At 50.8% G+C, this 143,708-nt stretch overlaps 2 protein-coding genes across 3 annotated transcripts; one reads left to right on the forward strand and one right to left on the reverse strand.

Annotated features, from left to right (window-relative positions):
• Positions 1–5,422: 5,422 nt before the first annotated feature.
• ADAMTS14 (ADAM metallopeptidase with thrombospondin type 1 motif 14) lies at positions 5,423–97,275 on the reverse strand. 2 transcript variants are annotated; one of them, XM_065893865.1, is made up of 22 exons: positions 97,194–97,275; positions 95,048–95,490; positions 72,522–72,678; positions 66,149–66,339; positions 36,128–36,211; positions 35,271–35,418; positions 33,174–33,279; positions 31,313–31,456; positions 30,522–30,654; positions 28,985–29,098; positions 26,537–26,685; positions 24,115–24,290; positions 21,732–21,865; positions 21,245–21,368; positions 20,180–20,260; positions 16,570–16,733; positions 13,626–13,794; positions 13,045–13,177; positions 10,988–11,195; positions 7,819–7,948; positions 7,600–7,710; positions 5,423–5,916 (listed from the first exon to the last, which is right to left on the reverse strand). In XM_065893865.1, exons 1-22 carry the CDS (start codon positions 97,273–97,275, stop codon positions 5,423–5,425), a joined length of 3,675 nt encoding a protein of 1,224 aa, XP_065749937.1. The 2 variants fall into 2 exon arrangements, with proteins under 2 accessions (XP_065749937.1, XP_065749936.1); XM_065893864.1 differs by having other exon boundaries at positions 35,262–35,418.
• A 40,476-nt stretch (positions 97,276–137,751) lies between these two features.
• Positions 137,752–140,349, forward strand: PRF1 (perforin 1). The gene is made up of 2 exons (XM_065894529.1): positions 137,752–138,290; positions 139,221–140,349. Exons 1-2 carry the CDS (start codon positions 137,752–137,754, stop codon positions 140,347–140,349), a joined length of 1,668 nt encoding a protein of 555 aa, XP_065750601.1.
• The last annotated feature ends 3,359 nt before the right edge of the window (positions 140,350–143,708 follow it).

Raw genomic sequence — 143,708 nt, forward strand, 5'->3', positions numbered from 1 at the left:
CACCAGAATCAAGGGACAGAGCATCTCCAGCTCTCCACAAAGTTCCCTCATGCCCACTCCCAGTCTCCTTCTTAACCCCAGCCCTGGCAACTAGTCACCTGTTTTCTGTCCTCAGGGTTTTATCTTTTCCAAAATCTCCTGTGGAGGGACTCACCTGGTGTGTAGTCTCTTGGGGCCTGGCTCTTTCACTTCGCAGAACGCTGTGAATATCTGTGCGTGTTGATGTATGCACGTACATGTGAGTGGCTCACGCCTTTTTATTGTTGAGTAGTATTCCGTCCGTTGTATGGATACGCCAGTTTATTTATCCATTCCCTATTTGCTATACGTTTGGGTTGTTTCCAGTTGAAGGCTATTTTGAATAAAGTTGTTAATGGACATTTGCATACAGGTTGCTTTGTGGACAAAAGTTTTCATTTCCCTTGTGTGAGTACATAGGGCAGTCGTTGCTGAGTTGTAGGTAAGTTTATTGTTCAACTTTATAAGGAGCGGTCCAAATGTTTTCCTAAGAGGCTCTACCACTTTGCATTCCCACCCAAATGTATGAGAGTTCCAGTTGCCCAGCATCCTCCCAATACTTGATGTGGTCAATCTTGTTACTTTTAGCTGTTCTAATGGGTAGGAAGTAGGATCTTTGTGGTTTTAATGGGCCTTTCCCTAATAACCAATGACGTTGAGCATCTTTTCCTGTATCTATTTGTCACTGTATATCTTTAGTAAAGTGTCCAAATCTTTTGCCCATTCTTTGGGGGGGGCGGTTAAGAACTCTTTATATATTCTGGATACAAGTCCAATATCAGATATATGATGTGAAAATATCTTCTCCCAGCTTGTGGGGATTCGTTTTTTTCTGTTTTTTGCCTTCTCATTTTTTCACCACTGTCTTTTGAAGAGTAGGAGTTTTTAGTCTTGACCAAGTCCAATTTGTCAAGCTCTTCTTTTATGGTTTACACTTTTAGCGTCATCTTTGTCTAACCCAAGGTCACAAAGATTTTTAAAAATGTTTTTCCTCGGTAAGTGCTACGGTTTTAGTTCTTACCTTTAAGTCGATTATCCATTTTGACTGAGTCAATTTTCGCACATGACATGAGGTGAAGGTTGAGATTTATTTTTTTCCACGCGGATCTTCCATTTTTCCAGCATCATTTATTGGAAGACTACCCTGTCCTGACTGACCTACCTTGGCACTTTGTTGATAACTAACCATGGTTGTGTGAGTCTATTTCTGGACTTTCTATTCTGTTCCATTGTTCTGTGAGTCTATTCTTACACCAAAGCCTTACTGTCTTGGTTACTGTAGCTTCACAGTAAGCCTAGAAATCAGGTAGCGTAAATCCTCCCACTTCGTTCTTTTTCAGAATTGTTTTGGATATTCTAGATCTGCCATAAAAATTTTATCATCAGTTTGCCAATTTCTAAAAAACACGCAGTCTGCTGGAATTTTGAGTGGAATAACATTACATTTATAGATCATTTTGGGGAGAATTTGACATCTTAACAATATTGAGGCTTCTTTTAGATATTCTCATGTTTCTCTCAGCAAGGCATTATAGTTTTTCATGTACAGGTATTTTATGTCCTGATGCACTGTGAACAGGTATTGTTTTCTTAATTTGCACTCTCAAACTTGGTTGGAGCCCCCGGGATGCTGTCGAGGCTCTCCTGTCCTGCCCCAGATACTCCTCGTGTACATCCAGAGGAGGCCTGAGGAGAAGAGGGGATGAGTAGGTGTAGACTCCCCTGCGCACGGGGCTCCTTATGATTCCAAATGGTCACCCTAACCTTTAAAAATCTGTTAAAATTTCAGTTGCATTTTCTGCTTCTCTGTTGACCACTTTCTTCCATGCTCTTCCATGTTCTGCCAGAGGTGGAAGAGTGCATGGGCCCTCTCTCTTCTAGGGACTTGTCACCCTCTGAAATTTAATCCACCTGGGGCTAAGAGGTATGACTTTGTAGATTAGCTTCTTCTCATCGTTAGGGTAGGACTGATATCTTGTAGCGTTCTGCATCCTAAGCAGGGTGTAGGTAACTTTTGGTCAGGGCCGTGGCCTGGGCTTCCAAGACCACAGTCCCCTCAGGGATGGGAGGGCCACCGGGAGACTGGAAAAGGGGAAGGATTCCACAGGTGGAGGCCTGGGGGCTTAGAGGAGCCCAAACCCCTGACTCTGGCCCACTCCTGTGGCACGGCCGGATAAGCTGTCCTTTTTTAAATCTATGATCTTGTTGTTTGCAATACTCTAGAACTGACAACAGCAGATAAACCTGGTTTTCTCACACCAAAAAAAATTGTGTAGCCTTGTTAGTTATAATACTTTAAATTGTGGGAAAGAAGATAAAAACCCTCTTCCTTAGCTGCTTCCCAATCCTCTACACTTCACCAGGGCCACCCCGCAGCTGAGGTTTCCCTGAATCACAGCTCATTACTTACCATGACAATTCAGGCAGCAAATGGCAGAACTACCAAAAGAAATGCTGCAAGTGTCTGTGGTGGTGGTTGCTGTTTGTACGTCTGGTTTTGTGCCCCCAAGAACGTTACTTCCCTGTTGCTGGATGCCTCATCAAAGCCAAAGATGTTTCCATTTATGATCACCCTGCCATCGGCATGAGTGGCACAGGCAGCCAAGTATTATCCTATTTATTAGGATTCCTTGCCCTGCTGATGGCAGCTGATCAGAGGTCAGTACCTGGAACACTCTGTGAAGGACTCTTAGGGGGAGAAGGCACTGATGGATTGGCAGTGTCTGCCATGGGCAAGAGATGGGGAAGCATCGGCATGTGTTTCCATGTGTTATCCCTGCCCCATGAAATGTGCCAGGACTGCTGTCAGAGCTGGGGTGCTGGGGCTCTTAGAGGGCCCCACTCCACCCATACTACCCACCATGGCAAGGACTGCACTGCACCAAGGGCATGTGCCCACCCAGGGTCCATGATCTCCCTCCTTGCAGGCTACACTCGGAGTACAACGGCCCACAGGATGCCCCGCCCGAACGGTCCCAAATCTAGGGCCTGTGGTAGCATCTCCCTAGGTCAGTCCCCCTAAGGTGTGACTGGGTCACCATGTAGGCACCCCTAGGCCCAAGTGGTAGCTGTTTAGGAGGGGCAGTTTCCAAGGGGAAGCTGTTTGCACAGGGATGTAAATGGAGCTTGGGACTTGAGGCCTAGACACACACAGGTGTGTGAGGTCCCTGGACAGGGGTCTCCTCTTGCCCTGGGCCCCACAAATGTCAGGGAGGGGCCTGTGATACACTCGTTGAAAGGGTGTGGTAAGGATTAATGACGTCTGTCATGGGAAAGGGGTAGTCTGAAATTATACAGCACCTTGCATGTCGGCCCTCCCTGCCCAGTAAGATGCATCACGTTCCTTCCACCTCCCGTCTGGCATCCTCATCCTGCATAGACTTTTCCAGGGAAAGAGCGCTCACCACCTTCCAAGGGAGACACCCCGTGTGTTTGAAAGTTCATTAGAACGTCCTTCCCTATGCCGACCCCCAAATTACCTCCCAGGTGCTTCTACCCTTTGGACCAAGCTCTGGACAGTGACTTGCCCAAGGTCACACAGCTACTTGGTGGAGGAGCCTAAGTAGGACCCCCAGGTCCCCAGGCCCATTCTTGCCTCTCCACCCTAAGGTGATGTTTAGAGGAGCCCCAGAGCAAGCGGGGCCACGGCGGGGAGGCTGGGGGCCGAGTCTTCTCGTGGCTCTGTCCCCTCCCTGTCCACCCCCAACCCCAATCATCTTACCAGCCCAGCACATTAGAGCTCTGGCTTTGCTGGCCCTTTCCACTAAAACAGAGAGAAAAAGAAAAACACAGCACAACGTTCTGGGGTCCAAAACAAACACCAAGGACAATGTTAATAAATACATAAAATTGTAAGGATCTGGATCTCAAAGGCACTTAACACAGGCAGGCTGGGTCGCGCAGGAATGGTTCAGTGTGTGCCCCAGCCTTGCCGGGAGGGGGCAGGCAGCGGGCGGAGAGGGCACCTGGGGAGCCCCTCTAGGGCCTCCACTCTCCGGGGGTTGCCACCCAGGGCCCACTGCTCCTATTCCTCTAGCCTGGCTCAGAGTGGCCCCCTTGCCCTGGAACAGAAGAACTAGCCAGCACCTCTACGGCCTGCTGAGGAGTCTGCGAGACCCTCTGCATGACTTAGAGTGAGGATCCCTGGGAGAGGTCCCGGGAACCGGGTGGCTTCCTGAGAGCCAGAGGGCCCAGGGAAGTTACCTGCCCTTGGAGGTAACATGGGTGTGGCTGAGGCTCCACAGTGCTGTCTCCTCCCCACCTGCACGAGGGGCAGAGGCTCACGTCCTGCCCTGGGGCACTTGGCCCTTGTCATCCCCAGGACCCGGCTATGAGTGGGCTCCGGTCCTCAGCCCTGGAGCCTGGTCACCCCCACACCCGCACCCAGTACCACAAATGGACCTCCAGTCCAGCTTAAGCCGGGTGGGAGAAGAAGACGTCTGACTCCAGCAGGAGCGGTCTTTGGTAGAGGGCAATGACTGGCAGGGCTCAGCCTGAGAACTCACGTCTCCTCTGTGCCCCACAAAGTCACCTTCCAGCCCGTGCTCTCTTCACGCGCCGGAGTGACGACCACAGTTGCCGTTCCTGGTCCAGCCAGGGGGCCTAGCACCAGCTGGGGACCCCCTGGACGATGAGGACACATGTTCCAGAGTGTCCAGAGCCCCCTTCTCAGGGGGGCCGTGGGTGAGGTTAAAAGGCCCACCTGTAAACTGGAGGCACCGGAAGTAATAGGAAGTGCCACCTTCAGGGGCAGAGGTGGCCACCAACATGGCCCTCCAGCCAGCAAGTGCAAGGTGGACTCTGCCCTTTGGCCATGGCCAGAGGAGCTGTCTGGAGCTCTCGCTATGAAGAGCTGGGTCTGAGATGAACTGGCCTCCCGCCCACCCTAGCCCTGCAGCTGGAGCCTCACGACCACATTCGGCCCCAGCCCACTTCCTCTTGGACCACCCTGTGAGGGTTCCCCCGACCTTTCCCGGCCCTGCTCTGCCCCTCTTGGCAGAGGAGCCTGGTACTCAGGGTCTCCACAGGGGTCCCCACAATTTCTGGCAAAGGGAGGCAGTGTGAGGCCCGGTGGCTGTGTGTGTGTGTTTTGGGGGGGGGGGGGACTTAGCTGGCCCTCAGTCCTGGCAGGAGAGACAGCCAGGAGCCCCTGAGAGGTTTGATTCGGTCACCTGGGCTGCTTGCTGAGGTATCTCCGGTTAGGGCTTTCCCTGATCTGTTTCTTCCTCATAGACCCACTTCATGGGGTGAAAAGTGTCACAGCCCCAAACTAGAACAATAAGAAGGCAAATAATTTAAAAGGCAGTCCGTGCTTGCCCCGGCCCCGCTGTGTGTCCTCTGAGCCGGGATGTCTGGGGCAGCACAGAGCATGTAAACTTGACCGGAGGGATGGGCAAGGCCAGGCTCATGTCACCGGGGAGGTGGTGGGAAGGCTGGTGCCTGGATGCTTCGGGTCTTCCCTGAGCTGCCCCTTATCTTCAGAGACTGGTGTAGGGGCCCCAGCCCAGCCCCAGGGCAGTCCCCGGGGGGCACTAGGAGAAGTGCCCCAGAATACTGTAGGGTTCCGTTTCTGGGCAGCAAAGTGGCGCTGGCTCACTGGGGAGCTTGTGCCCAGAGGTCCTGGGAGCTGTGTGGCTCGGCCATGCTGATGGCCGTCTGATCCCGCTGGTCCCACAGTGGGCTCCACAGCCTCTGGAGGGGCCTTGGGTCCTCGGAAGGGGCTCCCAGGAGTGGAGAAGGGTGGCGGTGAGGCCAGGCTGGGGTCCGGGCTCGCGTCAGGGCCCGAGGCCTTCGTGGTACAGGACTCACAGCACAGCCGGTGGTAGCCAGGGATGGAGCAGTAGCGATCAAGCACTTCCATCTGGCAGAAGACGGACCTGTCCTCCACACAGGGCACCGCTGCACACACAGCACAAGGACCGATGCTGGAGGACGCCCATCAGCCAGGTTACAACCCCCACTCAGCCCTCCACCTCCCGCCCTCACCACCTCCCAATCAACCCAAAGGAATCCGATCCACTCTGGCCAGGGCCAGGCAGATGCCCGGGTTACTCACACTGTGACGAGCAGCTTAAACGTCCTGCCCCTGGTGAGCACGCATTTGGAACAGTAAGCCCCCCACCAACAAACTTGGAATCAAGCAGACCTAGGTTCCGATCAAGGCTCTGTCACTAAAAAGCTGCAAGGCTTCGGGCAAGTCATTTAAACTGTCCAACACTCAGTTTCTTCTGTGAAATGGGGATAATGCTGACATTTACCAATGAATAATAATATGATTATTGTAAGTAGCATCTGTAAAGTTCCTGGCATAGAGGGGTGCTCATTATATTAGTTTTGTTTGCTCTTGTTCAAATGTCATCTAAAAATGTTTTTGCATTTCTGTGATAACTTCAGGTAGGTCTCTCCAGATGATGTGAAGGCAGGAGCTTTGCTTTCTATTAATTTTTCCAGGGAAAGAGAAAAGGAGGGGGACAGGGAAGAGGAGAGGAGGGGGAGAGAAAGAGAAGAGAGAAAAGGTAGGGTGCTGGCTTAGGGGAACAGGAGAGAGACTAGAGAAAATGGAAAGCCAGTGGCCTCTAGATGGCGCTAGAATTCTAGGGTCAGAATCAGAGCTCCCCTTTGCTCCCAGAGGAAAAGGAAAGGAAACCCAAGCACTTGAACAGCCTGAGCCTCAGCACAGGAGCAGAGCAGCAGCAAGACTGGAGCCAGAAGTTCCTTTGAGGACATTTAATCAGACCCCTCCATTTTACAGATGAGGTCGCTGAGCTCAGAGAGTTTCACGAATTTGTACAAGGTCACACAGCCAACTGATCCTCTAACTAGGAGTTTGGGTCTGGGATCTTTCTGCTACTCATCTTGTCAGGCCCTGGTCCTTGGGAAGGTAAGAAAGGGAAACAGAGAAGGAACCTAGGAAGGAAGCACAGAACACAGAGCCTGGTATATAGTAGGTGCTTAGTTAATATTTATTAATGGATGGATGGGTGGATGGATGGAAAGATGAGAGGGTGAGCTGCTGGGCTCCTGATCGTGAAGCAGAGAGAAATGACTGCTACTATATTTGCTGTTGGCTGACTACTAAGCAGGAATGCATGCATTATCTCATTTAATTCTCTCAACAGACCTATAAAGAGAGCTCAGAACTACAATTGCTTATCCAAAAATCTTGGAACCAGATATGGTTCATAATTCAGAACTTCTGAGGTTAGAAGAGTAATATTCAGTGTGTTTACATTAATGTCCCCAGTGGAGACTGGAGGTCACCGTGCAACCAAATACGGCAATGTTTCCGTAGCAAAAGAATAACTAATCTCTCGTTAGTTCAGTTCAGATTTTGCTCCCCAGTGAGTCTGCACCAAATTTAGGGGGACACTTGCAGCTTTCAGTATTTTGGAACTGCAGATAAGGAACCATGGACCAATATAAGCATCATCCCCACCTCACAGCTGAGGAATCCAAGGCTCCAAGAGGCTAAGGTCACGTGGACAGACTGGAAGCTGGGTCCACTCCACTGCACGGCCCATGCCCACAATGCCGTGAACACTGGAAGAATGGGGAGGGGGTGGGGTCCAGAGATACACTTACTTGATGATATCTTGTTGATGGGATCTAGGGGCCCAGATTGTGGCACCCACTCCCCGTCTGGGGTCACAAGTTCTCGGACGTCAGCCCTCACTGTGGAATTCTGGAGATTTCCTGTGAAGGGGAAAAGCAGCTCTAGTATTTGGGCTGGGAAGCCAGCCAAGCTGGGCCTCAGGTCTAGGCCGGAGGAGCTGGGCTTGACCCCCATCCTACCCGGCTTACCTCCGCAGGCGGGCAGGCTGCAGACCTGGACCGTGTCCGGCTTGTCCCCCTCACACTGCCCCAGACTGCTGGCGTTGGCCCGGCACACCACCTGCCGCAGCTGGACGCCCTCTCCGCAAGTGACGGAGCACTGCCATGGGGAGACGGGGGCGGGAGGTGTGGAGAGACAGTGGAAGGAGGCGGTGAGCTCTGCAGTCCAGCCAGTGCCCAGGACAGAAAGGGGACAGAGAAGGGTGCCAAGTCTCTGCTGGACCAGAGGGACATGCAAGGACTGCTCTCAACAGCCTCTCCAGGACAGCACAGCAACTGTCAAATACTCCTGTACCAGGTGGGAAAGAGCCACTGCCCCGATCTTGGAAGCCCCTGAACCTTCCCACCATCTGGAGGGGGCCTGTGGGACCCCATTCCGGCACTACTGCTTGTTTTCACTCTGTCTGGCCTGTGCCTGGGTCCTTAAATATTTTGTGTATCACCCTGCTGCCATCCACTAGCCCAAGGGACCTGAGGCAGGTCCATGCACTTGATGATACCTTGTTAAGGGGATGTAGGAACCCAGACTGTAACAACAGCTAAGCTGAGAGAACTGGATGATGGGGTCACCATAGACCCCTCTAGCTCTGACATTCAATGACTTTGTTCCCAACACTCAGCTTGTAGAGACATGCTCAAAAGTGTCTTCTTCTCTAAGAGGGAAAGGTGTGGGTACAAGGAACAGAAGACCATTTGAAAGGGCTGCCACACACATCATGCCCTGGAACCCACATACTCTGATAAAGGGGTGGGGTGGCTTCAGGAAAAGCAAGGGTGCCCTACGTGACCAGGTCACCGGGTTTGTAGGCACTGAGCACAGCCTCTCCTAGCGGGATGGGAAGGACTTGCAAAGGTCCACTTCTCATACCAGGGCAGGTGATGAGCAAAGGAGACACAAGGGTCACATGCCACACAGAACAGTGGGACAAAGACGGCTCATCTTCCCAGGAGGAATAATTACAAACAGCAATAGCTCTGGAAGGCTCTGCCCATCTTACAGGGGCAACTATCTTCCACCAGCTGTCACCTCCCTGTTTTACGTAAGGGGCCCTTTATGGATCAGCGGTCTTTCTGGTTTATATTCAAACAAATAAAGCTATATATTATGGAGAAGAATATAAAATCTGCACAGGTTGTGTGGGGATTTTTAGTTCTTTAAAATACTCTGTATTATGCAATATTTCAAGCCTACAGGAAGGTATGAGGAAGTTGGTCATGAACGCCTGTTCAAACACCCCCACTAGCAACTTCAGTAAATCAGTATTCTGGCGCATTTTCAAATACCGCGTTGTGCCTTTTTAAACTTTAAGTAAATCGTATCCCCATCGGTAGTGCTACTTCCTTCATACTTCAGTGCTTTCTCTCACCTATTTTTCTGAGGGTTATCTATATTGATGAGTACGGCTCAAGCTTATTCATTTTTCTTGCTGTATAGTATTTTATTACATGAATAGAGCAAGGGGTTTTTTTTGAGGGGGGTCCAATTTCCTATGGATAGATATTTAGAATATTTCCTGATATTCTGCTGTTACAATAAACATCACTGTGCTTATTTCCATGATCGAAGGAGGTTTTAAAAATTGTAATCAAATACGCAGATCATAAAATTTACATTGTAACCATTTTTTAGTGTACAGTTCAGTGGTACTAAGTACATTCACATTACTGCACAACCATCGCCACCATCCATCTCTAGAACAGTTTCTTCTTCCCAAACTGAAATTCTGTGCCCATTAAACATTAACTTCCCACTCCCCTCTCCCCTGGTCCCTGGCAACCACACTTCTACTTTCTCTCCCTATGAATTTGACTGCTCTAGGTGTCTCACATAAGTGGAATCATACTGTATTTGTCATTTTGTGTCTGGCTTATTTCACTCTACATAATGTCTTCAAGGTTCATATCAAACTCATTTTTAAGAGAAAACCCCAAACTTGAAAAAACTTCCCTGTGGCCCCTGGACTATTCCACAACCTTCTTACTGTTTGCCTTTTTCTTCCCTGGCCTCCCAGCAATGAACTTGCTACAGAGCTGCCAGAGTGATCTTTAAACCTGAAATCAGAGCTGGTGACATACACGTTAAAACCTTTCAAGTTTCCTGCTGCTCTTAGAATAACTCTAACTCCTCATAAAGCCCTGCAGGATTTGACCCCCTGCCCACTCTCCAAAGATGTCGTGTAACCCCTGCCCCTCTCATTAAGCTCTAGTCCCAATGCCCTTTAGGTTTCTGGAACATGGCAAGGTTGTTCGTGTCTCAGGGTCTTCATATGGCTCACACCTCAGGTCTCAGCTCGAATGTCACCTCCTCAGAGAGGCCCTCCCTGATATGTTACCCTGTTTACCTCTGCTCAGCTCCAACTGCAACCTGTCAATGCTTTTGTTATTGGTACTTGTCTCTTACGTCTCCCTCACTAGACAGTAAGCACCATGAGGACAAGAATCAGGTCTGTCTGGTTGGTAGTGGGTTCCAGGCATTCTTAGCACAGTGTGCCTGGAACGTACTTGGCACCTTAGTTTCCCGACCAGGGATTGAACCCGTGCGCCCTGCAGTGGAAGTGCCGAGTCTTAACCACTGGACATCCAGGGGAGTCCCAGTAAATATTTCTTAATACAAGAGTGTCTTGGGGCTTCCCTTGTGGCGCAGTGGTTGAGAGTCCGCCTGCCGATGCAGGGGACACGGGTTCGTGCCCCGGTCCGGGAAGATCCCACATGCCGCGGAGTGGCTGGGCCCGTGAGCCATGGCCGCTGAGCCTGCGCGTCCGGAGCCTGTTGCTCCACAACGGGAGAGGCCACAACAGTGAGAGGCCCGCGTACCGCAAAAAAAAAAAAAAAGAGTGTCTTACAATTTGCTCATCTGTAACACAGGGATATTAGCCCAGGCCTCCTAACTCTGTGAAGGTCAAAGCTGATAGTGAATGGATATAAAGGCCAAGCCCAAAACCATGGCCCAGCATATCGTTGGACTTAGTTTTGAGAAAAATCAGATCAGATGTGGGGAGAGGGATTCAGCCAGAAACACTCGGCCTGCAGGGAGCGCCAGATCTCTCTGCAGCTCCTCCACCCAGACCGTCCTCTTCCTTGACTTTGCAAGGCAGGTGCCTGTCGGCCCAGCCCCTCCCACGCCCTGAGGACAGCTCACCTGGGACCAGGCTCCCGTCCGCCACTGGGCTGGACAGGGCACGCGGTGGCAGGGCCGGCGGGCCTCGGGCCGGTCCCCGGGGCAGGCCTTGGCCGGCATGGCCTTGTGGGTACCGTTGGAGAGGGGCAGCAGGCACTGCACTCCCCGAGTCTGCACCCCCAGCTTCCCACAACTCCGGCTGCAGGTGCCCCACTCCTCCGTCACCCACCTGGAGACAGACAGGGAGAAAGGTGGAGGAAAGGCGGGACTATGGGACACTTCCTCCCAGGGCCACTCCCACTCCCTGAACCACCAAAGGCAGGAGCCACAGAGATGGTTTGGGCTTCAGAATGCTTGGGGGCTAAGCCAACCACCCACGTGGCTCTGCAGCTGTCAGGCGTGTGGCCTTAGGGAGGTCACGTATTCTCTCCTCTGTTTCCTCATCTGAAAAATGAGTATAATGCATATTTAAATCCTGACACCCTGCAGGTCCTTGGACAAGCTATTAACCCCCCTAAGCCTCAGTTACCCCATCTTTACATCAGGATTCTTTCAACACTTCATAAATATTCGCGTGTCTATCATGCGCAGGCACTGTCCTAGGTGCTGACATTCAGCCGAGCACAAACGGATGAAAATCACAGCTTGCAGAGTAGAAGCCCCTACCATGGGGCTCTTGGGACAATTAAAGGACCTGTGTATGTGAAGCACATGGCAGAGTGCACGGCATGCAGTAGGCATGTCGTAAGTGCAGGCACTATGACTATCACCGTCAGCGCCTGCAGAGCTTTGGTGCTGATCAGCTAAGCCGCTAGTCTCCAAGCGTCTTTTAGCCACAGAGCAGCTTCCAGCAGCACCTTAAGCAGGCGCCCACTGGAAGAGTTAGACAAAAGCAAAACTGCTCTGGTGGGGTGGACGGAGGGGCAGCCCCCAACTCCCACTCCCCTCTGTTTCCTGAGGCATCATTTAGTAAACGATGGCTTTAGCCAACCCCTTCCCTTAACAAACAAAACAAAAAGCCCCGAAACTTCATTTGACATTTTACAGATAAGGAGACAAGCCAGGGTGGGGTGACCTGCTAGGGGTCATGGCAGAGTTAGCCCCGCATGCTCTGTGATCACAGATGTTTGCGGGCAAAGTGGCCTGAATAAAAAGTAATACATAAAAAAGAACCATGGAGAGCCAGGGGGCTGGGGATCGTGGCCCGGGCCAGGCACAGGGAGGCCATGGCAGCCTCTAGCACCGGTCAGCAGCTCCCGCCCTGGCTCTGAGGTCCCTCTACCCTGTGGGAGCAGAGCTGCTGTGGATCAGCAAGGCCGAGTTGGGACCCCCCAACCCTGGGAGGACTCCTGGGAGGCAGGAGGATGGACTCAGCTCTTCATGGTTTCCTACTGGCCAGCCACCCTCGGCCCTACCTGGGGGCCACTAGAGAAGCCTGCTGGGGCTGAGGACGAGCTGGGCAACAGGCCCAGAGACCAGACATCGATCCTCCACAGATTATAGCTCTCTCCTCTCCCCAAAGCCACCTCCAAGTAACCCCAAGAACATGACCTTGGGCTCAAAAAGAGCCTGTGTCCTCAGGCCAGGGAATCCCAATCAGGGGCTAGACCACAGCTCGGGGCTGGAAGGCCAGACCGCATCCCTGGGCCCCAGATGACTGGGCAGGGAAGGACTGGTAGACAGCGTCCTGGCCTAGGTTCTGGAAACACTGAAATCCTCTTCACCTGCATGGACCCCCTGGATCACTGAGGGAAAGCTGTGTCCCCAGATCGGGCCTCAGCTTCCCCATCTGTAAAATAATCCTGGGAGGAGTAGAACAAAGGCAGCATCTTCCTCCTTCTGGGAGTGAAAGTTAATGCAGAAATCCCAGAGGGGATGGACGGGCAAGGAAGCCTGCGCGGGCCATGGGCAGAGGCTGGCGTGTGGGTGCTCTCTGCTCAAGAAGTCCCAGCTGCGGGGGCTACGTGCCTCCACCCTCCAGCGCTGGCGGAAGCAGGCTCACCTGCCCCTCGTCCTGACGTCAGGGCAGAGAGAGGGTCTGCGGTCAGCCTCCTGTCCCTCCCCCAGAAAGCACTCACGCAGGCTGGGCACACGGGTGCTGGTTGCAGCGCCGGCGGATGGGCTTGGGCCTCTTCCTGTGGTCGCACAGGTGCCGCTGGACCATGTGGTGGTCTCGTCGGCGCCGGCAGCCGTACTTGGTGAACTGGATCCCTGAAGGGAGGACAGCCTGCCGTGGGGGTCAGTCTCACCAGGCCCCCACTGTCCTGCCCAGAGCCTCAGGGACAGTGAGCTCCGGAGAGACTGCAGCCAATCCCCCCTCCCTCTGTGCCTTTGCATCTTCCCATCCCCAAGTCACTTTCTGAAGAAGCCTTCCTTGACCAGCCCATCTCAGGTGTCACTGGTATAGCACAGGTGGGGACGTGGGCTGCTGTCTCTGCGCGCAGCTGGTGAGCCCTTACAGGGCAGAGGTCCTGCCCCGGATACTGCTCTAGCACCCCCAGCCCAGCCCCAAGGCCCTGCCCAGGCACCCTGCCACACCCCAGAGACCTTCAAGGAGAAACTGAGGCACGAGCCGGGGACATGCCAAGTGGAGACGATGTCAGGCCCCCGACCCCTCCCACTCCTCCCACAAGGCGTCTGCGGTCAGGCAAGCGAGTACCTCCTCCGCAGGCCTTGGTGCAGGGTGCCCAGTTCTTGAGTGCCCACTCGTAGGTGTCCGTCTCCTCCAGGAGCACGTTGTTGCTCCCGATAAGGGGCAGCAGGTCCTCGTGGATGACGTACTTGTAGGCCAGGCTGCTGCGGGGGCCACCCTCAGCTGGGGGGAGCACCTGAAGGGAGACAGACGAGGTGGCAAAGGACTGGAGAGCAGGGAAGTAAGGCCAGCATAGGGAGACCGGGGAAGAGGGGTCAAAGGGGAGGATGTGGGGTCAGAAGCAGAACCAGTGAGAGCCAGGAGGGGGCAGCACTGAGCACACACTGGCGAGGCCTTTCAGACCTGTAGCCACATGGCAAAACTGAGGCTAATACAACCAACTCATGCAGCTCAATATCAAAAAAACAAACAACCCAATCCAAAAATGGGCAGAAGACCTAAATAGACATTTCTCCAAAGAAGATACACAGATTTCCAACAAACACATGAAAGAATGCTCAACATCATTAATCATTAGAGAAACGCAAACCAAAACTACAATGAGGTATCATCTCACACCGGTCAGAATAGCCATCATCATATATACACTACCAAACGTAAAACAGATAGCTAGTGGGAAGCAGCCGCATAGCACAGGGAGATCAGCTGGTGCTTTGTGACCACCTAGAGGGGTGGGATAGGGAGGGTGGGAGGGAGGGAGACTCAAGAGGGAAGAGATATGGGAACATATGTATATGTATAACTGATTCACTTTGTTATAAAGCAGAAACTAACACAGCATTATAAAGCAATTATATTCCAATAAAGATGTTAAAAAATAAAAATAACAACAGCAAAATAATATAAACTCCAAAACAGAAAAAAAAATCTACAAACAATAAATGCTGGAGAGGGTGTGGAGAAAAGGGAACACTCTTGCACTCTTGGTGGGAATGTAAATTGATACAGCCACTATGGAGAACAGTATGGAGGTTCCTTAAAAAACTACAAATAGAACTACCATACGACCCAGCAATCCCACTACTGGGCATATACCCTGAGAAAACCATAATTCAAAGAGAGTCATGTACCACAATGTTCACTGCAGCTCTATTTACAATAGCCAGGACATGGAAGCAACCTAAGTGTCCATCATCGGGTGAATGGATAAAGAAGATGTGGCACATATATACAATGGAATATTACTCAGCCATAAAAAGAAATGAAATTGAGTTATTTGTAGTGAGGTGGATGGACCTAGAGACTGTCATACAGAGTGAAGTGTAAGTCAGAAAGAGAAAAACAAATACTGTATGCTAACACATATATATGGAATCTAAAAAAGAAAATGGTCAGAAGAACCTAGGGGCAAGATGGGAATAAAGACGCAGACCTACTAGAGAATGGACTTGAGGATATGGGGAGGAGGGAGGGTAAGCTGTGACAAAGTGAGAGAGTGGCATGGACATATATACACTACCAAACGTAAAATAGATAGCTAGTGGGAAGCAGCCACATAGCACAGGGAGATCAGCTGGTGCTTTGTGACCACCTAGAGGGGTGGGATAGGGAGGGTGGGAGGGAGGGAGACGCAAGAGGGAAGAGACGTGGGGACATATGTATATGTATAACTGACTCACTCTGTTATAAAGCAGAAACTGACACACCATTGTAAAGCAATTATACTCTAATAAAGATGTTTTTTAAAAAAAAAAAAACAACTCAAGCTAAGCAGCTACTGTGTGCCAGGCCTGAGAACAGCCTGTGTGCCCGTCGGTGATTCTCCTTCCCACACACCTAAGTTCCAGTGAAGGTAGGAACCATGTCTGCTGGTCTGTCCTGCTCACCAGAGCACCCACACTGCCTGACTCTAGAAGATGGTCTACAATAGAGACTCTCATCACATATAGGATTGCCAATATTTTCTCCCAGTCTGTTCAGGTTATCTTCTCACTTTCTTCAAAACGTCTTTTTTGATGTACAAAAGCTTTCGATTTCCATGAAGACCAATTTATATCTTTTTTGTTGCTGTTGCTCATGCTTTTGGTATCATATCTAGCTCTTGTACTCGGGGCTTTGATCTATCTTGAGCTGATTTGGGTATATGGTGTGAGGCAGGGGTTCAACTTCATTCTTCCGCATGTGCATGTCCGGTTGTCCCAGCACCATTAGTTGAAGAGATTCTTCTTTTCCCACTGAATGGTCTTGGTACTCTCGTTGAAAATTAATCAGCCATGGGTGTATGGGTGGACAACAAATATAGGGTGAGTAGGAAGCACATGCTGGACTGAATTAATATGCTGACATCAATAGGCTTCAGAGCCTGCCCTCTAGGACCTCCCTGACTAATGAGGGTAGCACCAGGAACAAAGCCTGTAGAAGGTCTCCCTGCCACCAGCCGGTGCCAATAGAGCCCCTCCCGGTCTGGTCTCCTGAGTTAACGATCCCTGCTCCGTAAGCCCTGGCTTATGGTCTAGGAAGAGGGGGTGTGGGCAGAGGTGGGCCTCAGCTGGGACAGTGGCCCCATCCCCCTCTCAGGAGGCTGGCAGTGCCTGACAGCACTCCTGGGCCACAGGCCACTGGACTCCTGGACTCACTTGCTGGCAAAGCCATAATGCAACTGGATACTGGATGATGGCAGAACGATGGGGGGACCAACCCAGATCCCTCCAGCTCCTCCTGGGCCCTATTTCTGACCCCGTGTTAAGGAGAACAGACTCCCTGTGTGGGGCATCTCTGATCAGACAGTGAGACAACCATTTCTTTTTTCCTCCTCACTTGCCATCCTCCCAGCCTCGAAGCTCAGAGGGCATCTTGGCCTTGCCCAGGCTCCTGAAGACACCAGAACAGGATTTCCACCAGGCCTGCGCTGACTCAGCAGCAGAGACGGTGAGCTAGGGGATGGGCTGGGGCAGCAAGCGGGGGGGTGCGGTGGGGCGGGTAGGGGCCACCATGCAGGGTGGGGACTCACCAGGACGGCAATGGCTTCCGGCAGGGGCCCACCGGTCTTGAGGCTCTCCTTGGCGTCCTCCACCGCGTACTCCCACTCCAGGCCCATTGCAGTGAAGGTCCGGCTCGTGGCTTCCTTGCCCTTGGGGTTGAGGATGAAGCTGCCTGTGACCTGGTTCTTCACCGCTGGCCATGGGGAGAGGGTCACACAGATTTCTATTCCCCTCCACAGGAGCACCAGCCACACCTCAGGGGTTTCAAGGCCGTCCCAGTGGGCCCCTAGGGGCTCCCTGCCCACCTGTCACTCCTTCCCATCTGAGCCTTTCTCCAGTCCGATGGATCATCCCACTGCCCCCACATAGCACCCCTGCCTCTGGACCCTGGTGCACACCATTCCTCTCACCTTGTCTCCCCTTCTTCCTGCCCGACTAATCTCCACCCACATTTAAGGCTCAGCACAATTCTCCCCTCCTCCATGAAGCCTTCTTTGATTGTCCAGTCCTCGGGGATTTGCCCTCCCTACAACTTCGACAGCAGAGCATAGAGGCTAAGAGTACAGGCTCTGGAGCCGGATTGATCTGGGAAAGTTACTTAGCCGCCCTGTGTTGCCTCAGTTTTACCATCTGTAAAATGGGAATGGTAATTCTACCTAGCTCATAGGGCTGCTGCCCCATGAGGATAATCGCAGTATCCCTTGCCCACCTACCCTGCCATGGGGCTCTTGGGACAATCAAAGGAGTTCATATATATAAAGAACTAGGCAGAGTGCATGGCACGCAGTTGGCACTTAATAATGGTAGGCACTATTACGGTCATCAAATCAGCATCTGACTTTTAGCACTGTTGCAATTACAGATATCCTGTCTCTCCCATAGCCTGTCAGTGTACCTCCTCCATCTCAGCGTCCTTAGCCCAGCACAGGGCCTGGCACAGAGCCGGAGTATAAAAAATATCTGTTCATTTTTCCCCCTTAAAGTCCCAGTCAGCGAGTAACTCACAACTTGTAACTGAAAGGCGCTGGGTGACCGGCGGGCGGAAGGTGTGTAGCTGCAGACGCCCCAGCAAAGGCCCCCGAGTTACAGCCTCATTCACCCTGGAGGCATCAGGGGTCAGAGAATGGCTGCACAGTGGGACCCGAGCCCCCAGCCAGGTGGGGATGGCAAAGGCTCTGGAGCCCCGGGGTGTCCCCACCTGGTGTAATTATAAGAGCTAAGGATCCAGGGCATGAACCACGTGCTGTTTACTCTGCTCCCGCCTCAGTGGGATCCTCACACGCATCCTGAGGTCGGTGCTGTTATTAATCCAGATGGGGAATCAGAGGCCCGGAGAGGGGCAAGGGTGTGTCCTGGACACACAGAGGCTGGTAGCCCAGCTCTCGGGAGGGCCAGCCTCCCTGCTGAGTGGGAAGAGAGACGCCCCCTCCTTTCCCACGACCTGATCTCTGCCAGCCCCCAGAATCACCAGACCCTCCAGGCTAGAGCTGAGCATCTCCTCAGGCCCTTGTCTGCCTCCGCAGCTCACGACCACTGCTGTCCCTGGTCCCTGGATGTACACCCCGCCTTCCTGGGGGTGGTGGGCTGGAATCTCCACCACCTCCTACCAGCTCTGAGCCCAGGTCCTACCACTGACCCACTCGGTACCTCCAGCAACTCTTTTAACTTCTCGGAGCCTCAATTTCCTCAACTGCAAAACGGGATAACAAGAGGGTTATCGTGAGGCTCCGACGAGGTAACGCATGAAAAGCGCCAGCGCAAAGCCCCACACACGGTGGGTATTAACAGCACGGCTTGTCTTCCCTCCACTTCCTTTCAGAGTCCATGACCCCAAATTCCAGGAGCGCCTCACACATTTGGACCAGGGCCTCAGCCTTCACTGCCAAGGCTGCCACCTGTCCCGGGCTTCTCCAGAGAGTACATACCCTGTTAGCACGCGTGTGCACACACACGGGCACACACACGCTCACTCCCACATACACATTCTGCACATTTACACCAGGGCCGCTGCGGATCTCACACACGTATAATCACACAACCTGTGCTGACGACAGGTCTCAGTCCTGCTTCCCTCTCCCCCAGGCTCCTGGAGAGCTCTAACCCGCACCCCATAAACACACAGCAAGTGTGCCCGCCCAGAGCCTGCCACAGGTGCTAGGAGCCTCTGCCCTGACCTCCAGGGAAGCCCACCTGCTGCCTACAAGCCCATCTAGCTCCTTGGAAGGGCTGGACATCTGAGCGGGGTTGGGGGGCCGTGGGTGGAAGGGGCTGGCCAGGGGCCCAAGGGACTGCTGACATTATGGAATCATCTGTAGGGGTGCAGTAGGAGGAGTGTCTGTAAGCAACCATCCTCTTCCAGGGGTAAATGACCTTCTCTCCTTGTCCCTGTGCAGGCGTAATTCTCCACAGCCAGACAGGCAAGTGGGCAGGGAGGCGGCCAAGCCAAAGCCCTCCCGTCTCACACCCCCTGTGCAGAGGTGCAGTTGGCAGGGGCACGGGGTAGAAGATGGGAGACCCAGGCCCAGACTGGCTCACCCCGCAAGTGAATGAGGGCACACAGAGGGCCCACAAGCCACTTTGCGCATCAGTTTCCCCTTGTGCCTTATGCCTGCTTGGACTACACTCAGGTGCCCTCCAGAGCAGGTTAGGAATTTTTACAGCTGTGCTAATGCAGATGTATTCTCCAGGGAGTGCAAGTTCTCCAGGAGACTTTAAAAATGTTTTGTATTATTTTAACAATAACCTAAAAATATGAAAAGTCAGCACTTTTGTAATATACAAGCTTGCCCAGAGATGTTAGGTTTTGGGTTCGTGTTTATGACGAGCTGGTGACAAGCAGGGTGACTTGGTGGGCACAGTGGGTAAGAGCGGCCTCTGTGACATGCTGAGGCCCAGTGACATCACAGCCCACGTGCCCTCAGTAAGGAGCCTGAGCAGAGACGAGTGTGGGGGAACCCAGCCACAGCCCAACGTGCGGGCAGCGGCCTTTTGCCCACCTGCTTGCCAGGAGCCTCCGCCAAACCATGCTTATGTGTTTCAAATTGAGATATAATTCACATACCAAACCATTCTGCCTTTCAAAGTATGCAATTCAGTGACTGTGCAATCATCACCACTGTCTAATTCCAGAACATTCTCATCACCCCCCAAAGAAATCTGCCCATGGGGGCTGTGGGCTGGGGGGGGGAATCTTCACTGGATCTCCTTTCATACCTTCTGATATTTGAACCATGTAGCAGGTTCCCATTTCAACATGAATAAAATTCAATCAATCAATAAAAAAGGGTTCTCTCAGGCTTCCCTGGTGGCGCAGAGGTTGAGAGTCCGCCTGCCGATGCAGGGGACACGGGTTCGTGCCCCGGTCCGGGAAGATCCCACATGCCGCGGAGCGGATAGGCCCGTGAGCCATGGCCGCTAGGCCTGTGCGTCCGGAGCCTGTGCTCCGCAAAGGGAGAGGCCCCATCAGTGAGAGGCCCGCATACCGCCAAAAAAAAAAAAAAAAAAGGGTTCTCTCCCATTACTCAAACTCATGAAATGCCCTCTGCATTAGAATCCTCTCCTCTGCCCTCCCAGCTCCCCCCACACCCGAGGGCAGGTCCCAGGGCCTGGCTGCCCATCTCCTGGCACCCTGGCACTCACCAATGTGGTGGGGGACCTTCTCCAGCTCCTCAATCTGGATGTGCCTGGCACCTGCTGGGATCTGCACCAGCTTGAGAGCTCCTGCCACAGAGGAAGATGCAGAAAAACCATGAGCATCCTGAGCGGGTAGCCCCACTGCCAGCATCCCCCATCACCCCCTCTCCTCACAGATACCCAGGAACCTCAGTTTCTTTGTCTGTAAAATAGGAATGGGCCCTTCTCCATAAGGTGCTGAGAGGATCACAGTTCATATAGCTTAAGATGCTCTATAAATACTACTGGGCTCTGTGTGTGTGTTAGTTCCTATTATTTGCCACTTTCTTGACCCTCCTTTTCTCTCCTGACTTTCCCTCCCCTCTTTCTTCTCACACTTTAAGCCACTGTAGGAATCTTGATGAAATAGGCCATGAAGATCCAGCATGGGGGGCCCCCGTGATCCTCCCAGTCTGAGGCCTGAAAACTAACCTTTCTCAGAGCAATCAACTTTCCCCCAACAAGGAGAGGCATGGCAAAGGTGAAACACTCCCCAAGGGGAAATGAATCTAGTTCATACTAAAGTGTAAAGGACTAATATCTGGCCCTTTTCAACAGCAAGTGTGGCCAGATTGGACGTGGGGAGGGAAGTCAAGGAACTCTAAGGCACCAGGAGTTCAAAGCAGGAAGCACTTCAGTTAAAAAAAAAAAAAAAAAAAAAGTGAGAGAGAAGAGCAAAAAGGAAATTACCAGTCCAGCCTGGGCCTCATCTACAGATCTGTCTGGACCCTCATTCCCACTAACAGCCCCAGGCCAAAGAGATGGCTGAGTTCCTAGGACAACACAGTGCCAAGCAGGAAATGCTTCTGAGCTCCTGAGCCCAAGTGCAGGCGCAGCATGCCTGGAAAATGAGGAACCACAGCCGGGGGCAGCTGTGGTCTGAGACAGGCTCCAGGGCGCCCCCCCAGCACCAGAACTGTGGCCCGGCTCAAGGAGGGAGGGCCCACCTAAGGGATGGTTCGGGCTCTAGGGACGCTAGCTGGGCCAGAACCCCAGCCCCTCCTGGTCGTCCCCCAGCCCTAACCTGCTCACCTGCCTGCTTGGAGGCCTTGCCCAGAGTCCCCTTCACAGTCCTGCAGTGGGAGTTGTCGCCGCCACAGACCCCACACTTGTCATCTGCCTTCATGGACCCCACCTCCTTGTCACAGCCGACGGGCTGAAGCCAGAGACGGGGTCAGCGGGAAGAGGCTTCCATGCCCCACCAACACCCCCAGGTTGGCAGCCCCTGGCCCCCTCCTCAGTCCCCAGGCCCTGACAGGAGAGGACCCTGGACCGAGAGGCATTCTTGGAGTCACCGTGTGACATGGGCAAGGTCTTAAACCTGGCCACACCTCTCCCACCGAATGGGGTTGGGCAGTAACCCTTTTCCAGCATCCCAAGGTCATGTTGAGGACCAAGGGGTGTCATGGGTGAGGAAGGGGAGGCAATGCCTGTCTTCCCAGGGAGCAGAAGGAGGCAGTGCAGCCCTCCAGTCTCCCGGGGCAGGCAGAGGGTGGGTAGCCAGGAGGGGGGCACCTACCACGCACTCGCCGCGGGCACAGACGCTGTACGGGTCCCGGTAGCTGCAGCGAGTCCCGTCGTGGACCACCTGGTTCATGAAGACCACGTCCCCTGTGTCCTCTGACTGGCAGATCAGCTCACACTTCTGGGCGTCTGTGGGGAAAGGGACCACACTGAGCCAGCTGGGCTCAGAGAAGGTGGGTTGGCCTAGACCGACATTAACACGTGGCCTGAACAGGAAGCTCCAGGGGCCAGCTCTGGGCAACGGGGGGAGAACTAGGTGTGGAGCTGGGCTTAAAATCCTTGCTGTGTCACTTATGAGCCATGTGACCTTGGGCAAATTATCTGACCTCTCTGAGCCTCAGTTCCTTATTTATTACGCCTGATTAGTAAAATGCCACATCACGTTGTTAAGAAACATCAAGTGATAAAACAATAATAATAATAATAAGCCGACACTTAATGAAAGCTTACTATGTGCCAGGCTTCTAAAACCTTTATACATTCTTACCGTACAACTTTAAATGCTTTTCGTGAATTAACTTAAGTTAAGCCTCTCAATACCCCCAAGGAAGTAGCATTACAGAGGAGGAAACCAAGGACCAGAGAGGTTAAGGAATTTGCTCAAGGCCATACAGCCACCCAGTAAGAGGCAGAGCCAGGATTCTAACCCAGGCAGTCTGGCTTGAGTCCTGCTCTGACCTCCACATACACATCACCAGTCACACGTACGATGGTGAATCTTACCATGCTTGCGAACATTAGAAGGCTGCATGAAAGTAACGCAGAACAGTGGTCTGTGCTTGGGTTTACAAAATGGAGTGGCAGTGAGGGAAGGAGGGAGATCCTTTCTAGTTCTAACAATCAAATCAAGGCTATTAACGTCCTACAAGGGTAGGGTCCGGAGAACATATAAACACTTGCTGTGTTTCTTAGAAAAAGGGAGGTTGGGGCTTAGCTAACTTCCTGGAATTTGTCTAAAAGTCCCGAGAAAACCCAAAGTCCAGCTGCCCCATTGGCCTTGCAGCCCTTCTCCACCCCTGTTGCAGCAGCTTGTGTGGGTCTGCATGGATGTGCAAGGCTTCCAAAGCAAAATTTGTAAGGAACCATCTGGCTCCAGGGTCCTCATCCCTGGGCTCCCGGGATACCTGGTGACGTCTTGCCCCAGCACTCGGGACTCAAGTCCGGAGCCACAACATCCAATACTACTTTGGATTTCATGCAGAGGGGGAGTCACATTCCTGGCGGGACCTGAGCCAGGGGCTAAGTGGTGGGGGGCTGCAACCTTCCCAAAGACAGGCAGGACCCTGACCAGTGCACCCCAGGCAGGTGGGTTTCTGGGCAGCCCTGGAAGCCAGCCGACAGGGGCACGGGAGTGGTGAGCTCCCCAGGCTAGGAGGAGTCTAAGCAGGGAGAAGACACTCCCTACAAGCATGTTCTGGAGGGGTCTGTGCACTGGCGGGCAACACACAGGCCTCCAAGGTCCCTTCCAACTTGAAGACTGTCTTTCTAAACGTGAGCTGAAGATGGAGCGCGTTGCAATTGATACTCTGGAACCAGGGCTACGAAGAGGTGGCCCTGGGCTCAGGAAAGGCCATTCTGATCGGCGCCGTCTGATGCCGAGGGCTACGTGGTAGGGGGTAAGCATCAGGCTATGGAAGGACCGTGGAGAGGCCGGCAGGGGAAAGTAGACTAAGAGGACTGTTAAAGGCCCTTCCGGCCTGAAGGCATGAATCCAGCCCTTCACTGGGTTCTCTCTGCCGCTGCGAGAGCCATCACTAGAAATGCTCCAAAACAGATAGGCACTGGCTTGGCCCCAGAATTCAGACCCTCCGCTTGAGTCCTGAGACCTGTGTCCAGGGTAGCCTGTAGGGGGCAGTAGGAGGATCCCACAGACTCCCATCCGCCTGACTTTCAAATCATTTTCATTAACTACTGACACAGCAGCACCATCACTAAAACCTAAAAACATGGTATGTAATAGGACAAAGCTTCTCAGGAGCAAAGCAAGGGGCACCCGCACCTGTACCAGGCCTTCTGCACAGGTAAGGACATGTCCGAAAGGCACCAACCCCGACAGCCAGCACTGCTGCCAGCCGGTACCTCTGGGCCAAATAACCCTTGCTCAAGACATTGTCCTTGCATCTGACAGAAAACGGTCAGCAGAAGCATACAAATCAAGGATGGTTGTGATGACGATTGTGGCTCCCCCAACGCACACAGCGCAAAGGCCTGCACAAAGGCGCATGGCAAACTTGCTGACTGCAATATCCCTTTTGGTGCCACCGCTGTCCCTCCACCTTCACTGGTGGGCCAGGCCTGGGAAGCCCTGCCTGGGAAGACATGGACTCAGCAGATGCCCAAGGCCACGGAGTGGGCGTGGGGAGCAGGACTCCACTCACCGTCGTCCGGCTCGTAGGGGATCCAGCTGTGCTTGGCATTCTGGTGGACGTAATAGGAGTTGCGCTTGGCGCACTGCTGGGCCCGGAAGTCCTCGTAGGGCCCCGGACACTCCTCACCGTTGCAGACCTGGTACTGGAACGTGGGCCCCGAGCACAGGCGGCCTCCATAGGCTGGGCTGGGGCGAGCGCAGAGAGACCGGGCTGGCTGGAAAGGCTCGGGGTGGGGGCAGGCTTCCCACATGGTGACCTGGGGTAGCCCAGCCTTTTAGAGTAGCATAAAAAGGGGCTCCACTAACTTACAAACTAGAGAGGAACCCCCACTGTGAGGACTTCTGAGCTCAGAGCCTTGTGGTCCCTTCAGGCATATGCCACCTATTTTGTGTGTGTGTGTGTGTGTGTGTGTGTGTGTGTGTGTGTGTGTGTGTGAGATGGGGGAGAGGAGAGAATGAGCAAAAGAAAGGGGGCAGGGCTTCCCTGGTGGCGCAGTGGTTGAGAGTCCGCCTGCCGATGCAGGGGACACGGGTTCGTGCCCCGGTCTGGGAGGATCCCACATGCCGCGGAGCGGCTGGGCCCGTGAGCCATGGCCGCTGAGCCTGCGCGTCCGGAGCCTGTCCTCCGCAACGGGAGAGGCCACAACAGTGAGAGGCCCGCGTAACGCATAAAAAAAAAAAAAAAAAAAAAAAAAAAAAAGTGAAAAAAAAAAAAAAAAAAAAAAAAAAGAAAGGGGGCAAAGGATGGGGGGAGGGGGAGGGAGAGGGAGGAAGACAGGAGGGAATGACTAACCCCCTCCAGCTGGGCTAGAAGAGAAATCAATCTGATTCATCTTTGTATATTCTTTCAGCCGTTACACAGCTCCTGACACATGGTAGGCCCTCAATAAATGACTCAGCTGCTCCTACTTGCATCCACTTCCATTTAATATCATAATAAACCACGGAGTGGTAAAAGAGACTTGGATTTGGAGTAAGAAGACCTGGCTAAATCTAATCCCAAGTCTTGCTGTCTTAACTTCTGCTTTAAAGGAGGGACCACGACACTTCTTATTTTACCTACCTCCTGGTGTGCCTGTGAGGAATACATTTTAAAAAGGTATTTAAATCTGTACTCTCTTCCCCATTAAATTAAAAGGATCCAGTAAGATTATGGATACAAAGTAGCCAAGTGAACAAGGTGACTGGAACTCTGCTCAGAGATGCTGGGAGGATTACATGGGTTTATGCATGGAAGTGCTTAGTACCCCACCTGGCACAGAGAAAGTGCTCCGTGCACTGGGGTAATTATAACAGCAGCTGTCCTTTATTAATCTGTGCTGGGCATGGGCATGGGCATGGTGCTGAGATTGCATAGATTATACTTCATTTAAGCCTCATAAAATAAAAAGCTATTATCGTAGACGAGTTCAATAAATGGGGATAACTATCTCTCATGACTGGGAGGTGGTCTATCCAGAGTGGGCATCACCGTGCCTTTCTTTAACCTGGCTTTCCTACCCCCCAACAGGTTGAAGGCTGTTCATTTCGTCTCATATTTGTAAAGGGTCAGTACACAGGAATAGGCTGCTCCAGGGGGCACGGAGCGTCCCATCCCTGGAGGTACACAGCAGAGTATGAAGGACCACTCCTGAGGATGCTGGAGGGAGGGTGACCACCCCCGAGCCTCTGTGATCCCAGGACCCTGCCATTCTGAGGTCCCCATCGCGTCACTCAGCACTGTGAGGGGTGGGACCAGCCCTGCCCCACAGAGGTTCAGAATCACTGAACGTGGAGACAGCTGACCCACACAGCCGGCCCCAGCCAGACCCCATCTCTCATGAAGCTGTTCTAAGCAGGCTGCTTCAGCTTGGGAGACGGAGGCCATCAAAAGCTGGTGCTCAGAGGTTCCAAAACCATGGGAGGGGGTTCCCATAGAGGGGATAAATGGGAGAAAGAGATTATTCCCCCAGAATGCTGACATATGGGCAGGGGGTAGTGAGGGGGGGGACTTGATGTTAGAAAGAGATAAGTTAAGAAAAATTGAAGGAAGTTTTGCTTCAGGTAGCAGGAAACAGACTTGGGGAATTTATCCTCCCAAGACATGGCTAGTGAACATTTAGACCAGTGTTTTCTCAAAGTTTAGCTGGAGGATGAGGGTCACAGGAGGGCTTGTTAAACTGGCCAAGCCTTGGGCCCACCCAGATTCTTCGCAGACGAGAATCTGAGAATCACTGGTTCGGACCCATTCTCAGATGTCAGTCAGACACAAAGGGAGACGTCAGACCCAGGTGGAAGTGGTTTGGTGCCCCCAACAATTCTGGGCCGTCATCCACTGGAATACGTACACAGCCACCTGCAGGGGACCTTCTTTCTTGTGCCCTGCCCCCCAGCGACTCCCTCTCCAACCCCCTCGGGCCCCTGCCCTGCCCACCTCAGCCAAGTGCACTCACGGGGGATTGTCACAGCTCCGGCTACGGGATCGAACCCCGCCCCCACACGACCGTGAACATGACCCGAACTTAGTCCAGGAGCTCCAGCCTCCATCCTGGCCATAAGTCTGCTCCGGCGACTTCCAGATGCAGTGACCTTTGAAGCACCACTGGGATGGAGCAGAGGGTGCGAGGTCACCCTAGGGCCACCGCTGCCTAGCCTGCCATAGAAAGTGCCCAACCGGGCACACGGCACAGCTGGCAGGCACCACGGGTGAGCCCAGAAAAAGGAACGTTAAGAGCACAAGCCTCAGGGTCACACAGAATCCCAGCCCTACCATGCGCTGAGGGACCTTCAACAAAGGGCTCCCCTTTCTGATCCTATTCCTCGACTGTACCATGGGGATAACAGCACCTGCCCACAGGGCTGCTGTGAGCATTCAGTGAGATAACAGCTGGCACTCACAGCCCTCCAAAAACGGCAGATGGTATTATTCACGGTGACAATAGCTGTGCAATTATTTGGTTTACCACCCCCAGAGAAACAAAGGGCTGATAAGGGAGAGAAGACACAATCTTCCCACACAATCTAGAGTTGGTCTTGGCTCCGTACCTTGAAATCAGCATCCAGGGGCCCCAGGCAGGTATGTTCATGGGAGGGAAGCCAGCCACCCAGGAGGTCCATCCATGCAGTGGAGGGAGCATATGCCTCAAGTCCAAAAGGCCTGGGTTTGAATCCCAGCTCGGCCACTACTAGCTATGTGTGTTTTGGCATAACTTCACCTTGCTGAGCCTCAGTGTACTTGCCTGTTAAATGGGACTGTTCTAAGAACTGAAGGCAGCAACACTTACAAAGCCCTCAGCACAAGGCCAGGCACAAAGGAGGGCTCAACCAAAGTCAACCCCCTTCCCTTTTCCTGTAGGGCCATAGGTAAGAAATACAGCAAAGCTCTCTGGGTCTTTTTCAAGAGATAACTCAGTAGTTCTCAGCCTTGGAGTCACTTGGGGAACATTTAAGAACTCTGGATGCCTCAGCTTCACCCAAGACTGAGTCAGACTCTCTAGAGGTAGGGATTTTTAAAAGAAGTGGTAATTTTTAAAAGAAGCACTATACAGTTGACCATTGAACAACTCAGGGGTTAGGGGTGCCTGCCCTCTGCAGTTGAAAATCTACATATAACTTATAGTCGGTCCTCCATATCCATGGTCTGCATCCACACATTCAACCAACCACCGATTGGTAGTATTGTGGTATTTACTGTTGAAAAAAACAAATCCGCATATAAGCAGACCCATGCAGTCCTAACCTGTGTTATTCAAGGGTCAACTGAAATTTACAGACCATAAACTTCACTCGTTTCAAGTGTACAATTCAATGACTTTTCATAAACTTAACAGCATTTGGCAACCATCACCACAATACAATTTTGGAACATTTCCACCATCGTAAGAGATATCTTGTGCCCGTTTGCAGTCACTCCCTGTTCTGGGGTGTGGGGGATTTTAAAGCTCTCCAGATGGTTCTAATACGCAGACAAAACCGAGAGCCATTGATTAACTCTTATGTGAAATTGTGATAGGAGAGGGCCTGGAAACTCGAACACACCTGGAGCAGGTAGACCCGAGGCTCCAGGATAATAACCCTCCAGGTTTGGAGCCCACAGGGCCTGTACAAGGCCATGGGAAGCCCCACACATCTGTGAGGGGACAGACCATTTATAGATGAGAATGGGAAGAACAGATAAGGGCAGAGGGTGAAGGGCAGAGGGTGAAGGGCAGAGGACAGGCTGCTGGGGGCAGCACCGTGCTTCTTCCCAGCCCTCTCATTTGCTTTGACATGACTCACTTCACAACAACCTGAGGAGCGGGAAGGATGCTTGGTCAGGGCTCAGCAGGGGTCAAAGAATGGACCAAGGTCACCACACGGAAATGGGGGCGGGGGAGCAGGGCCAGCGATAGAGCTCAGGGCTCTCAGATCCGGGGTCCTCCTGACACTCACACACGCAAGAGGGTGCAAACACACCCCAGGAAGTACATGAAAGGGCAGGTTTGGGGGAGAGGGGTAAGAGACAGCATGGTGGGCGCGGGGAGCAGGCAGAACACCTGGAATCTTCCCTTCACCCCTTCTCAGCCAGTCACCCTCTGCCTGACCTCCACAAGTTCCCTAACCTGCCTGGGCTGCCTTCTCCTCAAGTGGCAGTAAGCATTCCTGCCGACGGGCTGGGAGACAAGGCCAAACTCTGCTGCTGTAGAAGCCAAGGACTGTGGTGCCAGAGAGGAGAGGGCGTGTGTGTGAGTTCTCGCGAGGACTCCCTGCCCATCTGCCCGCACGCGAGGCTGGCTCCTGTCCTCAGCCCTCCCCCAGCCCCCCGCCACGCATTCGTATCCACACTCGGCAGCAAGGTGGGCCTCCCGTGGGGCCTGCACCCCAGGAAGGCGCTCCTGCTGCAGCCCCCGGTCCGCAGGTACCTTGCCTGGCGCACACTCCGTCCCGTCCAGCGGGGGCCCCTTCTTGGTCTTGCAGAAGTAAGGGTTGTCAGGGTGGCCGCACCACAGCTGCTTGCAGGCCTCGAAGGTCCTGAACTACACGGCAAGTTCAGGGTCACTGGGCCGGACTAGCTCCCCAGCTCTGACGAGTTGTCCGGGGGCAAAGGACAGTGACAGAGCGAGGGCAGGGTGTGGTGGGCATTGGGGCCAGAACGCTGCGAGGGGTCAGGAGGGGCCCGTCTAGCCAGAGCCCCGCGCGCACACAAGCTCGACCCCACCACAAGAGCCACTGGCCTCAGCGACCCCTCCTCTCTCCAACAGGGCACCGAAGAGAAGGCACCAGCCACAGCCCACACGCCACTGGTCTCCCTCCCCAGGCCTCCCTCCCTGCCTTTGCAGAGGCCACTCTGTGACTGAGCAGGGACCAGGGTTTGAGGCTCTGGGGAGGCTGGGTCCACTGATACCCCCTGAGCTCTGTGCATGTGGAGGGCTTTGAGAGGGCTGCCAGTCTAGCCCAGGCCCTGCAGCACCCAGACAAGGTCAGGACTCCCACCTCCCTCTAATCTCACCCAGCCACACCAGAGGTTGGCACCCTTCTGTTTCAGACTGTCCAGGAAAGCCCCAATTTCCTTTTCTCTCCTATCATCCCCTGCTGGCCAGACTAGCGTCCTACAAACACAGCATCTGGGCACTGAAATCGCATATCCCAGCTGTTTCTCCACTCCCAAAGCAGAGACCAGGTGTTCCAGTGTGGCCTGGGCAGTGAGCAAGGTGGCCACACGCAGGGCCTTCTGGTCCTGCAGAGCTGAGGAGGGGGCTGCATTCCTGGATGGGGGCGGTTTGAGGTACTCGAGGCATCAAGGCCTGACCCCTCAGAGAGCCCCCTGCCCTGGGATGTCCGCGTCTCTGAGGCTCCACCTGGGCCCTGGTTAGCAGCTGTTCAATTCTCTCCTAGGTGGCTCTAGCTGATCACCAGGCTGCAGGCTCTCCCCTGCCCTGTCCTGCAGAGTAGGGACAGGGCTCTGCTCCCTTGTGTCTATCTCCTCAAGTACGGGATGGGGATGGGGGTGGGGGAGGGGTGGGGAAGCATGCAATGGACCGCCTGGAGAGAGGTTATATGGGGCACACGAGAACTTTAACAGTGTGGGAAGTCTGCCCAAAACATCCTCCGGTGCCCAAAGAGCAGAGGGTGGCAAGTATTTCTCCACCAGGCCAGAGCCCAGCACCTGATCTGACACATGGGCCACCTGACAGATAAACTCCCCCGGTGACCAGCCCAACCAGGATCCCAGCGGGGGCCCACCCTCTCTGTTCTACTCTGTCCATCTTTCCAGACATTCTCCAGCCACCACACATGCTGGCCCCCCACCCCTCTGTGGGACTGCGTGGGGCGGGGATATGGCAGAAAGTGGCGGGGCCTGGGCCCTGGTCACCCTGCCTGGGCTAAGGTGCTCTGACCAGCCTGCATCCCAGGAGGACCTGACCTGGCATCCAGCTGGCAGAGGCCGTGGGAACTCACCGCTGAGCAGGTGTGGTACCCAGTGCCGAAGTCAAAGCGGCATTGCTCGTCCATTGAGTAGTCAATGCCGGGCAGCTCCGGGGGTCGGGGCCAGGCGGGTGCAAAGGGATCATCAAGGAGGCAGTCATAGGAGCTGCCGGCAGAGGCAGGGAGGTGAGCAGGGTGGGGACAGGAATTCCCAAGCTCTCCCTTCCCAGAGGAGGGGGTGTTAACCAAGCAAGGAAGGCCTGCAGGAATCTGCCCCCCGCTGCCCTGTGCCAGGAGCTGTGTTGTCCAGGGAGGACGGGCTGTCCTGCCCTCCCCTCGCTTCCACCCACGACCATGTCTGGGAGCTCCAGGGCAAGGGGACCTAGGACTGCGGTTAGGCACTCAGCTTGTGGCTTTCTTACGGGGCCTGTTTTGCCCGCATTACAGAGACACATCATGGCCCAGATTAAGGGTTGGCTCGTGGACAATTTGAGGGCTCACTGCACCGAGAGAAGAAGACAAGTCAGCCTGCCGTGCAGGACGTACATTGGGCGCCGGCCGGCTGCTGCGTGAGGTTAGAGACAGTATCTCTGCCGGCACCCGTCCCGCCCAAATCCACTCTGCGCCCATTCTCGGCCTTGAGCTCCTGAGTCCAATGCTTGTCCTGGGCCTCCACGTCCCCGGAGCCCCAGGAGCTGACCAGCAAACCCAGAATTGAGCATGTGTCAGGAGTAGGATGGTGTTAGGAGGGGAGATGACTTGGGGGAGATGGAGTGGCAGGCTGCTTGCTCCCCATCCGGGCCCAGAGGGTAGAGGTGACTTACGGGAGGTAGCGGCTGAGTTCCAGCTTGCTGCAGTGGGACCAGTGGAAGCGGTGGAAGGCAGCCTGCACCAGGGGCGCCATGACGCTGCCCAGGCTGGTCTCATCTGCGCAGCCGTTCCCCTGACCATCGTGCTCCATGCCGAGCCTAGAGGGTGGGGGAGGACAGAGGGGAGCCCTCAGTCATGCCCAGGGAGCCCACCCCTGGGGAGATGAGGAGGCGGGCCTGAGACCCTGCTCTGACCAGGCTTCAGACTGTGACTTTTGGCCTCAGTTTCCCCACCATGCAGTGGAGAGGGCCACCCCTCTGGATGGAAGCTGAGACCCCACCTGGCCCCCCAATGGGGCTGGACTCATTCTGCCCTCCTGACCCCTCCTCAAACCCTACCCACGTCCTCACAGTTTCCGAGGTCAACTCCAGCCCCACTCTGGCCCCAGGACACCTTTCCTGGCCGCCCTCCCTGTGGGCTGCCCTCCCACAGCAGGGAACGCCTGCACCACCGTTAACAACTCACACGCCATGCACTGTCTTCCCTCCAGACCCAAGGTCTCACGTGCAAGGACCAGTTTCATTCTGTTCAGTTCGACCTCCCTTACTGCGCCCTCCCTGGGTGCCAGCCTCCTTAGCTTCTCCTAGACCCCGCGGTACCCAGCACAGAGCTTTGTGTGTGGTACCTACCTGCCGTGATGATAGTTTAAATGTAAAAGTTTGCTCTTTCTAGTTAGTATTTAACACCAAAGCCCAAAGGTTCTAAATTCTTAAACACTCCCAGGCGTCTGCATTTGGCCTTGACCACTAGACAGACACATGGGCCTCTAAGCTTGACCTTGTCTCTCCATAGGGAGGCGCTCTGTGAGTGAAGAGTGGACACGGCCTGCCCCCCCACATACAGGAAGACAAACTCCTGGCTCCAGGATATGTGGAAGCATTGGCTGCCAGGGCAGGAAGGGACCTCAGAGGTTTCCCTGGTGTCAGCCTCCATGTTGCAGATGAGGAAACAGAGGCCCCAGAGAGGAGGTGCTACCCACCCAGTGAGGGGCAGGGCTGGGATGAAATCGCAGGGGCAGGCAGATGCAGAGAGGGGCAAGGCCAACCACAGATGGCAGGCTCGCCCTCGGGACTGGCCCACTGCTCTCATTCTCATGTCCTTCCAGCTGCAGAAAACAGCCCTCACTCTGTGTGTGGGCTGGGGGCGGGCAAGCTGGGGGCGGGTCCCGTAGCTCTGCCCTTGTGGACAGACAAGGCCAGGAGACGTGACTGTCACAGGTATATGTCACCACCAGACATTGGATGGTGGATTATTTGTTTTCTCCCAGCACGTAGCTTCTTGTGTGCTTTTCTGTCCCGTTCTCCACTGCAGCCCTATTTCTAGAATAGGGCCTGGCACACCGCAGGTGCTCAAGAAATACTGGTTGAATGAATGAATGAACATGCTCTAAACCAAATCCGGGCCCGAGGATCACACACGCCTGCCACCCGCTTGGCCCGAGGCCTGGGTCTAAGTGCCCCTGTTTATGATGGACTCAGGCCAGGGCTCCATCGCGGAGCACTGGGAGGGCCGTGAGGTGTGGCTGAGATGGAGGGATAGAGGCCACCCAGAGAGCAGAGCACTGCCTATAAGGCGACACTGCTACTGGCCTGCCAGAGGCAGGGCCACATCTGGTCTCCCAAGGCCCTGGATTTGGGGCTGGGCCCAAGGCAGGCCCAGAATTGCTGTCTGGGCCCCAGGGCTCCCTCCCCGTCGGGGCAGCTCCTCTGGCATCTCCCTGGACACTGGGAAGGGAGTCCCAACTGGGGCGAAGCCTCCCACACCCGCAGACCTCCGCAGAGCTCAAGGCACAGCTCGCCCCTTGGAGCCACTTACACGTGGCCGGTCTCGTGGGCCACCACGAAGGCCGAGGAGAAGCCATCTTCGTGGTTAAGGGCACAGCTTCTCAGGGGGTGGCACATGCCAGTAACAGGCGCGTACCCTGCCAGGGAGAGGGAGAGAGGGCAGAGAGAGAGGTCACGTGCAGGTGAGGTAGGACTCGACGAGGTCTGTGCCGAGCCAGCCACCGCAGGGACGTCCGGACCTGGTCACCACTGGAGGGTCCCTGGAGGAAGAAGGATCCTTCCAACGCACCCCCCCGTGTGTACGCACCCGCAGTACAGCTCCTGGGCCAAGCTACCCCCACGTCCTAAGGCTTGCCGCCCTCCCTCCTAGCCTGCAGCTCTCTGTGCCTGTCGGCCCCGAGCCTGCATACAGCCAACTTCCGAGCTGCATCCCTCCAGACAGTCAGTCCGCTGGTGAGTCAACAAACAAGCTCCAAATGTGTCTATGCGGGGTAGCAGGTGGCACCGTGTTAGAGACTACGGGGAAAACAGGCACGAGCCCGCATCCCCCCAGCACACCCACACACCGGAGGGGCAGACGGCTTAGCAGGGAGACTAGGGGTCACGAGGTCAGCCTAGGTGTGGGCCTGCAGGGCCGGAGTTCAAGGAGCACAGAGGGGTGTGTGGGGTGGCTGGGGGGGAAGGGCTCTGACCGAAGGGGTTGAGCGGGACCAGGGAATGACTTACGGGGGCCTAGAGCTGGGCCTGGAGGACAGGCGAGAGACTCTGGCGAGGTGGGGGGTGGGCAGGGGGAGGGGAGGACACGGGCAAGGTGCAGACACAGCTGCGCAGGCCTCAGGAGCCGCGGGCAGTGCAGGGGGCTGGCACGTGGCACTGAGTAAACAGCTTTGGGTGTGAGGCCCGTGATCTACGGGGGCTGCTTCCCCGCCTCCCCAGGGCCCGTAATCAGCTGGGAGGGCAGCCTGGGCTGAGGAAGACATCTGAGGAGGGGGAGATGGTAGAGAGAGCTCCCTGCCTCGGGCTTTCAGCCAACCATGACCAGATAGCTATTCCCTGTCTTCGGAATTGCTGAAATCCCCTCTTATTTGAGATGGTTTGGGGGTGTAACGAGAAGCTGTGGTGAGAAGGCTTCTTGGGTCCCGATTGTCCTGGAGGTCTGGATGTACTCTACAGGGCATGCAAGTACACACGTGTATGTGTGTCTCTTTGCACATGTGTCTGTGTGTCTGCACATGTGTGTCTGTGCATGAGTATGCATGTGTCTGCACACACGTGTGTCTGCGTGTAGGTGTGTAAATCTGTTTTGTGTGCGTACAAGCCTGCCTTTGGGGCTTCAGGGATTCAGACAAGCAGCCCTTTTGGTAGAGGCTGCCTCTCATCTAGCATCTAGCATCAAACCAGAAAACACTACAAAGCCCTCAACTTGGAGCCTGGAGATCCCGTCTGAGTCTCAGCTTTGTCTCCTCTCTGCTGTGAGGCCTAGGCAAGCCTCGTTGCCACCCTGTGCCTTGGTTTCCCCATACAGAAAACCTGGGGGCGATCAAAGCTTCCTATGTCTGCAGAGCGCTTTCAGCCATCCTCTGTCACAGACATGGGATGCATCCCTCAGCCCTTTTAGCAGCCCGGGAATGGAGGAAGGCAAATACTACTATTTCTCCCATTCCACAGTTGGGAGAATCTCAGGAGATGAATGAGTTTGGATCACTAGGCTGGAGAGGCATGGATCTGTGGGTAGAGCAGGGCCTTCCTTTCTGAAGTCTACACCAGCCCCGCCCTAGGTGCCCCATGGCGTGCAGTGAGGACAGAAGGATACAATGTGGGCAGAAGCATCTTGAAGATCACTGAGGTCTTCGATCAGCCAGGCTCCGGGATGGTGATCACAGGGCCTAGGGCCTGACTCACAGCAACCTGCAGGCTCAACCAAGGCAGCAGGGACCAGGGCGGGGCCCCTTCACTTCCCCTGGCCCCCGAGAAACCATTCCAAAGCTCGCCTACCTGTCCGGCCAGGTCCTGTCTCCAAGGTCCCAAGGATCTTTTTGTTGCCAGAAGACCTGGCCCTAGAGGCAGCCTTGGTCTCTGCCCTGCAGCTGCACACAGCTGGTCACGGCAAATACAGTACCTTGCGTACCTGAGGGCCCAAAGTCCTGCCGGGTGAGGAAGACGACGTGGTCGTGGTGCTCCGCGTGGCCGGGGTCCTGGCGCTGCTGAGACTGCGCCCAGCGACACACCTGCTCCAGGCTGCGAGAAGGGTTCCGACGCTCGATCAGGCTCAGGGACTGGGGGGTCAGAGAGCAGAGTGCCGGTCGGAGCCCACGGACTGCAGCAGGCACCCTGCGCTGTGCTCCCAGCAGCAGGGGACACGGAGGCCCGCAGGACGGCAGGGCCTGCCCCAAGGTCACCGCTGTCCCGGCTCCGGCTGCCACGGGCACACAGCCCCGTTCCGTTTTAGGGAACGTTCCTGTGCCAAGCCCTGTGCTGGGGCACCTGTCTGCTGAGAACTCACATTATTGCTAATTCCTCAAGTAACCCACAGGCAGCTGCTGTACTGAGCATCTCCGCTATGCAGTCATTGTCATTAATCTCCACAACAGCCCCTAGAGGAGAGTTCTGTTTTTACTCCCGTATGGGGGAAAACAAGCAACAGAGCCCAGAAGCCCCGGCCACAACCCTAGCAGGACTTGTCTCGGTCACTGGCCCCCCCTCTAAGCCCCACTTTCCCCACCGATTCATGGAGCAGGACCTCCAGCTAGCTGTAGGGGTTGAGGACTGTCCATTTACCCGACTGGAGGGAATTCATAAGTCCCCGCTTACCAACCCCAGATGCCTCCGCCACTGAAACCTCAATTCTAATGGTTTGGGGGTTCTAATTTTGGAAACAAAATGTTTCCTAGATGCTGTTATCCCTCCCCGATACCTTAGCTGGTCTGATGTTCTGGCCCCCCACCCCTTCTCCCTCAAACACTGCCTGTTGACACGGGGGTTTACCTGTCGGTAGCCAACCATGATCAAGCGGACAAGGGCGATGTTTATGTGGACCCCCAGGGACTCATCGTGGTAAATCTCATCCACCTTCAAGAAGAGATGAGCGTGTGGTGTTAGGGGAAGCAAGAGTTCATTGAAGGCCCACTGCATGCCAGGTATCTGACACGCTACCCTACTTCACCCTTACCACGGCTTTATCTGGCAGGCATCCCTATCCTCAGATGAAGAAACTGAGGCAGAGGGAGGCAAGATGACCTGCCCAAGGACACACAGCTAACAAGCTGCACAGCTGGTTTTCAAATCCTGGCCCACCAAATTCCAACACTGAGCTCTTTCCACGAAGCCAAAGCATGAGGGGACCTGGTCTCAAACCCAACAACTCGGATGGAATCTTGTCTTTTAATATCTCTGAAGAGTCCTTCCAGAAATGTCACCCAGCTCAGGTCACTCATCCTCACAGCCCTGTGTACCTTTCCAATTGCCTCTGGAATCATCTGTGTGCTCTGCAGTGCCTGGGCACTCCTCCAGGGCAAATCCAGGAGGAAAGGGCTCTAGGGCCTTGGACCAGCAGCATCAGCATCACCTGGGGCTCGTTAAAAATGCAGAGTCTTGGGCCCACCTCCTGAGTCAGAGTCTGAGTTAGAACAAGATCCCCAGTGATACTCAGGCACGGTCAGGTTTGAGGACAGGAGCAGTACATTGGATTATTCCCTTCTCCCACAGGCTCAGGGACCTTTGGGGCGGTCATGGCACAGTTCATCGAAGAACGCAGCCCCCAGCCACTCCCCTGTTAAGGAAGTCCCGGAACTGTGTCCACAACAGATGGACACCGCCTCTGCCTGCCCACCCCCAAGGACAGGCAGTTCACTTCACCCACTCCTGAAGATGCCTATCTCCTGAGTAGTCCCACTGGACAAGTCCATCTTTTTTGTTTTAAATAACTTTTATTCCTGGATATAAAATATTTCACTCTAAAAACTCTGAAAAATACCCCAAAAAAGTAAAAGAAAAAAGTCAGAGGCGATCAAGATGGCGGAATAGTAAGATGTGAAGCTCACCTCCTCCCACAAATACATCAAAAATACATCTACATGTGGAATGATTCTCATAGAATATCTACTGAACGCCGGCAGAAGAGCTCAGAGCTCTGAAAGGGCAAGAAAATCTCCATGCAACCGGGTAGGACAAAAGAAAAAAGGAAAAAAGAAAAAAAGGAAAGTGAAAAAGGAATCAGAACAGGACCTGTACCCCTGGGAGGGAGCTGTCAAAGAGGAAATGTTCCTGCACCTGGGGAGTCCCCTCACTGGTGGGGAGATCAGCAGGGACAGAGGGGGGCTTCGGAGGCTCGGAGGAGAACTCAGCAACGGGTCTGCAGCAGCTAGAATGGAGAGAAACCTGCACAGATGGTCAGTGCCATCGCTCTGCACTCCCCAGCCTGAGACACGTGGCCACCAGTGTGGACGGGGGCTGGGTGTGGAAGCTTGGGCTTCAGAGATCAGACCGGAGAGAGGACTGGGGTGGGCTGCGTGGGAACACCGTGAGGGGCTGGAGTCTGGTGCGACCACAACTGTGGGTGTACACAGAGGAAGCCTGGGCCGCCTTAGAGGCCAAGCGCCACTGTGTGGGCGGTGTGTGCGGGCAAGGGGAGGACCTGCTATTCCAGCGTTTTTCCCTGTGTGAGCTCTCAGGCAGCAGGACACTGCCTACACGGGCTCCAGGAGTGGTGGCGAGCTGCCTCTGCTCCCACGGCGTGCTCCAGGTGTGCACATGAGCTGCCACCGCTGCCAATAACCCCAGGACCAGGCACCAGCCGCTGCATTGGCACACCTGTATCAAGGGGATAACGGCCAGCACACGCTGAGGAAAGACGCAACATGCATCCATACTAAAAACAGCCCTCGCACCAAAAGTATTAAACCCACACAAGCTACACAGGGACACTCCCACATATAAATAGCCCTCCGAGACCACAGTAGACAATTGTTTCTCCTAAACTCACAGAATTAAGAGAAATATAAGTAAAATGAAGAAGCAGAGGGATCACTCCCAGTTGAAAGACCAAGGGAATTCCCCTGAAAGAACGAACAATGAAACAGACCTCTTCACTCTAATAGACACCGATTTCAAAAAGGAGATAATGGAAATACTGAAGGAATTAAGAAAGGCTATCGACAGAAATGCAGAGTACTGTAAAAAGGAACTAGAAACTATAAAGGGGAACCAAGAAAAATTAGGAAACTCATTTGCCGAGACAAAAAGGCAACTAAAAGGCAATGAATAGCAGAATAAATTATGCAGAAGAATGAGTAAGTGCCGTGGAAGCTAGAACAATGGAAATCACCCAATCAGGATAGCAGACAGAAAGTCAAATGAAAAAAAAATGAAAGCAATATAAGATAATATATTATATGGGATAATATATTATAGGATAATATAAAGTGTGCCAATGGGATGATATAAAGTGTGCCTATGGGATAACATAAAGGAATAATATAAAGTGTGCCAATCTATGCATGATAGGGATTCCAGAAGGGGAAGAAAGACAAAAGGGGATCGAAAATGTATTTGAAGAAATTATGGCTGAAAACTTCCCAAACGTAAAGAAGTAAACAGATATCCAGGTACAGGAAGCACAGAGGGTCCCAAACAAGATAAACCCAAACACACGTACACCAAGACATATTATAATAAAAATGACAAAAGTTAAAGAGAGGGTTCTAAAGGCAGCAAGAGAAAAACAAAGAGTTAATTACAAGGGAACCCCCATAAGGGTATCAGCTGCTTTCTCTACAGAAACATTGCAGGCCAGAAAAGAGTGGCATGATACATTCAAAGTCCTGAAAGGGAAAAATCTGCAACCTAGGATACTCTAACCAGCAAGATTATCATTTAGAATAGAAGGAGAGATAAAGTATTTCTCAGACAGGCAAAAACTAAAAGAATACAGAAATACAAAACCTATTCTGAAGGAACTATTGAAAGGTCATCTCTAAATAGAAAAGAAGTAAGAATATATAGGAAAGAGAAAATCACAATTGGAAAGCAAATCACCTAAATAAGCCAGTCCACAGATTTAAAAAAAATCAAAGAATTTCTGTGACAGTGATGATAACCACAGTGAACAGCAAAAGGATGAACGCAAAGATGTAAAAGGGCATCAAAATCATAAAAAGTAGGGGAGGAGAGTAAGAAAATGTAGATTTTTTTTTTTCATTTCCTAGAATGTGTTTGAGTCTATATGATTACCAGTCTAAGGCAAGTAGAAACAGGATAGGGTTAACATACTTGAAAAACAGGGTAACCACAAATCAAAAACATCCAAGAGATTCACAAAAACCAAAAAGAAGAGAACATAAGCATAACACAAAAGAAAATCATCAAACAACAAAAGGAAAAAGAAAAAGAAAGGGACAGAGAAGAAATGTAAAATCAACAGGAAAACAAGGCTAAAATGGCAATAAATACATATCTATTAATAAGTACCTTAAAGTCAATGGACTAAATGCTCCAATTGAAAGACACAGAGTGGCAGATTGGATAAAATAAATAAATAAATAAACAACAGCCTACAATATGTTACCAACAAAAGACCCACTTTAGGGCAAAGGACACACACAGATTGAAAGTGAGGGGATGGAAAAGGATATTTCATGCAAACAGAAATGAAAAGAAAGTGGGGGGTCACAGTACTCATATCAGACAAAATAGACTTTAAAACACAGGCCATAAAGAAAGGTAAAGAAGGACACTATATAATGATAAAAGGATCAATACAAGAAGAGGATTTTACACTTGTCAACATTAATGCACCTAATGTAGGAGCACCCAAATAAATAAAACAAATACTAATAGACATAAAGGGGGAAACTGACAAGAATACAATAATAGTAGGAGACTTTAACACCACACTCACATCAATGGACAGATCTTCTAGACAATCAATAATGCAACAGAGATCCTAAATGATACAACAGAACAGTTCAGACTTAACTGATATTTTCAGGACATTACATCCAAAATAACCAGAATACACATTCTTTTCAAGTGAACATGGAACATTCTCTAGGATTGACCATATACTAGGGCATAAAACAAGCCTCAACAAATTTAAGAATATAGAAATTATCTCAAGCATCTTTTCTGACCACAACAGCATGAAACTAGAAATCAACCACAAAAAAAGAAATGAGAAAAAAAAAAATTACATGGAAACTAAACAACATGCTACTAAAAAACCAATGGGTCAATGATGAAATCAAAGAGGAAATTAAAAAACACCTTGAGACAAATGACAATGAAAACACAACCAAACAAAATCTATGGGATGCTGCAAAAGCAGTTCTTAGAGGGAAGTTCATAGCAACACAGGCCTTCCTCAAAAAACAAGAAAAATCTCAAATAAACAACCTAACCTACCACTTAAAAGAATTAGAATGAGGGCTTCCCTGGTGGCACAGTAGTTAAGAATCCACCTGCCAACGCAGGGGACACGGGTTCGAGCCCTGGTCTGGGAAGATCCCACATGCCACGGAGCAAATAAGCCTGAACACCACAACTACTGAGCCTGCGCTCTAGAGCCCATAAGCCACAACTACTGAAGCCCACACACCTAGAGCCCATGCTCCACAGCAAGAGAAGCCACCATAATGAGAAGACTGTGCACCGTAACAAAGAGTAGCCCCCACTCGCCGCAACTAGAGGAAGCCCACGCGCAGCAACAAAGACCCAACTCAGCCAAAAATAAATAAATTAATTTAAAAAAAAAGAATTAGAAAGAGAAGAACAAACAAAACCTAAAGTCAGCGGAAGGAAGGAAATAATAAAGATCAGAGGGGAAATAAATAAAATAGATTTAAAAAACAATAGAGGGACTTCCCTGGTGGCACAGTGGTTAAGACTCCGCGCTCCCAATGCAGGGGGCCCAGGTTTGATCCCTGGTCAGGAAACTAGATCCCACGTGCATGCCGCAACTAAGGAGCCCACGAGCCGCAACTAAGGAGCCTGCAAGCCACAACTAAGGAACCCACCTGCCGCAACTAAGAACCAGCACAACCAAATAAATAAATAAATAATTTTTTTTAAAAAAAAATAGAAAAAAATCAATAAAGCCAAGAGCTGGTTCTTTGAAAGGGTAAAGAAGACTGACAAACCTCTGGCCAGGTTCACCAAGAAGAAGAGAGAGAGAACCCAAATAAATAAAATAAGAAATGAAAAAGGAGACATAACAATGAATACCACAGAAATACAAAAAACCCTAAGGGAATACTACAAAAATTTATATGCCAACAAATTTGACAACCTAGAAGAAATGGACAAGGATCTAGAAACATACAGCTCACCAAAACTGAATCAAGAAGAAACAGATAATTTGAACAGACCAATCACTAGAGCCGAAATAGAATCTGTAATTTAAAAATTCCCTACAGGGCTTCCCTGGTGGCGCAGTGGTTGAGAGTCCACCTGCTGATGCAGGGGACACGGGTTTGTGCCCCAGTCCAGGAAGATCCCACATGCCACGAAGCGGCTGGGCCCATGAGCCATAGCCGCTGAGCCTGCGCGTCCAGAGTCTGTGCTCTGCAACGGGAGAGGCTGCAACAGTGAGAGGCCCGCGTACCACAAAAAAAAAAAAAAAAAAAAAATTCCCTACAAATAAAAGTCCAGGACTAGATGGCTTCATAGGCAAATTCTACCAAACATACAAAAAAGAATTTATACTGATCCTTCTCAAACTCTTCCAAAAAACTGAAGAGGAGGGAACACACCCAAAGACATTCTATGAAGCCACCAACACCCTGATACCAAAACCAGACAAAGACACCACCAAAAAAGAAAATCACAGGCCAATATCGTTGGTGAATACAGATGCCAAAAGTCTCAACAAAGTATCAGCAAACCGAATCCAACAACACATAAAAATAATCACACACCACGACCAAGTGTGATTCACCCCAAGTTCACAAGGATGGTTCAACATATGTAAATCAGTCAATGTGATATGTCACATAAACAAAAGAAAAGACAAAAACCACATGATCATCTCAATAGATGCAGAAAAAGCAGTTGACAAAATTCAACATCCATTTATGATAAAAATTCTTACCACAGTGGCTACAGAGGGAACATATCTCAACATAATAAAAGCTATTTATGACAAACCCACAGCCAATATAATACTCAATGGTGACAAACTGATAGCCTTCCCACTAAAATCTGGAACAAGACAAGGATGCCCACTCTCACCTCTTCTGTTCAACATAGTATTGGAAATCCCAGCCACAGCAATCAGACAAGAAAAAGAAATAAAAGGTATCCAAATTGGAAGGGAAGAGGTAAAATTGTCATTATAGGCAGATGATGTGATTCTATATTGAGACAACCCTAAAGACTCCACACATAAACTACTAAAACTGATAAATGAATTCAGCAAGGTAGCAGGACACAAGATGAACATACAGAAATTGGTTCCATTTCTTTACACTAACAATGAAATATCAGAAAAGGAATGTAAAAAAAAATACCTTTCAAAATCACAACTCCCAAAATAAAATACTTCGGAATAAACCTGACCAAGGAGGTGAAAGACTTATATGCTGACAACTATAAATCATTAATAAAGGAAACTGAAGATGATTCAAAGAAATGGAAAGACATCCATGCTCTTGTATAGGAAGAATTAATATTGTTAAAATGGCCATACTACCCAAAGCAATCTACAGATTTTTAATGCAAGCCCTATCAAATTACACATGACATTTTTCACAGAACTAGAACAAATAATCCTAAAACTTATATGGAACCATAAAAGACCCAAAATTGCCAAAGCAATCCTGAAGAAAGAGAACAAAGCAGAAGGCATAACCCTCCCAGACTCCAGACAATACTACAAAGCTACAGTAATCAAAACAGCATGGTATTGGCAAAAAAACAGACATATGGATCAGTGGAACAGAACAGAGAACCCAGAAATAAGGAAAGCTGGACAGCTGCATGTAAATCAATGAAGTTAGAACACACCCTCACACCATACACAAAAATAAACTCAAAATGGCTTAAAGATTTAAACATAAGACATGATGCCATAAAACTCCTAGAAGAGATCCTAGGCAAAACATTCTCTAACATAAATCATAGCAATGTTTTTCTTAGGCCAGTCTCCCCAGACAATACAAATAAAAACAAAAATAAACAAATGGGACCTAGTCAAACTTACAAGCTTTTGCACAGCAAAGGAAACCATAAAAAAACGAAAAGACAACCTACAGAATGGGAGAAAATATTTGCAAACAATATGACCGACACAGCCTAATTTCCAAAATATAAAAACAGCTCATACAACTCAACAACAACAAAACAAACAACCCAATAGAAATATGGGCAGAAGACCTAAATAGACATTTCTCCAAAGTAGAAATACAAATAGCCAATAGGCACATGAAAACATGCTCAACATAGCTAATTATTAGAGAAATGCAATTCAAAACTACAATGACGTACCACTTCACACCAGTCAGAATGGCCATCATTAAAAAGTCTAGAAACAATAAATGTTGGAGGTGTGGAGAAAAGGGAACCCTCCTACACTGTTGGTGGGAATGTAAGTTGGTGCAGCCACTGTGGAAAACAGTATGGAGGTTCCTCAGAAAACTAAAACTAGAATTACATATGATCCAGCAATCTCACTCCTTGGCATATTTCCAGACAAAACTCTAATCCAAAAAGATACATGCACCCCTATGTTCACAGAGGCACTATTCACAATAGCCAAGATGTGGAAGCAACTAAGTGTCCATCGACACATGAATGGATAAAGAAGATGTGGTACGTATATACAAGGGAATACTACTCAGCTATAAAAAAGAACAAAATAACGCCATTTGCAGCAACATGAATGCAACTAGAGATTACCATACTAAGTGAGGTATGTCAGAAAGAGAAAGACAAATACCATATGATATCACTTATATGTGGAATCTAAAATACGACACAAATGAACCTATCTACAAAACAGAAACAGACTCACAGATACAGAGAACAGAATTGTAGTTGCCAAGGGGGAGGGGGTTGGGGGAGGGATGAACTGGGAGGTTGGTGTTAGCAGGTGTAAGCTATTATATACGGAATGGATAAACAACAAGGTCCTACTGCATAGCACAGAGAACTATACTGAGTACCCTATGATAAACCACAATGGGAAAGAATAGTAAAAATGAATGTTTATATGTATAACTGAATCACTTTGCTGAGCAGCAGAAATTAACACAACACTGTAAATCAACTATACGCCAATTAAAAAAAAGCTCCCAAGTTATGAAAAGAAAAAAAAGTTGCCTCCTATTATATATTAGCCAGATATATAATAACTATGCCGTGTGTGTGTGATTTTACAAAATTGGAATCATGCTGAATATACTGTTTGTATTTTTCTTATTTCCTGAAACATCATTCTGTGGATTTAAAAGCATCACCTCTAATGTCTACAGGTGATGGGCCATCACTTACGTAACTACTCCCCTAGGAGAAGTGACTTGTCCAAGAGCAGAAATGACGTGGTCAGCAAGTCAGTGTCAGTACAAAGCAGTGTAGCCGCCAGGAGCCAGAGTCCTGGGTTCAAACCCCAGCATTTCCTCTTAGGAGCTGGGTGGCTCGGGGCACATCAGGTAACTCCTCAGAACCTCTGTTTCTGTAGACTGGGGATCATAATGGCTGTCGTGGGGCTGGCACGTGGATGCTCAAGCCAACTCAACATCTGGGGATTACGAGTGAGCCCCACAGGCAGAGAGGCCCATGAGCACGGTCGGTGATGGAGGCAGAAGTGGAACCAGCCTCTGACTCCTGCCCACATGGCTTCCCGGGAGCGGGGCTGGAGATTCATGCATGACCCTGTTCTCACCATTTCACCTCTCCACGCCCTTCAGCTCATGAGCAAAGGAACCAGCCTACAACCCACAAAGGGACTGCTGTCTACCCGATGGAGAGGGACAGTGTGGCCAACCCTACATATGAGAGTCCCACGGGGCGGGGAAGGCCAGCTGGGGGACCAGAGGTCTGCTCCTGTGCTGACGCACCCCTCCTGGGACACAAGAACAGAGCCCCAGCCTACTCTCCCACACCTGACAGCTGCCCCAACCCGTGAGCGTGCAGACTTCAGAGCAGCCAGCACCAAGCTTCCCCCAAGGGCCTGCCTGGCACCCATGTCTGACCCCAACTGACACCAGAGACCAGTGCCTGCTGGGGGACAGCAGGCCCCACGAACCCCATCACACATAACAGTGGAAAGTCCGATGGGTGGGAGCACCTCCCTCCACCCTCCTCTCCTCTCCTGCAGGAGCAAAGACATCATGGGAGCAAAGTGGCCAAATGCATACATATATGATGTCCTTCTCCACCCGCCTGCCCCGACTCATCCTAGGAGAACACGCACACATTTTCTCCCTCACAGAATTCCAACCTGAGTACTCTTTGCTGACCCACTGAAACGACACTCGATCTGCGGTAGGATGACTCCAATAAGCCCAACGTCTCAGCCCCTCCGACACCAGTACATGGCCTTCCTTCTACACAAGGGTGCGGCCAGTGTCTCAGACCTCCCTGATGGTGCCCTGTAAGAGTGTAGACCAAGAACGGGGTCACAAGCAATGCATGCTCCACACAGCCACATCTGTACACGTCGCATACACGTGTAAACCCACCAGTGACCCCAGGGCAGGCGAAGGAAGCGGTCACTGGGTACATGGGCGGGGCATCTGCAGGGCCTCTGGCCATCTAGAGTACCCGGGCCATTGCCTTCCTGCCCTCCTCCGTCTCCAAAGTGGACCAGGCAGATTGCTGCCAGAATCCTGCCACATTACTCATTTCTGTCCCACACTCCGCCAGCCAAACCCACTCTTCGAGGGCTGCAGTGACCCCTGCTCTACACTGCATCTCCAGGCCGGGATGCTGGGAGGTCCTCACAGAACTGGAAAGGGGGCTGCTGCTCTCTGAGCAGGAGGAAGAATCAGAGCCTGAGTGTCCAGTACAGTAGGGGGTTGAGTGGGGCCTCCTGACACCGACTCCCAGTCCCAGGTAACCGGTTCAGACGCAAATACTGAGCAATTAATACTAAAAATTAATTTTGCCTCTTCTACAGAAACAAAAAAGAAGTCAAATACACATTTCTTGCACAGTAACTTACCTTGAAATCAACCTTCATGGTTAGGAAATAAAGCACAAAACTCTTTTGATAATCAATGCTACACAATTATTCACTTTCACCATTAAATAACACATTTAATCAGCTAATTAGATAGATCCCTACAAAGACAGAGAGACAACCTTTTTATCTCCCACGTGAGACACCACAGGCTTCTGAAATAATCTGGACACCACAGGCTTCGGTCACTGGTGTATCAATCTCTGTGGCGCAGACCCCCCGTGCCCCACCCCAGGGGTCAGGGGAGACGAAGAGGGTGCTTGTGGGAAGGAGGGTCAGGCAGGTCTTACTGGAGGAGCCAGAACGATCCTTGACTGAGAAGGTCGTTGACCCTTTGGAGGTGGGGAGAGGCTTGATGCAGGAGAGAGGAACGCGGGAACCATGTGGAGCCACCAAGAGAGCCCCAAGGTCACTGGCAATCAAGGTAACTGAGGCCAATCCCTACGTGACGGGGAGTTTCTTCCCAGCCCATGCCCGCACACCTCCAACAGGGCACTCTCGGCCATTAGAAAGCTCTCTGTGCCATGAGCCCCATTCGGCCTTCCTGTCCACCTCCCCCACTGGCCTCGTGTCTCCCTCTTGAAGTTTCACTGAGCGCATCGGCTCCATTCCTGGAGACAGATAGTCACCACTGACTCCCAGGGACTCCTCTCTAAGCTCACATCAGTCAAAGAGAACGTCTTACAGGCAGCAAGACAGAAGACAGATCACTCACCAAGGAAGGACCATTGCATTAGGAGTAGGTTTTCAACAGCAACAAGGGAGACCCTGAAGTAACACCATCAAAGCACCATGACAAAGAAACCATCAACCTAGAATCCTGGACCCAGCAAACCATCTTTTAAGAACCATAATGAAATAAAGACATTATCGAGTGAAAGAAAACCGCGACTGGCACACGGACCCACTAAAGGATCTGCAGGTAAGGACGATGGAAGGCAGCCTAAATACGAGAATGCATGAATAGTTTTGAGCCTGTGATAGGAGCACAGGATAGGTTCCACAATGAGATAGTCTGGTCTCTTCTTATATTAAATAAGGATAATGAAAATGAAGCAGTTAAACTTTCTCCCATATTCCGCCCCCCCAAAAGTAGGGTTGGCCCTGCCACTCCAGGGGTCTGGTCTGTCTCTGGGGCCCTGGCTCATCTGTACACACCCTTATTAGCCCTTGAGTGGGGACCTCAGTGGCTTTGATTCAGCTGGAGCTACCCTGACACTCTGCACAGGCCAAAGAGGGGGCTGGACAGGGCTGCCGTGTCCAGCAGAACCACAGAGGCCGTGGGCATGTGGGTTCCACCCACAGCCCTGAACTGGTGCCCCAGCAAGGAGATTAGGCTGCCTGAGAGACCCAGGACCCCAGCCCTCCGGAATAAACACAGAGCTGCTCCCTGACAGGCTCCAGCCTGGCTATGCACTCAAGGCCTGGCTCTGTCAGCCTCTGCCCGCCACGGCTGTCTCCCAAATGCCAGAGGTGAGGCCAGCTCGCCAGCTCAGGGGAGATCAAGAATCACTTCCCATGGTTGTGGGAAAAAGCATGATTGCTGCAAGACACACCCACGGGGCAGAAAAGAACACTGTGTCTGGTCTCCCTGCTCCCCCAACCTCAGCCAAGTTCAAGACCAAGACCCCCCCAACCCAGGTTAGAGTTCCACATAACATACTGGCCTGGGATGGCTCTTGGCTGTGTATCAGAAAAACAAGCACAGATCAGGACTCCCTCTGGCCAAGGGGAGATGAAACAGCAGAAGCGAGAGGATGGTTAGAGAGCACTAGGGCTGGAGGGTGACTGCTAGTCACTGAACACCTACAATGTACCAGGCACTGTGCTGAGGGCTTTGATGCAACCTCACGCAATCTTATGGGAGGACCTATTCCTGTTTCATATGTGAGAAATCCGAGGCTCAGAGAGGTTAAGTAACTTGCCCGAGGCTACCCAGCTGGAAAGCGGGAGGGCTGGGATTTGAACTCTGATCTCTATGAGTCTTAGCCACTACACACAGCTGCTCTCCAGAACCAGCTTCTGTGGCAGGCTGGCTGGGGTGGGCTTTCCCTGGCCTGGAAGAGAAGATGAGAGGAGTGGGATTCCATGTCCAGTGAACAGCAACTCGGCCAGTCAGGGATTGTTATAAGAACCCCTTCCCTCTTCTCCTGTAACCCTGTGTGGCCAGGCCTCCCGGGGGCCTTGTGGTCAAGCCCAGGGAGCAGGAAGAAGGGAAGGGGGGTCTACTGGGGTGGGAGCTCTGAATCTGTTCTCCTGCCCAAAGGCGGGGATCAGAATCTCTGGGCACCTGCAGCAGCAATGCCCAGGCTTCAGCCCATGGCTGGCGGGGGAGAGCTAGGCCCCGGGGAGCCCATGCGAGGGCAGCTGGCAGCCTTCTCTTCTAGACCAAGCCAAGATGGGCTTCTCCTTCTTGCTTCCAGCAGAGAATGGTCCCCCACCAACCCCAAGTTCCCTCACTCCCTAGGGAATGTTGCTTCTGAGGGGCTACGGAGCAGAATGTCTACCTACTGCTTGGCAGCCGGGTTCAGCAGGGCTCCACAGGGAGGGGCAGTGTGGAGAAAGCCAGACCCTGGGGTCTTCAGCCCGCCCCTCACTCAAACAGGAGAGGGTACTTACTGCCACCTAAGGGCTGGCACAGCCCACACCTCCCAGCATCACCTCACAGAATCCTCCCAGCAACCTGCTTGCAAGGAAGTCATTGCCCTTCTTTCCTTTTTAATCAATACACTTTCAATTTTAGCTTTAGATTTTCAGAAAAGCAGCAAGGATAGTACAGAGTTCCCTGTTATTAATATCTGCCCTTACCATGGTACATTTGTCACAATGCATGAACCAATACGGACACATTAGTACTTACTAAAGGCCATATTTTTTCAGGTTTCCCTAATGTAGGGGTATTGTCCCACTTTTTGGCTATGAGATCGCATCTGGGTCAGCACATTACACTTAGTTATCCTATCTCCTTCGACTGCTCCAGGCTGTTTATCCTCTCTGATGGCCCTCAGACCTCCCTGCGTTTTGATGACCTAAACAGTTTTGAGGAATACTGGTTAAGTATTTTGCAGGCCGTCCTTCAGTTTGGGTATGTCTGATGTTTTCCTCATGGTTAGACTGAGGTTATGGGTTTCGGGAGGAAGAACACTGAGGTGAGCGCCCTCATCACATCATGTCAGGAGTGCGGGCTATGGGACTTCCCTGGCGGTCCCGTGGTTAAGACTCTGCGCTTCCACTGCAGGGGGTGCGGGTTCGCCCCCTGGTCAGGAAACTAAGTTTCCGCATGCCATGCGGCGTGGCCAAAAAAAAACAAAAGGAGTGCGTGCTACCAGCATAACATCATTGGTGATGTTGACCTTGATCATCTGCAAGAGAGGCTGCTTGCCAGGTTCCTCCACTGTAAAGTGACTACCTCCCCCTGCCACCCGGCCCTGGCTTCCATGCTCTGCTCTTTAGAAGGATGTCACTATGCACAGCCCCCCACTTCAGGAGTGGAGAGTTAAAATCCACCTCCTTGAGGGCAAAGGACCTACGTCATTTATTTGAAATTCTTCTGCAGAGATTTGTTTCTTCTTCCCCATTTATTTATGTATTCAATCATTCATTTATCAGTATGGACTCGTGGATATTTATTTTATACTCTGGGTTATAATCCAATACCTCATTATTTATTTTATTGCTCAAATTGTCCCAGCTTTAGATCTTTCAGTTGGCTCCTGTCCTTCTAACACACTCCCATCATTTTTGGCTTGGGGGTCTTGGGGGGGCACTTCCTTACTTTCTGACATTACAAGATGCTCATCTTGGGCAGTCCCTGCCCCAGCTCTACAGTCAGCCACTCCTCCAAGGAGCTCCAAGGGGCATGGTATGTTATCTCTGTTTTCATGGCCAGAAAAGCTGGCCCAAAGTGATGGAAGCGCTCGTCTAGGGACAGCAACCACAGCTGGCGTTCAAGCGCAGCCTCCACTCATGTGCCTTCCCTGGTCACTGAGAGCCTCTGAACCTGAACAGAATGCGGCAGCGTTGCTTGAAGGTCGGGGAATGGCTACAATGACTTCTCTGGCCCTTTCTCAATACTGGGCTCTGGGGCCAGTCCTACTGGCCAGTCCAATCCCTGACCCTTCTAGCAACACGGCACACGGCGACTCTGCAGATCAGGCGCCCCAATGCACCCTCCAATGCCCCCATGAGGCCAGGACGCTCTTCCTTCCCCTTGTTTATGATTGCAGGAGGCCAGGTGGCAGTTCAGGTGTGTTGCCACTGCCTGTGCAAGCAAGATCCTCTTGTTATTCCTGGTGGCTTCACAGGATACCGCAATCCCTCAACATTTCAGGCAATGAACCATTTAGGGACTATCTGAGGAAGGAATGTGAATCACGGGTGTCCCAAAACCTCCACTGCCACCTTCAGGAAGGACCAAGAAGACACCGCATGGAAGCTTGCAGAATGGGTGTCCGTGCATTGGATGACGTCCCAGAGGAAGAGAGGAGCGCTCCTGCATCATCACCCAGGCTCCTGATAGCACAGAGGACAATACTGTGTGGAAAAGCACAGATTTTGATGACTCTATGCTGAAAGTGATTTGGACAAGTGATACTCTGAATGTGAGGAAGTTATGGGAATACCTTAGTTCCCCACTTTGTCACATCTGTGTACATACAAGAGTAATATATGATCAAAATCTAAGCCTAAACAAGGCTAAAGAGCTCTTCCAATAAGTACAAATACACAAGCTAAGTGATAAGAAAACATCATGTCAGAATTTAATCACTAGCACTTTTTCTCTTTCTCGAGTCCATGAAATAACGGAGCATCTGACGATTGATGGGGCCTTAGATTTCACAAAATGTAGTAAATATGTGTTCACACACGTCTGAACTCATCTGTGTGTGCACATGTGCATGTATCCATGTCACACAGATAGATGCGGGCATATGTATATGCACGTGTGTCAACACATGTACTGTACACATGCCTGCATGCACACGTGTGGATGTATGTCAGCAATATACCGCTGCCTACAGCCTGGGGTCCCTGCTCTCCCCAGGCCCTCGGGCGCTGACCCACGCAGGAGCCAGAGCTGGGCCCTGCTGTGCCCTGGGCTGGGACACCGAGGCCTCACCAGGGAGCCATGCTGACTTATAGGCCACGTTGGTAGACCCTGCCTTTGAGGTCACCAGTGAGATCTTGAATACGAGGCTGCTCTCTGGGTGGTGCGAGGAGGGTGCTGAATCTCCAGGTTACTTTCTCAGCTGCCACAGGCTCACCTACTCCATCCCCTCCCCGCGAGTTCAGTCACGGGCTGGTTTGGGCTACAGGCCGGCACTTTAAGCGGCCTCTAACCAGCACACCTCTTCAAGTGTGGCTGTCCCTGGGGCTCCCAGAGCCTGCAGGCTGGCCCGTGCCGTCCTCCCGGGCCCGGCCACTTAGCCCACCTCACACCCGGGCTGTTCGTGCAGCCTGGTTCCAGAGTGCTCAGGGCCAGGCCTCCCAGCCCAACAGAGTCCCTTTCATGAGTCCACAATACTCAGCATTTATCCCCCGCGACCTATTTCCAAAATGCAGGAGCAGTTACAGCCCAGGTCAGCCTGCTTGTGTGTGAAGAGAGGCAGTGAGCAGGCCTGGAAAGACCCGTGCTCTGCGCGTGATCTCGCCCTGCGCCGACCCTCCTCTGAGCCTGTGGAGGCCTGGGCACAGCAGGCGAGGCAGAGGTCAAGCGTTTGGCACAGGGCCTGGTACACGGCCTGCGCTCAACCAAGAGCAACGGCTAGTTTAAAACTTATACCTCCCACTTCGGCGGCTGAGGAGCGGCCCATGAGATCACCCTAGAAGCAGTCAGGAGTCTGACCTCCATACCTGCGAGGGAGAAGCCAGATACAACAGCCCCTGGTGAGCCGTCAGGCTCTCTTCACCCCCGAAGGGTGTTGCTTGTTATCACGGCTCTCCTGCCAGGAATGCCTGCCGGGAATCCCAGCACTGGGCCTGTTCTCTTCCCGGTGGGCTCGCCTGCGTGGGGCAACAGGAGCTTATACCCTTTTGTTTGTTTGGCCCGTGCCACGTGGCTTACGGGATCTTAGTGCCCCGACCAGGGATTGAACCTGGGCCCTTGACAGTGAAAGCACTGAGTCCTAACCACCGGACTGCCAGGGAACTCAGGAGCTTATACCTTAGGGCGGGGGTCACACGTGGTCACGAGGGACACTTTGACACTGACGATTCTCTCTCGTGGGGGCGTCCTGTGCCCTGGAAGGTGTTTGGCAGCATCCCTGAGCCCCTCCCATTAGATGCCAGAAGCACCCCAGCCCCTCCAGCTGTGACAACCAAGATATATCTCCCAACCTTCCCAAGTGTGCCCTGGGGAGCAAAATTGCCCCCGGTTAAGAAATACTACCTTAAAGTAAATGAATTTTTGCTTTCCCTTTTTGGGGGGTGGCCTCTGAGTGTCATGAAAACAGTGGAAAGTTTCTAGGGGAGAGTCAAAAAAAGAGAAAGGACCAAAAGGAGAGGGAGGAAGGGGATTTGCATCCTTCCAGTGAGCAGGGAGGCTGAACTGCTCACATATCCCCGAAAGGAAGAGGTCTGGCAAAGCAACACTCTGTCAGCAGGAAAGCAGTTTTCATGGTGTTCCAAACCAGCTGTTATGATGAATATCTAACACGTTTAGTGACAACAGAAAGCCACGCTCCCAGGCTGAGGCCACCAAGGTCCAGGTCTGACAGCCAAACCTCCTGGATCTAGAAGGGGAGCCAAGCTTTTCCTAGCAGGCCATCTAAGAGGTGCTCAACACCTTCGTAGTGTCAGCCGAGTGGGGCAGGTAAGGAGCAGGGTGGGCAAAGGGTCTACCACCCAGACAGGTGGGATGCCAAGAGGGGTCCGGCTGCAGGCTGGCTTGGTGAGGACCAATGAAAGGGCCTCTTTGCTCTTCTCACCTCCCTCTGCCCTGGCTCCAGGCCTGAGGAGGATCCCCATATCCTCACATCAAAGGGATTCTTCATCCCAGAGAAGATTCGGTGCGTCACCCCAGGCAAGGAGGGGGCTCCTGCCGGCACCAGCAGGCCTGGCCACAGCCAGGAGCCAAGCGCAGGAAACGTGCCCCAGGGTGAAACGTCAGGATCCTGACTCTGCTATGGAGATGCATCTCAGGAAGAGGCTCCTTCTGCAAAGGGGCAACGTTCTTCCCACCTCCCGGGCCGGGAGTCCGGCGACCCTCCTTCTCCCTCTTCAAGTTCTGCCACAGCAGTAGTGGAAGGAAGGTGCAAACTTTGGAATCAGACAGGTATGAGTTCGAATCCCAGCTCTGCCACTTGTTAGCTGTGTAGATTCTGAGCAAGCCACTTAGCTTCTCAGAGCCGCAGAACGGTGCCTGCATAAGGCAGCAGTGAGGATTCAAGGAGCCTGCCTGTAAAGTCCTCAGCTCTGTGCCTGACATGCGGTAGGTACTGGAATGACAGGATAGCTAAGAGTCCCCACATCCTGGGTCTTTCTGCTGCCCCATCACAGCCTCAGCTGGCCTCTGGCATCCATCCTCTCCTGCCCTCATCCACCTGGGTACCACCATCAGGCAATGTTCTTCATGCATTCTCTCCACTCAAGAGCCCACGTTACTGCCTGATGGACCATCCTACCACAGCTATACTACTGAGAGTTCTCTGCAGGCCTCTGTCACCTCCCTTGCACACCAGGGCTGTGCAGCCCGGCTGCCACCACGCTTGGCCTGTATGCTCTTCACCTTGCCAGACCCCTCCCTGCCAAGATTAGCTCAGGACCAACCTCCTCCAGAAAGCTCTCCTCTCTCCCCGAGTCCACAGGGATACCACCTCCTTCAGCACTGCCCTCAAAGGTCCCCTAGAACAGGAGTCTGTCTGTCATACTAGGTACACAACAGGCACTCACTAAATGCTGAAAATTGCCCCTTATGTTTCAAATGTTTCCCTTGGCCAAAGCAATCCTGAGAAAGAAAAAGGGAGCTGGAGGAATCAGACTGTACTACAAAGCTACAGTCATCAAAACAGTATGGTACTGGAGCAAAAACAGAAATATAGATCAATGGAACAGGATAGGAAACCCAGAAATAAACACACACACCTAAGGTCAATTAATCTGTGACAAAGGAGGCAAGAATATACAATGGAGAAAAGACAGTCTCTTCAATAAGTGGTGCTGGGAAAACTGGACAGATACATGTAAAAGAATGAAATTAGAACATTCTCTGGGTTTCCCTGGTGGTGCAGTAGTTTGGAGTCCACCTGCCAGTGCAGGGGACACAGGTTCGATCCCTGGTCCAGGAGGATCCCACATGCCGCAGAGCAGCTGAGCCCGTGCACCACAGCTGCTGGGCCTGCGCTCTGGAGCCCACAAGCCACAACTATTGAAGCCCATGCTCCTGGAGCCCATGCTCCGCAACAGGAGAGGCCACACAATGAGAAGCCCACGCACCATGACAAGGAGTGGCTCCCACTCACCACAAGTGGAGGTGGCCCGCGCGCAGCAATGAGGACCCAACACAGCCAAAATAAATTAATTAATTAATTAAATTTTTTAAAAAAAGAACGTTCTCTAACACCATACACAAAAATAAACTCAAAATGGATCAAAGACTTAAATGTAAGGCCAGACACTATAAAACTCTTAGAGGAAAACATAGGCAGAACACTCTTTGACATAAATCACAGCAATATATTTTTTGATCCACCTCCTAGAGTAATGAAAATAAAAATAAATGGGACCTAATTTAACTTAAAATCTTTTGCACAGCAAGGAAACCATAGACTAAACAAAAAGACAACCCACAGAATGGGAGAAAATACTTGCAAACAAAGTGACCGACAAGGGATTAATCTTCAAAATACACTAACAGCTCATGCAGCTCTATGTCAGAAAAAAACAAGCAACCCAATCAAAAAATGGGCAGAAGATCTAAATAGACATTCCTTGGGAATTCCCTGGTGGTTCAGTGGTTAGGACTCCGAACTTCCACTGCAGGGGCTACAGGTTCAATCCCTGGTCGGGGAACTAAGGTCTTGCAAGCTGTGCAGTGTGGCCAAAAAAATAAAAAATAAGTAAATAGACATCTCTCCAAAGAAGACATACAGATGGCCAAAAAGCACATGAAAAGATGCTCACCATCACTAATTATCAGAGAAATGCAAATCAAAACTACAATGAGGGCTTCCCTGGTGGCTCAGTGGTTGAGAGTCCGCCTGCCGATGCAGGGGACACGGGTTTGTGCCCCGGTCCGGGAGGATCCCACATGCTGCGGAGCGGCTGGGCCCGTGAGCCATGGCCGCTGAGCCTGCGTGTCCGGAGCCTGTGCTCCGCAGCGGGAGAGGCCACAACAGTGAGAGGCCCGCGTACCGCAAAAAAAAAAAAACTACAATGAGGTATCACCTCACATAGGTCAGAATGGCTATCATCAAAAAGTCTACAAACAATAAATGCTGGAGAGGGTGTGGAGAAAAGGGAACCCTCTAATACTGTTGGTGGGAATGTAAAGTGGTACAACTACTATGGAGAACAGTATGGAGCTTCCTTAAAAAACTAAAAACAGAACTACCATATGACCCAGCAATCCCACTCCTGGGCATATGTCTGAAGAAAACCATGATTCAAAAAGATACATGCAACCCAATGTTCATTTCAGCACTATGTACAATAGCCAGGTCATGGAAGCAACCTAAATGTCCACTGACAGAGAAATGGATACAGAAGATGTGGTACATATATACAATGAAATATTACTCAACCATAAAAAAGAATGAAAAAATGCTATTTGCAGCAACATGGATGGACCCAGAGATTATCATACTAAGTGAAGTCAGACAGAGAAAGACAAATAACTTATGATGTCACTCATGTGGAATCTAGTTTTAAAAAATGATGTATATGAACTTATTTATAAAATAGAAACAGACCCACAGATTTCAAAAACAAACTTATGGTTACCAAAGGGGAAACATGGAGGGGAGGGATAAATTAGGAGCTTGGGATTAGCACACACACACTACTATATATAAAATAGATAACCAACAAGGACCTACTGTATAGCACAGGGAACTCTACTCAATACTCTGTAATAACCTATATGGGAAAAGAGTCTGAAAAAGAATGAATATATGTATATGTGTAACTGATTCACTTTGCTGTACACCTGGAACTAACACAACATTGTAAATCAACTATACTCCAATAAAAAAATTTTTTAAATGGTTCCCTTGCCCTGAGATTTGAAGAAGCCTTAAGGAAAGAGACCCACTACAGATGGGTAAAGCAAGGAACAGCTTGGAAAGCCAAGTCCATCCAGGGCCCAGCAGCATGTGAGGGACTGCTGAGGAGGAGTCCTTGCCCACCATCTGGAGCTGCATGAATATTTATAGCACATGCCCAGGTTAATGCAAAAGTAAAGTGAGAGGCAAGATGCCCCTGAGAGCTGCAGTGACTGGTGCCTGATGGCCTGATCAGATCATTCCGAGTTCCACTAAGGGCTTTGTCCCCTCCTCCCTGGGTTAGCACAATGAGACCATCCATCCTGGGAACCAGATCTCTCTCTGATCCCACCAGGCCAGCCCTGGCCCCGGAAACCGGGATCAGAAACGGTCACAGGCAGGCAGGTGCTGCGAGGGAAGAGCAAAGGGACACCCTTTTTACCGGTTTCATGAAATCCCTAAGGGAATTAGCGCTTCAAGCATTCCAGCCAAATACAAGTTCCCACACGATGGACAGGATGTGCTGCTGGTCCCCTGGGAGCGAGAGGTTGTGGGCAGCCCCTCCACTCACTGCCACAGGAGGAACTCTGGCTGGCTGTCCACTGCACCTGGGAAAGTCCGAACCCCAAACCCTCACTTTCCCCCTGGGGTAGCCGCAGGTTTGCAAGGCAGCAGCTCCTTAGGCATGGCCCATCTCAGGGCTGTGAGCCTCTCTTCCCCAGAGGAACAAGCCCTTGAGGGAAGCTCTGTCTCAGCTGTACACCTCTGCTCCCACACCCACAAGGGTGAGGCAGCAGTGAGCAAGGAACCAGCCTCAAACAGCCCTCCAGAACCTCTGAGAAGACGTTTACTCTCCTCCTCGCCTACTTTCTGGTAGGTTGTGAGAAGGAAGGTAGAACCAAGACTATGGAAATAGGCCTCCAAAGCAGGGCCTCCTGGCACGGCCTTCAGTGCTGTGTGTCCTGTAAGGGGCCTTGCCAAGGGCACGCAGTGGCGCAGAACCCACAGCATGTGGGTTTCTACCCTAAGCGGGGACCTCAGGGACTGGCACAGGGCCCTGGTCCCTCCAGGACACACACACATATAATCACTCACTTCCTGGGGTCACTCCCAGGGTCCCACTCCTGGCCTGTGTGGGGACCCACTCAGAACTGTAGAGTTGGTATAAATATTATTTTAAGCTGAAGACATTTGAGATTCAACAGATGCAGAAAGAAACCATCTCAGAAATTCCCACCTCTGACAAAGCAGCAACTTCTGGCTACTATAAATCCCCTCCTCAGAGGAATTTCATGGTCATTAAAAAAAAAAAAAAGGGGGGCTTCCCTGGTGGCGCAGTGGTTGAGAGTCCGCCTGCCGATGCAGGGGACACGGGCTCGTGCCCCGGTCCGGGAAGATCCCACGTGCCGCGGAGCGGCTGGGCCCGTGAGCCATGGCCGCTGAGCCTGCGCGTCCGGAGCCTGTGCTCCGCAACGGGAGAGGACACAGTAGTGAGAGGCCCGCGTACCGCAAAAAAAAAAAAAAGGCAGAAAGCCCACTTGCACCTGCATAAACATATATTATCACAAACTTTCTTATTTCCCAGTTGTTCTCCTAAAGCCCATTTATCTTTCCTAAAGAAACCTATTTGCCCTTCCCATAGAGCCTCTTTTCCCCTCTCGTCCATTTATTAAGTTAGGCATAGAAGCCCCAAATTCTAACCACCCTTTTGTGAGTTACTCATCACTGAGCACTTGCGCGGACAAGCACGTTGCATACGTAAACAAACTTTCTTTTTCTCTTGCTCATCTGTCTTTTGTCAGTTTAAATTGCATGTCTCCAGGTACTAAACCTAAGAGGGTAGAGGAAAAGTTGTTTCTTCCGTGACCTCTGGGTCACCAGCCATGGACAACACCACTTGGCTGAGGCTACAGACCTCTGCAGAGGCCGTGGGGAGAGGGTGGCTCTGAAGTCGACAGATTGTCACTCAGATCTCAGCCCCGTACCCGACCAGACGGGAGACCAAAAAGTTACAGCCAGCTCTCTGCGCCTCGGTTTCTGTGTAAGGACATCAGGGATACTCAGACCTCTCACAGGGTTATTGGGAGACTTGAGTAAACGAGGTCACGTTTATAAAGAGCCTGGCTCCCGGCGGTTGCTCAAAAATGATTCTAATGACTTCAAAAATTATGTAATTTGCAATTGTTTTTTTAATGTATTTTTAATGAATAAATGAAGGCTTTCACTATGGTGTCTTATTTATTTATTTTTATTTTTAATTTATTTTTTTTTTGGCCGTGCTGTGCAGCATGCAGGATCTTAGTTCCTGGACCAGGGATCGAACCTGGGCCCCCTGCAGCGGAAGTGTGGAGTCCTAACCACTGGACCGCCAGGGAAGTCCCCAATTTGCGATTGTTTCTGGACATTCAACAGTTTACGTGCTCTGAGGGAAGGGACTACATACATTTTCCACTCTTTCTGAGCCCTTCACTGTGGAAACTATTCTTCTCTCTGCATGCTTCACCGCTTGATTTCTAGGAACAGACACTGCTCCACCTGACCACATTCGCAGCAGTAGACCACCTGGGGGCCCAACCCAGCGCTCCAATCACAGCAATTAGTCCAGGATGACCATGTGACCCAACCCAGGCTAATCCTCCCTAGGAGGGCAGAAAGGATCCCTTTGCCTTTGGGTCCTAAGAGCAGGAAGTGTGGGAATCTGGGGTTGCCAGTGGTCCTGTTTCCTGCCATGGAGAGAAAGCCTGGCTCCTGTTGGCTTGTATCACCAAGCAGACAAGCAGGGAGGAAAGGAGAGGGCATCCTAATGGACCTGAGGCCCGAGTCCCTGGAGCTGTCCTGTCCCATAAACCCCTTCTTTGGCTAAGCTAGTGTGAGCTGGGTCTCTGTCACTGACGACCATAAGAGCCCAGATCACACCCACCCCCATCTTGCCAAATGCCTAGCATAGGGGAGGCCCACTGAGGCAGCGTGGCACCTGGCTCTGAACAAATGAATGAATGACAGCCCAGACTGGGGATGAGGCCGGCTGGGGAGTGGGGCTCCAGCAAGTCTGTTCTACCCTTCCAGAACCTGCTGCCGTGCTCACACTTCAGTCCAACCAAGAGAAGCTGAGCAACACAATCCTTAATGCAGGGGCCCAGACGGGAAGCTTTCTCTGAGAGATGCGAGACAGAATGGAGCATGTGACCCAAGAAGAGAGAGCTCTACGGTCTTCCTCAGACTACCCACTCTCAAGCACTCCTAACTCCAGGCCTTCCTTCTCTCCACACCCTACTCCCCAAGCAGAATCCAGAAAGGGAGGGGCGTTGGCAGGTCAGCTCTTGGGGAGGTATGGGGGGGGAAGGTCCCACCATTTAGTTACTTAGTCCTCTCACACAGCCAGAATCCAGGGTGTGCCCTTGTGTCCTGAGGGAATCTGCCACTTCTCTAGCTCCAGGAGGGAGGATGCAGCCCATAAGTCAGATGCACCATCAGACTCCCTGCCATCCGTGGAAAGGGCTCTCTACCTGCAACCCAGTCCAGGCCGCAAATTCAGGGAATAAAAATGTGTACTTCCGTGAAAACTATGCACTGTCCACAGCACACCTATTGGCCTTATCTGAATCTGATGCTACAGAAGCTACTTTACAACTGAGAGCAGTGTTAGGTAACAGATAGCAATGCAAAACTCTTGTCTACAGACATGTAAATCCCGTCTTCCCTTCCACCATGTGAAAAAGCCAATTTCGGCTCTATTTGCACGTTTTCGTTTCAAAATTCCTGATCTATAAATGTCTCTGTTCTTTGGGTGCTCTTTTGAATGCCTTGTAACATCTGTCTGGTTCCCTCACTGATCAGTGAGTAGAGTAAAATCTTTAACACAACGCCTGCTTTTATTTCTGTGTGAAGAGTCATGATTTTACCTTTTTCTGAGAATTCTCTTTTAGCAAACTCTGGGGCTGTGAATAGAGCCCAGCTCACATTCCTGGGGTCTTCAGGATTCAGGACCGAGGGTCCCAGCACCGAGCGCTTCCTAAGGTCTCCCCTGCGCCCTGCCCCCTTCCCATTCTCCCTCCTGTTCTCCACCTGCTGGCTCCAGGGGCCAACCTGGCTCTGCCATTAATGGGATTAGTACTCAGTTGTGTGGTCTTAGGTTGGGCTAGCAATTTATAGAGTCTGGGTGGGTGGTCAAGTGTGCCAGTGAGGTGGGTGTGTCCATAGGCAGAGGCAGAGTCACCATCCCCCCACCTCTCTTTCTCAAATGGCTGCACATGGTAGCTTTTGCTTTTTGAGTGGCAAACCACATGCTACTTCAGGGATAAAAGAATTAGTAACCAAACAAAGAGGTGGCAAGGGGCAGACTTTCTGGCCCCCCTCCCCTCCCTGGGGCTCCTGTAGTTGGAGCTGATTTCTACCCCTGCCCTTTTCTTAATGCTGGCATTGTAGACAGAAATCTGCTGTTTTCTCCTTTTCCCATGCTGGCTCCCTGCTTCTCCCATAGACACCACTCACTTCCACATTTACCGATCACCTATCAGGTGTTGTACTAGACACCTATGCTGTGTGCTGCTGGGTTTCAAAACAGCCTAAGTCAAAGTTCTCACCCTCAAGGACCCCACCTTCAGAGACTTTGACAAAGAACCACATATACACACACAAAGACAATACAGCTATAAGAACGCAGAACACGTTGCTTGAGTACTCTCTATGTGCCAGGTGTGTGCTAAATACTTTACACATATTCAACCCAAGAGCAGACGCTATTTTGAAAAACGGAGGCTCTCAGGGATTAAATAGTATAACAGACACAGATTGGGGTGTCTGGTGAGCTCAGAACAATTTCTCCAGTGGCCATGCCTATGTCCAGTCCCTCTCCTCCTCTGAAAAACTCTATCTCCTTCTCCAGCATATAGTGATTGGGCCGAAGTGTGGTCATGTGATCCAAACTTAGACCAATCAGAGTCCAGCCCCAGGAACTTTTGCCTGGGAACTTGAGGGGAAACTTCTTTTGTCTCTGGCCAGGGAGCTATGGCAATAAGAGTCAGCTTCACTGAAAAGACGCTCAACATCACTAATTATTAGAGAAATGTAAATCAAAACTACCATGAGGCACCACCTTACACTGGTCAGAATGGCCATGATTAAAAAGTCTACAGGGCTTTCCTGGTGGCGCAGTGGTTAGGAATCTACCAGCCAATGCAGGGGACATGGGTTCAATCTCTGGCCCGGGGAAGATCCCATATGCTGCAGAGCAGCTAGGCCTGTGCGCCACAACTACCGAGCCTGCACTCTAAAGCCCGTGAGCCACAACTACTGAAGCCCGTGCACCTAGAGCCCATGCTCCGCAACAGGAGGAGCCACTGAAATGAGAAGGCCGCGCACCGCAACGAAGAGTAGCCCCCGCTCGCCGCAACTAGAGAAAGCCTGAGTGCAGCAATGAAGACCCAACGCAGCCAAAAATAAATAAAATAAAATAAATAAAATTTTTTTAAAAGTCTACAAAACAATAAATGCTGGAGAGGGTGTGGAGAAAAGGGAACCCTCCTACACTGTTTGTGGGAATGTAAGTTGGTGCAGCCACTGTGGAAAACTGTATGGAGGTTCCTCAGAAAACTAAAAATAGTGCTACCATATGATCTGGCAACCCCTCTCCTGAGCATATATCCAGACAAAACTCTAATTCAAAAAGATACAGGTACCCCTATGTTTATACTAGCACTATTCACAACAGCCAAGACGTGGAAACAACCTAAATGTCCATGGATCAATGAATGGATAAACAAGATGTGGTACATATATACAATGGAATACTACTCAGCCATAAAAAAGAATGAAATAATGCCATTTGCAGCAACATGGATACAACTAGAGATGATCATACTAAGTGAAGTAAGTCAGAAAGAGAAAGACGAATACCATATGATATCACTTCTATGTGGAATGTAAAATTTGGCACAAATGAACCTATCTATCAATCAGAAACAGAATCACGGACATAGAGAACAGACTGGTGGTTGCCAAGGGGGAGGGGGCTGGGGGAGGGATAGAGTGGGAGGTTGGGGTGAGTAGATGTAAGCTTTTATATAGAGAATGGATAAACAACAAGGTCCTACTGTCTAGCACAGAGAACTATATTCAATATCCTATGATAAATCACAATGGAAAAGAATATTTAAAAAAGGAATGTACATATATGTATAACTGAATCACTTTGCTGTACAGCAGAAATTAACACAACATTGTAAATCAACTATACTTTAATAAAAAAACTTAAAAAAAAAAAAAAAAAGGCCTTCCCTGGTGGCGCAGTGGTTGAGAGTCTGCCTGCCAATGCAGGGGACACGTGTTCGAGCCCTGGTCTGGGAAGATCCCACATGCCGCAGAGCAACTAAGCCCATGCGCCACAGCTACTGAGCCTGCGCGACTGGAGCCTGTGCTCTGCAACAAGAGAAGGCCGCGACAGTGAGAGGCCCGCGCACCGCGATGAAGAGTGGCCCCCGCTCTCCGCAACTAGAGAAAGCCCTCGCGCAGAAATGAAGACCCAACACAGCCAAAAATAAATAAATAAATAAATAGATAAATTTAAAAAAAAAAAAAAAAGAAGAGCTTCATGACGCTAATAGCCAGAATCTGTCTTGTAGAGATGTTGGTCAAAGAGAATCAGGATGTCACACAGAGAGAAGGGAACCTAAAAACAGAGTCCATGTAAGCCTCTACTACCGATTACACTTACAACCAGCTCCATCCTGTCCCTTCCACAACCTGGCCCATTTCTTTTAGCCCTGTTTTTCTTAACCTAGTTTGAATTCGTTTTCCATCACTTACAAGCTACACATTCCGAAGAATACAGGTCCCTTGCCTAAGGTCACACAGCTTACCAGGGTCTGGTTGCGTGCCCTCCTAAGAGCCACCTTGCCTCCCATGTGGCTGGATTATGGACCCCAGACAGCACAGGCAGCATCACGCTGTTTTATTTTCCTACAAATGTTGCCGGGGGATTGGCATGACCATGGAGTTGACACTTCTGCTCATCAACTGTTTAGTTCCCAGAAATGTGTTACCACTTCCCTCATGGAAGCCATATTATTATCACCAGCTACTTACTGGGAGCTTATGCCATGCGAGGTACCATGCTATGTGCTATGCACCTCATTTAATGTCCCCAAACCCTCGCGTAGTAAGTACTGGTAGCGCTGGGGGGTTTTTGTTTTATTTGGGGTTTTTTTTGGTTTTTTTGCTTTTGTTTTTAACGTGGACCATTTTTAAAGTCTTTATTGAGTTTGTTACAATATTGCTTCTGTTTTACGTTTTGGTTTTTTGGCCACGAGTCATGTGGGATCTTAGCTCCCCGACCCGGGATCGAACCCACACCACCTGCACTGGAAAGTGAAGTCCCAACCACTGGACCGCCAGGGAAGTCCCCAGGTAATGCTGTTTTAAAAGTGGGGAGGAACTTCCCTGGCGGTCCAGTGGTAAAGAATCCACCTTCCAATGCAGGGGACGCAGGTTCGACCCCTGGTCGGGGAACTAAGATCCCACATGCCGCGGGGCAACTAAGCCCACACACATCAACTAGAGAGCCCGCGTGCCGCAACTACAGAGCCCATGCGCTCTAGAGCCCACGCGCCACAACTAGACAGAAGTCCGCGCGCCACAATGAAAGAACCCACATGCCACAAATAAGACCTGAAGCACCCAAAAAAGGGACACTCGAGAGGGTTGGTGTTTTGGGGTTTTGACTTGCCCCCAAGGTCAAAAGACAGGAAGGGGCAGAGCCAGACTGGTTGATTTCAAAGCCCACGCTCTTGGCCAATCTACTAATGTTCCTCCCCACGCAGTACTGTGATCATTGTGATTGGCTGCACGTCCGTCCGTCACAGCCTCCAAGAACCTTGCATGTTAGACTGAGTGTAAGTTGATCCTATCGCAGCCCCGGCCCGCCTGCAGTCACCTTTTGGTCTGCACGAGAATGCAGCCAGCCAACTTTCTTACAGGCCTCAGGTCAGAAGACCCTAACCTTAAGGCCAGTGGAGGCCCATGTAGGGGCTGGAAACTTTGGCTTTCTAAAGAGGCCCCACCTGGTACAAATGAACTTATCCGCAAAACAGAAATTGAGTCACAGGTGTAGAAAACAAACTTATGGTTACCAGGGGGGAAGGGGGAGGGAGGGATAAATTGGGAGAATGGGATTGACATATACACACTACTATATATAACATAGATAACTAGCACAGGGAACTCTACTCAATACTCTGTGGTGGCCTATGTGGGAAAAGAATCTAAAAAAGACTGGATATTTGTACACGTATAACTGATTCACTTTGCTGTACACCTGGAACTAACACAACACTGTAAATCACCTATACTCGAATAAAAAATTTTTTAAATAAAATAAAAAAGAAAGAGGTCCCACCATGTATATATATCTTCCTTCTCAGCTCTTATGTTCCGGATGAATGTCTATGATGAGCCGTCGAGCTGGGTCTCCTGCAGACTCCAAGCTGAAGGCCCCGCCCTGTTGTCTCCTGTTGATGGGTTGCTTGCCTCCTCCTGCCTGAACTCCACAGCACCCTAGTATTCTGAGCTGGGGCCTGACCCCCACGTCACCCCTCCACCTGGCTTCATAAAGGAGGGCCTAAGGTCCTGTCCCGTCTCCCCAGCATCCGGCCGAGGCCTGAGCAGTTTCCACCATAGGTCCCACTTGCGCCTAGACCGGTCCCCATCCTCCCAGAGCCACAGCCGCAGGCGCCTCTGACAAAGGCCTCTTGCCGGAAGAGAAACAGCGCAAGCCCACCCCTGACGCTTTCACCCTCCTTTCCCCTGGTCTCCCTTGTCTCTACGCCTTTAGGTCAGAGGTACCCAACTGTAGCCCACAGGCCAAATGTGGTGTGTAAATAGGTTTTATTCAGCATTCACAGTGGGTTTCTTTATTTTAGCATTTTAAAAAATTGGGTGTTTCACTTAGATACCTCAATTTAAATTTTCTATATAAAAGGTTTAAAAAAAACCACAAAACTGTCTGCATTTCTAACTTTTCTTTTAAAAACTGGCCTTTCTGTGACAAGAGCCCTGCATCTCAGCATGAGAGCCGCCAGTGGCAGCTGAGCAGTGACCACCTACTTTGGACAGTGCATGGCCTCTCTGCTTCACAGTCTCAAAATCTGCCCATGACCCTCATTTTCCCTGCCCGTCTGATCTCTGTGAACACCCAAGGCCCACCCTGGCGGCCTGGGATACCCCTAGCAGACAGACAGCTCACTAGCCAGTCTCCCCAGCCTGGGATTGGGCATTTTCTTCAGATGATGAACCTCAGGGAAGTCCCTTCAACTCTAAGGCAAGTGAGGCCCCCGGCCATGCCTGACCCAGGCTCTGAATGTGTCCAAGCCCAGAAGCCACTGGCCATGGGCTCTGTTTTGCCTGTAGCACCTCAGCTCGGGCATGCACAGCTGAGACCCCGCTGAGGCCTGGGATGGACGTCATGCCTGCTCAGGTCCATCTCACCACGGAAATCGCTGTCCAGCTGGACTAAGGAGCAGGCAGTGACTTCCCCGAGTCTACCCAGAAAACACCAGGCCCAGGAGAAACGGTCCATCAGACCAGCGCCGGTGGCCCCCACCCCAGCCCCTGCCCCCAGCCCCGGGACTCGGGGACACTCACGATGTTCATGAGGGTGAGGACGTAGTTCTGCACGTGCTCCTTCCCGTGGAAGCGCACCACCGAGTCGTCCACCGCCAGCAGCACCTCCATGCTGTAACTGCCCGGCTTGGCATGTCGCCGCTTCCTCTCTGCTTCTCCCAGCCGGTCCCCCACCAGGCCCAGCAGGTTGGGAAGGTCACCCAGGCCAAAAGCTGGAACCGAGACAGGAAGAAACCGAGGTCAAACCCACATAAGGGACTGTCACCGTGACGCCGCCCCCGTCAAGCGTGCCCCTTTCCCTGCCTCTGAAAGCCAAGGCAGCATGAGGGTTTGTGCCATACCAGGTAACTGGTGGGCATGAGCCCTTTCCCTGGCAAGAGGACACGGCGAGTCTCTGAGGCAATGAAGAGCAGAGAGGCGAGAACTGGCCCGGGTTCCAGTTCCTACTCGGTCCCATCTCCCTGTACATCCTAGCCCAAGCCCCACTGCTGCTCCAGGCTTCCCTCCCCCGCTGTGACATGGGGAGGGATAATCCTTGATCTCTTGCCCCAAAAGCTTGCTGTAAAAATCAAAGGTGGCACTGGGTGTAAACATCTTAATAAAGGAAAAAAATTGTGATGTTACCGTGGCCTATGCAGGGCATTTTAGGGACCCCTAGAGCATGCCCTGTGCCCCTCAAATCCCTCCCAATCACCGCCAGCAACTCCAAATTTCACCATCACAGCTTTGGCCTTTTGGATGAAAGCAAAATATTTACTTCTTTAACCAGCATTTATTAACTTGTATGATGTTATCTAGGAGTTGTTGAACTTTTTCTGTAAAGGATCAGATAGTAAATATTTTAGGTTTTGTGGGCCTTCCGGTCTCTGTCTCAGCTCTTCAATTCGACAGTTGGAGCATAAAAGCAGCTACAGACAATATGTAAACAAATGAGTCTATCTAGGTCCCAATAAAACTTTATTTACAAAAACAAGTGGTAGGCCACATTTGGCCCATGGACCTTAGTTTCTGACCCTTAATCTAATCCAATCCAATCCAGCCCTTACAACAACTCTGTCAGGTTATCGACTCCATTATACAGGCAAACAAACTAAGGTTCAAAGTAGTGTGTCCATGTCTGTCCGAATCTAAAGGCCTTGCTTTGAAACATACTGCTACCTAGAAAGGTAACACCTCAGGCAGTTATCAGTCATTTACACCATAGCCTGAATAAGGAATGGAGCAACATCTGTTGGGGCAGTGGAGTGAGGGTGCATGAGGACACCATAGGGAAAGCTATGAAAGCAGGACAGGAAGCTGGGGTCCCTCAAGAAAACTTCAACTGAACTTAATGACTTTCCTGCCATCCTACCCTGAAGCTCTGATACTTGTGCACTGATTTCTAAGACTATTCATTTATCCACTGTTATTTGAGAACCCCCACACCCCCAAGACTGGGCCAGGGGCTGAGGCTGTAAAGATGCCACCACTACAATCCCAGCATGTATCCAGAGGTGTGGCTGCAGGAGGGTCCCCACACTTCCTAGAAGGGTTGAGGGTGGGTGGGTGATGAAGGTAGGGTCCTGTCCTTGAGTCCCCCTGACAGATAAGACACCAGATGGTATCAATAGAGTAACGTCAAGGGCTATAGTAGGACTGACTAGGGCAGGCTTCCACACCGAGACCCACACCGGGACTGGGGAGCTGGGGAAGGCTTCTGGAGAAGGGCGTATCGGAACTGGCTGGCGGAGAGCAGGAGACAACCTGCTGTAGTGCGGGGAACACAGGGCCCCGAGCAGGGGGAGCTGCGCCTGCAGCATCTATTGTGAGTATAAGGAGACCCCTCCCACAGTGTGGGTGACCCTCAGGAATGAATCAACGGACACCCGAGTTCTGCCTCTAAGCCTCCATGCACATGGGTACTTCAGGGACTGAAATCGGATCACAGGGCAACAGGGAACCACAGGGCTCCATGTCACTGTTTCTGTTTTCCCTCTGGTGAGTAGTGCTATCGTGCAAAGGAAGGAAAGCACTAGATTTAAGAGTTGGGAAAATGGGGACTTCCCTGGTGGTCCAGTGGGTAAGACTCTGCGCTCCCAGTACAGGGGGCCCGGGTTCAGTCCCTGGTTGGGGAACTAGATCCTACATGCATGCCACAACTAAGAGCCCGCATGCCGGGCTTCCCTGGTGGCGCAGTGGTTAAGAATCCGCCTGCCAATGCAGGGGGCATGGGTTCGAGCTCTGGCCCGGGAAGATCCCACATGCCACAGAGAAACTAAGCCCGCGTGTCACAACTACTGAAGCCCACATGCCTAGAGCCCGTGCTCCGCAACAAGAGAAGCCACCGCAATGAGAAGCCCGCACACCGCAACGAAGAGTAGCCCCTGCTCGCTGCAACTAGAGAAAGCTCGCATGCAGCAATGAAGATCCAACGCAGCCATAAATAAATAAATAAATAAATTTAATGAAAAAAAAAAAGAGTTGGTAAAATGTATGGACACTGGCCTAGTGGAGAAACCAGAAATGGGCAGCCGGCCCTCTGAACAATGCAATGCACAGCCTGGTGAGCAGGGCTCAGGCTGGTGTCCACCCTCCCTGCCCCTGAGGCCAATGCCCAGGAGGGGAGAAGGAGGGGCAAGGGCTCTATCCACGGAGTGAGTACAATCATAACAGCCACTTCCAGCAGCAGTGCAAGTGAAACGGGGAACTTGACCCCTCACAGCTCTCCCTGCCAGGCCTGTCAAAGGGAAGCTCAGAGAGGTTGCCTGACTCATCTCAGGTCATATAGCAAGTTCATGGCAAAAGGCCAGAATGTAAACCCAGACCTGCCACTCCCCATTATCACACCCTAACCGGCACCCAGGTTTCTCTCTCAACAAAAACAGTAACGGGCATTGGGGAGGGCCTGCTGACATCAGCTATAGACCTTGGAGATGTTCCAGTCACACCCTCTTTTCTGGGTCATATATAGGGAATCCTCAAAGCGAGGAGAGGTGAGGCCAGCAGGTCACTGGGAACCTTCACTGAGCCCACCCAAGAAGCCCCATGAGAATGGAAAATGGTGCAGCTGCTTTGAAAACCAGTTTGGCAGTTCCCCCAAAAGTTAAACACAGTGTGGTCATAGGACCTAGCGATCCACTCTTAGGTGTATATGCAAAAGAATTGAAAACATATGTTCACACAAAACCTTGTATAAGAATGTTCATAGCAGCATTATCGTAATAGCCAAAAAATGGAAACAACCCAAATGTCCACCAACAGAAGAACAGATAAACAAAATGTGGTCTCTCCACGGGATGGACTATTACCCTGCCATAAAAAGGAGTAAAGTACTGATACGTGCTCCAGCACGGATGAACCCTACATGCTAAGTGAAAGAAGGCCAGTCACAAAGGCCACAGACTGTATGATTCCACATATAGGGGATGTCCAGAAGAGACAAATCTCTAGAGAGAGAAGATCGATTGGTGGTTGCCAGGGGGTTGAGGAGAGGAAAACGGGAGTGACAGCTAATTCATGGGTATCAGGTTTTTTATGGGAGTGATGGAAGTGTTCTAGAATTAGATAATGGTGATGGTCCCACAAAATTGTGAAGAGATATATACAGACTGCCAACAAACACATGAAAGAACGCTCAACATCATTAATCATTAGAGAAATGCAAATCCAAACTACAATGAGATATCATCTCACACCGGTCAGAATGGCTATCATCAAAAAATCTAGAAACAATAAATGCTGGAGAGGGTGTGGAGAAAAGCGAACACTCTTGCACTCTTGGTGGGAATGTAAATTGATACAGCCACTATGGAGAACAGTATGGAAGTTCCTTAAAAAACTACAAATAGAACTACCATATGACCCAGCAATCCCACTACTGGGCATATACCCTGAGAAAACCATAATTCAAAAAGAGTCATGTACCAAAATGTTCATTGCAGCTCTATTTACAATAGCCCGGAGATGGAAACAACCTAAGTGCCCATCATCGGATGAACGGATAAAGAAGATGTGGCACATATATACAATGGAATATTACTCAGCCATAAAAAGAAATGAAATTGAGCTATTTGTAATGAGGTGGATAGACCTAGAGTCTGTCATACAGAGTGAAGTAAGTCAGAAAGAAAAAGACAAATACCGTATGCTAACACATATATATGGAATTTAAGAAAAAAAAATGTCATGAAGAACCTAGGGGTAAGACAGGAATAAAGACGCAGACCTACTGGAGAATGGACTTGAGGATATGGGGAGGGGGAAGGGTGAGCTGTGACAGGGCGAGAGAGAGTCATGGACATATACACACTAACAAACGTAGTAAGGTAGACAGCTAGTGGGAAGCAGCCGCATGGCACAGGGAGATCAGCTCAGTGCTTTGTGACAGCCTGGAGGGGTGGGATAGGGAGGGTGGGAGGGAGGGAGACGCAAGAGGGAAGACATATGGGAACATATGTATATGTATAACTGATTCACTTTGTTATAAAGCAGAAACTAACACACCATTGTAAAGCAATTATACCCCAACAAAGATGTTAAAAAAAAACAAAAACAAAAAACAACAACAACAACAAAAGCCAAACTGAATTGTATATGTTAAAATGGATTTTCTCTCGATTAAAAAAAGCAGCAGCAGCCTTAAGCCCCAGCCTGGCCAGGGGACGAGCTGCCCTGGCGTCTGGCAGCCCCGGCCCCCAGCCGAGGAGCCAGAACTCTGGCAACAGGCACGTATGTCCTGTTGGCATCCAGGTCCCAGGGACCTGGACGGTGGGAAGTCGGCTACAGAGCAGGACTGAGGAAAGGACAGCATTAGGAGCATAGGAACGTCCAGGGCACAGCCTCCAAGGTCAAACCTCTCATCTTAACCGAGATGTTAAATGGAGACAGCCGCATCCAGAAACACTTCACAATCTGGGCTCAGATGCAATGCTGGCCTTAAATTAACAGTGAGTGAGTCACAAGTTTTCAAGAAAGTCCCCTATCACCCTTGTCTTTCTAAGGAAGGACCCACATGGGTCAAGGGCATGACACCACCCACAGGCCCACAGGAGGTTCAGCCTGACCCCCACCCTGAGCTCAGCGGTCTCGGCCTCCCAGCCAATGACCGAGGTGGTGGACTGTGTGGTCGGTTCCAGGCTCACAGCCCTGGAGTAGGAATTCCCCAAGGTCTCTCCCCATAAGGGAGGATTTATGGTCTTTTGATTCAGAACTGGCCTCAGATAAAATTGGAGCCCGAGGGAGACTTGTCATTCCTCCCAGCCATGGTGGTGGGAATGGTCACCACCTGCTCCTGAAACCCTCCCCAGCCCCCCCAGAGGCTCCGCCCAGTCCCTCAGCTCCCCCACCCCACCGCCGCCAGGTCTCCACCATCGCGACATAAGTGCAGCATCACTGTGAGCGACAGGGGGAGAGCAGCTGAGGCTTCAGAGGAGGATTATATGTGGGGACAACTGGTTTCCAGGCATTCCTTCACACTGGGCCCAACCCTGCCAGGGCCCAGGCAGGAGGGTGTGGTCACTCATGGCCAGATTCCACCCAGGGTCTCATGTCTTAGTGGCCAAAGGGACTTCGAGACAAGGCTCAGTCCGACTATGAAGTCGGCACGGGCCCAGGACCAGCACAGGTCGCATCCACTCCTTCATTCACTTAACCAAGTGTCCTGAGTAGGCGTGCAGGCCGGGGTGCAGGCTCTGGTGCTGGTCACTGGGGTGCAGAGACGCCCCTCGCAGGGCTCTCACCCTAACATGGCGGCAGTTACCTTAATAACAAGACCGTGATAAGAGCAACCATTCATCAAACACCTACTATGCGCTAAGCTCCATGCGGGGATTTCTATACACACTATAATACACACAGCCTTAGAGGTAACAATGATCGCCCCCACTTTACAGATTAGAAAAAGAGGCTCAGAGATGTTAAGTAACTTGTTGGGGTCACACAGTAGACAGTGGTGGAAGTAGGATTTTTAAATGGTCTGTTGGACACAGAGCTGACCCTGGTGGTCTGACCCCAGGCAGTCTCCCTACAAGTGCCCTAAGAACCTCCTTCCTGTGGTTCCCAGGGGCTGAGATGATTTTCAGCGCGGGGGGAAGAGCTAACTGCAGCCATTCCACCTTCTGCCTTGGCAGAGAAACAGCCTTGCAAAGCAGCTCTGAGCCCCTCAGAGACACTGGAGTCCCAAGGACTACAGTTCAGGGGACTCAAGTACCTTTCTGGCCGCCAACTCCAGCCTGTTATGGTAGCCCCTAAAGCCCAGTGGCATTTCTCTGCTGGTGCAAGAGGTCTACATGGCCCAGTCCCATTACACAGCTGAGAAGACTGAGGCCAGGAGTTGAGAAGTTCAGGCCAGAAGTTACCTAAAAACACCCCCGAGGTGTGGACGGAGGTAGAGCTGGGGGCCCCGCCCACAGCCTACCTTCATTGTGAAGGTCCCCGAGAGGCTCTGTCCACGCCTGCTGGACGACTTCCCGGCGGTACACCACGTGCATCCTCCCGCTGGCCTCCGTCTCCTGCTGCCCCCGCTCCAGGGGCTCAATGAAGTAGTCAGTGCTGTCTGTGCGGATGAGGCCCGCCTGAACCAGGGGCACAGCGAGCAGAAGGAAAGAGGGGGAGAGAGAAGAGATGTGAACACACGGCAGAACGGGTGAGTGTGTGCGACTACAAACGAGTGTGACTAAACGAGTACAGACTCTTCCTCTAGGGGCTTGGGGGGCCCTGGGATGCCAGCAGGGACATGGGAGGGGGTGTCAGGGGGCCAAGCACGGGCTCCCACGCCCATTGCAAGCAGAGCAGATCCACTTCCACTGTGTTGTACACTCACGGGGTTCCACGTAACGTTTCATTTAAACAAAGGGTTCCAGTGCTTAAAATGGCAGGTCACTGTCACAGGGACTAGGTACACACACCAAAGCACCGCAAAGTGCTATCACTATCCTGCAGATTTGCCTGTATCTACAGACAGACAAGAAGGGAAAGTCCTATCAGTAAAGGTTAATTATCCCTCCCTAAGGTGGGCACTGGACCCCAACTCCAGTACAAAGCGCTGTTATTTCAGATTTAAAGGATGTGCGCATACACACCAGGGAGGGCAGCTCGTGTCTGCTGACGATATAACGAGCCAGGACAGTGCCCCAGGAGTGTGCACTCTGTTTTTACTCTAATTTTTCGCCTGCATCAAAACGGGCCCTTAAAAAAAACAAAAATCAAGTGTTGGCCTTGGAAATGAAAACATAAAAATATAACCTTGGCCAAGCCCAGCCAACATGTTACTAGGTCCCAATGAAGGCAATATTCACAGGGGCCAATGAAACATATAACTGGATGTGTGTGAACAGACATGGTACAGGTCCCCTACCTACCACCCACACATCAGCTCTATAAAGCAGTAAGAGACATCCATCATGGTGCCTGGAAAATAGGAGGCAACCCTTTAAAAATATATACTTGTTGAATTCCTTCACTCATTCGACAAATACCTATGGAGTGCCTACGACATACCAGCCCTGCGCCAGACACTGGGGACGCAGCTGTGAACACAAAGCGCGGAATGAAGGAGGCATTTTTATACACCTTCCCCTCGCATAGGAGCTGCCTCTTTGTAAAGCAGCCACTTCTGTGCGCAACAAAATTCCACCAACTGTCCCACCTCAGCCTGTTCTGAGCTGGCTTCTTAGGGAACCCCCTTCAAGGCTTCCTGAGCACACAACAGCGAACTCCCAGCAGCAGCCCATCTTCTTCCTGTCCCTTCCTGCTGTGTCTCTCCATCAAACTGCAAACACCCTGTTGGATCAAATCCAGGATGGCCTTCTGCTCCAATCCGGAGGCCAAAAAACGTTCTAGGGAAAATAGCCAGCCTTACCCAAATACGTTTGGGGCTTCCCAAGGTAACCATTTGAACAGGCGACACTCAATTGTCTGCAAAAGTTCTGGTCTGCTTACTAAAATGACAACGTCAAACTCTATATTAAGCACACGTCCTTTCATTTAAAGCGCTTTCCCTTTTTTTTACTTTTGCACCTGCCATGTGCCCAGGGCAGGGAGAAACAGATAAATAAGGCCCAGCCTTCGGCTGTGAGTTGCTCATTGTCTGGATGGAGGGGCCCACAGAGGAGCAGAGGGTATCCAAATTGTTGGGCTTTGCGCACTGGCGGATATACCTGAGGGACAGGTATCCATCAGGCTCTCGGTTGTAAGGGGCAAAAATTCAACTTGAACCCCCTTGGACCAAAGGGGAGCGTGTTGGCCCCTGGACAAACCATGGCAGGTGCAGGCACTGGAAGCGAGGGGCCCAGTGCCCACGGCTCCCTCTCCACCCTCCTCATGGGCCGCTCTGCATCAGCTTCATTCTCCCGGACAAGGCTATGTTCTTAGAGGCACAGCTCTGCTCTGACACCACAGACAAGCAGGCTTTCCTTGCATAGTCTCATCTGGAACAGCCCAAGGGAGACTGTGGTTGGTCCGGCCTGAGTCACGTGGTCACTCTGGGACTGGCAGTCTCCGCTCGACCTCCACGGCCAGCGGCAGGGTAATCAGTACATCGGAAGAAGGGAGAAAATGACAGGGTAGCAAAAGAAACCTACGTGAGCTGGAAAGGGCACAGCAGGTAGGGGACACAGGCACAGGTGTGGAAGCAGGAACGGCAGTGTGGGACTGGGGAGGCATTCAGGCTCGTGGGCAGAGACTGAGCCAAACCTGCATAAGTGATGGGCCTCTTACCTGCAAAAGTGAGAGGCCCAAGTCGAAGGGCTTCTGCCACTGCGGACCCGCAGAGCCCGCCGAAGGAAGCCGTCTTCCAGGGTACACAGGGCTGCAGGATGGGAGGGCCCAGGGCATTCCAGCCAAAGCTACTGCAGCTCGGCTGCCAAGAGAGACTCTCTGCCAAGCCCCACGCCCATCCATCCCATCCCAACTTCTGTACCCCCGTCTGATACCCAAGGGCACTGTTGCCACCCCACCAAAACCCCCCCGGACCAAGCAAAGCAAGAGACCCTCACAGCACAAGTCAGACAACCTGTGCTTCATCCAGGCCAAACTCACACAAACCCAGGCTCACTGAGGGCTGTAGTTGCTCTGTTTCTCTCTACCCATCACAGCTCTGCAAACAGCCCGGCAGAGAAGAATTCTCCAGACCAGGGGGCAGGAGACTCCATCCAGCTACCGCCCCCCGCCCCCTACCCCTGACACTGGGTCACTTGATCACAGCCTACCCCGTTCTGGGACTTGGTTAACCCACTACACAGAAGGATTCTTCAGAATCTGGCATTCCCTGCCACATCACCCACTGGGTCCCTGTGGCCGCCAGACCTCAGTGCCTCATATGAGGGATGCAGGTTCCAGAATGATACGCACAGCATAGGGCTGGGCTGCAAGGTACTACCTTCCAGCCCACCCCTCCCTTTCAAGATGGCCATGCCTGCCCCAGTCTGAGGCTTCAATACCCTGACAACATCCCCAGTCAGGGCACCTCTGACATTTGCTGGGATGCCTCCAGTGACAGGGAGCTCCCCCTCTCAAGATATAACCTATTCTGGGTGGGGACACTCGTAATGGCTTACTGAGTTGAAACACACTTCTCTACATTCTGCCCTTTATGAACAGTCTTATTGCCACTGCTATTAATAACAGTACCTGCCACTTATATTTACACATCTTAATTCATCTTTACGACAACCCTATGAGATAGGCACTAATATTAGACTCATCTCGGGCTTCCCTGGTGGCGCAGTGGTTGAGAGTCCGCCTGCCGATGCAGGGGACACGGGTTCGTGCCACGGTCTGGGAAGATCCCACGTGCTGCGGGGCGGCTGGGCCCGTGAGCCGTGGCCGCTGGGCCTGCGTGTCCGGAGCCTGTGCTCCGCAACGGGAGAGGCCACAACAGTGAGAGGCCCGCGTACCGCAAAAAAAAAAAAAAAAAATTAGACTCATCTCATGGATGAGGAAACAGAGGTTCAGAATGGTTAAGTAACTTGCCCAGAGTCACCCAGCAAGTAAGGGATAGGACTAGAACAACAGCCCAGCTCTGTGTGGCTGTTTGACCTAAGCTCTGTTACCTCAGGCCGCTCGGGCCCTGCTCCTGCCCTGGGGGCCCACTTGGAGCATTCTTTCGTAGTCCCGACTGCAAGTCCCTGGGCCTCTGGTCTGGCCTTGCAGAGCAAGCAGGATATTCATTTCCCACCTCTGGACGAAAACATTCGATGGAAGCCAGTCCACCTGCCACCACTGACGTGAGGATGAGGAGAAACTTCAGCACACAGCCTTAGGGGGAGCAGACCCCTCCCGCCGCCTGGTGACCACCCTCCACACACACACCAGCTCTCCTCTACCAGCCATGGAAGCCCTGGGATTCCTGGGACTGGACTAGCCCCCATACCCTCAGCCCTCTCCCCAGGGAAGAGTTAAAGGAACCCCTATTTTTCCACCCAGTGAACTGTTTAGGGCAAAGACCCAAGCCCTGTCATATGCAAGGGCTAGGAAATAAGTTTCAAACCTCTTTGTAACTGCAGATCCCACCAGCCCCACCTCCACCCCACCCCCTCACTGACATCCAGATCAGAACCTCCCTAGTGATCACCCTCATCTATTTAGGGCATCATGTCCAGGCCTTGGCAGTTCTGGGCCACCTCTGGGCTCCCTCTTGGCCTCCGAGACCCTCCTCCTGGAGAAGGGATGGCAAGGCAGGCCCGGCCACCAGATCAGGAGGCGGCCTGGGCCAGTTCCTCCCCGCGGCCCTCCGTTTCCCCGTCTGCACCAGGAGAGGTTTGGCCCGCGCTCCCCTCCAGCGCTGCCCTGGCCAGGAAACCAGGCACCGCTCAGGGCAGACAGCCTGGCAACGGGAACCTTCTGGCTCTCTGCCTCCTCACCAAATTACTCCCGTCTCTCAATTTATGAGATGTTTATATTTCCGACAAGTGGTGGCTAATTTTAAGCACTAAAATCAAATCAAATTTCTGTATAAGAAATCAAGAAAGGGGGAGAAACTAAGTTCTGGTGGAATGGAAAATAAATGTCAGCTGTATCTGTTTTCACCCATAACTTATTCTTCTGGAAACAGTAGATAAGTAGGAAATATATTCCAGAAAGATCCTTCGTGCAATAAAAATGACAACAAATAGCTGTTTATATCCAATTGAGCCACATACTATATAGGCCTTCGGGCAATTTCTCCAAATGGAAACCCAGCAGAGGGCAAGCCTGGCCCCCTCAGCCCTGCTCTAGACCCTTTAATACGGCTGCTCCTGAGGACTCTTTCCTGGAAGGTGTGTGGCTGAGGGAGGGGCCTGTTTGAATTTTCCAACACGGCTGTGACACTGTTCTGGTTGCAAAGGTGACAGCTTCTTCTGCGTCTTCATCCAGAGGCCCTCAGGCCGTGCTAGCTAAGGTCTTCCAGTCCAGCTTCCCCTCAGGAAAAAACCCCAAACCCAGAGTGTAATTCCAGAGCACCTGAAGGAGACGGGTGACGACAGCGTAGGTGACTTGCTGCCTTAGAAATCACCTGTGTCCCGCCGTGGGTCATAACTGAAGAGCTCAGTTGGTTACCGGCAGCTGTCTATCATCAGGGTGAGGTCCCAAATATTTCAGCAGATAACTGAAGTCATACTATTTTGAAATTCGTATGTATGTGGGAATGTGTATATATAAACATGTTTATTCTAAAACTGCATGTACTTGCACGTAAACTGGGAGGCACAGGTAAAACGAGCCAACAAACAGATCTCCAGGGAGGCCAGAGATCGAGATCCCAAAGGACACCTTGGACAGTGCACAAGTCCAGACTTGGACAAGGACAGGGGTCCATCTGTGCTGAGTCAGGTGCAGAGACAACGAGCAAGGACCCAGCCCGGGTCTGGGAAAGGGGAATCCCGAGCCCCCTTGCTGCCCCCTCAGATTGGCCAACCTTTGTCAAATGCCCAGAAGGAGGGCCCATTTCGAGATGGCGGCTGCAGTGGAGCCAGCTGAGGTGTGGGCCAGGTCTCCCCTTCCTTCTCCTTCCAAGGCCGGCCTATGTGGGGCCTCCCCAGCAGGGAAAGAAGCAGAGCAGGCCACCCCCAACCCTACCATCCTGCCACCTCCCAAGGAGAGTGCATTCTCGGGCCCGAACTTGTTCTGGAAATTCCATTACGAGGGTTTGACTGCCAGCTGTGCTGTCTCAGGTTCTAGGCTTCCAGCAAATTCAGATGGAAACTGTTCCACTGGAGGAAACAAAAGTAAACCCAGCAAGTGGAGGCTGGGTGATGCACACCCTGGGAATGGCATGAGAATCAGAAGTGGCTTCCACTAGGCTCGCCCCCAACAGCGCCACCTACTTCTATCCCCAGCCACTGCCAGCCAGGCCGCCTCCGAGATCACATCACCTGCTACAACCTCAGAAACCTTGACTGCGGGTGTCTCCTTCTCTCCCCGCACCATCCTGCTCACCTAACTCTAGCACGCTGGTTCCAGCTACAATTAAACTTCATCAAGACCTCCAACACATGGCCCCACCACTCCACCACTGTCAATCCCCCCTCCAAGTCCTCACTTCTCCCCTCACCACCTTGGACTTCTCGATCCAGACACATAATAGTTCTTGTGCAAACACCCATAACTCTCTCCTGCCTTTCCCTCCATCCTGCTCTCCCAGAGAAGCCTCTGCCCTGGTTCAACCCAAGCCGCCACCCACTCCACGTCTGCACACTGATGGAGAAAACGCACACGGTGCCCACTGGTCTCCCTTGGAATCAGTGTCCAGAGCTCTCCTGTGAGCACAATGCAGGCAGGGGACTCTGCAGCACTGCCCTGTTACACCTGTGTTCCCGTTTTCCCATTGGCTTGGACATCTAACACTGGTCCCGCCCCCACCCTCTCCTGTTTTCAAGGAGAAAACAGACACCGTCAGGCAGGGCTCTCCCACCACCACATGAGCTCCCATAGCCGTGCCCCGTGCTCAGGACCACCCCCTTCTCACCGCCTCAAGACTTAACTCCTGCAATTAGCATCCCTCTTTCTGGCATCACCAGGCCCTCCCTCTCTCCTGATTCAGTCTCGTTGACATGTATTGATAAGTGTACTTGAGGATCTCCCATCTGTGAAATTCCCTCCCAGCCCTGTCCAGCTACTGCCAGGGTCTCTGCTTCCCTCCACAGCAGAAAGAGTTGTCCACACTCACCGCCTGCACCTCCATGCCTCGCCTCTATCCACACCACAGGGGCTTCTAGAACCACCACTTCCTGGAAACTGCTCTCATCACAGTCACCTGGGACCTCATGTGGCCAGAGCCAGAAATCACTTCTTTATCCTGGTCTCGCTCAGCTCCTCCAGCCACACAGTCATGCTCCCTGGGGATTTCTCCTAATCCTGTGGGGATTATGTATTTGCAGGTAACTCCAAAATTACATCCTCAGCTCTGACCCCTCCCGAAATTTCATGTAAGACTGTCCAACAGTCTCCCTGATAGAGACCCTGGGCTTCCGCTGGGCACCGCAAACTTTAAAGCAGACCTACTCCTCCTCCCCATGCCTCCCCCATCTCAGCAAATGACACTATCTTTTCCCCAGTTACTCAAGCCAAAAACCAAGGGGAGGGGTGGGCCCAGGGATTAGGTTTTTTTCAAGTCCTTCCACCTCCCCAGTGGTTCTGTTAAGTCAATTCAACTGAAAGACACACCCAACATAACCTGCAGGGACCAGACCCTCTGTGGGATCATCCTGGGCCATTGCCTCTGATGCACGACGAACGTGAGGTGGCCAGTGCTACCCCACACGCCCCCATAGCCTGAGACCATCGTTCCCTCTCTCAGTAGGTCTTTATGAAGCATCTACTGCGTGCTGGGCTTGGGGGCGGGGGGTGGGTGCAAAAAGATATGAAACCAGCCTCTGCTCTCCTAGTGAGGGACTTGCGTCTAATATAGGTAAAGAACTCTTACTGCTCACTAAGAAGAAGACAACCCAATTTAAAAATGGGGAAAGAACCTGAGTAAACATTTCTCCAGGGAAGATATACAAATGGCCAATAAGCACATGAAAAGGTGCTCAACATCATTAGTCATTAGGGAAATGCAAATCAAAACCACAATGAGATACCCCTCATACCCACAAGGATGGCTAGAATCAAAAAGTCAGACACTAACAAGCGTTGACAGGGATGTGGAGAAGTTGGAACCCTCATACATTGCTGGTGGGAATGTAAAATGATGCAGCTACTTAGGAAAACAGTCTGGCAGTTCCACAAAATATTAAACAGAGTTTCCATATGAGCCAGCAATTCCACTTGGTATAAACTCAAGAGAAATGAAAACATAAGTCTACATAAAAACCTTTACACAAATGTTCACTGCAGCATTACTGACAGCAGCCAAGAAGTGGAAACAACCCAAATGCCCATCGGCAGATGAACAGATCAACAAAATGTGGTGTATCCATATAATGGAATGTTATTTAGCCATAAAAAAGAAAGAAATGCTGAAAAATACTACAACATAGGTGAATCTTGAAAACATTATGCTAAGTGAAAGAAGCCAGTCACTAAAGGCCACATATTATACAATTCCATTCATTTGAAACTCTAGAATAGGGCAATATATAGAGACAGAAGATAGATTAGTGGTTGCCGGGGGCTGGAGTAATGGATCCCAGCTGGGGGTGGCGAGAGAGGGTGGAGAGAGGGGGCGGCGATAGCTAAAGGACACAGAGCTTCTTTCTGAGATAGTGAAAATGTTCTAAAATTGAACATGGTGATAATTACACAATTCTGGGCATATAATAAAAATCCACTGAATCGTACACTCTAAATGGGTGACTTACACGGTATGTGAATCTCAATAAAGCTGTTAGATGACACACACACAGGGAGATAAGCACGGAGATGACACATATGCACAGGAACAAGAGACACACATGCACCCAGATGACACACAAAGGGATGACACACACACACAGACAACACACATGCACTCAGACGACACACATGCATGAGGTGCACAGGCTGCCCGCTACCATGGAAGCGTGAGTCAGCACGGCTGGGATGAAAGCCTGCGGACGCTGAGATTCCACATAATTCAAACCTGATGTGGAAGCCCCAAGCCACAGGAGCTCTGCTGGTGGCTGGGCTGCCAAGGCGTGGGCCCAAGCCAAGGAGAGTCTGAAAGCTGATTCATGCCGAGCTGCAGCCTTGGGGACAGGCAGGAGGAAGGAGCCCTCGGAGGATGGAGCCGAGAACCGCCAGGTTTGTCCTCAAAGGGCAACGCACACCCCACACGGGCGCAGCAGAAATCCCAGAAGGCCCTGAGGCTCAGATGAAGCACGGGAAGAGGAGAGCCTCCACCAGCTGGAGGCAGTTACCCTGGATGAATGCTTACTGGCTCCGCCCACTTCCCAGGGTCATGACCTCTGCAGGCCTCACACCCTGGGAGGTGCTGGGTGAAAGGCTACTGGGGCCTTGGTGGGCCCAGCCCATTTGTAGCAAAGATCCTTCTCCCCTGCATCCTTAAGGGGAAAAGTCCTTACCAAGAAAAGACTGATTCACAGGAATTGTAAATGTGAGACAGAACATGGGCAAACCAAAGGCTGGTGGAAATGCACCACCTGGGTGTGAACTTGTAGGCAATTTCCTTCTCTTTAAACATTTAGGTGTTTTCTAACTTTTCTATGATTCCCCTATCTGAAAAGGAAACCTGATTCTGCACAGCATGTCTGCCTGCTACAATGAGCAAGAAAAAATTGTATAACAATGACTTTAAAACAAAGTTTAAAAGAAGGAAACAAACCCAGTGTAACCCTCCTTTTCTGTCATCCAACCTCCCTGCAAAGCGATGCAGCGGCTACACTTGGGAGTGAAATACCTGGGGCTCTGTCCCAGCCTGGACCCTTCCCAGCTGGGTGACACTCTCCAAGCCTCAGTTTCCATGCCTGAAACGAAATGAAATGATGTAATGAAGGGGACATGCCCCCTGCTGAGCCCTGGCCCACAGCAGGTGTGTGGCCTTTTCCTTTCTTTCCTTCTTCGGACTGGCTCTCCTGGTCCCCCAACTTTTCCGTCAAACACAAATTAGACTTTTCCAGGAGGCTACAGCAGTGGGTCTTACCCCTAGATGTCCATTAGGGTCACCTGGGGAATCTGCAGACCGACTGACGCCCAGGCCACACCCCCAGACAAATGAATCACATCTAGGGAGATGGGGCAGTGGTGGGGCAGTGGTGGGGCGGTGGGTGGGTGGGGGAGCGGCAAGCATCAGCATTGTCTCAAAGCTGCCCAGGTGATTCTCACGTGCACCCAGGGCTAGGAACCCCTGGTCTCAATTCTAGAAGCTCCCAAATGGTGTAATGGTACTAAATGGAATGTTTAAGTGATCATCCATGTTTCACAAACACAGCAGTATCAGCATCAGGTGTCCGACCAGAATCAGTCGGTCATAATACAGGAAGCGGGCAAGAAAGACAGACAGGGGACAAGAGGACACTGAGTACACACCCGGACCAAGGGGGGGTGGGGAAGGGGAGTCCAGACAGGCCGGGTGACTGCCCCCCTCTTACACTGTGCGCATCTCCCCGGGCTGAGCACGACCAAGGATCACCTGGACCACACGTGAGTTGTGCCTTAGGTGCTATCTTAGAACCTAGCCACCGCCTGCCCTTAAGGTGCCACTCCACTGCGAGTGAAGCGTAATTCGCCAAAATTGCCCTGAGCTGGGTGGGTCCGAGAGGTGGGGAGGGAGGCTGTGATCTACGGGCGGCCAGTGGCCAGTCAATGTTGTCACAGCCCTCCCAGCTGGGAGCCCACAGTGCAGAGAGTGAGGACGTTAACAGCGACATCTCTACGTTGCCCCTGCTGCTGCAGGCGGCGACAGAGTCTGTCCTCTGGCTCTGCGGGGAATAGAGCTGCTTAGATCTTCCTGCAGCTCTGCTTCAGGCTTGGCAAATGTTCTTACAGGAAGGGTGCTTGCTTTTCACGACACCCCTCCCTGCCCAGTGGCAGGGGTCCTGGCCCAGCGGCAGGGCGGGGCCTCACATGCAGGTGCTGAGAGAGTCCCCCTGTGCCGCAAGCCCCCACCCTGGAGCCCAGCCAGAGTCAAGGGCAGACCTTGCCAGGCTGGCAGCCACCATTAATTTCCATTCCCTACGCCCAGGAGCCAAGTGGCTCTGAGGCTTCCCCCCTCAGTCACCACCACGGACCGCCCACCAAGCTTGGGCTGGGAGCTCCACCTGGCTCCCTGCTTGGCGCAAAGTCCTGGCAGCAGCGGAGGCTTCAAGACAAGGAGACAGGAAGCAGCCCTCAAACGCCAGGAGGCGGTGTAGCTGCCAGGCCCCGGGCTGGGGAATGGTTCCCCGCCTCTAGGCCTGAACCCTACAGCTCAGAAGCAAGCCAGAGGACAGTGGGGTGGCTCCAGGAAAGGGTGCGGCCGGTCCTACCTGCAGTGGAGGGCTGGCCCCCAGCAGGTCACTTGTCCCAGCCAGGGCTCCCCTCTGATCCATCCTGACATCAGCCTGCCCTTCCAGCCCAGCTCACATGTCACCCCATCACCGCCCCCTCCTCCACGTCCCCAGTGGTTCTGGCGGGTGCTCTGTCCCGCCCACATATGTCTGTCTGTCCCTCTTCCAGATGCGAGCTTCTCCACAAGAGGACAAGTACCGATCCACAACACAGGACCAACTTCGGAACAAGGCACCTTCGGCCAACATCCTCAGGTCCAAGCCTCCAGAATGAACCCCCTTGGGCATACCACCCTTAATGAGAGTCCTCTCCCACAAAACACGCTGTGGCTTAGGGGACAGCCTCGGGACTGTGAATTATGAGGTGAGAAAATATAAGCACTCAACGAGGCCTCTTTGGGCTGGAGGAGCTAATTCAGAGTGTGGGCTCCTGCCAACCTCAAGGGGCGGAAATTAACTTCTGCTGTGGGGCGGGGTGGCCTGGGGGGACGAATGTTTTCTGGACAGATCAAAGGTATAAATATTTGGCTGGCTTAAAAGCAAAAACTGACAAAGGGCTTCAAGCAAGCGTTGGGAACAGGGTTTGCATTCAGACCTACCAGGTCCTAACAAACACTCCCACATTCAGAGGTTTCTCTAAAAGGGCCTGATCTACTGCCCCCTCAGCCATGTTATGGAAAGAAGAAGAAAAGGAGAGTGCAGGGTTTTAATGTTCCATGTCAAGTGATGTGTGCATAACGGCAACCCACTGCCCTGCGAAATTCTGAAAATGGATAAAACAGCGGCAATGGCGACTTGGAGCTGAGATGCACCAGGAGGTTTCGTTTGAGCTTCAAATCCTGCTCACTGGGAGGTTGGCATTTGTTTTCTCTGAACAGGTCTCCCAGTCTTCAGGAGGACAACGACACGCAGAAGTTGAGCTGTCCACCCTTGCAAGGGAAGCCTCGTAAACACCTCCACTCGGCACCCAGGCCCAAGGACTCCCAGGACGCCCCCCACGAGGCAACTGATGGACCAATCCCTTCAGTGTTTGCGCTCTGAAGTCGTTGCCATGGCCACCGAGGCCCTGGCCGTTACAGGGTTTAGGACCTCGAGGAACGATTCCCGTCTACTAACTCAGGAGAAGCTGTGTGGGATTGTGGGGGGAGCACGGGACTGGGAGTCAGGGACCTGGACCCCACTGGCCCTGACAGTCGCCCACTGCGTGACCCTGGGTGAGTCTTTTCCCTTCCCTGAGCCTCAGCTTCCTTGTCTGGAAAAGTGAGAAGGGGACCGAGAGGCCCCCAAAGCCTCTTCCAGTCAGAGCTGAGTTAGGGTGAACTTTGGCAGTGATGCTGAGCTGAGATTCACTGCCGGAGGTGTTCATAACAGGAGGGTTATTTGTGCTGATACGGAGCTCCCTGGAGCTGCCAGGGATGAGGCAGCCTCTACAAATATTACTGCTACTGTTCTTCTTGTTGTTGTTCTTGTTGTTTCTAAGGCTTTATAGGCAGGAAAAGGCCCACATGCTGAAAACAGAAGGCCGGGCCTGGCGGATGATTTGGGAACTTTCCACTGCAGGGTCCGGGGAATGCGGAAATTCCCCAGGTCCTCACCAAAAGCCCAGCCCTGGGCCTGGACCGCAGTGAGGCTGGAAGGCAGGTGGAAGGCAAGCACAGCCCCCACCCCACTCACCAGCCCACGGAGCAGCCCAGAGGTCACCCTCCCTCCAGCCAGCCCGAAGATGCCAGGGAAGTAAAATAAAACCAGCCCCTAGACCAGCCCTCCCTGGAATGGGAGGCCGGCTCTGCACGGAAGGAGCGGCAGTGAGGTGATGTCTGGCTTCTATTCCATATCATAAATAAGTTATTAACCCAGAGCAGACAGCAAGGCACAACCGTGGGGAAACTAGGGAAGTGAAACTGCAAGATCAGACCGCCTCGAAGACTGGAAAACCACCCAGGATCCAGACCCTGGGCCACTCAGACAGAGGACCTGCTGGGATGGGGCCTTCTGGGAAGCAAGAGCACTAGAATGGGCGTCCAGGGGTCTGGAAACAAACCCACTGTGGAACCTGCCTCAGTTTCTATGTTTATTCCAAGAGATCAACAATAATAACAGCAAATGCTACCATTCATTGTTCTGGACCCTGTGGCGGCACTTGTAAGTGCCTGATTTCTAATCAACAAAACTACAAGGTAGGAACACCCACTTTACAGATACAGAAACTGAGGCTCAGAGAGGTCGAGCCACTTGCCTAGGGTCAGTGTGGGAGAACGATTGCAAAGATGGCTGCAACAATGCCTCCTGTCTCTGCTCCCATGCCTCTTTGAAATGAGGTAGGGTCCATTCCTCCACTCTTGGAAAATCTAGTCTGGCCTTGTGGCTTGCTTTGACCAACAGAATGCACAGAAGCAACATTATGCAACTTCCAAGACTAGAAGATCTTCCTTACGAGGTCTTGCAGCTTCCACTTTTACCCTCTTGGAATGCTACCCTGAGACTGCCATGAAAGAAGCCGGTCTTACCTACTGGAGGATGTGAGGCCACAGACAGGAGAACTGAGGCTGCCTAGCCAACAGCCAGCGCCAATGCCGGATGTGTGAATGAGGTCAGCCTGGACCTTCCAGCCTCGCCAGCTGTCCGGGAAGCAACCGGCAGAGGAATCACCCAGCCAACCAACAGAATTGTGGAAAGAATATGCCGTTGTTTCAAGGTCAGCGGTTTTAGGCTGGTCTGTCTCACAGCTGTGGATAACTGATACAGTCACTCAGTTTCCCCACACTGCCTATCTCCCCAGGAAAACCTGTGCTCCCGCCTCCTGGGATTTGGTTGGGGTCAAGTCACCACATGCTGACTGCTGCCCATGCCTGCAGCCCCCAGACCACAGCCCCACAAGCAGGAAGTGACCACGGGAGACATACTCTATGAAGTGTAAGAAAGGCTGCAGGACACTTTCTACCTAAAGACCCACAGTCACCCTGATGTGGCAGGTCAGAAGCTCCCTTTCTCTCTAAAAAGACAATTTCTTGTTTTTGTTATAGAAACATAAATTCTACAAAGGACTGAGGGCTTCTCAGGGAACTGTGTTACCTGAATAGCAAACGTGATGAAGCAGGTTGCACCCTCGCAGAGGATGCGAGCTCTGGAGACAGAAACTCGCCGGTAAACGGCACACTGAGGGCAGGAAAGCAAACAGTCTCGCCTCACCCACTGGCTCAGGCCCACGGGGCATGGGTGCCTGGAGCACACACGGGGACACGCACTCAGGGGCAGCGTGCACAGTTGACCTGCAGGGCTTGCCGGGCGTGCAGGAGGCCAAGTGGCACTGCGAGTGCCACGTGTCATCCATCGCTGGCCTAGGAGCAGACAGACAGCCACAGAGAGGAGGACAGGCCTGCTGTCCCTCCCCATCTGACAGAGGTGAGAAGATGCCAACATGAGCTTTATGCCGCCTCTGAAAGGGAGCCCGCCACGTTCCCTCTCCCGGTCTGTCAGCTCACTCAACCTCCACTGAGGGCCTGCCCTGTGGCAGGTGCCGGGGTCACAGAGACACACAGATGACTAAGCTCAGACCCCGCCCTTTGAGAGCCCAGTGGGAATGTCCCAGGGGAAGAATGTAGACGGGGGTGAGAAGCAAGTTGCAGCCTGAGAAAACAATGAACAAGCCTGGAGGAGGTTGGGAGGAATGGTCTCTGCCTGCCCAGCTAAAGGCCCAGAGACCCCTCTGGGGTTGTAAAGCAGGAAACTGGGGTACTCTTGACTTCCTCTCCTCTTCTTTCCTGCGCCCATCCCCTCAGACCCGGTGGACTCAACCAATAAATCCACACCATTTAATAGCGACGGCTGAAGCATATCGGGTACTGTGCTAATAAAGCCCTTTGCACATATGACAACTCTTATGAAGTGACTAATATTATCCCCACTTTGCAGATGAGGAAACTGAAGCACAGAGAGGCTTAGTAATTGCCCAAGGCCACACAGCATGAAAAAGCCAAGGCTGGGATTTCAACCCAGGCAGTCTGGTTGCAGGGGTCATGCTCTCATCCCCTGCACTGCTCACTGGCAAGCTGAGGCCTCCAGCTAAGAGCCCTGCTGCATTGGGCCCACATACTGTCTTAAAAAATAGAACACTTTGCTTAAAAATCCATATTTCTGATTTCTCTCTTAAAATTCTCAAATGTGATACCAGATAGGCACTCCCTTTAAACAGGAATTTGCCGCTGTCCCACCTCTCCCCTAGTACCTGGCCCTCTTCCCTTGCGCTAATCCCTGCTCCTAGAGGCAGCTGAAGTCCCGACCTCCTGTGTACCGCGAACCCAGCCCTGTGCTAGGCATGCAGAGAAATGCAAACATTTAAGACAGTTCCTGACTTCTGGGAACTGGGTGGCCAAGATGGGGGATGCCTCAAGCAGAGGGAAGGGAAGGCACCGTGGGAGGTGTGAACAGCATGAGCAAAGGCATGGGCTCCAAAGTGAGGTGCAAACACACCAGGCTGGCTGGGGAGGGTGAGGGTCTGCAGGGCAGGATCCACCATCGGGGCTGGAGACGCAGGTGGAGCAAGGCAACGAGCTCTGCACCAATGCGGGGCCAGACATCCCCCGCCCCTCCCAGGGTTGTCGGCACAGCTGTGTAGGGGCAGGCAGCCCGCAGGCCACCATGTGTGGGGACAGGCCTGCCGGGCAGTTGGGTGAGGGCACCTCTGAAACTCCAGGCCTCCCACTCCACATCCCAGGGCAGGCACAGACAGCAAGGCAGAGCTGGGTGCTTGCCAAGGAGCTGCCAGGAAAGCCCACTCACTCCCTAGACGTCATGGAACAACCCCGGGGCAAGGACAGATATTGGCACAAAGACACCGATGAGCCCCAGGCAAATCTGCTACACTAGGACTGTGCCAGCATGCAGCTGGAAAGATTAGCATCTTCCCCAAATACTAAAGTGACTCCTGCTTACAAACCTCCCATGGCTCCCTATGGCCACAGGGGCAAATCTAAGTCCACAGTGAGGCAGAGTTTCTCCAAACTACATTTTCATCGCCCCCCTTTCCAGTGGAGAGCAGCTGAGATGACTTACCATTTCCTGAATCCTGCAAAGACGTAGGATTTCCTTCCCTGCGAATGCCTAAAATTCCTAGCTCTTGGCTTTAAAAGCTCCTATTGATGCTTTTATACCCAGGCCAAATGTCCCCTCCGCTGGGAAGCCTTCCCTGAGCACCTCTCCTTCTCAGTACTCACCTCTAGGCCACCTACCAAGCGCATTACACTTCCCTGCATTCCTACACAACACTGATGTTTAGTGTGATCAGTCTTGTTTCATGCTGTCTACTGTGCATATCAGCCTTCTTTAAACCATGGGTTCTGGAGCACAGGGAGAGAGGGGTGAGTTTCAACCCTGCATCCCCAGGAGCTAGTCAAGGGCCTGGCTGGGGGGAAGGTGCCTACAGATTGTTAACAGAATGCTCCACTTGGCACCTCTCAGTACCCTCCTGCCCTGGAAGGCATGTGGGGTTATTACAGACCAGTCGTAATACACTCCCGCGCACTGAGCAAGCACCATTCTGCAGAGAAAGCTGCCACAGCAGAGGGGAGGCAGGGCCTGGCCAACCCGGGAACCAGAGGTGGCCTCGGGCTCACATCAGAGAGCACTGATAATCTACGTACTGTTGCAGTACAAGGGACTCCAACAATACTTTTAGTATTTCTCACCATTAATGATAGCTGTAATTACTGTAGTAATTACTATAAAAAAGTAATAAATATTACTATTAATAATCCCCACTTTTTAAGGCCCCACCATATACCAGACCCTTCACTTTTTTACATTTTCTTATTTAATCCTCTGAACAGCCCTATAGACGATTGTTCTCCTCGCCTCCTTACAGATGAGGAATCCCAAGCACAGAGAGATTTAGAAACTTATTCAAGGTCACACAGCTAGTCTGTACTAGAGTAGAGAGACTCCACAATTTCTGCCACCCTAGACTGTTTCCTAATTATGACTAAAAATGCCTGTCACGGGGCTTTCTATGCGCCAGGCCCTACGGGTAACAGCTTTACTGAAACATAATTCATGTACCGTACAATTCACCCATTTAAAGTGCAGAATGTCTGTATACGTATATGCATATGTATATGTATAACTGATTCACTTTGCTGTACACCTGAAACACAACATTGTAAATCAACTCTACTCCAATAAAAACATTTCTTTTTTAAATTAAAAAAAAAAGAAAGTGCACAATGTAATGGCTTTTCGTCTCTGCATAAAGCTGTACAACCACCACCGCAATCAACTTTAGGACGTTTCATCACCCCACAGAGAAACCCCGGGCCATTTCAACTGTCAGTGTCAACACACACGCCCTCCACCTGGCATCTTAATACCATTTTAAAGACAAAAGGACTGAGGCTCAGAGAGCTGCTGGGACTTGCACACCGTTGGGCAGAGGATAGGAAGCAGAGCTGGGACACAGCCTCCCCTGCCCTCTCCCCATACCGCCTGCCAGGGGTCTACTCTGTAACCCGTTAAAAATGCACGTTCTGCAGAGGGTGGAAAACAGAACCAGATGGTGACAAATCTTACACGTGCGGCTACTTCCACGCCAGGCCCCTGACTCACAGAGGCACTGAGAGCAAAGAGGGGGGGAACGTGACGCCTCCCAGCCCCCGTGACCCCAGTGCAGGGGCAGCGAGGCCTGGGAGCCCCGGAGACAGAGGTAGAAGCGGGGCAAGTGGCCTTCAGGAGGCTGGCAGCCTGGGCTCCTGATGGTTTGCAGGGGTCCCACTCTGCTGATCTCATTCCTGCACCCCACAACCCCTCTGGGACCCACAAAGTAGTGGCCCCCCACCCAGGCCTCCATGTGCCTCTCAGGACTTCAGAACCACAACTGCTAGCAGAGAGTCTGTTCTGCACCTGGCCCCAGCCAGGGGACCTGAGATCACCCAGGCCCTCCCTGCCCACAGGCCCTGAGGTTTCGGGTCACAGGAGCATTGGGGGGACTGCCACGTTGATTGGCCGGGATCCCCAAGGGAGGCTCTGCAGAGTAGACCAGCAGGCTGCCACTGCTACCTGGGCGCACTCCCAATCTGGGACCCCAGTGTCTGACAGCTGCCCCCAACCCCAGAGGAAACACTCTGCAGGTACGACTGGGCCTCCCCACATCGCCTATTTCCTTCCCCCAAACACCCACAAGCCTGCTCTGGGTCAGCAGTTCTCTCTGCTGGCCAAGGGCCTGGCACTTTCTTTCATGTTTATAATGTCTGAACAATTTTGAGCCAATGCCACCTCCTCCAGGAGCCCTCCCTGATCCCCTAACCAAAACAAACGGGTCCTCCCGCTGCTGCCTCACACAGGATTGTAATCTGTCTGCTTTTATGTCTGGTTTCCCATTATCCTCCAGACTCATCTGGGGCAGGGGTCCTGGCTTCCTCATTCCTGGTCCCCCACCTCCGACCCCCTCCCCGACTATGACACACCAGGCCTTCCAGCAGAGCAGGTGGGAAGTGAGATAAAGTGCCCATTCCTCGGTGTCAGGCATGAATTAACCGCCGTGCACAGAACCCGCCCAGTGTCTGTCCCGGTGTCCGTGGTGACTGACTCTGTGGGATGGCAGGAGACGTGGAAGAGATAATGGTCACTGCTCCCACTGCAGGTTCCAGCTGGAAAGGAGGATCGAGTCATCAGCTTAGACACAGCACTTCTCACCAGAGCAGCTGAAGTCCAAACGGCTGCAAGTCTGTCCACACAGAGGAGGGTTTGTTCCGACCGTCTTCCAACTGGAAGGTCTGCTAAGCCATGAGGGCCAAGCTCAGGATTGGTGTCTCTCCTCTCTGCACCTGCAGCCCCGCCCAGGCCTGGCAGGAGCAGACCCAGGACCCGCCAGGAAGGGGCAGTCGACTACACGTTTACAGTGGCCTGGCTTCAAGCTCCTCCAGCAAGGCCTGCCCTGTGTCACAAAGTACCAATGCCAGAGCTAGAAGATGCTCTGAGCTCATCCATTACAGGCTCCATGATACATCCAGGAGGTAAGGGAGGCCCAGAGAAGGAGGGCAGCTTGCCTAGGGTCACACAGTCATGGCTCCCAACTCCCAGCCCAGACTCTTCTCAGATAACAGGCTGCTGCTTCCCTGCCCTAGGTCCCCTCTCCTATCCTGCCCTTCCTTCAAGGTCAGACCAAGACCCACCTGCCCAGTGTCTTCTAGGATCACCTCCCCAGCCCCGTCCAGCATGGTGCTCCCTCACTGGCAAGTTCTTTCCTCTGCCCAGAACGCCCTACCCACCCTCTGGCTCCAACAAACTTCTATTCATCGTTCAAGACCCAGTTCAAATACTATCTTCTCTAAGACAAAGATAATAATCACTCCCATTTACCGAGTAGCCATCCCTGCTGTGCTACAGAAAACCAAAAAGTTACTGTGGAAACTATTTGTGGGGTACCCCCTGCTTAGCACCCAAGTTCCTTGAGGACAGAGACCTGACTCTCTGCAAAGCAGGGTTACAACAATGTCTGTGTATGCACCTCATACAACCGAAAGGCTTTATAAACTATAAAGTCCTGTGCCAATAGAAGCTATATGTATTGATATTATCTTCACACCTCCTCCCCATGACTCAGTTTCCCCACTTACACGATGGATGAAGTTAATGAGTGCGCATGACAGTACGTGTGCTGTGCCTGGGCTGTGGCTATGGCTCATGACTGCTGCTGTGATTATTCGTGTCACTTTCACTTTCTCACATCTCCGTGTGGACCCTGCCCATGGCCAGTGCTCAGTACGTATTTTTTTGGACTGAATGACTTCAGCATTTGAGACATGGAAGAAGATGGGGTTAAAACCCAGAGTCTACATAAAGATGCAGAGTGAAATCTTATCATCAGAAGGGCTGCACTGTGGCCTTGGAATCCAAAGGTGGCTCAGCTGGGTGACAGTGAACAGCTCTTGCTCTCACGGGACACAGGGCCGTTTTCTGGAGTGGGCTGGAGGTGAGGAAATCCCTGCCCTGGACAGGGAGCCTCTGTGCTGTGCTGTGGTCCCTGTCAGGGACCAGGTCAGGGAGACCCCTGAGAACTAGCCTTAGGGTCTGGACTCTGGAGCCCAGGGCACAAGCAGGGGCCCAGCCCAGGAGGTCCAGTTCTGCCTCTCACCAAACGCAGGGACCAGGCAAGCCACTCCCGGAGCCTCAGTTCCACCACAGAACAGGCTTCCAGAAGCTCATCCATGGAGCCTCCGAGACCTGACCCAGCTTCTGCAAATGTCACATAGAATAGAGTTCTGTCTGCCAGGGAGGCGTGAGTGCAGCCCCTCCTTGGATAAATGAGAAGAGTAAAGCCCAGAGAGGGGAAGTGACTTGCCCAGGTCACATAGCCAATAAGAACGTTTCCTCAGAGGCCACCAAAAGTCAGCAACGTCAGCTGAGCATCCAGTGACCACCTGTCGATGTCTGCTGAGCTGGTTCAATGATAAGAAGGTTTCCAGGGTGCAAAGGGTGTGGGCAGTTACATGTTAATGGCGATGATCATCCATTCATGCCTCTGTTTAGGTGCCCGTGGACATGGATGGAGGTTGTCAAGGAATGTCATTGAACAGCTTACGGCCCATTCGGCTCATGACTTCAGGTCACCATGTCATTCAGCCCAAGCCACTGACAGGCACTGGTGCTTTCTATCTCTCCATCTGCACAGACACTTTATCTCCAGGTGATTCCTCACGTCACTTTGGATTTTCAACCAAAACCTGTGGCCACAGCATAGCGCTAGCCGCAGGCTGAGGAGAGTCCCAGGACTGCTGAGCCAGGGCGGGATGGCGGCCAAGGCTCACCCTGGCACCAGGACAAGGTCTCAGCCTTCTCCAGCTACCCTTACAATCTCTGTTCCTCAAAGTCCGCTCCACAGAACCCTCGCATTCCAGGTGATTCTGGTGCACACTCAACTCTGAAAACCAACCACTGCCTAGACCGTGCCTCTCGAGGGGGGCTCTAGTGCCTCCAATGGGGCAAAAATTGGTTATTTGGGAGGCAGAAGATTTACTCTTTTCATATATAAAGCACAGATACACATAGAGTTTAAAAACAGATATTCAGCATAGCTGTGGTATTAAGGTTTCACTGGGGAGAAATTAGGGGAAAAATGTCTAAAAGGCTCCTCAGGGGGATGATAATGAAAAAAAGATTGAGAAACCCTGGTCTAGAGAAAGGCAGCCACGACATTCAGCAGGAAGATACCTCGTAAGGATGGGAAGATGGTAAGAAGTGTTCCCAGCCCTGCCAGTAAGGAAAGACTCCTGCCCTTACCATCCCCGCACCTGACTCATCCCTCTCTTAAAGCTCAAAGGCAGACGGGCAAGCAGGTCCTTTCCTGGACATATCGGCTCGTGCCTGGCAAAGCGGAGACCATGAAAACAGTGCCCATCAAGGCCCTGGAGCTGCCACACAGGCTCACGAGGGCCTGATATACAGCAGACGGGGCAGCAAGGGGAATGGGATCCAGCCTGAGTTGAGCACAAGAAGGAGAGAAGCCACCTGTGGCTTTCTGGTTTGCAACATGGAACCAACTAGCAGGGGGTTCCCTGTGCCTGGGAGGAGGGAGCAGGTCCTGAGAAAGGGAACTCACATCAGAGAGCCACGGAAGAGCAGGCTAGCTTCGGGACCAGAGACAGTGGGGCACGAGGAAGGACACAGCAGTAAAAATAATAACAGCGGGCTTCTCTGGTGGCGCAGTGGTTGAGAGTCCGCCTGCCGATGCAGGGGACGCGGGTTTGTGCCCCAGTCCGGGAAGATCCCACATGCCGCGGAGCGGCTGGGCCCGTGAGCCATGGCCGCTGAGCCTGCGCGTCCGGAGCCTGTGCTCCGCAGCGGGAGAGGCCACAACAGTGAGAGGCCCGCGTACCACACACAAAAAAAAAAAATAATAATAACAGCAGCTGATACTGACAGCCCTGACCATGTGCCAAGCAGGTGCCAACCACTGGCCGTGCTGCCTGGTGAGGTAGGTCATATTTTCATCAACAGCACATCAGCTCCAGGAGGGCAAGGGGCTGTGTCTGTCTCAGGCACTGCCATATCCCCAGCACCCGATTGGCACGTGGAGCGCGCGGTAAATATATGCAGAATGAATAAATCCCACTTCACGGGTAAGGGAAAGGACCACAGAGGGCAAGTAACTTATCCAAAGTGACAGGGCCAGTGAGCGGCACAGCCAGGACTCAACGCCAGCAGAGCCTGCCCGCCTCACGCCTGCGTGTGTCTGCTCTCAGACCCCCGACAGGTGAGCTGCGGTCCCGGTGTGTCCGTAGATGGTGAGGGGATGGACAGGATAAGGTACCATCCTATCTCGGCCACTTTACAGCTGGCACAGTATGAACCTGGTGGCCAAAGGGGCACGCGGGGCTCTCTCTGGAAAGCGGCGCAGCCCCTGACTTGGCCCAGACTGCAGGCTGTGCCCACAGGAATCCCGAACACACGGGAGCCAAGGAGAAAACCATGTCGGTCTGGCTCGGTGAGGGGGACGGAGAGGAAAGGGGGAGGGTGGGGGGTGCTGCTTGATGAAAGCCTTGTCCCTTACCAATCCGTCGCAGTTGCTGATGGCGACAGCTGCCCCTGGCATGCCCGTGACACCCCCGGTGTAGACACACTCCCTCTGCAAGGGCTGACGGAACAGCTCCCGAAAATCCTCCTGCCACTCCACCGAGGCTCCGGGTACCACCAGCCGCCGGTTGGGCCGCAGGTGTAAGTGCAGTTCCTCCCCAGAAACAGTGACGTTGAAGTAGAGGGAGGAGCGCCCCCCGCTGCCAGGCTGCAAGGTCACTCCTTTGGGGCGCAGTGGGCTTCGAGCCACCCGCAGGTGACCGGAGCGTGACAGTGGTGCGGGTGGTCTGTCCACCTCTGTACTCCCTGAGGAGGCTGCTGGTGGCCCGGATACCACGTGGGAGAGGAAGCGTCCCTGAGAATCTGTGCTGCAGGGCACTGTCACACCATAGTCGCTGAGCTTTCTTGAGAAGCGCAACTCTGTTGGAAATGAAGAAAGAGTTACTTCGGTGCCGTCTGGGCAGAGTTAAGCGGGAGAAGCTGGAAATCCCATGGGGGCGGGAAGGGCTCTGCAACCTTGACCGTCACCTTGGAGGAACCCCTTAGCCCAATTTCATCTATTTCTCATCCAGCGCTTCCAGAGCCCTTGGATCTTTGCACTTGGATGATCGGTGTTCAAGTTCGTAAACTGCTAGACACACGCTGCTCCCCATAGCCCCCAGGCCCTTGTTACAGCTGGCGGAGGGAAACAAATGATGCCAAAGAGTCCTGTCACTCTAGCAACAAACCTTCCAACCTTGGGCACTACAGAGGAAATTCCCCGAAAGCCCCCAGGGCAAAGAGGGATGGCTGGATGTGCCCAAACTCCCCAGGGCCCTGAAGTCACCAGCCCACCCCGGGGTAGGTAGGGCCCTCGTCGCCAAGCTCCCGGAACACAGCTGGCAAAACAAACACACCTAGAAACTCAGGGCCTCCTGGGCACGTGTCAAGGAGAAAAGAGGAGCTGGAGAGGGAAGGGAGGGAATACAGGTTCCACATTTTTCCAGGTTTAGAAAGAAAACTTTTTTAAGCAGCAGTGGCTGCCGAGATTTTTACATGGCCCAGCCCCAAGCTGGGTAAATATAGATCTTCAAAAATAAAAGTAGACACAGGGGTGACCTGCCCACTCGGACTGAATTAAGTGTGAGGTCATGGCCCCATGCTCCAGGCTGCAGGCCAGCAGCCCGTCCTCACACAGCTCTCGCTAAGCCGAGCCAGGCAGGGCAGGAATGACAGCTCCCTGGCTTCTAGGCCTAGTGATTCATGGATAGGACTTAGGGAGGAATTTTCATTTCCACACAGCTCTATCTTGTGTCCCCAGCCCCCTTCACGGCACTGATAAAACCTAGAAAATGATGTGCCCTGAAAATCCCTCCTGCCCAAGGCAGTTATTGGAGGGCGGGGAGGGAGATGACGAACTTTCCTCTGGTTTTACCCTTTGCAGCAGAACACCCCCAAGACTTCAGCTAGGGGGATCCTGTTTGGTACGTGAACGGAGCTCAGAGACAAGCAGGGACCCTGCCTGGAACTGACCAGAGCCCCCTCCCCATGCTCAGAGCCACCAGGAGGGCACCTCACACTGCAAAGTGAGGGTGGAGTGTGTCTGATCTGCATGTGAGAGGCTGTCTGCACAGCACAGAGTGTGAGAATGCTGGGGGAGAGGGATGTATGTGTATTTCTGTGCAGCAGTGTGAGTGCCTGGTGTTCACTGGGGTGTGGGGCAACCACCTGCCAGCCTGATTCTGTGTGTGTGACAGTCAGACATTTGCACATACGTACACACATATGTGCACACATGCATACAAGCTGGAGACAGAGAAGACACTGAGAGAAAGACACACAGGAGCGAGAGACAGAGAGTGAGAGAGAAACACAGAGACCAAGAGACAGATACACAACCCCTAAGAAAAGGCTCCTATCCTCGAGTGCTCTCCTGGAGTCTCTCCCTAGTCTTGTGCCAGAAAGGGACAGAAATCCCCGGACACCGTCGGTGGCACTGGGGTAAGAAAAGAGAGCTCAGAGCCAGCGTGTGCACAGCCTCCCACCCGCTCGAAAGCTGCCGGGCTCCTCGGGCACCCTCGGGCCACCCTGACCCGCGTGCACCCCGGACCCCGCGCGCCCCTGCGCGCCCTACCCGCACGCACCTGGGGTCCTGCTGCCCGCGTTGGCGCAGAGCGCACAGTGCAAGAGCAGCAGGCAGGACAGCCGCGCGCGGAGAGGAGCCATGTGGCCGCGCGGGCACGCGGGCCGGGAGGGCGCCGAGCCCCGAGCTCCGGGCTGCGAGCGAGACTGGGGCGCGCTCGGGGCTCCGGCCGGCCTCCGCCTCCTCCGCCGCCTCCCGCCTCGCAGCCTCCAGCCGCCCGATCCCGGCCCCCCGCGCGGCGCCGCCGTCTGGACCGCTGGCTCCGGGAGCCCGAGGTTGCCGGCGGGAGAGCGGAGCGGCCGACGCGCCAGCGCCCCCACTGCCAACTGCTGGCGGGTCAATCCGCCAGCGCCTTGACGCTCCGGGACGCTGCGGGAGCCGGGCAAGTGGACCGCGGGGCGGGCCGGGGGTGGGCACACTGGCGGGGCGGGGCCGGGCGCGGGTCGGAGCTGGGGGCTCAGAGCGCCCGTGGGCGGGGCGCAGGGCGCGGATCGGAAGTGCCACGCGGAGCCCGAGCTGGGACTTCGGGCTCCCTGGGCGAGTGTCCCCTCAGGCTCATGGGCTCCCCGGGAGTGATGGCCCTTACTTTCCTAGGCTCCTCCGCCCCACCACCCTTTACTTGACTGCAGGGCCCAGTTTCCAGAGCTCCTGGGCCGATGGGATGTCCCACTGCCTTTGGATGGCGCGATGGTGAGCACCACCCCACCCCCACCCCCCGCCCCAAGAGAGTGTCTCCTTTCTCTCCTAATGGTCTTGATGCCCCCAGTAATCTTCCGCCCCTTGAATCTACCCATTTTGCAGACTACAGCTCCCTGGGCCCCCTAGTGCAGTGACTGATCTGTGTCTTAGTCAAGAGCAGGGCTGAGCAAGGTGAGCCGAGAGCCCTGGCGTTACAGTCAGCCAGACCTGATTGAAATCCTAGCTCCGAGCCTCGGTTTCCTCGTCTGTGAAATGGGTGTTAATTATAGCACATAGTAAGGTTCAATAAATAACCACTCTCTGCTTCCACACCTGGCACCAATGTACCCACCACACAGCCTAAGGTGGGAAAAACTGAGTCTAAGAGATAAGAGTGGCTGCTGGTTTTGCAATGCTGCTGAGACCCGTTCAGTAGTCAGGCAAACAGGCCAACTCCTGCTTTCCTTTCCTGCTTTACTCTGTGAATGTGTTCCTAACAATTTTCGAATGCACCGTAAGTCCAGAGGTGGGAATTGGAGAAAGGAGTTTTGTTATTTTTGGTTTGTTTTGTTTTGTTTTTAAGGACCGCAGAGTAAAGAACCTTTCTGTGAAGTGTATAAAGACCCCTAATCTTTCTTTTGAGTTCAGACATTTTGTTGAGGGCTTTCTTAAAGGGTGGCCAACTTGTGGATGCAAATTCTCTGACCAGACTTCTCTTGGGAATCCCTGGGTCCCCTGAAAGAGAACTTGGGTTCCTGCCCTCTTCTCTCCACGTGAGGTTTCCCAGTCCACACCCTCCCTGGGCTCTGAATACGGTCCCACTTTGTGGGCAGAGAGCTGGAATCTTCATCCTCACGGCTCCAGGACCTGACTCAGGGCCTCCTGGAAAGCAGCACTTGTGGAATGAATGAAATGACATCAGGGTTTTGGAGGGCCAGTACATTTATGAAGGAGGTTCAGAGAGCTGAGGTGACATGTCCCAGGTCACACAGCTCATTTGCAGCAGAGCTGGCATCAGGACCCAGAATCTAGTGCTGAGCAGGAGAGAGAGACAAGGGTAGGGGTCAGAAGGCTGTTGTAGGCTAGACTGCCAGTACAGACCAAGTGACCAAGGGCAAGTCATTTCCCCCTTTGGGCTGCAGTACCTCATCTGTCAAAGGGGAAATGGTGAGGATCACAGGAGTCACAGACGTAAACTTTAAAGTCCTGTGGAAATGCAGAGTGTGTTCTATTCCAAGCAACATCAGAGCATCCAATTATTTGAAATGGCACCACCAAACAGATCTATATTAAGTTTGGGAAGAACAGAGTTCTCTTTCTCCTCTTTCTGGTTCTTTAAGATCTGTGAAGTCAAGGGCCAGACTGTGGTTTTGCGTGTGAGAGCTGATGAAGCAAGAGTGTGAGGTGTCCACGTGTCAGTGGGAACTTGCAGGAGAGGCAGTGAACCGTCTCCATTCTGGCCCTCCGCAAACCCACCAGATGAGCTCAGCATTAAATGGCCTGCCTCCCTTCTCAGGGGCTCAGTTTTCCCAGCTGCAGAGTGGGGGCCCTGTGGCGACAGAAGGGAAAAGTCGTGGCATGTGATTGCTAATTTCCTCCCTCTGCAGGGCCATCCCAGAGGAACTTGCAGTGCTCTCCCTGGACTCCACCCCATACTTCCTGCCTTAGACTTGGTAAGTCAAGAGGGAGAGACTACAGCTGGGACCCCAGCAGCCTGACTCATGAACTGTGGGCTGAGGCCTTCCCTGGAGCCAGTCTCGGCAAGCAGAGAGCAAAACCTTTCCCTGGCTCTCTACCCCAACCCCCTTCCCTGGGGCTACAATGGTTGCTTTTGTTGGCAAATATTGTATGTCCAAGCTCTTTTCTACTGAGGAAGCCTTTGTTAGGAAGAGGGGACATGGGAGCAGAGCTCAGAGCCTGGGCCAGAAGGTGGAGGAAATGGTTGCGTGGCCAGCCCTGTTTCTGGAGATGATCGGAGCCAAAGCAAAGAAATCTCCTGGCATCTGCTGGAACCCTCCAAGGACGGCAGGTTCTGGGTTCCCAGTCTCTCACCTGAGATGCTGCTTGGATGTTTCTCTTGCTCACAGCCCTCCAACACTTGTCCAACACTCCTCCCGTCCAAAGCCCTGGCAGGAGATGGGGAGATGCAAACAGCTTGCACTGCACACAGTCGGCAACCACCTGGAAGACACGACAGGTGCAAGAGAAAGCCTGACAACCAGGAGAGACAGGGACGGAGAAGAGTGCACCAGATGTGGATGTGGGAGGAGGGTCACCCGTGAGCACCCCCTGAGGAGGAAGACAGCCCCAACCACTGGCACATTCTCCTTTGAGCACAGACAAAACCCTAGAGACTGGAGCTGGAGGTGCCCTGAGACAGTCTCCAAGCCAGTGCCCCAACCCCATTTTACAGGTTCTGTCTAGAGAGGGAGGGGGCTCGCCTCTGGTCACACAGCTAGTTTAGAGTGAGACTAAACCCCTGGCTTCAGAACCCAGGTACCTGCTCTCTCACCTGCAGGAGCACAGCCTCTCTCCCAGGCACCAGCTCTTTCCCTCCCCTGCTCCACCTTCCAAGAGGAGGAAGAGGGGGTTTGAGGTTGAGACAGCAAAATCTCCCCACCTCAGGGGGAGTCACAGACACCCCTAAGGAAGTAAGAGTCTCAGCCTGAGACAGGTCTCTGCAGCAAGAAGCCAGGAGGTCCCTGGCAGGATGTGGATGGGGGAGACGACACAGTAGTGGTATAGGTTTGTCACAGCTTGGGGGCCCAGCAGGTGGCTGTCATTTGTTGAGTGCCAGCTGCTGTGCTTTACATGTTACCCTGAAATACACACAGAGCGGCCCTTTCTTGTATCTCCTGGTGTGACCAGTGACCCTCTGGGCTCTGACGTACTCAGGCGAGGAGAAAGGGATTCCCCCCTAGCTCAGTGACAGCCACACCATCCACCCAGTTAGGAAGCCAGACAGCCAGGCCACCCTAGTCACCAGCTCACCTCCAAGCCCTATGTGCTCAACTCCAAAGGACCCCCAAATACAGCTACTTCCATCTCAAATGCGTCCCCTGCCCCACCAGGTCACCGGCGTCCCTTCAATGGCCACTGCCATAAGTTTGTCCTAACAGATCCTCCTCCCAGCTCTGGCCCCTGACACCTCTTCTCCAACTGCATCCGAGGACATATTTGAATCACACCTTAGATCATGTATCTGCCTTTGCTATAAAACCTCCAAAGGCTCTGTTACTCTTGGGATAAAGACCAGACTCCCTAACACAGCCTATGAGGCTCTGCACAGGGTGGTCCTGCTGTCCTTCCTGCCTCCGTGTCCCCCCCTCACAGCCCTCCAGGCTAGCTCCTTGTATGCACCATGCTCATCTTGCCTCAGGGCCTTTGCACAGGCTGTCCACTCTGCCCTGAATGCTCTATCCTGCCTCTTTGCCCAGTCAGTCCCTGCTCACCCTTTGGACAGCCTTCTAGTCGTCACTACCTGAAGCCTGTCCGGCCCGCCCAACCAGGGACACCATCTCTGTCCATCTCCTTCACAGTACTTCTCACTGTTGAGTTTCACCTGATTTTGTGTGATTCACAGATTAACATCTGCTTCCCCCGCTGGACCACAAGTTCCACAGGGAGCAGGAACCCTGTCTGGATTTTTTTCCAAATTGTATCCCCAGTGCCTGTCCTGTGTTTGGCACCTAGTGGGCCCTCAATGAATATTAGTTAAATTAATAATCAAATGAATGGAAGCTGGAGAAGGAAAAGTTCATGGAAAATTTGGGGAGTTAACCATTTATAAAAACCGCCTAGCATAGGTAAATCTATAGAGATACTAATTAGGTTACTGGCTGCCACGGCTTGGGGAGGAAAGGAATAGGGAGTGAGTGCTAATGGCTGTGGGGCTTCGATCTAAATTCAGATAGTAGTGATGCCCGCATATATTTAGTATATATGTGACTATACTAAAAACACTGAATTGTACACTTTGGAAGAATGAATTTTATGGTATGTGAATTACATCTCAATAAGGCTGTTAAAAAAAAAGAAAAAAAATTGGGTACAACCATTATGGAGAACAGTATGGAGCTTCCTTAAAAAACTAAAAATAGAATTACCATATGACCCAGCAATCCCACGACTGGGCATATACCCTGAGAAAACCATAATTCAAAAAGACACATGCACCCCAGTGTTCACTGCAGCACTATTTACAATAGCCAGGAACTGGAAGCAAGCTAAGTGTCCATTGACAGATGAATGGATAAAGAAGACGTGGTACATATATACAATGGAATATTACTCAGCCATAAAAAGGAACGAAATTGGGTCATCTGCTGCAAAATGGATGGACCTAGACATCGTCATACTGAGTGAAGTAAGTCAGACAGAGAAAGACAAATATCATATGATATTGCTTATGTGGAATCTAAAAAAATGATACAAATGAACTTATTTACAAAACAGAAATAGAGTCACAGATGTAGAAAACAAACTTATGGTTACCAAGGGGGAAAGGGTGGAGAGGGGGGATAAACTGGGAGACTGGGATTGACATACACACACTACTATATATAGATAGATAAGGATAGATAACTATTATAAGGACCTACTGTATAGCACAGGGAACCCTTCTGAATACTCTGTAATGACCAGAAAAGAGTGGATACATGTATATGCATAACTATTCACTTTGCTGTACAGCAGAAACTAACAAAACATTGTAAATCAACTATACTCCAATAAAAATTTAAAAAAAGAAAGAAGGAAGGAAGGGAAGGAGGGAGTGAGGAAGAAAGAAAGGAAGAAAGAAAATTTGGGGAGTTAAGCATTTCCCAGAATAATCGTTCCAGGGGAAAGCCTGAGACATATACTTGCAAGTTCTGATTCCATCATCAACAAGAAGGTCCCCAGGCTCCACAGTCAGGCAGAGATGGGGGGAGAACAGTCGCCTTTGTGTCCCCCGCAACCCTTGAAGAGATACTGAAAATAACAAAGCAATCATCATAGCAGCCACCTACTGACCAGGCACTGGGCATGTCTGCATCAGTTCCCGCAACAGCCCTAGGCATGAGTACCCTCATCCCCCTTCCAGGCTCTGCAAGGTTAGGCGATTGCCTCAGGCAGTACGTGCAGCTACTTAATATCAGGCATATTGACTCCCAAGTTGGATGCCAGCCCACCAGCTTCTGAGTACACCGTGGTGCCTGCATGAGATTCCCCCACCCTCATCCCCGTAGAGGTCACCTAGTTCATTTTGTCTTCCTTTTTATTTTCAGAAAACCTTTTTGTTGTGAAAACTATAACACATACAGAAAAGTGCCATCTGCTCATTTTATAAAGGGCTAAACTGAGGCCCAGAGAGCAGAGGTGACCTTTTCAAGGCCACACAGTGAGATCACTCAGGAGCAAAATAATACCCCAAGACTCCCAGTTCCTGGTCAGGTGATCTTAGAGCATCACCACTCTAGGCGCTCCTCCCACCCAGGACCAGGCCCCTCTGGCCGTTCATCATTGGTTCCCACCTCAGCCCAAAGTGAAGATGAAGAAAAGTTTAGATCTCTTCTTCCTGATACCTGAGAGCCACTGTCCTGCCAAGAAGTTCTAGGCCAGTCGTTCTCAAATCAGGGTTTCCAGGAGCAATAGAATATCGGCATCACTTCAGTGTCTGTCATCAATGCAGATTCTCAGGCCCCACCCCAGGCCTGCTTAATCAGGAACTCAGAGGAGGGGCCCAGTAATCTGTATTTTAACAAGTCCTCCAGGGCATTCTGATGCATGTTCCTATTTAAGAATCATTATTGTAAGCATAGCCTTGAAAATAGGGGCAAAAGTGGGACTGAGAACAAACTCACTGAGGATTTGTGACCTGTTCCTTATTGATGGCTGCCCCCCACCCCTCACCTCCCATCCCATCTCCAAAACCTGAGCTTGAGTTTATGTGAACTCTGAGTCCTTGGCAGAGCTCCGGGACATACAGAGGAACCAGGCCCTTCTCCACATCACCCTTCTCCCTTTTTCCCCCAGCATTCCCTCTGCACATTTTTTGGCAAATGTCTAATGACCGTATCTAGGAGACCCGGATGGGCTAAGTTAACCACAGTGATTTGTCATGCATTACAGAATAGCTGATACCCCCGGGACCAGCTGAACCATGAGATCAGTTAGAAACAATGCTGTCGTGCCCTGTGTGTAGACCTTCTGTGGTTGTGGTTACTGTGTGTTGAGGGTTCAGGGAGAGGAGGTTTCCCTGTCCTTGTAAGGAAGGATGCCAGAAAGGCCAGCTGTCCTTCAGGAACTCTCCTTCTGCCATTTCCTCTCCCCAAACTGTCGGTCTACAATTACAATACCAGCATCCCTCTAGCCAAAGTCCAGTGCAGCCCCTGACACTGGCCCTTTGGGGTTCAAGAGAGGTAGTGAAACTGAGCAGGACCCTGTGTCCCCTGTCTCTTGTTTGTAGGGAATAGGCTTCAGCCTCCAGGACCTTCCCTGAGTTCCAAAGGGCAGGTTCAACGGGTTGCTAATCAGGGAAGTGAGGGGATGCAGAGACAAGGAAGGAGCAATCAAGAAACAATAGTGCAGGGCTTCCCTGGTGGCGCGGTGGTTAAGAATCCGCCTGCCGATGCAGGGGACATGGGTTCGTATCCCGGTCCAGGAAGATCCCACATGCTGCAGAGCAACTAAGCCCATGCACCACAACTACTGAGCCTGTGCTCTAGAGCCCACGAGCCACAACTACTGAGCCCACGTGCCACAACTACTGAAGCCCACATGCCTAGAGCCCGTGCTCTGCAACAAGAGAAGCCACCGCAAGGAGAAGCCCAGGCACCGCAAGGAAGAGTAGCCCCCACTCACCGCAACTAGAGTAAAGCCCGCGCACTGCAACAAAGACCCAATGCAGCCAAAAAAGTAATTAATTTTTAAAAATATATTTATTAAAGAAAAAAAGGAAGAAACAATAGTGCAGCCTTAGGGCAGGGTCCTGGTTCCACCTCAAAGGATACACATAACAATATCTTTGAGCTCTTCTGCAGAACTAAAACCCCCAACAAATGGAAGATGTTAACTACAGTACTTGATGAAGCATTCTTCATTCCAGAGAGGTCACAGTTTGATAACCTCGAGAACCACAGAAGCTCATCAGGACATCAGGAGACCACCTGAGTTCAGATTAAAGGAGCGCAGGCCCTGCACACACCCTGATCCTTAGCAGCAACCCCACCTTTGAACCAGTGCTATAAAACTCTGCACCAAATCCCCCAGGTTGGGACACACAGATTTTGAGGGTATGAGCCCGCTGTGTCCCCCTTTGCCTGTCAAAGCAATAAACCTATTCTTTTCTACTTCACCCAAAACTCTGTCTCTGAGATTTGATTTGGCACCAGTGCACAGAAGCCAAGTTTTCGGCATCACTAGGCAGAAAGCAGAGACCACTCCCATTTCATGGAGCCCCTTGGGTATGACAGAAGGACTTGGAGAGATTTGGCAAGGACCCATTTCTCACAAGCCTTTCTTCCAATCCTGGTGTCCCCTCAGATGCCATGGTGGCAGCCTGCAGCAGAGAAGAGCCAGGCCTCCATTCTGTTCCTTTCTCCAGATCAGTTGAGTTACATGTAACAACAACAAAATTAAATATAGCTTAATTTATTGCCCCATGTAATATGGAATACTGAAGCAGGCCCATTCCGGCCTGGTTAATTTGGCGACCCAAAAGAATCATCCGACACCCCAGCTCCTTCCTCTTTCCACTCTGCCATGTTTGGTGGTTAGTCTCATCCTCAGGCTTGTCCCTTCTGAGTCACAAGATGGCTGCATTAGTGCCAGGCAACATGTGTTCACCAGATGCGAAGATCACCAGAGGCAATGGAAGAGGGAGTTCTTTCTTGTCCCCACTTTAAAAAAATTTTACTATGCAAATTTTCAAACATACACAAAAGATGACAGAATAGTATGAAGACCCGCCTCTCCCCACTTTCACCCATAACCCAGCTTCAATCATTAGCAGCCCATGGCCAATCATGTTTTCTTTACTTCCTCCCCTCTACACCCTGGGTTATTTGAAAGCAAATCTCAGGCATTATCTCCCATTTAGTATCAGTAGTTAATAGATAAAGACTCTCTCTTCTTTAAAAACAAAACAACATCAACAACAAAAACCATAATGTCTCTGTCACACCTAACAACACACCTAACCACAATTCCTTCAAATCATCTGATATCCCATCATTGTTAAAATTGCCCCAACTGGCACAACTTTTTTTGTTTTGTTTAGGTTTGTTTTTAAGACTTGGTTTGTTCGAATCAGGGTCCAAACAAAGTCCACACATTGCATTTGGCTGATGTGTCACAGAAGAGTCTTTTCATCTAAACCAGGGGTGGGCAAACTACACCTAGGGCCAAATCCCGCCACCGCCCTGTAAACACTCCCACCCATGTCCACTTGTTTACATGTTCTTTGGCTCATTTCTTGCTACAAAGAGAGTGGAGTAGTTTCTCCAGAGCCAGCATGGCCCGCAAAGACTGAAATATTTATTACTTGGTCTTTCCAGAGAAGGTTTGCTGACCCCTAATCTAAACAATTTCCTCCTCTTTTTTTCTCTCCATTTTTTGATTGAAGAAACCAGGACATTTGTCCTACAGAATTCTGCTGCATTTTCTTGTGCCCATTTTGATGAACAAGGTAAAGGCTTCCAGAGGCCCCCTTGCAGCAGTTTGCCCTCAGAGTCCAGAATTGCCCTCAGCCCATTCCTCAACCAGTCCCCAACAAGGGCCAAGGCCCTCCTATGCAACCATAGCTGCTCTGAAGAAGATGAACAAATCATGTTTCTATGAAAAAGGAGGGAGGGCAGTGAATGGTTACTATGTGGGAAGCCCAGATTGATTCCAACTTTCCAAAATGAGCCAACTCAGCAAAATGCCACAGCTGGTCCTGTCTCCCTCTGCGGCTCTAATGGTCAGGGTGGCCTCCTCACTCCCAGGACACAGATTCTCCCTGCTCTGGCTTCCAACTCGTGGCCAACATCTAACAAACTCCTGGCATGCCCCCGTCGCAGCTCTGTGCTAGACACCGGGAGTCAGAGGCGACCGTGGCAGACCAGTCTGTGTGTTCTGAACTCACCGTCTAGTTGAAACAGGAGGGAAGGGGGCAGGGCACAACCTTTAAAAGAATGAAAGAATGACATAGCCCGAGGACACGACATAAACTGATTAGAACCAAGTAGGTCGGGTTCCCCTGGTGGCACAGTGGTTAAGAATCCGCCTGCCAGTGCAGGGGACATGGGTTTGATCCCTGGTCTGCGAAGATCCCACATGCCACGGAGCAACTAAGCCCACGCGCCACAACTACTGAGCCTGCGTTCTAGAGCCCCCGAGCCACAACACAGTTGCAGCCTGTGTGCTGCAACTACTGAAGCCCGTGTGCCTAGAGCCCATGCCCTGCAACAAGAGAAGCCACCGCAATGAGAAGCCCGCGCACCGCAACGAAGAGTAACCCCTGCTCGACGCAACGAAAGAAAGCCCGTGTGCAGCAATGAAGACCGAACGCAGCCAAAAATAAATTAATTAATTAATTAAAAAAAAAAAAAAAAAGAAAGAACCAAATAGGTCCAAGATGGCAGATGAGTCGACTTCCACTACACCTTGAGCCTCAGGACACGCTCACTGTAACACATCAGCAAGCTAAATGACACGCCCACAGGCGCCATGACAGTCCCAAGGCCAGCCATAAAGGTCAAAAAGTGGGTGGTGGCCCAATTTCTGGAAATCTCCACCCCTTCCCCAAAATAGCTGGAATACTCCCCCCACTCATTAGCCTATGAAATTACCCACCCCTATAAACACTGACAACCCCATACCCTGGTGCCACTCTCGCCTTCTTAGATGGCCCACACTCTGTCCATGGAGTGTGTATCTCCCTAAATAAACCCTCCTTCACTTTACTATGGCTCGTTCTTGAATTCTTTCCTGCGCAAAGCCAAGGACCCACACTTGGTGGCTGTCCCAGGGACTCGTCTGAGACCTGGGACGTGACCATCCTCTTGAGCCTCACTCTATTTCCTGCAACATAGTGAGGGTCACAGACAAGGGGGCTCTGTTGGGGGGGGGTGACCTGCTGGGAGGGGCGTAGGCACAGGTGCTTGAGGGCACAGAGCAGGGACTCCAAACCTATAGGTGAACCGATGGAAGATGCTTCCTGGAGGACATGCCCTGTGGCTGATGGAGAGAAGTGGGCAGGGATCTGACCCTGAGGTGCCTAAAAGGCCATGTCCAGGGCTCTGGCCCATCCAGAGGGCTCCAGCAGCCACCAGAAGCTTCTATGAGTGGGCAGGAGCAGTGTTAGGATTTGGAAAGCTAGTGAGATGTAAAAACTGCTCTCAAATTCCTCACTCACACTGTGGTACTGGGTACTCGAGGATTTAGAGCCTGAAGGGGTGAAAATGTTAAGATATAGTGGGAGAGGGTGCTTATCACAGGATTGTCTGTCTTTCTGAAATACAGCAGATATACACATATTAAGATGTAGATCTTTGTGTTATAGTTTATATTTAAATATATAATTTATATAATACATACTATAAAATGTATATTATAAATATTATATATAATGTATATAAATAAATGTATAATATATTATATATTATGATATATAAATGTATAACATATTTAATATATAATACAATACATACTTTAGTAACTATATAATGTGTTATATAATTATGTATCGATATAAACTATAATATAAAGATATATACCTTTGGGACTCCCCTGGTTGCCCAGTGGTAAAGAATCCGCCTTCCAATTCAGGGGACACGGGTTCGATCCCTGGTCAGGGAACTAAGATCTCACATGCCATGGGGCAACTGAGCCCGCATGCCACAACCACTGAGCTCCCGCACCTCAACTAGAGAGCCCGCGTGCCGCAAACTACAGAGCCCGCATGCCGCAAACTACAGCGCCCACTCACTCTGGAACCCGCGTGCCACAACTAGAGAAGAGAAAAACCCACATGCAGCAATGAAAGATCCCGCATGCCTCAATGAAGATCCCACGTACCACAACTAAGACACAACGCAGCCAATAAATAAATAAATAATAACTCTTCCAGAAAAAGATATTTGCCTTATATATATATTTGATATACTTCAGAAGGACAGAGAATACTACTTTGTTTCTATATATTGTCAACACGGTGGAGTAGCAGTCTGGTGGTGAAATTGAGTCTCTGAAATGCAATTCAGGTGGTGGTGACTTCTCTTTACTCAAGGCCAACTTTGCTCCAATAGGTTGCCCTGGGCTGTGCCCCTCTTTGAGCCTCAGTTTTCTAAATCTGGATAATGAGACTACAAATATCTGCCTCCCATCAAGAATAGACACAAACCACACCAGCCATGTCTGAAAGCTCTTTAAGAACCAGCACAGAGAAGGCATAATATTATTGGCACTTCTGCTTCCTTCTTAGCCCCTAAAACTGAAAGCCCTGAGTGACTTAGAAGACCCTGCCCTCTGCACCACTCAAAGGACAGAGTGGTTGGAGGTGAATCTACGTTCACTCATTTCCAGGATGACCTGCCCCTTTTCAAACTGAGGGCAACCCAGGTGCTCACGCTTTGCCTGTGAAATTCTAGCCTTCCAGCGCACAGAGCTTTCATAAGCCCTAGCTTCAAGTCATCACGAGTCGAAAACTGTCATGTGTGCAACCTCCAAAAGAGGGAGAGGCTGTCACCCGCCATCCAGCCATGGAGAAGGCTGCATACGTTTATTGAGCATCAACTCTGTACTGGGCATGGTGGAAAGCACTGCAGAGACCCCAGCTCTGACCCCAGTTAGCCCCTCCAGCTCTGCTCTCCATTTACAAACTTTGAGCTAAATTCAGATGACCTGAATGCATACCTGCTTGCGATTCAAGTGGGAAGATGATGTTTCGTGTCATGTCTAGCGTTTGCTCAGCAAGAAAAGAAACTTGGTTGGGAAGTGAGGAGGCCAGGCTCTGGTCAGAACTCTGCTGCTGACTGACTGGGTAGTTCTGGGCAGTCCCTGCTGCCCTCTGCACCAGGAGTGGGTAGATGAGATCATCTCTGTGGTGCCTCTAAGCCCCGACCATCCATGACTCAGCCCCCAGGGCTTTGCACCCCTCAGCCCAGGTGCCTCTGCCCCACGCCTCCATCCAGCAGGCCAATACCCTTCCTTCAAATCCTTTGTCAGTGGTCACCTCCTCCATGAAACGCTCCGAGACATAGAACTACTCCCACTCTCCCAGCCAGCAAATCATCCAATCACACCCTCTTCTGCTCCACGTCTATACCTTGGACAAGTCCGTAGGACTTCCTGTGCTGAAATCATCCATCTGTTTAATAACTGTGAACTAAAGATCTCATTCCACCTTTACTTACTGCCTAGCATATAGTCTGGAACACAGTAAATGCTTTGTAAATGTTGGATGAATCAACGAACGAATGCATCAATTAATCATTTGTGGTTTCTTAAGTCTGCTGCAGTGTTAGGAGATTCCTGTTGTGGTCCGGAGAAAGACACATATTTCCTGTTGAAGCATTTCTTATCAACTTCTTAAGGACAGGGGCCATTCTTGGCTCAGGTTTTGTCTCACCAGAGCTTGGCACCCAGTAGGTGCTCAATGGATGTGTGTTTTGTGGACCAGCATCAAGGTCCCCTCCCCTCAGCCCTCCACACTGGGTGAGCCACTCTCTCCAGGGGGCTCAATGATTCCTCTAAGAGTTTGAACTCATTGCCATGAAGGGCGTGTGGATTAGGGATTAGATTAGGATAGAAAACGTCTACGCTGGCACCAGTGTGGGGAGCTGCAGGTCAGGCTCCCATTGGCAGGGTGGTAATCACAAAGAAAAGCCCGCCAGCTCCTACAGCGTGCCCAAGATGACCATCACCACCATAGTTTACCGACCCGGGCTTAAGTAAAAAGTCACCAAGGGGGCTTCCCTGGTGGCGCGGTGATTGGGAGTCCGCCTGCCGATGCAGGGGACACGGGTTCGTGCCCCGGTCCGGGAAGATCCCACATGCCGCGGAGCGGCTGGGCCCGTAAGCCACGGCCGCTGAGCCTGCGCGTCCAGAGCCTGTGCTCCGCAACGGGAGAGGCCACAACAGTGAGAGGCCCGTGTACCGCAAAAAAAAAAAAAAAAGTCACCAGGAGAGAAACTCTCCTATCTCCTGTTACTAAATAATAGTGATAATGGTACATTTGTGGAGCGAAGTGCAGGTACCACAGACTGCTGTTAGGACTGGTCTAGGCCAGCTCAGCCTTCGGCCAGGGGCGGGGGCAGGGAGGGTTGGATGTCCTAAGTGTGACCCAGCCAAGGATAACGTCTCCTTCCCTTAGGACCCAATGTCAAGTTAAAATTGATTTTACCATCTTGATTCATTTAACCTCCGTGGGTTACGGATTGTCCCCATTTACAGATGAGACAAACTGAGGTCCAGAGAAGTTAATAACCAGCCCAAGTAAGCAGCAGGGTTGGGACTTGGAGTCGGCTCATAGACTCCAAAATCCACGCTCTCCAAGCTCCTGGAGGGTCTGCAAGCACAGCATTTGTCACCAAATTGTTAGCTTCCTAATGGTTCCTCATAGCACGTGGCTCCCCATGGTGCCTGGAGCTGGGCTGGATCCACAGCCAGCTCTCAGGAGACTGCAGGGTACTGATCAAGTTCTGTGCCTGATTGAGTTCTGTGCACTGATTAAGCTCTTGATAGAAACAGTCCCTGCAGGCCCAGCTGGAAGGTGAGAAAGGCTATCAGGCTCCAGGGATACTCAGGCCTTGGGAACTCAGTGAGGCTGGATACACACCATCTCACCCAACAGCTGATGGCATCACCCCCAGTGGTCACCATTAGTCACCCAACCGCCACCAGCACTTCTGTTCTTTTTATAACTCCAAGCAGCTGAGGCCAGCTGAGCCCTACAGCCAGCCGTGCACATTTACGCTCCACAAGCCTCCAGAATACGATTTTTGGCAAGGCCTCCAGATCAATTAGCCAAGTCAGCCTTGGAAACTGGGAGGCTTGTGTGGGTGGGAAGCAGGGCAGAAATCCCTCCCAGGGCCCCTGACTCAGTCACCGAATGGTTACTTAGGGTCAGCGGAGCTGAGCCTCGGGCAGAGCGGTAGAGAGCCGCAGAACACAAGGTCATGGAGAGAGCAAAGTGCAGGGAGAAGTGAGGTACACAGTGAAGACCCAATAGGCTAAGACTGCACAGTACAAGCTGCAGAACCAGGGCTCCTGAGCCGTGTGCTTCCCTGAGTCCGCTCCAGCTGGCCCAGGGGAAGCGTCCTCCTACTCGGAAGCAAGCGACCTCCACTGAGTGATCAAAGTAGGTCCACATACCCCTGCAGCCCCATGGCCCGGAGAGCAGCTGAGAGATGAGCCCTCTCTGGAGGCAGCCACACCCGGTGACCTAACTGCCTTACCCGGGGCGGGGGGAGCCCTCCCTCAGTCCCGAGGGAGCGGCTTTTGGAAGGTGCACCGCTGTCAAGGGGCAAATGGCCCAGAAAGCAGGTGGATTTAGCCGTCACCGGAAGAAATGTCCACAGCTGCGGTCCATCCTGCGCTCTGGGTTTCAAGCAGCACTGCCAACAGCCTGGACTCAGATTGGATCCACCCAGCGCTGTCTGTCAGCCTCTGGGACGCCTGGTCCTTCCTCCTCCTCCTGGCTGCAGCAGTGCAAACGGCAGCCGAAGTGACAGGCGGGCAGCGCACTTCCCTCCTCCCTCGAGCCCCACAGCCTCATTACCAGGAAGGACAGTGGGGAACATTTATGCCCCAAAAACCCCTTGGGTGAGAGCCTTTGCTACCACGTCTGTGGGGTATATATCCCCCCCGCCCCCTACAGCTGCCTCTGTCGGGCTCTTATCCTCTCCTCTTCCAGGAAGATACGTCTCCATCAGCACCCATCCTTGTCACCAAACCTGTGAAGCTGCGAAGGGTCTGAGATGTCACCCTACTTGTACACCAATCCCCAGTTCCCTGACAGAGACACTAAACTCCCGGGTCAGAGATCAAGGACCTTTTGGCTCACAGCATTCTTAGCTGCATGAGCTTCACATTCCCTTGCCCCCAAGTTCCACCAAGTTGGAGGCGGGCCTGGGTGGATGCCATGCCCTCGGTGGGTTTGGGTCACAGCTGAGGAACCCTGAGTTTAGGAAATTCCAATCTTACAAGGGGCTACTAGCAAGCCTGCCCAATCATTGCCCTGGGGGCACAGCAAAAAAATCTGCCCTCTGCCCTGGGGAGAGATAAGATCTTCACCTTGCAGGGCCATTTGTTATGCAAAAATCCTCAAAGAGATAGTTCCGTACAGAAAGCCATAGACATCTCCCAAAAGATACTGTGGGGGCAATGCAAGCCTGTAAGCTAAGCAGGAGAGGCTACCTGCCTCCATAAATACAAGGGCGAGCTGTGAGCCACATCCTTTTCTTCCCTTGGCCGAGCTCTGCCTTGGACTAGAGCATCTAGAAGCAGAATCCAAGACAACACAGGTGAGGGCTGGTGGTAGAGCCAGGTAACTGGAGTCCAGGAGAGGGAAGGAGGCTGGGGACAGGGTGGGGACTTCCAGGACCACATCAAACTGATAAGGAGGTCCCCCTGGGGTGCAGCCTCTGACTCAGATGTGACTGCCCACAGAGGACCCCAACCCTTGGGATTTCTTCCTGCTTGATCCATGTTACTTCCCCGACCCTAACAAGACAGAAAGCCCCAGTGGAACCCAGATCTCATCCAGATGGTAGGAACCTGAGGGCTCTACAAATTTAGCCCAGAGGTTAAAGCTCTGGGCTCTGGAACCAGACTAGCCCAGGTTCAAGCCCAGTACACCAGGTTCAAGTCCAGGTCCAAGCCTAACCAACCACCTGAGTGACCTGGTCCAAGTCACTTCACCTCTCAAGTGTCTCACTTTCCTTCTCCGTAAAATGAAAAGAAAAAAGGTACCCACTCATGAGGGATCTTGCAAAGATGAACCCGATAACCCATGGGAAAGGCTAAGCTATCACAAAGTAGCAATGCTGTGAATGATGACCACTAGTATGCCAACAATTTCTCTGGTGGGAAAACTGAAGGCAGAAAGTGTAGGTGAATTGGCCAAAGTCACACTGCAGGAGAACACAAGCTCTTAATATTCCAACCCAGGTTCCCCAACATCCTGCCCAGGGCACCCTCCCCAACAGGGGGTGCCCTATCGACCAACTCTACCTCCTTCTTTCCATCGTCTCTCCAACTTCAGCAGCCTGATACCCCCAACTCGGGCAGTAGATACTGTGGCAGGGGGATTCCATGCACTGCTCCTGGTTTGCAGGATCCCAAAGGGCTTAAGGAAAATAAGCAACGCTGGCTCGCCACTTACCAGCTCTGTGATTTACAGAATGTTTCTTAAACAACCGCCCCACCAAGTCTCAGTTTCCCCATCTGTATAGTGGGAAAATCACAGCTGGTTTATCAGACTGTTACTGTATACAAAGTACTTAGCAGAGTGCCGGGCACATCGTAAGAACTCGACAAATGTCAGCTGTTATTCTGACTGCATTTAGTATTCTTGCTCTAAATGAGGATGACAAAATACTCAGACACACAGGTCTGGGGGCTTTGGTATATTCTGTGCTCTGTAAATGAGAAATTGAGAAATTACCAAATAAGACTGTGCATGGATGTGAAAGCCCTTTTAAACTATACTAAGCTGTGCAGGTGAGAGAGGCAATGATTAAATGGCCCAGAAACGTGCTTCCATCAGAAAGGCCTGGAAGCAGAGCAAGTACATAGAGCTGCAGCAGGGTGAGGACATGGTGACCACAGGCTGGGCTCAGTTTTCTAAGCTCCCTACGCTAGAATGAGAACAGGGGTGAAGATGACCACAATGCCAGCAGCCGCCTGTCAGAAGTCCCCACTAGGTCCTTTCATATCCACAACGATCCTGTGTGCTTCGCTGGGCAAGTGGGTATCAATACTCCTGTTTATAGATGTGAAAACAGAGGCTCTGGCCCATGGTCACAGAGCCAGCACTGGAACCCATTCAACAGAACACCCAAGGTCCCAAAGATGTAGGGACCACAGTGGGGCCAGAGCTGGGTGGGTCTACAGCATCTAGAGGGCCTCTGTCCTATTTCTCACAGGTCAGATTAAGCATTGGCTGGGTGCGTGACAAGGGTGAGCAACTCATCCTGGTTTGCCCAGGACTTTTCCAGTTGTAGCATTCAAAGTCCCTGTTAGGCAAACTGCGATGGTTGGTCATGAAATCGAGCAGGCCCTGAGGGCACCTTCCTGGGTCAGACCTCCCATGTCCCCCGCTTCTTGCTTATATTTTGAAAAGTTTTAGCCTCCTAGGAATTCCCCAGTTCCAAAGAGCAAACGTAATCAGTTAATAATTAGAGGAAAACAAAGGAAAGCAGTGAAACAAAACAAAATAATAATAGCTTAGCCATAAAACAAAGTCAAGGACACTTAGTTCCTCCTCAAGGGCTATAGATAATATCCTAACACATATCCTTGAGTTGTTTTGCAGAAACTAAGACCCGCGCCCCCACCAGGTAGAAGAAGTTAACTGCGTGATGACCACCAGAACATAGACCCCAGACAGGTTGGAACGAGAAAATTGATGACTGAGATTCCTGAAATACCACCCTGTTATCTCACCACCAACCAATCAGAAGAATGTCCACAAGCTGATCACATACCCTGCAACCCTCACCCCTAATGTGCCCGTAGAAACCCTTGCCTGAAAGCCATCAGGTAGTTGGGTCTTTTGAGCATTAGCTGCCCATTCTCCTTGCTTGGCACTCTGCAACAAACACTGTGCTTTCCTTCACCACAACCCAGGGTCAGCAGATTGTCGGGCGAGCAGACCCAAGTTCAGTTCAGTTAACAGTGACCGGGAGCCCCTGGCTTCAGAATGGGGCCTATTCCCTTCCAGAGAGCCCCTGAGTACACTCAGAGAAGCCATTCTCAGCTCCTGCTTCACACCCCACACTCACTCCACTGTTGCCAAGGAGACCTGCCCGTGCTGGAGGTGGAGGTGCTAGAAAGAGGGCAGGTGTGGCTGAGTCAGCGGTGCGGTGCGTGGAGAGGCTGAGGAGGGAAGGAGGTGAGAAGCTGCAGAGACCTTATACTTATATACTTATATGCTCTTATACTTCCTTCTCGGGCTCAGCTCCACGCGAGCTGATGCTCCTGTCTCCACAGCTCCTCCCAGGCATCCCTCCTCCTACTGCGGCCCACTTGCCCTGCTTGTGGCCGGCGGGGGAGCCCATGGATGTGACCAGCCTATGGCACTTGGGATCCTTCCTGGAGGACACATAGCACTTTCTGTGGCCCAACGGCACTTGCACCCTCTGACACGATGCCTGCAGTGGGGCTCTCTCCAGCACCTGCCCTTGGCCCCCACCAACTGGCCCACCTAGAGCTCCAGCTCCCAGTGTTACCTGGCCAGGGCCAAATCCAGCTCTCCCGCACTCCCGAGGAAGTTGGGCAATGTTCCAGAACCAGTACAGCTTCAGCACAAACTTGGTGGAGCGTTGCTTCTTGCAGGGGTGAGGCCTGCTGGGTGGGGGAAAGGTCAAGGAGAATGTAATGCTGGGAAGGAGGAAGAAGTAGCAATGTTCTATTTGCAATGAGAAGCATAGAGACGGAGACAGGGGGATGAGCAGGGCCACTCAGGATGCCTCACGGGAGCCTTCCTGGGATAGGACGGATCCAGCAGTGCTAGTTTACTAACAGGGGGGTCAGTGATGTGGTTGGTGGTACTGATGGAGAATTAGGCTGAGAGAGCATTTACTATGTTATTTAAATGATTTTTCTGTACTTTCCAAACTTTCAACATGAGGAAGTATTGCTTTCATAATCGGGGGCAACATTAAACAAAATCAAACCTATAGGCTCATCCATATCCGTTTTCTATGTGGCTTCCACAAAGTTTTTCCTGGCTCCTTGGAGGGACAGTGAAAGAGCCCCTGTGACCTGTGCCAGTGCATGTGCCATGGCTCGGCGGCCACCAACCAGGACTGCTGTTCCAGCAGAAGGGGCTGGCCAGCCTGGAGGTCATGAACATCCTGGTGACAGGTCTGTGGAGAGACTGGACCACTGCCACGGACGCCTACCCGAAGGTCTTTTTTGGCGGCCAGGAGTTGAGGACCGGCATGGTGTGGTACAACGATCACCCCAGGTGGACGACACGCCCTGCCCACGGGGTGGGGGGACCTGAGGGTGCAGGACTCTGGCTGGGACGATGACTACCTTGGCTCTTGTGACCCCAAACTTACTGCACAGAAGTCGGATGTCAAAGACACCTGTTCCCTCAGTGAAGGGACCCTGGAGTTCGTGTGCAAGGTGACTGGCGCCCCACACCTGAGAGGAGCCGGGTGCCTGCACTACAGCCCTCAGGAAGTCTTGGGGGAGCTCTCAGGAACTGCAGTGGGGCTTGTGGGAAGGGCTCATCCCACCCAAAGGCTGGGCCTGCTGCCTTCCCCAAGAGCAACCAGAGACATCTGGGTTCCCAGGAAGCTGAAATGCAAGGGACATAGCTCTGCTGAGGCCCTTCGTCCAGGGAAATAAAGGGATAGGAGGTGGCTGACAGGGCAGATCAAGGGCTACTGGGAGGAGGTGGGATGGGGATGGGATCTCCCCTGCTTTTTATTCCACCAGGTGCTCTGTAAAGCTGTCTTCCCCAGATGCCCTGGCTGGGCAATGAATTCACGAATCCTTATACAACCCGTAACTGGTCCCTCCAATGCTGTGCTGGGCACTGAGAACCATGGGGTTTATTCTTAGAGCTGCTGGGCTCTAAGAATGAGGACAGCCTGCTGCTAATTATCTGGATCCTGTGATGTGGGCTTTGGGTGGCTCTCAGCCCCAGCCTGTCCTGCTCAGAGCCCCTTGCTGTCCAGGGAGTGAAGGGGCTGCAATGAACTTGACTTTGCTCTAACCCCAAATCTCCTGAGACCACTTAGGGGCCTTCCTTCCATCCTCCCCATCCTGCACTGGGAACCAAACAGTGCTGTCCTGGCCTCCCTGTCACCCACCTCAGTCCTCATAATCCTCTCCGGGTGGGTCTACTCATGGAAAAGTTCCGGGTCCCTCTGAAATTAGTAAGCTGCTCTGGGGTTCCAAGGAACAACAAAAATGCCTGTCGTGAGTTTATTTCTCTCTTGGTGGAAACGGAAGAAAGAGGTGTACCAGCCACTGGAATACGACATTCAACAAAAACCTTCCTATAATCCTCAAGAGGGCCTTATGCCACAGCAAAGAACGCTTTCAGCGGGACCCTGGATCTGAAGCCCGTGGAGTCTGCTGGCGGCCCACCTCTACAGAGCCTCCTGACTCGGTATCCCCAGATGTCCTCCGCTTGCTGACATGTTGCATGTTACCCACCCTGCGTGGGACAGGAGACAATCACACTCCCCACTCCACCCCCAGAGGCCAGGCCTTGAAGACTCTTGTGGGACCCAGTCACAGGGAAGACAATTCTGTCCCTCACCGCCCACCTCAGACCCACAGGCCTGACCCCAAGGTCCCTCAGGATCTGGTCTATTCTCTTCCTTTTCTCCAAAGGCCCATTTTAAAGTGGATTTTTTGGTTTTTGGTTTTTGTTTTTTTTTGCGGTACGCGGGCCTCTCACTGTTGTGGCCTCTCCCGTTGCGGAGCACGGGCTCCGGACGCACAGGCTCAGCGGCCATGGCTCATGGGCCCAGCCGCTCTGCGGCATGTGGGATCTTCCCGGACCGGGGCACAAACCCATGTCCCCTGCATCGGCAGGCGGACTCTCAACCACTGCGCCACCAGGGAAGCCCAAAAGTGGTTTTTATTTTTAACCAAAGCTCCATCTTTAACCCAAAGATAAATTCTATCTTTTAGCTCTTCCCCAAACCAAATGAAGACAAACAAAAAAATATGCTGGTACACACCGATCAGAACAGCTATCATCAAAAAGTCTACAAATAATAAATGCTGGAGGGGGTGTGGAGAAAAGGGAACCCTCCTACACTGTTGGTGGGACTGTAAATTGGTGCAGCCACTATGGAAGACAGTACAGACATTGTTTAAAAAACTAAAAATGGAGTTACCATATGATCCTGCAACCCCACTCCTGGGCCCATATCCTGAAAAACTGGAAACTCTAATTCAAAGATACGTGTACCTCAATGTTCATTGCAGCACTATTTACGATAGCCAAGACGTGGAAGCAACCTAAGTGTCCATCGACAGAGGAATGGATAAAGAAGATGTGGTACCTATAGGCAATGGAATATTAGCCATAAAAAAGAACACAGTAATGCAGTTTGCAGCAACGTGGATGGACCTAGAGATTATCGTACTAAGTGAAGTCAGACAGAGAAACACAAACATCATATGATATCACTTATATGTGGAATCTAAAAAAAAATGATACAAATGAACTCATTTACAAAACAGAAATGGACTCACACACACATAGAAAATAAAAACTTATGGTTACCAAAGGGGAAAGGGGCAGGGGGGAAGATAAATTAGGAGTTTGGGATTAACACATACACACCGCCATATATAAAACAGATAAACAATAAGGACCTCCTGTATAGCACAGGGAACTAAGTTCAATATCTTGTAATAACCCATAATGTAAAAGAATCTGAAAAAATATACATATGTATAACTAAATCACCTTGCTGTGCACCTGGGACACTGTAAATCAACTATTCGTCCATTTTTAAAATCCGCTGGTCAACCTAAAACAGCATTTTCCCCACTTGTTGACAATAAACTTTCAAATATAGTAGGGTCTACTCTCAGAACTCCATTTGCATTGAGAAGCACAGCCTCTCCGAAAGATAGAATCTCCATATGAACTGGTCTCAGAACTGAGATGACTCATCTCCTGTCTCCACCAGTGCACACCCTCCAGCAGCTGCTTGCCCCTCCCCAGGGGTGGGCGCTCACTACCTCTGAAGGATGCTTATTTCATAACAGGATGATTCTGTTAAGGATGACTCGTTAACAGTTGTTTTCTCACCTTCAGCTCAAGCCTGACCCTCCTCCCTCATGGTCTAGTCTTTTCTCCGGGCACCCAGACACGCTCCTCCCTCAGCATCGCTGGACAGCAGTAAGGACCCCTGAGGTTTGCTCACCGGCCTTTCTTCACGCACAGCATGCTTCTGGTCCCTAGAGCACCTGACCGGCTCTAGCTCCTTGGGCCTCGCAAGAGCCTCGCAACAGTAGGCAGGGCTAGTCTGGGCACGGATGGAGAGGCGGACACTCAGGACACTTTCCCATCACCTCCAGTTCATGCATAAACAAGTGCACCAACCTGGAAGCCAGGCCTCCCCACTCCTCGGTCAGTGCCACGTTCGTCATGTTGGATCACACTCCCAGGAAGCTCTGAGGTCGGATGGTCTGTGTCAGTCCCAGCTCTGCTTCCCGCTGGCTGAGGGACCGCTCAGCCTCACTTTCCTCATCTGCAAAATGAGAAGCAGGACAAGAAAATGCGGGGTAAGAGGGCGAGAGATTGTTCAGGCAAGGATTGCTCTCCTCCTTGGCACTTTACCCCCACTACCGACGTGCAGGACTGGCTGCCGGCAACATTGCAAAGAAGCCGTCTGGTGGTTAAGTGCAGGAGTTCTGGACTGAGCCCACCTGGGTTCAAACCCCAGATCTGCTGCCTACTACGTGACCTTGCGTAAGGATTAAATGAGATAATGCACATTAAGTGCTTAACACAGTGTCTGCCCCAATAGATGCTCAAAACAATACTTTTAAATTTGAACTTTAATCCTCCAATATCCACAGTATGCACCCTCCCCTCACTGCCAGCTCCTTTGCTTGCATGATTCTATACCCTCCAGATGCCTAGCTCCTACTTGGCTCCCTTCCCAAGTTGGATGTTTATCCCTTAGTCGATAGGGAGGCACGGAAGGTGGTTGGACAGGGAATGAACCTGTTCTACAGGAGAGGATCTGAGCACATGAGGCTCTGTGCAACAGGCCATGGGTGACATGAGGAGGTCTGACCCTACCGGCTGCAGGTCTAGGAAAGGGTACGCAAACCCAAGAGGTTGAATGAATATACACAGCTGTTGATGGATTGAGGGAAGGGGCTGGAGGGACGAGGAGCAAATAAAGATGATCCCACTGGTTCTTGTCTTGGTAACCGGGAGCAGGTGGGAATCACCCCCTGAAATGGGGAAGAGAAGTTCAGAAGGGAAAGGGAAGAGTTTCTTGGAACAAAGGTTTGAGGTTTCTGGAACTCAGCCCATGGAACCCACCCCAGATCCCTGGGCTGGGGAGAAATCCGAGTATCGTCAGCCTCTGGGGTGGCAATGGAAGCCACAGGAGAGGATAAGTTGACTCCAAGGCCAGTGCATGCAGACAGAAGAGAAGCTTGATGGTGGAAATAAAACACTCCTGGTAACTAGAGGTCTTGCCCCTTCAGAATGACCTTCATAAGGTTCTTATGTGTGGCATAAGATAGAGGTATATCAGTGAAATAAAACTGAGGACCCAGAAATAAATGCATGCCTTTTTGGCCACGCTCTGCAGCATGCAGGATCTTAGTTCCCTGATCTGGGATTGAACCCACACCCTCGTCAATGAAAGCCCGGAGTCCTAACCACAGGACTGCCAGGGAATTCCCTAAACACGTGCTTTTATAGCCAATTGATTTTCAACAAGTGTGCCAAGACCATTCAGTGGGGAAAAATTCGTCTTTTCAACAAATGGTCTGGGAATACATACTTGCTATACATACAGGGAAAAATAATGAAGTTGGACCTTCACTTCACATCATATATAAAATTAACTCAAAATGTATCAAAGGATGTGAACTACACTTACTGTGGTAATCATTTCACAACATAGGTAAGTCAAATCATGTGGTACATACACCTTAAACTTACAAGGTATGTCAATTATTTCTCAATAAAGTTGAAAGGAAAAAATAATAGCAAGCAGGAATTCTATTTATTCCACCATTACAACTTCACTCAGACTGTACTCTGTATGCTTTAGGAGTAGATTTTCCATATCCATACTGATGTCTTCTCATGATAATGTTTATCATTGATAGCAGTTGTGTTTTTCTTTCTAATATTGGAGATTTTCTTAGGATATTTTTTAAAAATTAATTTATCACCTGAAAAAAAAAAGTGGATCAAAGACCTAAAGCTAAAATCTAATATTACAAAACTCGTAGAAGAAAATTTAGGTATAAATCCTCATGGATTAGGCAATCCTGCCTTGTGTTAGGCTATTGTTTCTTAGATTTGACACCAAAAACATAAGCAACAAAAGAAAAAAATAAACTGAAATTTATCAAAATTAAAAACTTTTGTGCTTCAAAGAACAATATCAAGAAAGTGAAAAAGGGCTTCCCTGGTGGCGCAGTGGCTGAGAGTCCGCCTGCCAATGCAGGGGACACGGGTTCGTGCCCCAGTCCGGGAAGATCCCACATGCCTCAGAGTGGCTGGGCCCGTGAGCCATGGCCGCTGGGCCTGCGCGTCCGGAGCCTGTGTTCCGCAACGGGAGAGGCCACAACAGTGAGAGGCCCGCATACCACAAAAAAAAAAAAAGAAAAGAAAAGAAAGTGAAAAAGACAACCCGCAGAGCAGGGGTAAATTTTTGCAAATCATATATCTGAAAAGGGTCTAATATCCAGCATATATAAAAGAAATTTACAACTCAACAGTAAGACAAATGACTCAATTTTTAAATGGGCAAAGTATCTGAATAGACATTACTCCACAGAAGATATACAAAATGACCAATAAACACATGAAAAGATGTTCAACATCATTAGTCCTTAGGGAAATGCAAATCAGAACCACAACGAGATGCCACTTCCCACGTGCAGATGGCAATTTCTCAAAAAGTTAAACCTAGAGTCACCACGTGACCCAGCAATTCCACTCCTAGGTATATACCTCAAAGAAATGAAAATGTATGTCCGCGCAAAAACTTGTGTATGAATACTCATAGCCCCGTCGTGCATGATAGTCAAAAAGTGGAAACAACCCATCCCCTGATAATTGGTAAACAAAATGTGGTATAACTATACAATGGAATATTATTCAGAGATGAAAAGAATAGAGTACTGATAAATGCTACAACATGGATAAATTTTGAAAGCCTTATGCTAAGTGAAGGCGTCCAGACACACAAGGTCACATATATATATCATATGATTCCATGTATATGCAATTTCCAGAATAGGCAAACCCATAGAGAGAGAAAGTGGATTCGTTGCTGGATATGGGCTTCTTTTGGGGGTAAGGAGAATGTTCTAGAACTGATAGTGGTAATGGTTGCACTACAGTATGCATGTACTTAATGCCACTAAATTTTACACTTTAAAAGGGTGACTTTTATGGTACACAAATCTTAATTTTAAAAAGGAAAAGCATTTATTTTTAGGTATGGGCTTATTCTGATTTTTTCTTTCTTTCCATGTTAGTTTCGGTAAGCTATGGCTTTAAGAAAATATTGATTTTACCTAAATTGTCAAAATTATTGGCATGAAATTGTCCATAATATCTTATGATCTTTTTAATGTTTGTAGGCTCTGTACTGATATCACCTTTTTCATTCCTGATCTTTTTTTTTTCCCTGATCTTTTTAATTTGTGCCTTCTCTCTCTTTTTCTATATGTCTTGCTAAAGGTTAATAAATTTTATTTGTCATTAAAAAAAAAACTATGGCTATTGATTTTTCTTTATGGTATATCTGCTTTCTGTTTCATTAATTTCTTCTCTTTATTATTTCCTTCCTACACTGTTCGGATTTAATCTGTTGCCCTTTTTTGCATCTTAAGATAGATACTTTAGTTATTGATAGTAAATCTTTCTCCTTTTCTAATATATGCATTTATGACTATAAATTTCCCTCGAAGCTTGACTTTCGTCACATCCCACATATTTTAGCATTTTATATTTTTATTATCATCCAGTTCAAAGTATTTTCTAATTTACTCTTTGTCTTAGGGTCATATTGAAAGATATTGGCTGATTTCCAAACATCTGGGATTTTCTTTTGTTTTTTGTTCTTGTTACTGATTTCTAGCTAAATCCATTAGATAACAGAGCATTCTCTGTAAACTTTCAATCCATTGAAATTGATTCCACTTTTGAGACTTATTTTATGGCCCAATAGATAAACAATTTAGAGAAATGTTCCATGTGCCCTTAAAAAAAGATGCTCTTTTATATAGAGGCTGGATCTTCTCTTCCATACCTATCATTTTCTCTCATATCTTTTCTCCCCCATTCTCCAGTTTATTTTTATTTCTTTTTCCTTCTTTTCATCTTCTATTTCTCTTCTGATATTATTTATGTTATTTATTCACTCTGGTATTCACTCTAGTTTTCATTTCTAAGACAGTTTTTCTTTTTAGAAAAGAAAAATAGTTTCTCCTTACTAAATTCTACGTGAACTCTTTTCAAGTCTTCCTTTTGTCCAATTATCTCATTTATGAATTTTTTTTTTTTTTGCGGTACGCGGGCCTCTCACTGTTGTGGCCTCTCCCGTTGCGGGGCAAAGGCCCCGGACGCGCAGACTCAGCAGCCATGGCTCACGGGCCCAGCCGCTCCGTGGCATGTGGGATCTTCCCGGACCAGGGCACGAACCTGTGTCCCCTGCATCAGCAGGCGGATTCTCAACCACTGCGCCACCAGGGAAGCCCCTCATTTATGAATTTTTATGTTCCTGTGTTATGCTTTAATTTCATACCTTCAGTCATTTTTCAAAAAAATTCTTTTAGCTCATTTTGAAATGTTAAAGTAAAAATGTCATTTGTTTTGTAGGCATGCCTTTCCAGAGAACCTCATTGTCTGAGGACCTGTTTATGCTCATTAGTTCCTTTTCTTATTAGAACCCTGAGTGGGGCTGGGTTCCTTCCCTCAGCTCTTTTCTGTTGCCCGTGTTTAAGTGAGGTAGGTTTCCCTGTACTCCTGAATGGGAAGAATGGGCAGATTTCTTGGCCAAGATTCATGGCTCTAGGGCTCCCCCTTCTGTTGTACTGGAAAATGGCTTTAAGATGTGGCTTCGGAGGAGTTTGAGAACTGCTTCCTGTTACACTCCCCTACTTTCATCTGGATCTTCTCTTTACTTGGTTTCTCACTGTCCTGTCTGGTTTGGATTCCACTCCCAGCCACTTCTCCTCAGTGTAGGGCTTTGTCCTAAAAGGGATATTTGGCTGGCAACTTTCAACGTTTCATGGGGAGATTTCATGTGCTACTGGGAGGATTAATTTACATCATAATTTTAAAGCACTTCTCAGGGTGCCTGGCAGATAGTGTTAAATATGGGATATTTATAATAATTATAATCATTAATACCTACCCATTTTTCCTACATACTAGTCCTACTCATAAACACAAGCTATTTCCTTGATGTGGGTCTCTCTCTTTCCTGCCTCCATGCCATTGCTCCTGCTATCCTGCCCCCTGAAAACCATGTCTGCCACCTACCAATCCGTCAAGAGCGTCTGAGTCCTGTGACATCAGTGGGTTAACTGAACCTAAAACCACCACTCTGGACCACTGAAGCTCCTCATTTCTAAGCCACATATCCCAAACCCCCTTTAAAATTTTATGCCAATGACCTACCTTTTATTTAGATCTTTTACTCTGTGCTAAGCCCTGTACATACATTACCTTTCAATCTCCACAGCAATACTTTGAGTTATAGGCATAGTGGGATAGGTACAATTATTGGCCTTATTTTACATATGAGGACACTGAGGCTTAAAGAGATTAGATACTTATCGAAGGTTGACTGTTAGTTGGCATACAGCAGTGATTTTGACCAGGCAGTCTGGCTCCCAAGACTATAAACTCAGCCACGGTGCTAAAACTTCTCCGGACTGTTGTCCCCATTAAAGATAGAATCCTATCTTGTGTGGCTCTGTAATCATCAGCACCTAGCATATAGTAGGTGGTCAGTAAAGACTTCATGGGTGAGTTACAGTAGATGAATGTGCACGGTACTTTGTGCTGGTCAAATGCATAAGGCTTCAGGGTTTTAAGACAAAACTTTTCTAGCTGAAAGGCACATGGAAAAGTCTCTGACACTGCTCTATTTCTTCCAAAGAGCCATTAGTCAGACTCTTACTCAGAGCTTCTTTTTTTTTTTTTCCATTCAGCTTTAAGCTCAGTGAGACGTTTAAATTTTCACAAGCCCTTGGCCACTAGTAACCCATTACAAAACTCCCAGACATGACCAAGCATGGCCCTCAAGACATTCACAAAACCCACATCAATTTTCTAAACTCTATAATCTGAGACCACCACTCTCACAGAGAAATCCCAGACCTACTGTTCTTTAATAGAAATATCAGAAAATTGGGAGCTCACTGATCAGTTAGAAATCCAATTTTTCCAGACGTTGGAATTTCACTTGGATGTGGACTTACTAGGCAGCTGTATGTGAACTGGGCTTCTGAGAAAGACCCAGCCTTGAGCCAGAAAACCTGGGTTTGGTCCCTGCTCTGTCACTTGTTGGCTGTGTAATGCTGGGCAAGTACTTCTTGCTGGGTCTCAGTCTTTCATTAAATAAAATAATTAGGAATAACAACATTCTGCTTATGTCACAACATTGTTAGGGGTACATTCAATAACGTATGTGACAGTCTTTGTAAACTGTAAAGTCCATGCTATACAAAATCAAAAGAGTGAGCCATGGGAGCCAACTGGGAAGGCTGGGCTGCCATGTTTAAACAGCCATGAAGGGACCATTGAAGCAAATGAGTGACCCAGGAAGGCACCTAGTGAAAAGTGAAGAACGGAGCAGAGAAAGAAGAGGAGATGAAAGACTGCAAAGTCTGAAAGAGAAATACAGAAAGGACAGGAGAGAGGGAGGAGCCTGATGTCTTTGTAGTTCCAGCACTCTGAAAGATTCCCACAGTAATATATCCTTACAGCGACCCTCATTATCTCTTTTGATAAAAAAAAAAAAGCAGGAGATTCTACTTCTACTACTCATTTCTATGATATACACATTAGCATTCTAGATTCCTGTTTTATTAATAGAGACTTCTCAGTAGATATTAATGTGGTGGGGTGAACCTCAAAGCAAGGGTGTTACAAATGCCCTCTCAGTGCTGTCCAAGTTGGGTTGATTTCACATGAAAATGTCAGCATCCACCATGCTTAGATCTCTTTGTTAAAACAGGAAAAACTTTCCATTACTTTAATGGTGTATGAATTCGCTGGTGGTTGCTATACTTATCAGAGGCTCTTGAATCTTTTGGAATAAAATAGAAAAAATAGAATAAAATAGTCTAGCACATAGTAGGTGCTATTTTATTTGAATAATAGGAATATTTGAATAAATATGAATAAAACATTTATTGAATGAATAATATTTGTGAGATCAAATACTATAGAATAATTATCCTTAAAATCTCCCCTGCTGCAAAACACCTAGAAAGGTCAAATTAAATATAGTGACATGTATCAGAAAACATAGATGAGATTTAAAATAAGTAAGAGAAATCCCAAGGAGCCAAAACCAAAGAAGTAATAACTAGGGAGAAAAGCAGGCAGACCAGCCATGGATGCCCTGAGGGCATGTGCCTATCCAGGAAAACCAGAGCCCAAGTTATAATGACCAGAGGAGTAAAAGGCAATCATGTCTTAAGGACGGGGGTGGGGTAGGGGAAATGAAGCTGAGATCATCCCACATAAAACCTAAATAAATGCTCAAAGGGCTAATAATGTCAATGAAAGGGGAGACTAGAAAAAGAAAGTATTTATTGGGAAAGGGAGTCAAGAAAGATATTTGTTTGTCTCACTCTCAAATCTGAGTGGAAGGACAAAATCGCTCCTAAAACATCATAACCACAGACCTACCCCTCCCCCTTCATTTGAGGTTCAAATTTACACCACGTGTATGGGTTAGAATATGCCAAGCCAAAAAATTAATACAAATAGATGGGTTGGTAAAACTGGGAGGTGCCTCATAAAACCAAAGCAAACCTACTTTGGAGGAATTTCTCAACCCAGGCTTTGTGGGATTCCCACAGATAAAGGCAATCAAGCATGAGCTCACAATCTAAACTTACAAACAAAACGCTCAAGGATACAAGCCACTAAGAGGGGAGAGTCAGCTGATATAACAACATAAAGGATTTGATACACCAAGGGTTACAGGTATTGGCATGACTAGACATAAAATTTTAAATGAGTATGTTTGAATGTTTTTAAACTTTTTTAAAGGAATAGAAAACATAATCACAAAAGTTGGAACAGAATGAAACAGAGAGCTTATAAGTAAATAATAAGTCATTGGAAGTAAAAATGAACTAGACAAAAATCTGGAAGTTTGACCACATACTCCGTAGATAAGGCTAAGGAAAACAGGTCCACTCATGCATTGCTGTAGGAGTGAAAACGGATGCCAGCCCTATGGAGGGTATATATATGTATATATGTACATATGTATGTATATATATATTCTATATGTATATGTGTAACATATGTGTGTATATATATGTATATGTGTATGCATGTGTGCATGTATACATGTAGTTTATAACAAAATTGAACATATATAAGGTTCTGACCCAGCAATTCAACCTCTGGAAATTTATACACAGATACACCTACACATATCCAAAATAAGATATGTACAAGGTTATTCACTGCAGCATTGTTTGTAAGAGAAAAAGACTGTAAACAACACAAATGCCCATCAATAGGAGGCTGGTCAAATAAGTTATTGTTCATCCATATAATAAAATACTATGCAAGTGTTTAAAAATAAAAGAATGAGGAAACTATGTGCTGATATGTAAATATCTCCAAACTATACTATTTAATAACAAAATCAAAGTACAAAGCAAGACGTATAACATGCTTCCTTTTGTGTGAGAAAGGGAGAAAATAAGAAAACATTTCTACTAGTATTTGCTTGTATCAGTGTGAAAAAATTCTGAGAAGACACCAAAGAAACTAAAAATAAGAAAAAAGAAAAGGAAAAAAGTGGCACCTGTGGAGGTAAGTTAGAGCGGGGGCAGGTGGGTAAAGGAGCAGGAAGGGGTTTAATCACTATATATCTTTTTATATTGTTTTGATTTTTGAATCTTGGTAAATGTATTACCTAATTTAAAAACTCAATGGATGGATTAAATAGCACATTAGACAAAGCTAAAGCAAGAATCAGTGAACTGAAACAAAGAACTAGAGAAAAATAATGAGAACACAGTACAGAGAGACAAAAAGTAGACAAGAAAGAGTATAACAGACCAGGAAGAGAGAGTGAGAAGGCCTATTATATTGCTAATTGCAAAAGTCAAAAATAGAGAGAATGGGGGCTTCCCTGGTGGCACAGTGGTTGAGAGTCCGCCTGCCGATGCAAGGGACACGGGTTTGTGCCCCAGTCTGGGAAGATCCCACATGCCGCGAAGCGGCTGGGCCCGTGAGCCATGGCCGCTGAGCCTGCGTGTCCGGAGCCTTTGCTCCGCAACGGAAGAGGCCACAACAGTGAGAGACCCGCGTACCGCAAAAAAAAAAAAAAAAAAGAGAGAGAGAGAGAATGAGGGAGATGGAATATATGAAGGGATAATGGCCAAGATGTTTTCATCATTTTCCAGAATGATGAAAGATGTGAATCCTCAGGTACAGGAAGAACAAATCCCAAACAAGATCAATTAAAAGCAATTCATATCTGGATACATACTTTGTTGTACAATTTCAGAAAATCAAAAATGAAAAGATCTTAAAAACAGTGCTTCCCCAACCCAAAACCACAAATTCTCAATAAAAGTAATGACAATTAAACAACAGCAACAATGGAAGCCAGAAACAGTGGAGTAACTTCAGAGTGTTGAGAGATGTCAACCAGCAATAACTTCAAAGTGTCAGTCAGCTGAAATTATGATTCAAAAACAAGGGCGCAACAAAGACGTTTCAGGCAAACGGAAACTGAGAGTGTATGCCACCAGAGACACCCACTGATGCCCTTCTAATGCGTGCACCTTAAGAAAAAGGAGAATTATCCCCAAAGGAAGCCCAGAGAATAATGAGAAAAGAAATTGGTAAATGTGTAGGTAAATATAAACAAACATTGACGGTATCAAGTAATAGTACCAATGACTAATTTAGTAGAGGAAAAGTAAGCTAGAACTAAAATACCAGAAAAAATAACCCTCAGAAAGAGAAAGGGTGATTTTAGATAACAGCATACTAAGTATCCCTGGAAAGGAGAATAACAGTAAAGAATGTTAGATCTTGAGAAGAATGCATGTTAGCATTTTTATGGGTAACCACTAGAGAATCAGAAAGATTCTAAGATCTAAGCCATGAGAGGGAAAAGAATGTACTTTTTAAAAAGTTTAGTCAATCTACCATAAAAGAAGGCAGGAAAGGAGTGCAGAAAGGGAAGCAAAGAAGAAGCAGGACAATGAAAAAACATAACACATGATGGCAGAAATAAACACTAACAGAACAATAATCACAATAAATGTAAATGGACTTAATGCAGTCATGTAGTTACTCAGATTGGATGACAAAACAAAATCTAATTATGTTTAACAGAGACCCACTTAAAACATAAGAACACAAGGAGTTTGAAAGTAAGATAGATCCCCACAGTGAGTACTAATCAAAAGAAAGTCGGTACAGTTAAAAATGATTAAGATAGTAAATTTTATGTTATGTGTAATCTACCACAGTCTAAAATAGCAATAGTAAAAAAAAAAGTTGGGATAGCTCTATTAATATGAGACAAAATTGATACTGTGGCTAAAAACATTACTAGGAATTAAAAGGGTCACTACACAAACAGTTCAATTCACCAAGAAGGCAAAATGATACTACACTTGTTTCATAAAACAGCCTCAAAACCTAAAGCAAAAGTTGACAGAACTCTAGCTACAGGGAGAAATCTACAGATGTTGAATGTCTTCACAGTGGGAGATTTTAATGATTCTCTCAGTAATTAATATATCGACAAACCATAGATTTGAACATAGAACCCTGCAACCAAAAATTAGCAAATAGGTATTCTTCTCAAATACATAGGAACGTTTACAAAAACTTAACATTTAGTAGACCACAGAGAAAATTTCAACAACCATCAAAGAATGGCTGTCATATAGGCAACATGTTCTGACTACAATGCAACTATGTTAGAAATCAATAACCGAAAGATAGCATTTAAAACTCCATTTTCGGACTTCCCTGGTGGTGCAATGGTTAAGAATCTGCCTGCCAATGCAGGGGACACGGGTTCGAGCCCTGGTCTGGGATGATCCCACGTGCCGCAGAGCAAATAAGCCCGTGCGCTACAACTACTGAAGCCTGTGCGCCAGGAGCCCATGCTCTGCAACAAGAGATGCCACCACAATGAGAAGCCCGCGCACTGCAAAGAAGAGTAGCCCCTGCTCACTGCAACCAGAAAGCCCACGTGCAGCAACAAAGACCCAACACAGCCAAAATTAGATAAATAAATAAAACTCCATTTTCTTCAAAATGTAAAAAGCACACTTAAAACAATAACTCAAGGGCTTCCCTGGTGGCGCAGTGGTTGAGAGTCCGCCTTCCGATGCAGGGGATGCGGGTTCGTGCCCCGGTCCGGGAAGATCCCACATGCCGCGGAGCAGCTGGGCCCGTGAGCCATGGCCGCTGAGCCTGCGCGTCCGGAGCCTGTGCTCCGCAACGGGAGAGGCCACAACAGTGAGAGGCCCGCGTACTGCAAAAAAAAAAAAAAAAAAAAAAAAAAACTCACAGGTCAAAGAAAAATCATAAGGAAATTTAGAAAATATGAAGAAACTAGGCAATAATGAAAATACTTCATACCAAAACTTTAGAGATACAGTTAGAAAGATTGTTAGAGAAATGGAGAAGCTTAAATGCTTACATTAAAAAAGAAGAAAGTCTAATCCAGTAATTCCACTTCTGGGTATTTGTCCAAAGAAAACAAAAACACTAACTTGAAAAGGTATCTGCACCCCCATGTTCATTGCAGCATTATTTACAAGAGCCAAGATACAGAAACAACCTAAGTGTCCATTGATGGATGAATGGATAAAGAAAATTAAGAAAATTATAGATAGATGATAGATATACAAACATATATATATATATTTATCATGATTATTCAGCCATAAAGAAGAAGGAAATCTTGCCATTTGCAACAGCACGGATGGACCTTAAGGATGTTATGGTAAGTGAAATAAGTCAGACAGAGAAAGACAAATACCATACGATCTTATTTATATATGGACTCTTCTCGTTAAAAGCCAAACTCATAAATACAGAGAACAAATTGGCAGGGGTTGGGGGTCAGTGAGATGGGTGAAGGAGGCCAAAAGGTACAGACATCCAGCCACAAATAAGTCATGGGGATGTAATCTACAGCATGGTGACTACAGTTAATCATACTGTATTGCATATCTGAAAGCTGTTAAGAGAATAGATCTTTGAAGTTCTCACTACAAGTGAAAAAAAAGATTTTGTAACTAAGTAAGGTGATGGATGTTAACTAGACTTTTTGTAGTAATAATTTCACAATATATACAAACATCAAATTGTTATGTTGTACACCAGAAACTAATAATAATGTTATACGTCAGTTAGACATCAGTTCAAAAAAGAAGAGTGAAAGTTAATGAACTAAGGATTCATCTCAAGACCTTAGAAAAAGAACAACAGAAGAAACCCAAAGACTACAGGAAAAAGGAAGGAAATAAAAATATAAGAATGAAATGAAAAAAATGGAAAATAATGATACAATGTAGAGGATGAATAAAGCCAAGAGCAGATTCTTTGAGAAAAGTAACAAAACTACATAAAAATCTTTAACAAGAATGATTTGGAAAAAAGAGAAAAACCATAATAAAAATGATAATCTAAAAAAGGGGTATCACTACTGATTAAGAAAAAAAAACTTTTAAGAGAAAGAGAGACTGTTGTAAATAACTTCATGACCACAAGTGTGAAATTTTACAGACAAGAAGGTTTCCTAGAAAAATGTAACTTGCCAAAACCGATACCAGAAAAACAGCTGGAGGAGAACCTGAACAGAGCTACTGAAGGCACGGACCCTGCAGTTACAAATCTACCCAACTACAAAAACTGAGCCTTCTACAAACTCTGCCACAGCAGGGAGAAAGTGGAAAAACTCTTCAACTTATTTCATGTGACTGAAGGTGATAACTCAAGAATAACTATGGATAACTCATTTGAGGGGTGAGGAAGAATCCCAAAGTTTCACAAATCTGTAAAGAAAAGGGAACAAAGAATGATCACAGGACGAAGGGAACAACGCCTGGGACTGCATTTTGGATCTCTAAAATATGCACAGTAAAAGTACAATCTAAACACAGGATTTGTTAAAGGACCTCCTTCCTTTCATTACAGTTCGTGTTTGCAGCAGGTATAGTTTATATAAGTAGATGTCCTCAGGATCAGTATCCTTCTCATGCATTCTGTGTAGAGTATCCATGGAGCTTTTCTGTCAAGAGTAAACATTTTGTAACCTCAAAAAAATATATATCAAAACTATATCCACGTGCATAAGAATGAAGGTGGACCCCTTTCCATACACAATATAAACGCCAAGTAGATCACAGGCCTAAATGTAAGAGCTATCTATAAGGCTCTTAGAAGAAAATATAGGGTTTTTCATGACCTTGGGTTAGGCAAAGACTTTTAGATAGGACACTAAAAGTATAACCAACAAAAGAAAAAAATAGATAAATTGGGCTTCATCAAAATTAACATCATTCATGCTTCGAAGGACACCATCAAGTGAGTGAAAAAACAACTCAGAGAATAGGAGAAAATATTTGCAAATCATATACCTGATAAGGGTCTAGAATCTGAAATAAAGAACTATTATAAATCAATAAGAAGAAGACAAATAACCCAATTCAAAAATGGGCAAAGGACTCAAATAGACATTGCTCCAAAAAAGATATACAAGTGACCAATAAGCAAATGAAAAGATGCTCAACATCATTAGCCACTGGGGAATCAAATCAAAACCACAATGAGACAACACTTCACACACATAAGAATGGCTATAATCAAAAAGTCAGATAATAACAAGGATGCGGAGAACTTGGAACCTTCATGCACTTGCTGGTGGCAATGTAAAACGAGGCAGCCACGTAGGAAGACAGTTCCTAAAGAGTTACTGTAGACCCACCAATTCCACTCCTACATATAGATCCAAGAGAAATGAAAACATATGTACACACAAAGAATTTGTACACAAATGTTCATAGCAGCATTATTCACAATAGCCAGAAAGTGAAAACAACCAAAATGTCCATCAACTGATAAATGGATAAACAAATGTGGTATGTCCATACAATGGAATATTATTCAGCCATAGAAGGAATACAGTATTGATACATACTACAGCTTGGATGAACCTTGACAATATTATGTTACTTGGAATAAGCCAGATACAAAAAGTCACATCTTGTATGATTCAATTAACAGGAAAATCCATAGAGACAGAAAGTAGATTGGCGTCGGGGGAAGGAGCAGTGACTGCTAACGGGTACCCGGTTTCTTTGCGGGAGTGATGAAAACGTTCTAAAACTGATTGTGGTGCTGGTTGCACAACTCTGCGAATATACTAAAACCCACTGAACTGTACACTTTAAACGGGTGAATTGTGTGCTATGTGAATTATGTCTCAACAAAGTTGTTAATAATAAACCCTACAGACGGTGTCGGAAAATTGCATCTTACATCTCTGCGGAAAAACTGTGATGAAAACACATTTCAAGTGCTAAGTTTCAGTCGGAGAGGACAGCTGTCATCAGCTACACAGGCCAAAATCAATAGTTGTAAACTTCAACGTCATCACTGCTCTTTCACGGACCACCCCCCACCAGCATCTCTTGGACATTCGCCACTTCATACGCCGAGTGAAAACTACTAAATGCACATTTCAGCATTAGGATCCTTAGCAATCCCAAAGTCCTCCCTTTGGTTTTACAGATGAGGAAACGAACCTAGAAAGGGGTTAAAACTGTACTGCCAAGAGTCACAAAGCAAGTTTGCATCGAAGCTGGGATTAGAACCTGTCTCCCCTACCTCACCTTTCTCTTCCTACAGATTTTCTGCAGGGTTCCACGCCCCTCAAACTGGTCTTCTGAGCACGGTCCAAACCAAACTCCTCACAGCCTGGATATCTGACTTAGGCCGCGGGCGGGAGCTAGAAGGGGGTCAGGAGGCCGCAAATTCTAGGACAGGGAGGGGGACATTGTGGGGAGGAGATGGGGCTGGGTTTCGAGAAGACAGTTTAAACCCCAGTTCCCGTAAGAGCAGGGGACACAGTGGGGGACATAAACTCAAGGGATGAGCCATCCCATGGTGTCACATGTGGTCTGAGGCCTGTGGCTACTTCTTCCTGTCGCTAACGTGGTTAGAGGGCGAACTCACAAGAACGGTTCCCCACTTACCCAGCTATCTCCACCTCAGACCAGTATGACTTTGCCCCCCGAGAAGTTGTCCTGTGAGTCACTCAACCCATGGAAACCTCATGTAAGACAAAGGTTGGAGAAGGCCCCAGGCCTCTGGCCTCACCCAAGTCTCTCTTCCCCGCAGTGTCGCACAGCTGCCCGCCCACCTGCACTATGGGGTCAATCACAGACCAGGGCTAGGGAGGAGGCTGGAGACCGGCACGGCCACTGGTTCCCCTCACAAAGTGAGGAACAGGAGACCCTGTCCTGAGGTCTGCGTTTGGGGCCCAGAACTGGCCTGGGCTGGGGTGCAGGTGTGGGCAGGAAGTGGGCAAGCAGGTGTGAACAACATTTATTTTCTCCCCACTGCCCCGGGAGGAGGGAATGGTCACGTGCTTTAACACTCACAGAGGGCCAGGCACTGTTCTGAGCACTTCACACGTAGAAACTCCCCAGTTCTTCACAACCCATGGGGTTGAGATGAGGAAACTGAGGCACAGAGCGGCTAAAGAAGCTGATCAGGCCACCCAGTTAGTGCGCACCCGAGCTGGCCCAAGTCCAGGCAGACTGGCTCCCGAGCTCCTACTCTGTACTGCCTCTGACAGCCCACACATGCGATGCTGCGGGGAGAAGCAGGGAAGCTGTCCCTGCTGGCCCGTCATCAGCACCAGAGCTGAATCTCAAAGCTCTCAGCCCCCTGCGTTCTTGCTCCACCCACTAAACCTCACCTGTTGGCCCCGGGGTTCCCATGCCCCAGGCGGCTCTGCTTGGCAGATGAGCCTCTGGCCCTCTCGGCTTGCTTCCTGAGGGCTGTCAGCAGGCCGGATGAGAAGGTGAGGGCAGGGTGGGTGCTGGTGGGCGGGGCAGAGCAAAGGGGACCCATAACTAGAGCTGGGGGGCGGGGCAGGAAGCAGAAGTGATGTGAACTGTGGCCTGCGTGATGAGCTGTGATGAGCTGTGAACTGTGGCGTGGGGGGCTGCACCACCATTTCAGGAGCCTCCCGTGGGGAGAGAGGGTGTCTCTCTCGTAGGAGCATCTCAACACAGGACTCCAGGTAGGGAGGAAGCAGGGGGTCAGGGCGGCTGGGAGCCTCTGAGTGGACAGAGGGGCACAAGAGCAGGGCTGCTCTGTCTGGGGAAGAGGCTGATGGAGGAGGAAATGCTGTAGCCCATGAGGCAAAAGACTTGGGTCCAGACTGTGCCGTGTCACTAACTCGCTGGGCAGCCTCATGCCCACCCTGGGCTTCAGTTTTCTCTTATACAAAATGAAGAGGTTGGAGTACACAGTCTTTAAGGCCCCTTCAAATGCTGACAGTTAAAACTAAGAAAGCTGGAAACGGGCTCCCCGGGAAATAACATGACGAGGGTCAGGATGGAGACTGAGTTCTTTAGACTAAGGTTATGAACTACGCTGGCTGCCTCAGCAAGGTGATCGGAGGGCCTTCAGCAGACTCCCCTTCTCCTATTTACCTCCCTGGGGCCTGCCATTTTTGCCTAGAATTCCACCATTCAAGCCACTCCTTTAGGTAAGGCACGGAAGGTTCCAGCTGGGATACAGGGTAAGTTCCTGCTCTCCGTAATCCCCCGGGGCCTCAGACAAGCTGCTGTCCGTCCCTGGCAGGTGCCAGAGTGGAGAGGCCTCTGAGGAGCTCAGTCTGGACGGGGTAGAGGGAGGAGATTCCAGATCATAAGCAGGCCCAGTGAAGCTTCAGAGCCGCCTCAAAGTGAGGAAGAACCTTTCAGCTAAGCACTGTCCGAGAGTCGGCAGTAGGCAGCTTGCAGACGCGGCCAGAATCCCAAGGAGCGTGGCAGGGAATGCCAAAGGGGAGACGAGCGAGCCGAACGGCCCCTCCCCACACAGGATCTAGGGGCACAGGCGCACAGGCTGCTTTTGTTCTAGAATTCAGGCTGATGTTCTTCCATGAGCTCAGAGAGAGGGCCCCAAAGGGGAAATGGGGAGAATGAGGGTGATGTCCAACCTCATTTCTTTTCTAATTCTGTTAAGGGCTTAATGGGGGTGGGGGGAGATAATGAGAGAGGTGAGGTGGGGAAAGAAAGCATGGCTTGTCCTTGGGTCCACAATAATACCTCTCCAGAATCCAGGCTTCCCTAGAGTTCCCAGATTCCCCAGATTCCTCCCCAAATCTTCTATGGCTACTCTCCGTCCCCTCCTCTGCACGCAGAGCCCCCTCTCCACCAGCAGTAGCTGTGGTCCTGGGGACAAAACCAACCATCTGGATTCCCATTTGGACTTAAATAGTGAAATCCTAGCAAGGGTCTCCTCCTGGCTGTGTGACCTTGGGCAAGTCCACTCCCCTCTTTGGGTCCATCTGTACAATGTAGGGGGTGGACCAGGTTTGTAAAGGCCATGCCAGCTCTGACATCCAATGACTTAGGAGATATCTCATTCCCTCCCCATCCCATAAGGCCTGATAAGCTCCAGTTGGAGGGGTTGGCCCTCCTCCATGCCCCTGCCCACAGCTTCTGCCCTCTGTCTCCGCAGCTCCATGGCCTCCCGAGCGCTCCTCCCCAGCGTCCTCCTCCTGCTTCTGCCCGCACCCACCCCTGCCCCCTGCTACACGGCCGCACGCTCTGAGTGCCGGCGCAACCTCAAGTTCGTGCCCGGCTCCTGGCTGGCAGGGGAGGGCGTGGATGTGACCAGCCTCCGGCGCTCAGGCTCCTTCCCGGTGGACACACAGCGCTTCCTGCGGCCCGACGGCACCTGCACCCTCTGCCGCAACGCCCTGCAGCAGGGCGCCGTCCAGCGACTGCCCCTGGCGCTCACCGACTGGCGCGCCCAGGGCTTGGGCTGCAACCGCAAAGTGGTCAAGGGTGAGGGTCGCTCCACCGAGGAGGTGGCTGGGGCGGCGGCCAACAGCATCCGTAACGACTGGAAGGTGGGGCTGGACGTGACTCCCAAGCCCAGCAGCAACGTGCACGTGACCGTGGCGGGCTCACACTCCCAGGAAGCCAACTTCGCGGCCCAGAAGACTCACCAGGACCAGTACCGCTTCAGCCTGGACTCAGTGGAGTGTCGCTTCTACAGGTGAGCGCCGGGGTGGGGGGAGTGGAGGGTGGACGGGACTTGGAAAAGGCGTAGGAAACTCGGTGTGGTCTGGGAGCCCTGGAATGGCAGCGTGGGGAGCTGGAGGCCGCTTCCGCCAGGAGGAGATGGCAGTCTTGGTTCTCACGTAACCCCTTCCCTGAGGCCCTGATCTGGAAGAACCCAGGGAGAGAACAGGTGGAGGGCAAGCCAGCAAGGCTATGCTCAGAGCCCCAGGTGGTGCCAGTCTGGTCTACTGAGCACCCAACCGCCACTTCCCTGGGCTAGCTTCCTGCGGGCAGGAGGCCTGGCTGGGGCCCTCCTATCCCTGGGCCTCTTTCATCCGTTCAAGCGCTCTTCACTTCTGCCTTGCCAAGCTCTGTGCTAAGAACTCGGGCTACAGGTTGAACAAGAGCAGCCATGCCCTGAGCCCTCAGGGACCTACTCACCCTAAGAAATGCATGGGACCCAGAGTCACCCACCCTGACTTCTCTCACGGGAGGCCATGTTTCCCACACAGTGAGGCAGGGCGCTCCTGCCTGCGTGGCCAGAGTTGTCAGGAGCCCAGGTATACAAGGCCCAACCCGGGGGACAGACAGACAAAGGCCACAGGACTAGGTTCCAAAGCCAGAGAGATACCATCGGTGTCACACCATCACTTGTAAAATTAGAAAAGAAAAAGAAAAGAAAAAACTTTTTTTGAAAAACAGAGACAAAAATACCTATACGAAGTCCCTAGGTCACCAAGGGGCAACGGGCAGGGGGGGTTTCCCTGCTGGCTTGGTGGTTCAGAGCTTGAGCTTTGGAGCCAGGCCACCTGGGTCCAAGTCCTAGTTCCGCCATTTAATGGGAGCTTGGGCAATCTCACAGGAGTTATTCAGGGGAAAACACTACCCACCACTGGGTCCACCTGACGTTTTTCTCTCCCCTCAGTTTCCACCTGGTGCACACTCCCCCACTGCACCCTGAGTTCAAGAGGGCCCTCAAGTCCCTTCCCCCCCACTTCAACATCTCCACCGAGCTTCACTACCGGAGGCTCATCTCCAGCTATGGCACCCACTTCATCCGGTCCATGGAGCTGGGCGGCCGCATCTCGGCCCTCACCGCCCTGCGCACCTGCGAGCTGGCCCTGGAAGGGCTCACAGCCCAGGAGGTTGAGGACTGCCTGGCCGTCGAGGCCGAGGTCAGCATAAGAAGCCACGCCAGTGCCTCGTTGGCATTCAAGGCGTGTGAGGAGAAGAAGAAACAGCACAAGATGGGGACCTCCTTCCACCAGGCCTACCGGGAACGCTGTTCTGATGTTGTTGGCGGCCACCACACGTCCATGCATGACCTGCTGTTCGGGAACCAGGCCAGCCCCGAGCAGTTCTCAGCCTGGGTGACCTCGTTGCAGGACAGCCCCGGCCTGGTGGACTACACGCTAGAGCCTCTCCACGTGCTCCTGGACAGCCATGACCCGCGGCGGGAGGCGCTCAGGCAGGCTGTGAGCAAGTACGTGACGGACAGGGCACGCTGGAGGGACTGCAGCCGCCCGTGCCCCCCGGGGCAGCGCAAGAACCCTAAGGACCCGTGCCAGTGCCTGTGCCATGGCTCGGCGGCCACCAACCAGGACTGCTGTCCCAGGAAGAGGGGCCTGGCCCGCCTGGAGGTCATGAACTTCGTGGCGACGGGTCTGTGGGGAGACTGGACCACTGCCACGGACGCCTACCTGAAGGTCTTCTTCAGCGGCCAGGAGCTGAGGACCGACACAGTGCAGAACAATAACGACCCCAGGTGGATGACACGGCTGGACTTCGGGGATGTGGTCCTGACCACAGGGGGCCCCCTGAGGGTGCAGGTCTGGGATGCAGACTATGGCTGGGACGATGACCTTCTCGGTACCTGTGACCAGACTCCAAAGTCTGGCTCACACGAGGTGAAGTGCCACCTGAAGCATGGTCACCTGAGATTCTCCTACCACGCTAAGTGCTTGCCTCACCTGGCAGGGGGGACATGCCTGGAGTATGCCCCCCAAGGGCTTCTGGGGGAGCCTCCAGGAAACCGGAGTGGGCCAGTGTGGTGAGAGCAGTGGGCCCTGAGAGGACCAGTGTGCCGAATTGGAGGGGTCTCACGAAGGGACCCAGAGGACCTATCTCCATATCCCCATTAGACAGTTGGAAAACTGAGGCTTTTTTTTTTTCAGTGAGGTGGCTGAATTTACAGGCCAGCCCTGAGTCACCCTGTCCAAACTACCTTAGCTCTTCGATATTCTCAAGCCCCAGAAATGAGCTGGAGTTGGGCCACTGCTACACAGGTCCCAGCTCAGGTCAGGAGCCAGGCAGAAGGCCAGGAGGCTGTTCCCACCAGGCTGCCTGGTGTCATTTGTACCATTCCCTTACAGCCCCTCTTCTAGCGTGGTGAATTCTTCATCATATTAGATCTAACCCCTTTGGCCCCAGCTGCTCTGTTTGCTCTGCTTCCTTTGCCCACCAAGCTTTGCCTCTCAGACAAATCCAGAGCTCTTTTGACCTGTCTCATTGTGTACACAGCCTGACAGAGGACCAATAAATGTGATGTGACGGTGAGCGTGATGGTGTTGGTTGTGACAGAGGAGAGGATGGAGACCAAACACAGCCTTGGAGATAAACTCCTACATTAGCAACCCTACCCAACAGAACGGGTGGTTGACCCCAGGGGTAGGCAAATAATGTAAATAAACTATTTTTCCACTTTGGCTGGAAATGGGGGGACCCAAAATATTTTACTTTCCTCATAACTCTCTGATTTGAGTAACAGCGGCATAAACAGTGATCAATGCCAATGGGCGTTCAGCTCTGAGCCGAGAAACAAGAGGGAATGGTGAGGATTCTGGTGAACCAAAGGGCACGTCTTATCCAGGGAGGGGGTGGGGGATGGACAGCTCTGCACCAGCCAAACATTCCCAGGCAGGAGTGTGAGCCCGGTGCTGCCAGGTTTTCTAATTTCTTAAAGTAACCAGAAATCCCAGCGTGACTTATAAGTGTTGGCAATTCATTTCACTTTGTAAAAATAAACCTATATGGGCAAGCACAGTACAAACCAAAGAGGACATGTATGCAGGCCATGACTGATCCGGAGCAACCAGTTTGGAAACTCTAATTTCGGCAGAACCCATCTGGCAGACTAACAGCTCTCCCCTGCCCCACAGTTCGAGGAGAGACGGCAGTGGTTTCAACCAGGCAGCGTCTGAGGGCTTCCTGGGCTTGGCATGCAGGAATCCCCAGAGCCTCAGGCTGTGATATAAAGTGAACTGGTCCTTGTTTCATGTGCCTGGGACACAGGCCTCAGAACACAGGCCCATGGGGTGGGTGGCAAGATTCAGGGTAGCCTCCTAGACCTGGTAGGATTCGGCTGTGAAGGGCCGTTGTCCATGGGGTTCAGAGTTGCTGATACAGCCCTCCTGACTCTCTTTGAAACTCCCCACAAATTAAGCCCTTTGAGGTCCGCGTGGACCCATAGGCTCAAAAGCCCAGCAGTGACATTGCACTGACCCTGAATCCCCAAGTTGGGCGGGGGGATTGCCAAGCTCTGGAAGCCTGGCTGAAACCACCGTTCTTACACCTTTCCCTTCACAGCCACGCGCGCAAACGAGAGCACAAGAGAAATCACGGAGCTTCATGCTGTCTGCTGCACTTATTGAAAATAAACGCGGGTATGGGCCATACCCTCAAGGAAAGCAGGGCCAGGGCAGGCCCGGCTCCGGAAACAACTCTGGCAAGAGAAGGCAGGCTTGTTCTAGTCCCCACGTGGTCAGTGACCTCCAGCAAGCCTCCCTGAGCCTCGGTTTCCCCAAAAGGACAATCCGTGTTTTACTCCCTTCCCAGGCTGTTTGGAAGGGGGCCATGAGCCTTTCTAGAAGGTCAGTGCTATAGAAGCAGTCCTGGAAGTTCATCTGCTTAACCCTCCTGGTTTTCCATTTAAGGAAACTGAGGCTCAGAAGGGATTTGACCGTGGCTGCCGAGGTTAGTGGCCGAGCCAGGTCTCCGTGAGTCGTGGGCACTCCACTCTGAGCACAGCTCTGGAGAGACCAGTGGGACCCCGACAGGAGGGCCCTTGGGGGAAATGGGTGGTATTACCGAGGAAAAGGAATGGCTGATGTTGAGGGGCAGCTATGGAGCTCTCAGCCCTAATGAGGTATTTTCATTGACATTTCGCTGACATTTCGTCACACTTGGGGCCCCTTGTTTGTTCGGGATGTTCCCTGCTGTGCCAGGTGACTTCCATCTGCCCTCAGGTCTCATCCGTACCCTGCCCCACCCAGCTCTGGCCCGGAGGCTGGCCGATCTGAGCCCGCCTGTCAGTGAGCATGATATGGGAGGAAGGGAGAAGGGGAGAGCACAGTGACAGGCCATGGACTCCCCTCAGTGCCTCTCAGTGAGGTGGCCTTGGGTTGACTGTGTCCCTGTATCACTGCTCCTCTCTGGGAAGTCTCTGCATGTCTCTCTCTTTCTGGGTTCCAGCCACTGCTCCCTCCTCTCATCCCTTTGGACCTAGGGATGGTAACCGCTTCACCACTACTAATCCCGAGCTATTGTACTACCCCTTCTGCTTCTCTACAGCCCCCTACACCTTTGTAAACAGGCTCTTTATAAAAATAAATAAATAAAAACCCTCCTCAAATTACCATAATTTGAATATGCCATTTAGGCTGTGGTCTCAATGTTCGTGTCTCCCCACAATTCATATATTGAAATAGTAATCCCCAGGGTGATTGTGTTAGGAGGTGAGGCCTTTGGAGGTGATTAGGTCATGAGGGTGGTGCCCTCATAATGTAGGTTACTGCCCTTATAAAAGAGGCCCCAGAGAGATCCCTGGTCCCTTCCCCTATGTGAGGACACAGTGAGAAAATGCCTTCTATGAACCAGAAAGCAGGCCCACTGAATCTGCCAGCACCTTGATCTTGGACTTCCAGCCTCTAGAACTATAAGAAATAAATTTCTGTTGTTTAAAAACCACGCATTTTGGGGCTTCCCTGGTGGCGCAGTGGTTGAGAGTCCACCTGCTAATGCAGGGGACACGGGTTTGTGCCCCGGTCCGGGAGGATCCCACATGCCGCGGAGCGGCTGGGCCCGTGAGCCATGGCCGCTGAGCCTGCGCGTCCGGAGCCTGTGCTCCGCAATGGGAGAGGCCACAGCAGTGAGAGGCCCACGTACTGCAAAAACAAAACAAAACAAAACAGAAAAAACAAAAAAGAGCCACCCAGTTTGGAGTATTTTGTTATAGCAGCCTGAACAGATTAGGACAGCTTCCTATAGGGGTGCTGATGACACAGCACCAATGAGTCTGGTGGGAAGCAGAGCCACCTCCCCTCAGAAGCTGAAAATGCCCTATTCTTGCTTCTCCAACCTCCCCTGCAACTAGGAAATGACATGTGACTGGACCTGCCAGTCAGATGCAGCTGCC

This window comes from Phocoena phocoena, chromosome 16, assembly GCF_963924675.1.
Source record: "Phocoena phocoena chromosome 16, mPhoPho1.1, whole genome shotgun sequence".
NCBI lineage: Eukaryota > Metazoa > Chordata > Mammalia > Artiodactyla > Phocoenidae > Phocoena > Phocoena phocoena.

Excerpts from the sequence above, each read along its gene's own strand:
- PRF1 (XM_065894529.1), top strand. The coding sequence starts at position 137,752 with ATGGCCTCCCGAGCGCTCCTCCCCAGCGTCCTCCTCCTGCTTCTGCCC. Across the intron at positions 138,291-139,220 it reads GTGGAGTGTCGCTTCTACAG|TTTCCACCTGGTGCACACTC; the intron begins GTGAGCGCCGGG and ends CTCTCCCCTCAG.
- ADAMTS14 (XM_065893864.1), bottom strand. The coding sequence starts at position 97,275 with ATGGCTCCTCTCCGCGCGCGGCTGTCCTGCCTGCTGCTCTTGCACTGT. Across the intron at positions 95,491-97,193 it reads CGCGGGCAGCAGGACCCCAG|AGTTGCGCTTCTCAAGAAAG; the intron begins GTGCGTGCGGGT and ends CATTTCCAACAG. Across the intron at positions 13,795-16,569 it reads CGGAAGCCATTGCCGTCCTG|GTGCTCCCCCCAGCTGAGGG; the intron begins GTGAGTCCCCAC and ends GTCTCCCTTCAG.